Source organism: Quercus robur, chromosome 11 (genome assembly GCF_932294415.1).
Source record: "Quercus robur chromosome 11, dhQueRobu3.1, whole genome shotgun sequence".
Lineage (NCBI taxonomy): Eukaryota > Viridiplantae > Streptophyta > Magnoliopsida > Fagales > Fagaceae > Quercus > Quercus robur.
In genome coordinates, this window is record NC_065544.1 from 53,820,382 (window position 1) to 53,964,560 (window position 144,179).

At 33.5% G+C, this 144,179-nt stretch overlaps 8 protein-coding genes, 1 long non-coding RNA gene and 3 pseudogenes across 10 annotated transcripts in view; 6 read left to right on the forward strand and 6 right to left on the reverse strand.

Annotated features, from left to right (window-relative positions):
- Positions 1 to 533, forward strand: part of LOC126706829 (cucurbitadienol 11-hydroxylase-like) — a 4,126-nt gene extending 3,593 nt beyond the window's left edge. The window contains exon 9 of the mRNA XM_050406383.1: positions 262 to 533. Coding sequence (XP_050262340.1) covers positions 262 to 355 — 94 coding nt within the window. The 3' untranslated portion in view covers positions 356 to 533. The remainder of the gene's footprint in view (positions 1 to 261) is intronic.
- Positions 534 to 9,475: 8,942 nt separating this feature from the next.
- LOC126705240 (cucurbitadienol 11-hydroxylase-like) lies at positions 9,476 to 14,451 on the forward strand (annotated as a pseudogene).
- A 10,479-nt stretch (positions 14,452 to 24,930) lies between these two features.
- On the forward strand, positions 24,931 to 26,462 carry LOC126706045 (signal recognition particle 43 kDa protein, chloroplastic). Its single transcript, XM_050405306.1, has one exon. It carries the CDS (start codon positions 25,099 to 25,101, stop codon positions 26,266 to 26,268), a length of 1,170 nt encoding a protein of 389 aa, XP_050261263.1. The 5' UTR covers positions 24,931 to 25,098; the 3' UTR covers positions 26,269 to 26,462.
- A 4,276-nt stretch (positions 26,463 to 30,738) lies between these two features.
- LOC126706426 (uncharacterized) lies at positions 30,739 to 34,841 on the forward strand. The gene is made up of 3 exons (XM_050405874.1): positions 30,739 to 31,501; positions 32,557 to 32,742; positions 34,264 to 34,841. The coding sequence occupies exons 1-3, from the start codon at positions 31,040 to 31,042 to the stop codon at positions 34,549 to 34,551; spliced, it is 936 nt and encodes a 311-aa protein (XP_050261831.1). The 5' UTR covers positions 30,739 to 31,039; the 3' UTR covers positions 34,552 to 34,841.
- Positions 34,842 to 35,371: 530 nt separating this feature from the next.
- LOC126706427 (phosphoprotein ECPP44-like) lies at positions 35,372 to 36,792 on the reverse strand. Its single transcript, XM_050405875.1, has 2 exons — positions 36,499 to 36,792; positions 35,372 to 36,012 (listed from the first exon to the last, which is right to left on the reverse strand). The coding sequence occupies exons 1-2, from the start codon at positions 36,706 to 36,708 to the stop codon at positions 35,647 to 35,649; spliced, it is 576 nt and encodes a 191-aa protein (XP_050261832.1). The 5' UTR covers positions 36,709 to 36,792; the 3' UTR covers positions 35,372 to 35,646.
- Positions 36,793 to 38,979: 2,187 nt separating this feature from the next.
- Positions 38,980 to 45,040, reverse strand: LOC126705241 (lysine histidine transporter-like 7; annotated as a pseudogene).
- A 3,878-nt stretch (positions 45,041 to 48,918) lies between these two features.
- LOC126705242 (putative disease resistance protein RGA4) lies at positions 48,919 to 60,328 on the forward strand. The gene is made up of 2 exons (XM_050404142.1): positions 48,919 to 48,976; positions 59,403 to 60,328. The coding sequence occupies exons 1-2, from the start codon at positions 48,919 to 48,921 to the stop codon at positions 60,326 to 60,328; spliced, it is 984 nt and encodes a 327-aa protein (XP_050260099.1).
- Positions 60,329 to 63,330: 3,002 nt separating this feature from the next.
- LOC126707196 (lysine histidine transporter-like 8) lies at positions 63,331 to 71,239 on the reverse strand. 2 transcript variants are annotated; one of them, XM_050406792.1, is made up of 5 exons: positions 70,795 to 71,237; positions 66,903 to 67,036; positions 65,750 to 66,186; positions 64,614 to 64,745; positions 63,331 to 63,969 (listed from the first exon to the last, which is right to left on the reverse strand). In XM_050406792.1, the coding sequence occupies exons 1-5, from the start codon at positions 71,100 to 71,102 to the stop codon at positions 63,481 to 63,483; spliced, it is 1,500 nt and encodes a 499-aa protein (XP_050262749.1). In that variant the 5' UTR covers positions 71,103 to 71,237; the 3' UTR covers positions 63,331 to 63,480. The 2 variants fall into 2 exon arrangements, with proteins under 2 accessions (XP_050262749.1, XP_050262750.1); XM_050406793.1 differs by lacking the exon at positions 64,614 to 64,745 and having other exon boundaries at positions 70,795 to 71,239.
- Positions 71,240 to 73,000: 1,761 nt separating this feature from the next.
- On the reverse strand, positions 73,001 to 83,925 carry LOC126705243 (lysine histidine transporter-like 8). Its single transcript, XM_050404143.1, has 7 exons — positions 83,630 to 83,925; positions 81,659 to 81,792; positions 78,331 to 78,716; positions 77,029 to 77,160; positions 75,759 to 75,780; positions 75,584 to 75,653; positions 73,001 to 73,334 (listed from the first exon to the last, which is right to left on the reverse strand). Exons 1-7 carry the CDS (start codon positions 83,923 to 83,925, stop codon positions 73,001 to 73,003), a joined length of 1,374 nt encoding a protein of 457 aa, XP_050260100.1.
- An 8,472-nt stretch (positions 83,926 to 92,397) lies between these two features.
- LOC126707201 (uncharacterized) lies at positions 92,398 to 96,417 on the forward strand. Its single transcript, XR_007648858.1, has 3 exons — positions 92,398 to 92,720; positions 93,198 to 93,312; positions 96,155 to 96,417. It is a non-coding gene; the product is annotated as an uncharacterized LOC126707201 (long non-coding RNA).
- Positions 96,418 to 96,486: 69 nt separating this feature from the next.
- Positions 96,487 to 104,142, reverse strand: LOC126707199 (lysine histidine transporter-like 8). The gene is made up of 5 exons (XM_050406795.1): positions 103,699 to 104,142; positions 100,609 to 100,742; positions 99,205 to 99,641; positions 97,971 to 98,102; positions 96,487 to 97,018 (listed from the first exon to the last, which is right to left on the reverse strand). Exons 1-5 carry the CDS (start codon positions 103,992 to 103,994, stop codon positions 96,527 to 96,529), a joined length of 1,491 nt encoding a protein of 496 aa, XP_050262752.1. The 5' UTR covers positions 103,995 to 104,142; the 3' UTR covers positions 96,487 to 96,526.
- A 30,562-nt stretch (positions 104,143 to 134,704) lies between these two features.
- LOC126705245 (lysine histidine transporter-like 8) lies at positions 134,705 to 142,566 on the reverse strand (annotated as a pseudogene).
- Between the last annotated feature and the right edge of the window lie 1,613 nt (positions 142,567 to 144,179).

Here is a 144,179-nt window from a genome sequence, read left to right on the forward strand (position 1 = left end):
TCATGATTCAAATCAAACACTATAAAATTAAAGAATTATTTATTTATTTTTATTATTCGATTATCGGGGAATGTGGGATTTGAACCTTCGACATCTCTGTTAAAAATACTAGGAGGGGTGCTTATTGAGGTACAACTAAATAAAATCTTATCACACTGTAAATAAAATCTTAATTGTAATATGGATAAATTTAAGATGCAACTATTATGTAATATCCTACCACACTGAACCTCTCTATAATTTTTTTTTTTCTTTTAATAGGTGGACAAAGGTCAAGGGTGGAACCATTGTTCGAAATCCTATTCTCGGATTTACAGATGGCCTCCACATTAAATTCTCTGCAATAAGTAATTAAAATACATTTTTATTTCATGCAAAATAATAGATATTTCTATATTGAAATAAGATGTTTCAATTTTACCAAAAATAATTGGATACTTATTATCCAAATGTAAGTATTTATTTTCTTGCCTCATTGTATATGTGTTTAAGGGCTTTGATTGTGTCACATCCAATAATACATCATCTATAAAATGTGCCCACTAGGTGTGAAAGTGTGATAATTGTGTGAAACCCACTAGGTGTGAAAGTGTGATAATTATAGACATTACATCCCTACATCTAGAGATTCTACGCGTCTTGGGCCTTGGCCTCCCATGGATCAAATTACAAAAATTAGATTCATACATCATATATATTGGGAATCCAAACTGCATATACATAATACAAACATCGTCCACAAGCACGGCACATGCTTAAAAGCTAGTGCCTTTTAGGAAATTAAAGCAAATAGACCAAGTCCATGACTTCGTCCTTAGTTCATTGGTAGCGCATAGTTTAGAAACTAATGCATTTTTAGGGAATTAAAACACAACATATATTACTTATAACAAACACAAGTAAATGCAAGTAATAGGGCAACACGACTTCGGTTCATCCAAGATGATGCCCGTCCAAGCTGATATTTCTTTGATAATACCTTCTTAGATGCTCAACATTCCAGGGGTGTTCTAATTTTCTCCCGTCCAGGGTTTCCAAGTAATACGACCCTTGTCTTTTGCAATTAATAACTTGGTAGGGTCCTTCCTAATTAGGTCCCAGTTTTTCATGGGCTGGGTTTTTGGTTGCCAAGGAGACCCTTTTTAAGATGAGGTCCCTTATGTTGAAACGCCTGGGTTTCACCCTTGCATCAAATTGTCTGGCCATGAGGTTTTTATACCTTGCTATCCTTTGCTCCGCGTCCATCCTTACCTCGTCTATTAGATCAAGGTTAAGACGAAGTTACTCTTCATTATCCTCGTCTTGATACTTTATCACCCTGTGATTAGCCATGTGCATTTCTATAGGTATCACTGCTTCACTTCCATAAACTAGCTTGAAAAGAGTTTCCCCTATGAGGGTCCTCACAGTCGTCCTGTAAGCCCACAGAACACCTGATAACTTGTCTGGCCATACTCCCTTTGCCCCCTCAAGTCGAGTCTTGATGATTTTCAACAAGGATCGGTATGCTACTTCTGCTAGTCCATTTGCTTGCGGAAGGGAGGGCGAAGAATAATGATTCTTGATTCCAAATTGTTCGCAGAAGTCTCTGAAAGGTGCGTTGTCAAATTGTCGTCCATTATTTGACACTAGTACTCTAGGTACCCCAAACCTGCATATAATGTTCTTCCAAATGAAAATTTTGACATTTTCCTGTGTGATCTTTGCTAGGGGTTTGGCTTTCACCCATTTAGTAAAGTAATCGATTCTTACTACCAAAAACTTCATCTGCCTGGTTCCAAGTGGAAAGGGACCTAAAATATCCAGGCCCCGTTGCGCAAATGGCCATGGGGCCATCATCGAGGTGAGATACTCTAACGGTTATCTAGGGATGTTGCTGAAGTGTTGGCACTGATCACACACCTTGACATAAGCTTTAGCATCTGCTTGAATAGTTAGCCAGTAGTAACTAGCATGGACGACTTTATGGACTAGTGCTCTTGCTCCCGAGTGGTTTTCGCATGCTCTTTCATGAACTTCCCGCAATACATAGTTTAACTCGTTTAGAGCTAAGCACCTTAAGTAAGGTTGTGAGAAGCCTCGTTTATACAGCACCTCATTTATGAGGACATACTTGGCAGCTCTGATCCTCAATTTCCTAGCCTCGTCCTTATCTTCTGGAAGTCTTCCATTTCTAAGGTAAACTATTATTGGAGTCATCCAATTTTCTTCTCCTCCAATTTGCTATATCTCTGGAAGATCTATGCTTGGCATGTATTGGACTTTGTCACACTCATTCATAGCTTCCCCTATTGAAGCTGCTTTTGCCAAAGCATCCGCTTCCATGTTTTCCTCTCTTGGGAGTTGGACAAAATTGGCTTCTTTAAATTTTTTGACTAGCTACTTTACTTTACTGAGATACTTCTTCATTCGAGCTTCCTTAACTTTATACATTCCATTTACTTGATTGATGGTTAATGGAGAATCTCCTTGGACTACTACTAACTTGGCCCCTAAGGGCTTAGCCAATTCCAATCCTTTAAGGAAAGCTTCGTATTCAGCTTTATTGTTGGTGGTTTGGTATTGTAGACGAGCTGAGTATTTCAACTTGTCTCCTTCCGGGGATTCTAGTATAACTCCAATCCCTCCTACATACAACATGGACGAGCCATCCACATTGACGACCCACCTCTGAGCTCCGTCCACCTCGTCTAGCTCACCTTGATTTGGAGTGAACTCTACAATAAAATTTGCCAACACTTGTGCTTTCATCGCGCTTCTTGGTTGGTACTTAACATTAAACTCGCTAAGTTCTATGGCCCGTTGGATTAGTCGTCCTACGGCCTCCAACTTGTTCATTGCTTTCTTTAATGGATGATCTGTCAAGACATTGATGACATAAGCGTGAAAGTAATGCCTTAACTTCCTAGAAGCCGTGACCAAAGTAAAGGCTAGCTTTTCCATCATGGGATATTGTCCTTTTGCCCCTCTTAGTGCTCGGTTTGTATAGTAAACCGGCTTCTGTATCTTTTCTTTTTCTCTAATCAACGTTGAGCTCACCGCATGAGGGGACACTACTAAATACAAATATAATTCTTCACCAGGTATGGATGGGCTTAGTAGAGGAGCTGTGGTTAGGTAGGTCTTGAGGTTTTGGAGGGCCTTTTAACACTCGTCCGTCCATTCAAATGCCTTCTTAAGAACCTTAAAAAATTATAAACACTTGTCAGTAGCTTTAGAGACGAATTAAGGGCAGCAACTCTCCAGTGAGAGACTAGACTTCTTTGATATTCCTTGGTGGCTCCATATCTAGTATTGCTTGAATTTTATCAGGATTTGCTTCAATTCCCCTATATGAAACCATGAACCCAAGAAATTTTCCTGATGAAACTCCAAAAGCACACTTGTTTGGATTTAACTTTATATTATATCGTCTAAGCGTGTTGAAGGTTTTTTGAAGGTCGTCCAAATGTTTTACCTCGTCCAAGCTCTTTACCAATATATCATTCACATAAACTTCTACATTCCGCCCTATCTGTGGATGGAACATGTGATTAACTAACCTCAAATAAGTTGCCCCCGCATTCTTCAAACTAAAGGGCATCACCTTATAACAAAATAAACCTTGACTAGTAACGAAGGATGTCTTCTCTTGATCTGCCTCATCCATCTTTATCTGATTATACCCTGAGAAGGCGTCTATGAAGCTTAACAACTGATGACCTGCTGTTGAATCCACCAACTGATCAATGCGTGGCAAAGGATAACTATCCTTAGGGCAAGCTTTATTCAAATCAGTGAAGTCTACACACATCCTCCACCTGCCATTTGCCTTCTTGACATCACCACATTAGCTAACCAATTCGGGTAATAGACTTCCCAAATAAATTTCGTTGTGGTTAACTTCTAGACCTCTTCTTTGATAGCATTGTCTCGCTCAGGAGCAAAGACTCTTTTCTTCTGACGAATAGGCTTGGAAGATGGATGGGTGCACATTCAATTGATGAGTGATAACACTTAGGTCAATTCCCGGCATGTCTTCATGACTCCATGCAAAAACATCAATATTTTTATTTAAGAATTGGACAAGGTCTTGCTTCGTCCTTTCCTTTATACTTGTCCCAATTCTGGTAAACTTCTCGGGATTACTCTCTTCTAGAGAAATGTCTTCCAGTACTTCAGGGGCCTCCACAACAACTCTTCTCTCCTCAATGCTCATTGTCTGCACGTGCTCGTTCATAGCCAACATGGCTAAATAACACTCTCTTGCTGCTAACTAATCTCCTTGCATTTGTCTTATCCCATACTCTGTAGGGAATTCAACTGATAAGTGGTAGGTAGATGTTACTGCCTTCCAATTGTTTAAAGTTGGTCTTCCAATGATAGCGTTATAAGAAGATGAACAATCCACCACGAGGAAATTCATTTCCTTGGCTATTTGCTGTGGGTATGATCCCATCACCACAGGTAATGTAATGATGCCTACAGGTTGCATTTTCATTCCTCCAAATCCCATTAAGGGCGAACATACTGGATGAAGTTGATCTCGTCCTAACCTCATTTGCTAGAAGATGGGGTAATACAAGATGTCTGCTGAACTTCCGTTATCCACCAACACTCTTCCAGTCATATAATCTGCAATGAGTAAAGTGATGACAATTGCATCGTCATATGGGTGATGAATTCTTTCAGCATCCTCGTCCGTAAACATAATGGCAGGCTCATTTGTCCCCCTCGTCCTTGGTGATCGTCCAGAGAGTTGGATGTTTTGTACCACCTTAAGATACGTCTTTCTCGACTTGGAAGACTACCTCGTTGAAGTACCTCCTATAGTAACCCTTATTTCTCCAAGTGGGGACCGTTATGACTCTTCTACCTTTTCTTTCAACTTCTTGTCTTTATGATCTCTTCCAACAAAATGCCTTAACTTTCCCTGTCTGATCATGCCCGTGGTTTCTATGGAAGTGACAATATTTGTTTCTGTTGCACTTATTAGGATCTCCCTTCATCTTCTCTGGCCACTTCAAAGATGGGTCGTCCTTAATTTGCATAAGTACTTGATCAAATGGAGCATCAAGGGCGTGTAGTGTTGACTCCTTCCTGAGGATGAATCTACCTTCCTATTATCCCGATCCTTCTTTTCTCTTGTCTGGGTCTTCTTTGGACAAGGACCCTATTCTAGATGACATGGGAGATCTGCTTCCATTTGTTCGGCTTTCTTCCTCTTCTTCATGAAATTTTGGGCTGAATGGACGAGTTCAACCATGGTTTGAGGCTCTTTCTCATAGAGTTTATGGATGAACAAATCGAAATTAACTCCATTATGGAAGGCTGCCAATAACAATTTGTCATCCATCTCATCTACCATCAGGGCTTCCCTGTTGAAACGAGTAATAAAGGACCACAAGCTTTCATTTTCCACTTGCTCTATGATTAACAGGCTGGACAAGGAATGCTTATGCATTTATCCTTCGATAAAGTTGTTACCAAACAACTTACTCAATTCTTCGAAAGAACTCATAGTGTTTGGAGGTATCTTGTTGAACCACACTCGCGCTAGCCCCTTAAGGCTGGTAGGGAAAGCCTTACACATAATTTCTTCTGGAATCCCTTAAAGGTGCAACGTAGTCTTGAAGGTGGCGATGTGATCACATGGGTCGCACGTTCCATTATATGAGTCCAAGGAAGGCATCTTGAATTTAGAAGGCAAGAGGTGACTGTTGATGGAAGCCATGAAAGGAGAATCAGTTTGATGAACTAAATTATCTATAGGATTCGCCCTTCTAATGTTCTCCCTCATCTCGTCCATGGCCTTCCTCATTTGATCCATCTCCCTTTCCAAGTGTGGCACCCTTCATGAAGCAGTACCCCTTGACTGGTTCTCACGTTTAGTATTTTCTCTCTCTCTAACTTCTTAACTCTGGGCTTGTCATTCCACATATCTTTCGTGACGTTGTCTCCTTAGAGTAATCTCCCTGGTCAACTCCTGGTTTTTATAGGTTAATTCTGCCATGGATTGCACTTGTTGTATAGAAGGTGGTTGCATGACAGATGCTGATTGGCGATCACAGTTAGGATGACTAGAAGTGTTCCCACTCTCTTGGTGGCTTGGACTAGTGGCCATTGATCTTGTCCGAACCATGCAACCTTTTGTCAAAGAAAGAGAAATTGCAAAACACACGTTTAATCTTCCCCACAGATGGTGCCAACTGATGATGCAAAGAAAATTGGTAGGCTAAATGCTCTAGGCTTCAATGGGCTAATGATTTCTTGAAAGGCCTGAAAAGAAAAAGACCCAAGATCAAAGGTGACCAAGATGAATCGGTCAAGAACCCTCCAATGCTTAAATTAGTTTTTTCCTCTGGAATATTAGAATTCCAATTTTTAGAATAGTGATAATTTGCTTTCATTAGATGTGGATGAGTGTTTATATAGTGTGCTCTGGAGTGGTTACTTGTCTCGTAACTTCCCCAATATTTGTGGAAGTTAAAAGGTTCAAACTTAACTTCTACAACCGCTACAGAAGTTGGAATGTTCAATCTTATCTTCTATAACTATCATTGGAAGTTAAGTATTTAGTAGGAAGTTATAGCGATGAACCAAGATCTCGCTCATGTTTCAAAATAGTAACACGTGGTTCGATTCACTAGTCTTTTATTAATTGTTCTTTGGTCAACTAAAGAAATATTTACATTTTGATATATACACCATTACATTATATCTATTCTTTGCTTTGGTTACTACAAAAACTTGGGCTTACTTGTTAACCTTCATCATTGGCCGGACAGGTAGATATATACACAGTAAAAGTATCTGCCTTTTTTTTCTTTGGTGATGGTGGTGTTGGTGTTACTTTCCCATAAATGGTCTTCAATTCATTGTCTTTACACAGATCAAGGAAGTCAAATCTAAATGTGAAATAAAATCTCTTTATTTTGAGTGAAGTGGAGAGAATCCCATTTCAAAAAGAATAAGAAGAAGGAAAAAAAAAACGAAAAGTAAAGGAAAATTTTGGTATTGTTTCTTAGGTTGAATTTAATAACAACATAAATATATGAACTAGTGCAAGAATCAACCCATCAAAAAAACACACAAATGCAACAATAATATATCTTCTTGAATGGAATTTAAATTCAATAATGTACTTTATTAGTAAATACAATCACATGGTTATATTCAGTTGAAGAATCGAAGATACAACACCAAAAAAGTGAAAGAGTTGTACCTAAATTATATAATCTTTTTCTTTGGAGAGCTGACAATAGATTAAAGAGCCATCGAGGTGAAAGGGCATCTAAACTAAAAAAGAAGGGCATAAACTTCTATTGTGCAAATTATTAGGTAGTTCCAGAGCAATGCTTTGGGCCCTCAGCCTTTCACATGAGGGGTGGGTCACACACTTTTTATATGAAATTTCCCCTTCTATGGATTATTGTATACTTACCTCTTTAGTCAACGAAGGAGGCTTGCAAGTAACAACTAACTAAGGCTTGCAAGTAACAAGTAACTACGGGGTAATAATTATATACATAATTATTTTTAAACTAATCTATATGGACTACCTTAAAAGAGAATATTGAATATTTTAACTTGTGAATCCCAGAAATTTTGGTTCAACAAGAATAATCTTTACCCCACAAATATCTCTAGCCCAAAAAAAAAAAAAATCCAAATACATAACTACAATAATAGCAAAAATAGCCATAAAAACAAGAAGAAAAGAACAACAACAAATGAAAAAATATGTATCATGACTTTTGAGTGAAGTTTGTGGTGTAATTTTGTATTAGAACCTTATTTTCTTTCCTTTGTGTGTGTTTTTGTTTCTCAACAAAAAAGGAAAAAAGAAGAAGGTAATTGTCCTACATTACATAAAAGAGTGTATTCTGTATAATATAATTTGTCATATCCTCTCTTAAAGTTACTACGGCTTTTTAGTAGAGTTTGTAATGTACCTTTGTATTAGAATCTCATCTCCTCTTCCTTATGTGTGTGTGTGTGTGTTTTTTTTTTTTTTTTTTTTTTGTCTCTATAAAAAAAGTTTTTTAAAAATGAGATAATTGTCTCACATTACTTAAAAGAGTATGTTATGTGTAATATAACTTGTATCATCCTTCCTTAAAAATTATCATGACTTTGAGTGGAATTCATGATATGCTTTTGTGTTAGAAAATTATTCCCTATTCCTTGTGTGTATGTGTTTGTTTCTCAAAAAAAAAAAAAAAAAAAAAAAAAAAAAAAAAAAAACTACAACAAATGAACAAAATGTTCAACAAAGTGCTTATTAAAAAAATTAAAAATAAAGACCCCCAATCATTCAAATTCGTAGCTTACTCGGTTTAGCTCACAGTCACAACAAGTATTAATTGTAACTCTCTCTCTCTCTCTCTCTCATCACACTTCTCACTTTATCACTCACAACTCATCAGTCCTTTTTTGCTTTTTTATTTTATTAGTAGAAAGAAAATGTATAACTTCATGTATCTGAGTTTATTTTATTTTTATTTTTTTATGATGTAAATTTATTCAAGTTATCTTTTAATTAAATTTTGTATAGTTTTTTTAATGATTACCATTCAAAACTAGAGCCCAGCTAACCTCAGCAAGTTGTAACAGCACAAAGACTTAAAGCAAATTGATACTTTATATGAATCTATATGCTTTAATTAAAAACTAACATAATGTAATACCATATGGTATAAAAAAGGAGATAATGTTTTTTTTTTTGAGAATGAAATCTTGTAACTTTATTGAATGGAATCAGCCAATATCAGCTAACAAAACAGAATAAATGTGTGGAGAAACATCCTCCATCCATACCAAATAACTACTAACATGTCTAGCATATTTAGTTAGGTCATGTGGAATAAAATTGCCAACCCTACGTACATGAGAAAAAGAAAAACAAGTGGATTCTGTCATTTTCTTTGCTGCTGTGAGGATATGACCAAACGTAGAGAGGCTTTCTTCCTCGCTGTTGAGAGTCTTTATCACCGTCTCCGACACCTTCAAGGATGAAGGGCGGGCATTCAATCCTTCAGATAATTTGGTTGGGGTGGTGACCATCTGATTTGTGGAGATGAGGACGTGGTAGAGTGTACTGGAGTAGCGTGGTTAGCTCTGAAAAAGAGATAATGTAATATATAAATCAAAAAAGATAATACAATGGCGTATCGTATCGAATAAAATATTATGTACTAGCGTATAAATCAAAAAAGATAATGCAATGGCATATCGCATCGAAAAAAATATTATGTAATAGCGTACAGGTCAAAATGTAATTTAGTCTTAAATCTTAATATAGTTGACCAAAGCATCATTAAAAAAGAATCAAGTACTCTGTAGTCTATACTAATGATTCTAAATCTAAAATAAAATTAAAAAAAATAGTACACCATATTAAAAGAGTTCAATAATTATGATTGGTTGATTAAGTAGAACTGGTCTTGTTCAAACAGTTCTCATAACACTTCTTCATTTCCTATATATTTCATCCATTTCTAAAGAAAAAAAGCAAGAGATTTACAAACCAAACCACAACTAGCTTGCTTCTAAGGGTTCTACACAACATCTTCAACCAAATTTACCAGAAATGTGGACAATTGGATTATGTATTGTAGCAGTACTGATCATATATTTGAGTTACAGGCTTAACAAATGGAGCAATCCAAAGTGCAATGGAGTCCTTCCTCCAGGTTCCATGGGTCTACCCCTTATTGGAGAGACCTTTCAGTTGATTGTTCTAAGTTACTCTCTAGACCTCCATCCATTTATCAAAAAGAGAGCTCAGAAGTACGTAAACATGCCATTAATTGTGTGTCTTTATTATTAATAATTCTTTTTTGGTAACTAGTGTGTGTGCGCATGTGTTTTTATAGTATATATCATTGTTCTACCTACGAATGCAAATTATTTGTACTACTTTTTGTGTATTACTCTATGTTCTACCAATCATTACTTATTATGTGTATGATTATTTTCCATTTTAAATTTCAATTATTTTATGAAAAAAGTAAAATCAAGACATGACAAGTACATAATGCTTGGTAGAACATAAAGTGGTACACAAAAAGTGATACAAAAGACTTGTATTCTCTACGTACAAGTATGTATTTCTATATTTACGTATGTATGAATCTCTTGTTAAGTTGTAATAGACAAGGGGATGAAATAAAAGATAGAATATATGAATATATATACTCGTATCTACTTAAGACCAATATAAAATAAAAATATCATCTATATATATTGAGTGGTATTTTAATGTAAGAAAACCTTTGATGATATATTCATTATATTTTCTTTAATTTTCAGCATAAAAAACCCGTTTTCAAATTTTTTTATGGAAGTCAAAATTACATGTATGAATTAAAATTTTTAAGGGTTAGAATAAAACTTAGATTTATGTTAGTATGTAATTTTTCCAAATTTTTATGAAGGAAAACAAAATATTATATAATTAATTTGAGGACATATTAGGGGTTATTTTATTTTATAATATCACTTTTGAAAAATAGCAACATTGTTCTTGTGGGGCCCGGCCCAAAAATAATGGGCTATTCCAAATTCAGGCCCGTCCGAGGAGCGTCCTGTCCGAAGGGAAACCACCTATGAAACATTACTCAATCCCAATAACGCCAAGGAAACCTGTCCGAGGAGTAACTCCTCCTCGGACATCACGAAGCCCAGACGAGGAACTCTCCCCAACCATTTCAGTTCATCCTCCCAACATATAAAAATGAATAAAATCCAAAATATCTCATGGAAAGCTACCACCACATTAATTGCGCCCCAACCACCCTCTTGGCCGCATTAATGAGGAAAAGACCCCTGAACAGTACCACCTTGGCCTCTGCAACTCACAAAGGGAGTGATGAGGGCGGCTGATGTGACAGGTGCTCAAGTAGATGCTTAGATGATCAACAGGTGTAAGGTTGAGATGAGAGGAGGAGAACTATATAATGTAGTGGAGTCCCTCAAAGAAGGGGACAGAAAAACTGTATGAGGAACTAAAGAAATAGAATCATACGAGAGATCCATTCTTGTGTTTTTATTTTTTTCTGCAAACAACACTGTCCATGTATCAGACCGAATAGGTTCACTGAGGCTAAGTTCTTTGACCCATCCTCTACAAATATTTATTGTGGGTTGTGCTTTGGGCCAAGGCCTGATCAATAGAAGTTGGGCCAGGAAAATCGTGCAACCACAGTTCTTATTTTCCCCCATTTGTCATAACTCTAGCTTTGCCATTTTCCCTCGTTTGCCCTATGTTCATTTTATTTTTACAGGTTTTAAACCTTAAAACATTGATAGAATTGGAAACTTTTTTTTAATGAATTTTGACATATAAAAGAGGTAACAGCGTATTGATTATAAATTAGATAAAAAAAATTACATAAAGTATAGCGACACAACATTTTGAACTAGTTGATTGTGAGTAGTGAGTTAAAGTGATATTAGTGTTAAGTTGATGGGAAAGTGATTATTTACTACTCACATTTTGCTATTTCAACAAATTGTGAAAAATTTTGTTCATAAGAAAAATGAAAAAAAAAAAAACATATTAATAAGATATGCATAAAAAAAAAATTCACAAAAATCTGCTAGCTCGCCTATGTCTAGGAGGTCTCTACACTGATCAAGCAAAACCTGCTTTGGGCAACTTTGTCATGTCAGGTCCAACTATCATTAATAGCCCGCTTCAAATAGCATTTATTAAAAGAATAAGCACTTTGATCAGATAAACATCAACTGCCATTAATGTTGTTAAGTTAACGATTATCAAAAAGCTTAAACTATTAAAAAAAAAAAAAAAAGATGAGGAATTTATTTATTTAATCTAATAAATGTAATTCTTCTTCTTTTTCCCCCTTTCAGATATGGGTCATTATTTCGAACTAGTGTGGCGGGTTCACCCATAGTAGTATCAATAGATCCTGAATTCAACCATTACATCGTTAAACAAGAAGGAAGATTAGTTGAATTGTGGTACTTGGATTCATTTTCCAAGCTTTTTTTGATGGAAGGTGAAAATAAGACAAATGCAATTGGTGTTGTCCACAAGTGCTTAAGAAGTATCGCATTGAATCACTTTGGTGCTGATCCACTTAAGGAAAAATTGCTTCCTCAAATTGAAGAATTTGTTAACAAAACCCTACAAACATGGTCAAGTCATCCTTTAGTTGAAATGAAACTTGCCGCATCAGTGGTAATTTTCAACTTTTCCTTAATATAGACTCATATACTCGGTGAACATTGTTAAGATACAACATTTTTCACAACAAATTTCTCTCCTACTCGTTTGGCAGGTTATTATTGATTCTTATAAGGACCTACCATTGACATAACATTATTATTCATCATTAATAACTTGACACTTCAGATAGTTATGAATTTTGTTGTGACTATAGACTTACTGTTACTTGATAGTGTAAAATTTTCTGTCATTCAAGTTATGACAAATCTAAGTTTCTTGTAAATTGCAGATGATTTTTGCTTTCACTGCAAAGCTATTCATTAGTTATGATGCTAAAAATTCACCTATGAAAATGAGCGAGAAGTTCACTAATATCCTAGGAGGTTTCATGTCATTTCCCTTGAATATCCCTGGTACTACATACCATAAATGTTTAAAGGTAATCAAAATAATGAGAAAGTACAAACTTATCCGAAAAATATTCATTTGAAATGACTTAGATTCATTAATTTAAATTTCATTTTTCATTTTTTAGGACCGAAATGAAGCATCGAGTATGTTGAGGAAAATATTTAAAGAGAGAATCAATTCACCAAAAAGACATTTTGAAGATTTGCTTGATCAAGCTATAAATGACATGGATAAGGAGAAATTCTTATCAGAAGAGCTCATCATCAATGTGGTTTTTGGGCTCTTATTCGCTAGCTTTGAGTCCATTTCAACAGCATTATCGTTAACTCTCAACTTACTTGCCGAGCATCCTGCAGTTTTACAAGAGTTGACAGTATGTAAATGTACAAGAACATTTTTTTAGCACACGGCACACAACACTGATCATGTATCATTTGTTAGCATCTTGCAGTTTTACAAGACTTGTAACCTAACACTGATCGTGTATCATTTGTTAGGATGAGCATGAGGCAATTCTTAAGAATAGAGAGAGTCCAAATTCCATACTCACATGGGATGAATATAAGTCGATGACCTTTACTCATCAAGTTAGTTCTACAATCTCTGCATGTTCTTATCTCTCTTCAAGGCGTTTGATGATTCTAGTTATCGTATAAACCCAAATATTTTGTTGTGTGGAAATTATAGGTAATCAATGAAGCTCTTAGGATGGGAAGTGTTGCTCCTGGGTTACTACGAAAAGCATTGAAAGATATTGAATTTAAAGGTATGTTCTCACATGCATATACTCGGTTCAATGTCTTCATATATATCCAGTTGAAGTGTAAATGATTGGCCAAGTGCGTGCCAGGATATACAATTCCAGCTGGTTGGACCATTATGCTTGTGAATTCTGCTATTCAATTAAACCCAAACACATACAAGGATCCACTTGCTTTCAATCCATGGCGTTGGAAAGGTATGTAGTTGGAGACTTATTCAATGAAATAGATGATCCAACCACTTATAAGAGACTTGTTTTCCCTCATATTATTGCTGTTTATTCATGACAATTTCCTTGACAACATTTTTATAAATGCGACAGGATCTTGACTCATTGTTTGTATCTAAGAATTTCACGCCTTTTGGAGGAGGAATTAGACAATGTGTTGGAGCAGAGTATAGTAAAACGTTCTTGGGTACCTTCCTCCATGTTTAGGTCACCAAGTATAGGTAATGTGTTCCCCTTTACGATCTAACTTGTGCAATTGTTGTAACATAATGTTTGCTACGGGGCTTGTCATGGGATAAAGGAAACCTCTCAATTAAAATTGATCTATTTCATGATTCAAATCAAACACTACAAAATTAAAGAATTATTTATTTATTTTTATAATTCAATTGTCGAGGAACGTGAGATTTGAACCTTGGACATTACTGTTAAAAAAATCAGGAAGGGTGCTTATTAAGGTACAACTAAATAAAATCTTACCACACCGTAAATAAAATCTTAATTATAATATGGAGAAATTTAAGATGCAACTAATATGCAATATCTTACCACACTAAACCTCTGTATAATTTTTTTTTTCTTTGAATAGGTGGACAAAGGTCAAGGGTGGAACCATTGTTTGAAATCCTATTCTCGGATTTACAAATGGACTCCACATTAAATTCTTAGCGATAAGTAATTAAAATACATTTTTATTTCGTGCAAAATAATAGATATTTCTATATTGAAATAAGATGTTTCAATCTGCCAAAACTAATTGGATACTTATTATCCAAATGTAAGTATATATTTTCTTTGACTCATTGTATATGTGTTTTAGGGCTTTGATTGTGTCACATCCAATAATACATCATCTATAAAACGTGCCCACTAGGTGTGAAAGTGTGGTATTTGTGTGAAACATTATATAATCTAGTATGTGAAATAATAATTTTCCTTTAATTTATGTAACCTCTCTCTCTCTCTCTCTCAAAGTATACTATTAGCAATTAATGTTTTTGATTTGTGTGTGTTTGAGACAGGAAACATGTGCTAGTTTTAAGCCATATCAACATCTCAATGTGAATACACTGTTAAAGTTTGACAGTTTGTTCAATCTATGTTTTACTAACAATTCATTTAAATATAATGTTTTTATTTTTATTTTTTTTTGCTAATACAATAGATTTTTGACCGATGACTTTCACTAACTAGTTTGAAGACAAGAGACTTTAACAATATAACTAATTGGTTTTTGTTCAATTTATATTTTGATGACAATCAATTTAAATGGAATGGGAATTATATTAAGAAAAAGATTTAAAAAAGAAAATATTTTTTCGTTTAAATAACTCGAAAGAGTACCAAATATTTTTTCTAAAATAAAAAAATACAAAATAATTGGACAACTTATTGAAATGTACCAATATTGTCTTGTCTGATTTTACATTTATTTCATTCTATCTCTCTAAAACTTTCATGTTTGCCCTATTTTTTATTTGAGTGTGAGGAAGCATGTTGAGCTACGACCTACGTGTATATTTTTTGAGTTGGAAATAGCTTAGGTCTTGTACATAGGAGCACTGGACCCATTGAGATACTGATACATGTCAACATCCCAATTGATCTTGAACTCATGTGCACTGGGCCCAATCCTTATCCATTTTAAGCCATATCAAAACTTCTCAATTTGAATAACTTATTAAAGTTTGTTGAATTCACATTCCACTAAGAGTTATTTGGATTGAATGGAATTAGAGGTTAATGGATGGGATTGTCATTGTGATTTAATGGGTTTAATGAAAGTAAGTGCTTTTGGGTGGGATTCTTTTTGAGAAAGAGTGAGAGAGAGGGGACATTTGGCGAGAGGGCATAGATGGCTTCAACAAAGTGATGAGGAAATTGAGGCTTTTTGAGGTTTAATGAGAGATTTTTTTAAATAAAAAAAAGTAATTTTAAGTGAGACTTTTTAGATTTATTAACTTGTATTCCAGCTAATTTGGTATAATTGGTAAAGTTTCTGATCTAATGATAAAAAGTAATTGTAATATAATGGATGTTGTACACTCCAACCCATATATATATCATTGCAGCACAATGATATTGGGCCTGTCCACTTGTTTTAGGATTGGCCTTAAATGTTGTGTTAGAACACTTGCCATGTTGGTTTTTTTTTTTTTTTTTTTTGGGGGGGGGGGGGGGGGGTGGGGGGGGCCTTGTAAAGGGAAAGGTAAAACAATACGGGATAAATTTGAATCCTAATTGTAATTTGAGGCTTATCTCTTTTGGGTTCAATAGGGGCTTTAATCCAAAATACCCAACTAGGGGTGGCAATTGGGTGGGTTGGGTCTTAAATGAGTTGGATATATAATAACCCATTTATTACCCGTTTAAATTTATATTATTTACGCATTACCTACCAAACCCATTTAATAACCAATCCACCCATTTAACCCATTAAATTCAAAAACTTGAAATTTCCTACCTCTCTCTAGTTTCTCAGTATCCAAGAAATTTTTTAAAAAAAAAAAAAAATCAACAACTTAAAATTTCTCATTCTCATGCAAAAAAAAAAAAAAAAATTAAATTTAACACAACAATACATCAAACAGTGAGTTTTAAGAGAAAAAATCACTATAATCTTTGTTTTACAATTTGCTAAAGTAAGCAAAAATTAAAAATTAAAACAAAAAATAGCATGAAAAATACTGAAAGTGAAGAACATCTTCCTCCATACCATTTCTTATATTTTCTTTTCTAATCCTAAGTTTTCTCGGCAGCCAAACACAACTTTTACAAAACAAAAAGAAACTTTTCAAATAAGAATTTTGTAGAGACGAACAAATCTGTCTTGCCCTTGTTTTGCAATAGAGGACAATCTTTCTTCCAATGCCCTTTTTGTGACAATAGGCACACTCATCTTTTCAAGTTTCTTATCATTAGACATACCCTTAACAATCAAAGCCTTAGTCATCATGTCTCTTTGAGCTTGCTTATCTTCCTTATAATACTCATAATTAATCAAAACATTAGACACATCATCATACTTAATCTCATCCTTTCCATACAACAGTGTGGTAATTAGATGATCATAAGTATCAAGCAAGGAATTCAATAACAAGAGAGCTTTATCCTCGCTGCTAATATCAACTTCCAAATTTTACAAATTAGCAAGTATTTTATTGTAATAATTCAAGTGCTCAGACATAGAAATACTTGCGCGATATTGGAAACGAAAGAGCTTCTTCTTCAAGTAGAGACAATTCTCCACACTCTTGGTCACATACTTGTCCTCCAATTTCTTTCAAATCTCTTTAGCCTTCGTCTCCCTTATAACAAAATATTTTTAATTCTTGGCCAAACACAAACAGATAGTGCCACAAGCTTGTCCACAAATCTTTTCCCAATCCTTGTCTGACATCCCTTCAGGTTTGTCTTCCAATGTAATATCCAACTCTTGTTGGACCAATACATTCATAACTTCGCATTGCCACATGCCAAAGTTATTCATTCCATCAAATTTCTCTACTTCAAATTTATTATTAGAAACCATCGTCCTAACCACCAAAGGTTTTGTAGAAGACTTTGCCAAAGCTTTTCAAGAGGAATCCATGGAAGATGTTGTAGAGGAATTATAGGGCCACTTGACATCTTTCTCCCTAATAATCAAATCCACAAACTAATCACCAAAATCTCTGAAGAGAACAAATCCAAACGCCTTGGTAGCGAACCTTGGCTCTGATACGAATTTGTTGTAAAATAGTGAAAGCTCAAATTTACCAAGATTGATTGTGAAAATATTTTAGGCTTAAGAAAGAACTCCATACAATTAATAGGAATGAAGAAAATTAATCCAAAAGAAAATAGACACAAAAGACCAAGAATTACATGGTTCAGCAATAGCCTATATCCACGGGCGACAATGAATAACTTTCACTATAACAAATTTGGGATCATACAAATTGGTGTAGAGGCACTCTCACAAACCCCAAACCCAAATCCCAAATACATCTAAATAGTTCTCTCTCACAAATATCAAAGAACCAAACAAGAGAAAGCCTCTTTTTCTCACACACTCTCAAACAAGGTTGTTAAAATCAGGATCCTATGTAGGATAGTGAGAGGTAGGTGAGATCGTAAATCGTAGGATCGGATCGTAGATCGTAAGATCCTTCATTATTTGGGGGGAAAAAAACACATTGGTATGTTAAATAGCCACATAAATTATTGCATCCATTTGATGTAATTACCATACATCACTACATCCATTTATAAGTATCATTTAAAGAGGCCAAAAGTCTCAAAATGTAACACTCTATTAGGGTGTTATTTTTCATTTGTGTCCAACTGACACTCTATTTCTCTACATTAGAATAGAAAAACTTGGTCTCTTGGGATGTGTTTAGATCTAAAAAAGTTATAACACCAAGGCCCAAAATAGCATAGTGCACTCCATGGAAAGTGATAATAAAAGGGTTGAGCTCACCACCAAAAAAAAAAAAAAGGATGGTAGGCCCAAGTCCATTAAAAAGATTTAAAACCCAAGACCCATGAAGGGATAGGCCTTAGGGCCCATGAAACAAAGGGAAAAAGGGAAAAATCTAGCCTACCAAGACTAGAAAATCAAGAGGGAGTATAGTGGTGAGAACTGGACCGGGATACTCAGAGGCTGCCAGGGGCTTAGGGTCCTCGGGACATGCAGCATAGTTAGGATGAGATTGAGACAACTCAAAAAGAGTGCCAAGAAACACAAGGAACGAAGGATAGATACGTCATTCTCAATCACCCAAAGATGCAGAAAGGAACCAGAAGACTTGGAGAGCAACAATTCATGAACAAAAGGCTGGTACCTCGGGGAACCCAAGAAGAAAAACCATGAAAGGAAGTAGCTGGGAAAACTTTCAACCTGGCAAGGAGGGAATCGGTTCACTTGGGAAAAATGACAAAGGGAAAAACAACCAAAAAGTTGAGTCTGAAAATGTGAGGTTTAGAAGCCTTGTAGGAAGAGATTTTGGAGGTCAGCTCTCTAAGGACACCCTAGAATGGAAAGTCAACAAGAGGCTCTTGGGAAAAAAAAGCACTAAAAGAAGAAAATTGTGAAAAACAAGGAAGGGACCAGCCACCAAAGTGGCTGGCATAGCATGGGCTCTGGTACCTAGGGGAGCAAAAGAGAGGAACCAATGGTACCTCGGAACCCTAGAATGACACTATAAAAGGGGGAAGTAGCCAACAATGGAGGGTCATTTCAATAACAGTGAATCAAAATAGAATCATTGAGAAAACTTTGGCAAAAAACTCAAGGAAAGTAGTAAAAGAAAGAGAAATATTGTCCAGTATCCCAAAACAGCTACTATAGAACATACTTGGATTCAAAGGGACTCAAATTTTGCAAGTCTTAGAGGCTTAGAGAGCCATCTAAGTCTATAATTTTTGAACTTATTTGGACCATGTAATACGTCTTAGTGAGCACATTGTGATTCACAAACTAAGAAAAGTAATGAGATATCCCATATTGTTCTAAGGATTCTAAACATTTTAATTTTTGTCTTTCTTTATACATTGCTCCTTTACTGTTTCTTGCTGTTCAATATATATATAGTCTTGCTTGCTAGTATGTACGTATTGTAGGATTCTTGCTCTGTGCATCACTTGGTTTGTAAACAGTTCATTTAGTTGCGGTGAATCAAGCTCAGTCCCTTTAAACAACAACTAACAGGCCCAGGGTCCTTGCTTCAACTTGGGCTTGGATACTGTCAAAAAAAGGACTCGCACAGGATATTATTTTTCATTTGAGTCCAACTGAGCCTTTTGTCAAGTTAAAGAAGATTACAAGAAACTAGAATCGTTTGGGATCATTAGAATCGTACAATGTTACCGATCCTGAATGGTTGCACAGATCCTTGAAAGATTCAGATCATTTTGGGTAGGTGAGATCGTAAAATTGTAAGATTGTAGGATCTAAATCGGGATTTTGACAACCATGCTCTAAAATATGCCGCAACAACACTATGCTTTTATAGGAGACTTGAGTCAGGTAGCATATTCAAAATCAAGAAGGACTAGACTTCTTTTCCACACACAAAAGAGAATCACTCTTATACCAAATAGAACTCAAAATCAAGTGGTAGACAAGACTTATAATAGAGCTTGATAACTTTAAATAATAGTAATCCAAAAAGAATAAAGTTCCTTTCTTATCCAAATCCAACAAGGAGTCGAACCCCTAATTCAAGTCATATTCTATAGTAGGAAATTTCAATTCTTTAATTTTAATGGGTAATTGGTTATTAAATGGGTTGGGTGGGTAATGGGTAAATAATATAAATTTAAACGGGCAATAAATGGGTTAATGGGTAATTATATACCCGACTCATTTAGGACCCAACCCACCTAATTGCCAACCCTAGTTGGGTATTTTGGATTAAAACCCCTATTGAATGAAAAGGAAATAAGCCTCCAATTACAATTAGGATGCAAATATGTCCCCATTGTTTTACCTTTGCTTTTACAAACCCAAAATAATAATAATAATAATAATAATTACTGAAATACCAACATGGCAAGTGGAAACTTTTCTTTTTTTCATACAAGATAGAATTCTACTCTAACATAATCTAAGTGTATATGTGTGTGAAGCTCCCTCCTGGAGACTTGAACCCCGGCCCTTGCTTCCCCACACTCCACAAGCACTTATACTTGTGGAGTGACCATCGCACCAAGGGAGTGCGGTGGTAGGTGGCAACTTTTCTAAGAAAAGTTGTGAAAAGTTTTATTTATTTACCTTCTTTTAAGTTGGAAAACTTGAGGTCTACTACGAAGGCATGAAAATTTAAGCTTCTTAATTGACGTATTTTTAAAGTCACTTTATTTAAAATATGTTAAAGTTTAATTTTATTTATTTTTAAATACACTCAACTTATTTTTCCAGCTGGATAAAACTAATAAATTTAAATAATTTTTAAAGCAAGCCAAGAATCTTGTATCTCAATTAATTGACACCTCTTGATATTTTTAAGAAAGACATCCAGTTCAAATCTCTTATCAAATTATCAACAACAACCAAAATTCCTCTAAGCAAATGATTTCATATATATATATATATGTGTGTGTGTGTGTGTTATTTATTCTTGTTACCTTTCTTTAGAAATAATTTTAGGCCAAGAGCCTTGAATTAATTGGGCACGTTTTGGTGCTAGTTTGAGTAGAAACTAGCTTTTATATTACTTGAAATGATATGAAATTATCAAATGCAATTATTTGACCTAAAGGGTAAGGTTCACGGTTCTGTAACACCTAACTTAATAGGATGTTTTGAGAAATGCATAAATTAACAATGTGAACAAGGAAACATCCTAAATTATGAAGCCTAAATTAACAAGCCTATCTCAAAGTGAAAATGAAAAGAACAGTAAACATCCTAAAATTAAGAACTAGAGTACAAACTCAAAATATAAAGCCTATTTGAAGCCAACAGATTATCTACAGACTATTTTTTTTGTTTTTTTTTTTGAATAAACACACCTAGATATATTATTAGGATATTAATATCCACATACATCTTGGATAAGAGCTTGTTGAATACAGGAAGGAGTCTCTTCAATCCAAATTACATCATTAACAAGGCTTAGAGCTTGTCTTGCTAGAGTGTGGGCTAGCTGATTGCCATGTCTTCTCACATGAGAATAATGGACAACACCAAGAATTGATCCTAAATCATGAATTCCTTCCACAACAGCAGCAACCGAGGTAGGAGGTTCTGTAACTCGCTTAAGGGCATTGGAAATAATCAAAGAATCCCCTTCCAACACCCCATTCATCAGCCCCAAATGTCTTGCCAATAACACACCAGCTTCGTAGGCTTTTGCTTCAACTTCAAGAACCCCCAATTGAGCTCTAATTTTTCTGCATAATGCAGCCAATATTCAAGCTCTGTGATCTCTAATTACTACCCCAATTCCAACCAACTTCTTTGTACGAGAAAGGGCCCCATCTACATTGATTTTACATAAACCCAATGAAGGAGGAACTCAGGCCAAAGGCATAGCAACAACATCTCTATCAACTGGCTGCTGCATTAAATCCGAACCAGCAACTACAACTCTTTCCACGGGCCACTACAACATATTAGAAACAACATCTCTATCAACAGGCTGTTGCATTAAATCCGAACCAGCAACTACTACTCTTTCCACAGGCTGCTGCAACATATTAGAAACCACACCTCTGTCATCAAGCTGCTGCAAAAAATCTAAACCAACAACTGCTTCTCTGTCCATGGGCTGCTGCACTATATAAAAACCAACCATTTCGTGCACTTCAATTGCAAACCAATATTCTTGAAGGTAACCTGCTGCCCACTAAGCTATCTCCATTCCATTTTTGGCTTCACCTCCATGATAAATCTCATTCCTATTACACCATAATGCCTAAGCTATCATAACCACTTGTGAACACTTCTCGTCCCCAGCAACTTTAGTCATCATTTCAATCCAACAAAAGTCTTGCAAAGAGTTAATATTAGTATCCATAGGCAGCAAATGTATCTTTGAAGCAGCCTAAGCCTCTTATGCTCTCGGATAATCCCAAAAAATGTGGCCATTCGTTTCTGCCTCACCCTGACAGCACACACACACACATCTTCAACTATAACATTACGTCTCTTCAATATCGTGACAAGCACGCCAACAAAAATTTTGAATCTTATGAGGAATAGGCAATGACCAAACTTTCTTCCAAAATTTCCTTAACAAACTACCATCAGAAGTAGTACCATGGTTCCTTGATTTGAACAAAGTAACCGCTAATTTTACACACTCCCAACAGTAAATTTTCTATTGTTAGTTTTAGCCCAAACCAATTTGTCCAGCGATAATGCAGCACTCAAAGGAATACTTTTAATTAAATCAGCTTCATGATCAATAAAAAGACTATCAATTACCTCATTATTCCACCTAGCAGTACTTGAATCAATTAAATCAGCAACCATTGTATCACCACTCAGAAACATCATCTACAGACTATTTGATACAAAAAGAAATGATATTCTAAATTTTTGTGTATGATTGTATGCCATTCCTATTGAATGATCATTTCTATTTACACTTGAGGCTTTTGACAATTAATCTTGTCCCTTCTATCATGCATCATGTTTTAATTGCATTTGTTTCCATAAACTTTGGTTGAGAATCCTCTTGTAATTGCCTCGTGGTAATCATTGCCTTTCCCAAGCTTCTAATGTGTTCTCATCATGGTTGTGAAATCCGGACCGGACCGTACGGTCCGACCGGAATAACCGGAAACCGTTCATCAATGCGGGTTTTTAACTCTCAAGAACCGGCCTATACAAGAAAAGCAGTAAACCGTGCAAACCGCGGTCAAACCTCCCGGGTTTGAAAACCGTTGACGGTTCTTGCGGTTCAGATCTGAATTTTTTTTTTGGAGCTTACCACCATTGTTGATGCTTCAAACCGCCATGTGATGCTGTTAGAACTTTAGATCGCATCGCCTCTCTTCTTCTTTTCTGTCTCACTCACACTTTCATTCTAATTTTTCTGCGTTTTTTTGCCATTTTGCCATTTCAGTTTCTGTGTCTGGACTTTCAGCAAAAAAAAGAGTTTCTGCGTCTGGACTGAGAACGATGGAGATGGTGAAGTAATAATACTTGGCTGTCATCTACTCACTGACCAACTACTTTATCCTTGGGCTCTGTTTTCTATTAAGGCTATTATTTAATGAGTGGCTATTATTTAATGAGTAGACTTCTAGCTTCTTCTTTTTAAGTCCTTTATCTCTTTTGTTTTTTCACTTTAAATTTCATTGAAAAGTAGACAGTTCAAATAGGCTTGTTTTAATTTGTGCGGCATGGGCTTAATTTAGACGTAGGTTTCATAAATATATATATATATATATATATAAAATTTATTTTTATATCTTATCAAAAAAAATTATTTTTATAAAATTACGTTTTTGGTACCTAAATATTTTCTTATTTTAGTCAAATTTTCTATTATTTCTAATTTAAAATATTTATTTATTTATTATATAATTATTAAATTAATTATGACGTCATCACGGTTCGACCCCGGTTCGACCTCGGTTCGACCTCAAAAACCTTAAACCTCTTTCTTTTACGGTTTAATGAACGGTCCGGGTCTGAAAACCTTGGTTCTCACTTAAGAAAAACCGTTGGAAGTGATAGCTTATCTTTGGTCTCCAATGGGTTAATGTCATTTGTCTTTCTTTTGGGCTTCAATCTATTGTTTAAATACTAATGACATGGTAGCCTTGTTGGCATTCATTTTCCACGTGACCACTTCTTGTCTTGCGGCTCTTGCCATGTTTTAAACTTATAAATTAATTGTTTGACCCAACAGTGTTTATAACAAATATGTCCAGAGATCAAATCTTCCTTTACCAACTATTGAATTATATTATTAAAAAAAAAACATTATTTTGTTTATTGACCGGATAAATCACATAGATCAATTAAAAAAAAACGGAGCACGTGCAATGAGGTTCTTTTTTTTTGCTGTAGTCTTTAATTTTCTATTCATCACTATTTGAGATTTAAGTATATATTTAATCCTAATTGATGCATTTGTTTGATGATAAAGAATTATTATCAGGAATGGACGTTATAGGTTAAAACTCTTTAAAAAAAAATGTATGTTTAATCATATTTTGCATTTGAGGTGAAAAAAAAAAAAAACCAAATTAAATGTAGTGAGATTAGGGAGCAAGGGAAACTTAAAATTAAAAAGAAAATGTAAGTTTGATAAAGCGGGCAAAAAGTAAAATAAAATAAAAATGTGAGTGATTGAAGGAATATAGAAAAGTTGGGGCAATTCAATTTTCTAATTATTGAGTTTGAAAACCACTGGGAAGTTGTCCTATTTTGTAAGCTATGTTTAGGTGAGAGCTAAAATTTAGGAGTTTTTAAATTAGCAATTTTACATATATAACCCTATTATTTAAGCTTTAAAAATTGGTAAATTTAAGAGTATTTTGAGCATCAAAATTGTCTTCCTCTTGTTCATAAGACAAAATTTAAATCTGCATCTACCCATGGTAGTTATTCTTTGTCGTCAAAATGCTTATATGACTTGAAAATTAATTAATCCCACAATTCTCTTTTTACAATAATCATCTTCTACATTTTACATATGATCCATAGCCTACAGTGAGTATCACACAAATCATATACAGCAAGTCATGGCATTCCCTCTCTAGAGGCTCCTGGACCAACATTTTACTCTCCAAAGTCACAATCTCAGCTGACCCCAAAGTTCATTACCGCGTGTGGCCACAAATCACTCCCACAAAATTACGTGGACAAGGCAAAAAAATATAAAAACATAATCACACAAAATATACCAACATGGCAAAATTGTCCTTCACAAAATACAAACCATGATATTGGATGTGGTTCCTTATCCCCATTAGATTACATTTACACTGCACCCACCATTGACAACTCAGTCCCCTTCTCTAAACTCTTCCATCTCTTCCCACCCAAACCCCATAACCAAGAAGCTCACAAACTATGGATTCTCTACCATTGAACCAATCTCTCTCTTACCTCAAACTCTCTCCCAAACTCTTTACTTTCCCTTCTTCATTTCCTTCCCAACAATCTCTCACCCTCAAGCCAAACCACACTAACCCCACTAGTTTCACTCTCTTTGCTACCCAAAACCAAGAAAAACAATTCCAAGAAACACAAAAAACACTTCCCAAAAACAACAACAACTTCGAAAATTTTAATGAAGATGAGTCCTATGGCGAAGTGAGCAAAATCATAGGAAGCAGAGCGGTTTCACAAGGTGGGTCCTACGGGATGGAGTACTTGATAGAGTGGAAAGACGGTCATGCCCCTTCGTGGGTCCCATCTGATTACGTGGCGAAAGATGTTATAGCCGAGTACGAAACGCCATGGTGGAACGCAGCCAAGAAAGCCGACGACTCGGCTCTGGCTCGGCTCTTAGCCGCCGAAGAAGACTTTCGCGACGTGGACGCTGTGGACTCGGAGGGACGCACGGCTCTTCTCTTCGTATCTGGGCTCGGCTCGGAGCCGTGTGTGAAGATCTTAGCCGAAGCCGGCTCGAACCTCGACCACAAAGACAGCAGCGGTGGCTTGACGGCTCTTCACATAGCGGCTGGCTACGTTAAGCCGAGCGTGGTTAAGCTGTTGTTGGAGCTCGGCGCTGATCCTGAGACCGTTGATGAGAAGAATCGTACGCCGTTGGATTTGGCGAGAGAGATATTGAGAGTGACACCGAGAGGGAATCCAATGCAATTCGCTAGGAGATTGGGGCTTGAGAATGTGATTAAGGTTTTGGAGGAGGCAATATTCGAGTACGCTGAGGTGCAGGAGATTTTGGAGAGGAGAGGGAAAGGTGATGATCATGTTGAGTATTTGGTCAAATGGAAGGACGGCTGTGATAATGAGTGGGTCAAAGCTGGTTTGATTGGAGAGGATTTGGTGAGAGACTATGAGGCTGGGCTTGAATATGGTGTGGCTGAAGGGGTTTTGGGGAAGAGAGTTGGTGATGATGGTGGTAAGATTGAATACTTGGTGAAATGGACGGATTTGGATGAGGACACGTGGGAGCCTGAGGAGAATGTTGATCCTGATTTGATCAAGGAGTTTGAGGAGAGTCAATTGGGTATGGTTGGAAATGTTGAGGCCCAATTGAGCTTGGATGGGTCTTGAAATGAGTTGGGCTTTTTGGGGTTGGGCTTTCATGTTCATTTTTTGTTGTTGTAACTTTAGATGAGGATTGAGGATACTTGATTTGGGGTTATTTGATTAATGTAATTGGGAAACAATTTTTTTTTTTTTTTTTCTTTTCCTTCTTATAAAATATTGTAAATTATTAAGAAAACCAAATGGGTCTTCATGGTTAAGTGATGCATGTGGGGTACTTGTGTTTTTAGAATGAACAACAAGATAAGATCACGGGATGGAAAATTGTTCTTTACCTTTTAAGCTTTCTTGTCTGTCAAACTACCATTATATCCAATAGGAAGGAAATCTCAAGTGTGCAAAGATTCTATTTAGCTCATGGATTTGGTTTTAAATATTGAGAAACTATATGCAGCTGCAACGGGAAATGGACCATGGTATAAAAAAATGGTTTAACTTGACATTATCATAAGTAGAAAGAAATTAATAACACTCCTGAATACAGTGTTGGAATTAATGACAGCTTGCACTCGATTGGAAATTCTTCTTTGCTAATCATAAGGGCTTGGAAAGACAACTCAATATGGACCTTGTGGGGTCAAACTGAAAAAAAGAAAAAAAAATAAAGAAAGAAAGGTCCATCAAAGCCTAGCATATTGTGTAGAGTGGATCCAAAACTTTCAAACATAGAAATTAGAAAGAGTCCAGTGCAGTAGACCATTAGTTTTTGGTGTAAAGCACATGGCCCGGCCCAGACAGACATAACCCAAAACCAAAACCCACACGATTCTTATTTCTAGCGGTAAAACTAACAGTAGAAGTGGGCATTTGTTACTATTTACCAACTATGCAGCAAAATGTCTCTATTTTGAAATTATTTAATAAAATGCACTTATTTTTGAAATTTGATTTTAACAAAATCGAGTTATAGGCATTATATTAATAATATCAAATTCTATGCATATTTTACTACTTATTTTATTTTATTTTATTTTATTTTTTAATTTAAGTGGAACTCAATATTGCTAATACATAGAACTCGATTTTGAAGATATTGAGTTTTACACATAACTTGATTTTATTAAAATCGAGTTTAAAAAACAAGAACATTTTACTAAATTGTTTCAAAATAATGGCATTTTACTGTATAATTTATAAATTATGGGCAAATGTCCTGTTACCCCAAAACTAACAAGGAAATCTAATTCTAACTCTACTAAAAAGTAAAAACAAAGACTTTAAGGAAACGGATTGGAATGGTTGTAGCCCAATCAAAGTATGGATGGGCCATGAAATGACTTGGGTTTCATGTTCATTTTGTTGTAAATTTTTTTTTTTGAGAGAGATTTTTTTTTTTTTTTTTTTTTTTTTTTTTTTTTGTAAATTAAGACGAGCTTTGAGGATGAGTGGTTATAGAACCTAATTTTAGCATGACAAATTGTGAGTTGCCCTTTATCACTTTTACAAAAATTTAATATTTTTTTTTCACAACTTTCATAGCATGTCACATTGCAGTAACGGAAAAGTTGTAGGAAAATCTTGGATTTTCTTTTTGAGGATATTTGATTTTGAATGGTTTAACAACGTGATTGGGATTTTTTTTCAAACTTTTAAATTATTGTAAATTGTTAAGAAAACCAAATGGGTCTTCAATTCGTGCTTAAAAGTGATGCATGTGGGGTAGCTGTGTTCCTAGAATGAACAAGAAGATCAAGGTCACGGGAGAACAAATTGTTCATTTACTTTTTACTATACTAATTCCAGAATGCCGTTAGGCTAAATCTTTTATGCATGTTTGTGAAACTACCAGCTATATCCAATAGGAAGGAAATCCCTATGTGCAAAAATTCAATAGCTCATGGATTTGGTTTTAAATCTTGGGCAACTATAAAAATCGAAGGAATATAGCAATCAATAAATGCAGTGACGTTTACCAAAAAATATAAATAAATGCAGTGATCAGAAATTCAGAAAGACAGCTTGCACTTTGATTGTCAAGTACCATGGATTTGGAATTCTGCTTGCTATTTTCAAAACAAATTACTTGGAATTTGGAAAGGTTACTCAATTAAGGACCTTTTCAAAACACATGACTTGGAATTTGGAAAGGGTACTCAATTATAAATTAAGGACCTTGTGGATTACAATCTCGGCCTGGCAAACTCAAAAGTAAAACTGAAAAACAAAGAAAAAGTTCGAAAAAGTTCCATTTGATGCCAATGGGTCCAAATCCAAAGACTCCCCAACTATCCAACCCAACAAAACCGTCAAACTCAAACAACATCACATGTATGAAAAGTGATAATATAGACTAATAGACACAGGTTAAACTAAACTATATATTTACCTATGACTCAGGTCGTGCATGATGGCCCTTTGTCGCGCCTGATTTCTCGCTTTTTCTTTTTCTTTTTGATTGAAGAAAAAGAAATTTATAAATGCGGTCGTTATCCTACTTAAAGCTTATTTCATTGGATTATTTATGGTATATATTGGACTATTTGGACACTAATACGATTTGAACTCATAATTCTTGAACTTATAGATATAACGAGTTACTAACACTTCTCACCACTAGGTCATTTGCCTAAGTAGTTATAGCTTTTTTATTCCACGTTCCAATTCCAAGGGTCAAAAAACCAAATTTGTGAAAATAATAACAATACCCTCACTTGAAAACACTCTAATTCATGTTAACTAGGGTTAGGGTAGACATTTTAACATTCCATTAAACTCACGATTAAACCACATTATTGTGCAATCAACAAGTGTAATTACACCCTTAACCTTAAGCATAGGAACATAATTGATCACAATTATTTACAGCTTTTTTCAAAATTGTACATATGACATATGACATGTTGTGATTAATGTATAGTAGAAATGGGTTTGATGGTAAATCAATGTGAAGATGATGTTAACTATTTTTTTTTTAATTTTTTTTTATATTTAGAATGAATACTAGAAACTTTCATTGAAAAAAAACTCAATCACTATCAGTGAAAAATATAAAATAGAGATGTGGCGAAATATCCTTCATCCACACCGAAAAACCTCTAATATGTCTAGCGTGTATAGCTAGGTTGTGAGTAACAGAATTACCAAGTCTACGGATATGTGAGAAAGAAATACAACAACTAGCTTCTGTGGTGGCCTTGGCTAATGCAAGGATATGGCCGAATGGGGATAAAAAATCCTCTTCACAATTGAGAGTTTTGATCATAGTTTCAGAGTCCCGTTCAAGAATAAATGAGGAACAACCAATTTCAAGGTCAAAAGAGATAGCTCATGCTGCTGCCAAAGCTTCTACCACATCCGAGGAATGAGGAAGAGAAATCTGTTGAGAAAGTGAGGCCAGAACTTGTCCTTGGTCATTGCGAATCACCACTCCCAGACCCGCCTTCCCAATATCCTTGAAAGTAGCACCATCAAAATTCACCTTGAGAGAGTTAACTAGTGGAGGAGACCACCTGACTCGTGGAGGGGCAGGGGCTGAAAGTTGAGATGGGTAAGTGAGATTTACTTGGCAAAAAACTTGGAGAGCTTCCTATGCGTTTTGAGCAACCTGCATGATAGGGTAGTCTCTGTTATTTATCCTAATCTAGTTTCGGCGAAACCAAATTGTCCACATGAACATCACCATTAAGTCCAAATTTTTTACTTTAGTCACAACTTATCATTAATACGTTGAATAAAAAACATGTTTCCAATAAATAAGAGCATGTATTGCATCTTCAACATTGTGGTACACAATAAATTTAATTTCCATAGTTATCTGAATTATAAAAAATTATAGGGTACTTATCATATATGTTAATGTCTAAGGATTAACGTTTAGAATCCTCTAATAATCATAAAATCATTTTCTAGTATACATAAAATTAAAATGAAATCATACTTAAAAAATAAGACATTGTTATTAAATTCAAATGACAAAAGACTTTATTATTAAAATGTATAAAAATTTCTTTGGTGTCTAGAGTCTTATAGTTTAGTATTCTTTACAAAAAGAATAAAAATTTGAATCTTCATTCTCCCACCGTCTCACTTACTGTAATAATTAAATTATATCTAAAAAAAACTTTTTAGTTAGATATATTAAAAAGGTTTTTATTAGCTGGTGTAGGGAGGTTTTAAACTAGTTTCACTTTTATTGGAAAGTAAGCAAAATTAATAAACAAATACCTTTTTAAAAAAAATAATTACAACATATTGTTGATCTTGCAGTTTGAATTTTTTCTTTTTAGACCTGCAAGTACTTTGTATATAAAAAAGTACCAATTTAATTACAAAGCTTTTGTCAATAAACAAATACCTTGTAAATGGAAAATGTATCACAAGCAACCATAATATATATTATGCTTGATTATGTGAAAAATGATGCATATATTTGATACATTTTCATCCCGACCCTGGTCCATATTCCATGCAAAAGGAAAAGGAAAAGGAAAAGAAAAACACAAAAGTCATAAATACAAACAAGCAAAAATACAGCCTCGCAAATGAAAAACTTCCCACAGATAGATAGAACTCTCTCTTTCACACTTGTCCTCAGCTATCAGAATTGCCTGTCACTTCCTTTCTCGGTTCCATAACTGCTATAAATAATTACTACTACTATTATACTCCTCCATTCTCATCCACTCCTCGAAAAGAATCAAAACCCAATATACTTTAACACAAAAACAAATAAAAATAAACCAGGCCCCTTAACCCCTTAACCCCTCTATATGCTTCTGTTTCTTTGAGACTTCTCTCTCTCTCTCTCTCTCTCTCTCTCTTTGTGTCTGTGTGTGTAATGGCAGTGACAATGCACACAAAGTCGGACTCAGAGGTGACGATGAGCATGGACCAAGGCTTCTCACCACCACGTTCACCACGCAGGCCAGTGCTATACTACGTGCAAAGCCCATCAAACCACGACGTGGAGAAAATGTCATACGGGTCAAGCCCTATGGGCTCACCCCAACACCACTACTATCACTGCTCACCGATTCATCACTCGCGCGAGTCATCCACTTCGCGATTCTCTGCTTCTCTCAAGAACCCCAGAAGCCTATACACTTGGAAGAAGCTCCAGAAAGAGACTACAGATGGAGATGATGAAGATGATGAGGAAAATGGAGGTTATTTTGGAGGGTCTGGGCGCTCTGTGAGGTTGTACTTTTGCTTTGTTTTCTTGTTCGTTTTGTTGTTCACTGTGTTCTCTTTGATCTTGTGGGGTGCTAGCAAGAGTTACAAGCCTAAAGTCTTCGTTAAGGTACACTATGCTTTCCTTTTGTTTTCCTTTGTGTACATAGTTTGTTTGGACGACAGGATGAGATTATTTTGATAAATTTTATTTAAAAAAAATACTGTAATTAACAAAATTAAAGCAATGAATGTTTGTTTTTGTTTTTTCATTTTTAAATGGAAAAGTAATGTTGAGAATATGGAAAAGCAGAGAATGAGAATACTATAGGAGGACTGAGGAGGATAGAAATTAAAGAATAAGGATTTTTTTGGGAAGTGGAAAGCTAAAAAAAGTGAAACTGTACCTTATTAGGTTTTTTTTTTTTGAATTTTTTTATATTTTATCCTATTTATAAGAAATTTTTTAGAATTTGCAATAATATTAAAATTTTTATTACAATAATATGTGTTGTAATAAATTATCATTACATGTATGCTATATGATTTGATTTTTACATTAACTTACTTTATATAGTAAATAATCTTAAATTAATTATTTTTAAATTTTTTTTAGAGAGTTTCAGTCTATAATTATAAGCATGCATGAATCTTCAATAGATTAAAGTCTCTCTAACCATAACAATACCCTCATTTCTTTTCCCCCTTTTCTTCATCTCTAAAAACTATAAATAATTTGAGGAAAAATTAACTGTCACTGTTAAACTACAACAAACACACTTGAGGGAATTATTAGCATATCCTTGAATTTTACATAAAGGTGAAATAAAGCTGTAATAGTATTTAAAAAAAAAAAAAAAAAGTCTTTAATCAACTGTATTTTTTTTTTTGATCAACTGTATTAAAACTTATACAAGCCGTCGAGAACAGTATATATATGTTTCGACTACCGAGTCAATCTCAGTCCCCGAAAATGTGGAATATTTGCCGTTTTTGTTGGTATAAATAAAATCATCAATAAATCCCGCAAATTTAGCATTATATTTGTTTATCATTTATTTATTACTAAACTATAGGTTTTTTTTTTTTTTTTTGGAGAGAATTTTAAATTAAAGTATAGTACTGTATTAAGTTTGAAATATCAAGATGGTACATAATATTTTTTTATATTTTGTTGATAAGCAGAACATAGTATTCGAGAACTTTTATATACAAGCAGGGAGTGATCACTCAGGGGTGCCAACAGATATGCTGTCATTGAATTCAACGGTGAAGATCTTGTACAGAAATCCTGCCACCTTTTTCGGTGTCCATGTCACAGCTACCCCTCTGCAACTTCAATATTATCAGCTCCAGCTTGCCTCTGGTCAGGTCTGTAATAATAAATTTTGAACAGTCATTTTTGTCCTTGCTGAAAATATAAGTTGATGTTTACTCATGGGTAATATGGTCATTTAGAAGTTGCTATATTATTCATATATATGTGTGGGGTCATAAATTTGGTCTCCTTGGGGTTTGTCATCTTGGGAGGTGGGAACTGTGAATAGCAGAAGAAATTTGAATTTGATTGGTCATTGCTTTATTGGAGGGCCTGCAAAGGCTGTGACAAGCCTGTACAACCCAAAAGCCTAGTCTTTTTGTTTGAAAACTAAATCAGGGTCCATTTATGTTGTATTTACTGCTCTTTGGTTTGTCTTTTAGTTTGTGAAAAGGTTCCCTCTAGACTAGAGGATCTTGATTTTCTGAGTTGGAAATTTCCTGCATTTTGTCTGCTTTTGTAAAATGTATAATCATGGCCATCTTTACTTGTCCCCAAAAACAAGTCATGGACTTTATTTTATTTTATTTGATTAAACGAATCATGGACTTTTAATGCAAAGGAATACTTTGATTGATGTACTGCCTGCTTGTGAAATGATGTAGACTGAAGGGTCCATTTGTTTAAGCTTTTTAAAGTACTATTCTTTTACCAACTTATTTAAAGTTAAATAAACCAATTTTAGCAGCAACATAAACATAATAAATTATCAAGGTTTTTACTGACCATTTTAGAAAATTATTTATGAAAAAAAGGAAAAACTGAATAGCATTTTTGAGAATTTTTTCAATTTCTTTTCTAAAATAGACGATTAGTATATGCCCTAATTAACTGGATCCTATTATCAATAGGAAAACAAAACTGAGAAGATGACTGTTAATTAAGGAGAAAACATAGAGCATGACTTCGGACAAACAGAACGATGAAAAGTTAAAGAATATACATGACAAGCCAAATTGAATTAATGGTCGATCTTAAGATTTTATGATTGATTTTCAAGTAATGTAAAGAGGGAACACAGAATATTACTTTAAATTGAATAGAATATAATTATATAATGATGAAAAAAAAAAGGTCCACAAAATATCATTACAGGACTACAGTATACTTTCAATCACTAAGAAATCTTAACAGATAAATGACATGACCACAGTATTCTTTAAGTTGTTGAAGTTACCCAACTTCACTGTACCACTTAACTAGATGCAGAGTGGTGGACTTGTTGAGCAACCTTTGGAGAGGGAAAGTTAGAATTTCAAATCATTCTAGTTAGGCTTAAGATTAAACCTGAAGAGGGTGCTTTTGTTAGAGAAGCTGTAATGTTAATCATACAGTCCTATCTGGGACCATTTTTCCATTTTACCTCCCTAACTACTTAATATTTTTATTATAAGCTTATATTAAGCATACATGCAATCACTTGGCTTAAACTTCTAGAATTGTTGAGCTACAACAAATATGTTGTAATCTGATTAAATTGTAAACTATATATGTTTTCTCAATGAAGTCTTTAATAGACTATGGTGTACTCCTATATATATATATATATTTGGTGATGGTGGTTAATGAAACAGATGAAAAAGTTTTATCAGTCAAGGAAGAGCCAGAGAACGGTTGTGACAGTGGTGCTAGGCCATCAAGTGCCACTCTATGGTGGGATTTCGGCAATTGCAGATGCAAGAGAGCACAATGAGAGAGTAGTAATTCCAATGAACCTGACATTTGTGATGAGGTCAAGGGCCTACATTTTGGGAAGACTGGTGAAGTCCAAGTTTTATACGAGAGTCCGGTGCTCTGTAACTCTTAGAGGCAATAGACTTGGCAAACCCCATAATTTGACAAATTCATGTGTCCACCAGTGAATGGCCTTAGACATACTGGGATTTTCCTTGTATATTGGACGTCTCAAGTCAGCAAATTGAGTATCGGTAGAGAATTTTTTTCATTCTTAATCTTACAGGTTTAACCTTCAAATGTTTCAGTCAAGGCTTTAGAACCTTGGGTGTTTAAGACTTGCAAATGGATGGTGGGACTTGACAGTAGATTTTCACTTCTCATTTTGTGATGTATATTTTGGTAGTTTTATGTATATATAATACAAATGAGCCTCTGCTTGCCTTTCAGGCATTTATATAGAGGAATCTTCCTTCAAGCATTATCTTTGATTGTTGACAATAGTGTGAATTCAATAGTGGCATTGTCCAGTAAAATACATATCACAGCTAGAAATCTGCAGTTCTGCAACTATTGCATCAAATCTTTGTCCAGTCGTTTTTTGAGAGTATGTGTAGATGCCGGACTTGCTAAGTAGATCTCTCAAGTTCTTGAAGCGAACTGTTATAGTTGGAATTGCAAAACTGACAATCATTTTGTAGCCTATGGTTGTTATGACAACTTACATGGACAGATGCAGGACCTTTGGGCTCCAGTTCTAGATGTGAGATTGCTAGCTCTATGCAAATTGTTAAAAGTGTGTGGTCTCCAAATTTGCGGATAATGTGACCAATATACCATGCTGGGACTCAGAAGCCTATGACAGTACATTGATTTTCTTGTGCTGTTACTGTACTACATGGTTTAGTAACGTTTTGCAGCTTTTTGCATATTTGCGTGTGAATCCAAGTGCGCACATGATCAATTCCTTTTTTTGATCTCAAGTGTGTACATTATCTATTCCTCACATTTTATATTTGTAACATGGTACTAGTGTTATATATTAGGCAGCCAAGAAGCAGAGATTCAAAATTCAGCCTTTGTGGGCCATTAAGCAAAGCAAACTAAGCTTACAGATGGTAGGAAAAGAAAACAACAGCTGAAAACCAGGGAATCACCCAATGAAGACTCATGCATGCCACATGAAACACTTCAGTTAGGACAAAACAAAAATGCATGCACAATAAGCAAATGGCTTCTTAGAAAAAGTGATTGTGAAACTTTCTTTCCAGGTTCCATGCATTCTAGTTATCCTTCTTCTCCTCTTCATTCTTATGGCACCCAGGTAGCTTCTCCTTGATTTTCTCCAAGATTCCTTTCTTCTCCTTTGCTTCACCTTCAGGGGAATGCTCATTTGTAGCACACTCAGCAGAAAAACCATCTTCTGCCTTCTTGTGGTGTCCCGGAAGTTTTTCTTTGATTTTCTCTATAAATCCCTTTTTCTCCTCTGTGTTTGTTGCCTCTGCATTTACTACTTCATTGCCTTTCTCAACTGGAGTGAATGTGTCTTTGCACTTAGTGTCTACCTCTTCCTTTTCGCCTGATAATTTTTCCTTTAAGCCTTTCTTCTTCTTTTTCTTCTCTCTTCCTTCATCTTCTTCATCACTAGACTGCACATTTTCAAAGCAACTTGGATTTTGTTAGTAAAATATTGATCATCAAATCAACTTCTGTTTATAATAAAAAATGCTTTTTGTATGGAAATAAGTCTTGGGAACTAAGTTTTCCTAATTGTTGTGATTGGTGTATGATAAAAATGGCATTTGTGATCGGCATATATGAAAGTGATGTTGCACCAATCACAACTTGTCACTTTTGCAAATTAGTTATTTACTTCACTAACTCAATCTAATGCCCGTCTTGTCAGTTGATAAGCTAAGAAATACAATGAAACATAAGAAAAAGAATCAACAATGAATCTAGGAAAACTTAGTAAATGGATTCTGAGTAGTTTGAATGAAAGCTGCACCCAGTTTGGAAGGCACCAGACTTCCACACTGTGTCAAGTAGTTGGCTGCATGAGTAGTTCATATGTAAAATGTCTTTATCTGGAATGACAAACACTTGTTTAATTACATAATTATGCAATAGCTTACCGAGCTAGAGTCGCTTTTGGACCGGTGGAGCTCCTCCATGAGAGTGGTCTTCTCTTCCTCTTTCATTGTCTTGGCATCTGTCAAGGCCGCATCCTCTTGGAGTTTCTGGTTTTGTTCCTTATTCAAGAACATCTCACAATTCAACGATTCTCCTGCAACCTTTTGGGCAGTCTCACTTTCCTGGACTGTTGAATATTGCTGATCTGCCATGATTATAATGTTAGCAAACAATAGAAACAAAGCTTTGGGATGCAATATATGATGTTGATGATGGTTGTACACATACTACACTAGGTTTTTGCAGTTGAAAGTGCTAGTATTTATAGGAGAAGATTGAGGGAACATGGTTGATGTGGCACTATATTTTATTACAATGCATAATATAACAAAAGTATGAAGAATTTGAAATGATTTTAACTATGTAAAATTGGTCTACAGCTCTGCATGAGAGTTTGGACATGAGTTGGATAATGCGTATCAAATAGTTATCAAGTAATGTCAAAATTTAGGTAAAGTTACTCGGTATATTTTAAGTTGCTTGATTGAATTCAACCATGTGATTGCATTGATCAATACAGTAATATATTGTATACATGTTATCTTCTCTTAAGTAAAATTAAATTGAATTATGCAACTCATTAATCAATGCAATTACATGATATAATTTAATTGAAGAACCAAATGTATAACACTTAAATAACTGTTCATAAAAAAAACACTTAAATAACAGTACATTTTTCTTTAGTAAATGAAATAAAGAAAGGCATCGCCGGCAAATGTGTACGGTATGCATTGGAGAGGGCTTTCATGGTTCTCATGTTGGTCATTGGGAGGAGCAAACTAACAAGGGTCGGTGTGGCCGGTCCACACTTACCAAGAGGTTCCCCATGTTGCTAATGCGTGTGAGGCTTCGAAATCAGGAACTTGTAAGGGCCTAGGAGTACGTTCAAGTGTATTGGTTAATTCATTTACGCATAAATTTGTTTATGCTTATATTGATTTAGATGTAATTTTATTGCTTTCAAGGTTATGTTTCCTTTGCATAATGGGATAATGCTTTTAATTTAAAACAAGCAGTGTCATAAACTATTTTTATAAGTCTCATAACTTGGCTAGATTAGAACTTTTGATTACTCTAGCCAAATAGCCACAACTTAAAGCTAAATCAAATATTTTATCACTTGAAGCTGAAATGCTTGCATGCGGAAGAGCTATTGAATTTGCTATGGACGCTTGTTTTACCAAGGCTGATCATTGAGGGTGATAATGTCAATGTAGTCCAAGCCATTTCATTTCCATTGGCAAACAATTCACTGTTAGATAATGTGGTTGATGATATTTGCCATTTGATTCATGGCTTACAATGGGCTAGCATTTGCTGCATAAGGTTGCACATGTATTAGCACAATATGCTAGGAATACATTAGATGAGGATTTGTATTGGATGGAGGATTCTCCTCCACCAGCAGTGAAAGCCTTGTATCAAGATACTTTATTAATTTGAATGAATAAATGTTTTTCGCTCAAAAAAAAAAAAAAATTATCACTTGGTATTTAGAGTTTATTATCATAACCTCCAAGATAATTTAGGAACTTATAAAGCTAATATCCAACTCCCTTCTTAAAAATATAGGATAAAGTCATAACGTTAACAGATTCTTTAAAGGATTTTCATTTTCTTTTACCAATTAAGGAGAAGGAGAGGTATAGGTAATGGTTGATATTAATTTATTCCGAATGTTTTTTGTCTTTTCTTTATTTATTTTAATTTTATTCTTAAAGTTTAGTCTTCTCTTTATGAGAATTTTCTCTTTCAATCTAATTAGTAAAATGCAATTAATCATGAAAATTTTTAGTAATTAAAGGGATTTTGACTGAGTACGCTGGCTTTAGGTGTACCGGAATGTTACTCTCATTGGTCAAGGTATGCGATGCCCTCCATAGAAAACCATAGTGTTACTATACAAATATTTAGAATTTTTTTAAAATTTCCTTTTCATCGGCAAAGAAGACTGTGTTCGGTCAATCAAGCCAATATCATTTTGTGGTTTTATTTGTTGTTCTTTATTTTCCTTAAAAATTTTCAATATGGTTCCAATACCAATTCAAACTATCAAGCCCAATCAATGATTTGATAGCAAGCACTATCACTTAGAAAGTTATTAAATCATCTCCATTTTCTTAGAAAATGAGGCCACTGCTATTAATATTGTATCGGTCACTAAACCAATATAAATACCCCTTGTAACACACCAAATAATATCAAGTTGTACTACAGGATTTTCAAGTATTTCTAGCCAGTATTGACATATTGGCCGGTACAAAATAAAAAGAAAAAGAATTTTTAAAAAGTTAAAATATGTGAATTTTAACTCCTATGCTTATAAAAAATTAAAATATTTCATTCATAGATGAATAACTTACAAAAATGGAGAGAAAATTTGAACCCTAACTCTCCTAATATAAGAGAGCAAGCTCAGTTACAAAGCACTTGACTTATGAAATTCCTAAATACAAAATTTTCTCCTCAACCTTTATTGGAGTTAATGCAAGCGACTATTCTGATAATTAATCCATAATGTATACTCTATATATATACTTTCAAAAGTTTAATTGGTTTAATTAATTTCTTACAAATGTATCTATCATTAAGGCTTGAAGAAGTCGGTTTAAGCTTTTGTCAGATAAAGTCCAAGCCGCTGCAATAACTATTAGAACACTGAAGACAATGCCAAGGCAACCAAGCACCAAGTTTATAGACCAAACCACACGATTTGGTTGAGGTTTCTTCATTGTAATCCACATGAAACATGGATAAGCAAAAGTCAAAGGTAATGCTATACCTCCCAATAGAAGTTTTAGGCTTCCAAAAAATGGAAAAGCCACAGCAGCAAGGAAAGTCAGCCCTCCAAATAAAATGCGAAAGCATGTACGAACCCACTTTGAGCATGGCTTCTTCTTCTTGGTTATGTATCTCATTTCCATGTTGTCAAAAACTGGCATGGCATAAACTTGGAATGTACATAAACGGTTCACCAATACTAGTAGATAAATTAAGCCCATCATTAACTTTGAGGTGTTGGCTCCATGGATTTGTGAATATGCACTCAACAATCCTCCATTAAAAGGTACCTGACATTCATTAAAAAAAAAAAAAAAGTCCTTAGATAAGGAGATTGTAAACTACTTTGATATATATATATATATATATATATATATATATTTTATGAAATTTGTTCACTAGTCACTACTTTGAATCTTTGATGAGTACAGATTATTGTAACACGTTCAATTTTGGATGGTTTAACATTTTTCACAAATATACTAAAGTAATAACAAGCACAATCTATAAGACACATGAATGAGATCAAATGGGGATTAGAAATTAGAAGACTCAATGTTGCTCTTCTCTCTTTATGTAAGTGAGGGAGGGAGATTGGAAATCCAACTTCTCCCTATGAACTATGAAGAGACCGGACAATCTCCTCATTTATTTATTTATTTATTTTTATATGAATAATAGTGATATAGTTTTTTTTTTTTTGGACATATACCATAGTTTATGGACATTGACGTTATGTTTACTCCTTTCATTTTAGACGAGATGGTATCTCATGCGTCAGACGCATACAAAACTCTTACATTTCAAACCTGTTTGTAATGTGTAATAAAGACTATTTCACAAATAAGATATCCAATAATAAAAGCAACAAGCTGTAATCATGTTCACTTGGTACAATTTGCTTCGAAAAAATTGCGCCTAGAAAAAAGATTTTGAAAAAATGTACCGTTTTATAATCATGCAATATTCATCAGTCATTTCAAATGGACACTAGTTTGATGCAAACATCACGAATGATATGCTGCAAATCTCATCAAGTTCAATAAAAGAAAATGTGCTTGCCTTGTTTCCGTAGGCCCAAAATCCAACTATTGCGAGGGGAAATTGGCTCATGGCGATCACTATATATGATATTGTCACTGCTCTGCACATTGGCTTATAGGATGTTTGGTTTTGATCTGAAGGCAATGTTCCCTGCAACAATACACATGAATTTTAACAAAAAATTACATTGAAATCGAGATGTCAAATTTGTGTTTTGCTTTGCTATATTAAAAAAAAAAAAAAAAAAAAAAAAAAAAAAAAGAAAAAAAAAAAGAAAAAGAAAGAAGAAGTATTACTTGTTAGTTTTTCAAATTACATTTTAAAAAAATAAAAACATGTTAAGGGCCTTGTTATCATTTTGAGTTGAAAAGGGAAAAGGTCATGTTCCCTCTTCAACTCAAAATGATAGCATAACCTTTACTTATAAGTTACTGTAGAACATAAGTTCCTTCTTTGGGCTGAGCTTTGTTCAGTAGTTGGATTTATAGTTGTCTCCTTTTCTTTAGAGGCCCTTGCACCATGTACCACAATAACCATGCCGTGTCCTAAAGTTGGGCCTAGGGACTAGTTAACCTTGACCTGGCCTGCAATATTGCAGGCTAGTTCGAGTGGCAATGGGCTGACCACTCACTGTGGAAGCCTATCTCACCAAAAAAATGTAGAGATTTACTTTCTTTTGTAATTGATTAGATGGTAAGTAATGATTAATTTGACATGAATAAAAGTTTTTAGCTCTATTTTGAATGTTCTACTTTATATTCCTTTAGTTAGAACTTGTCATATATTCATTTTTTTTTCTTTATAAAATAATCAAAGTTTAAAATAAAAAAAATAAAAAATTAGATACAATAAATTATAATTGATGGAACATAAAATAGAACACTAAAAGTGGAGATGAGAATTTTTATCCATTCAAATGTTGTTTTCATATAGAACAACTCATAACACAACTTTCACACACTAATTACAATTCACCACTCCCTAAACTTTGAAAATGAAAAAGATGACATACTAACCTGTATCTCAAGGATAACATTATGTCCTCTGAATGCGAGGGCAATGATCGCAAGTGCATTCAACGTATCACTGAATTTTTTCATGCTTGATTTCACCGCTTCAGATTGATCATAGGATATGCTTGTAGGCCTACCCTTAGCGATTGACAGAACCAAAATCAAAGTACAATATCCAATAGCTGTAGTGGCTCCAATTAGAGAAACCTTAGCCATAGAGTTTAGGTTGGGTAGTTGGGCTATAAGTATTGCCATGCACGTGAATACCAAGAACCGCTCTGTACTTGATAATGGCTTGACATGACATGGGGCCTCATTTTCACATATGGTTTTAAATAAGAGGTCCAAGATCCCACCGCCATTGATAATCAGAAGGATACACGTACCTCCTGATGTGTACATCAATGGGAATTTGGCAAGAAACTTCCCTAGTTTTGAACCTGCATATATTAACATAGTGTTAGCCAAACATTGTGATATAATTCCTTTGTAATATGTTATTTGAACAAGTTCCATTAAATCTTAATTTTGAAATACAATTATTTCTAATATTTGTTAAGGTGTTAAGTTGTGATTGATAAAATATTACTTTTATATAGGTCTATTGTTAACACTACTTTTATTAATAAAATATTTTATTAAATCACTTTTTAACCATAAATAAATAAATAAGAAGTCTCCTTGCACTAACCAAAAGAAACTTTTGCAAGTTGTAAATATCTGCTGTAACGAATTCCAGAAATTGATTCATGTAATCCAACGAGAATAAATATGGTATAGAGTTGCCACACAAATGCTAGTGACAAACATATAATAGCCCATGCCCTGCAACCAATGAAGTTAAAATCAAATGATAGGACTTTAATTTCTTCAAGTTGCTGCATTTGCACCTTATTGGAAAAAGTTTTAAAAAGTCTTGGATCTAACTAATATTGGCTCAAATATCAAGGACGTTAACTGTATTGTACCCTTTATTTTAATCACATAATTGAATTTGATTGTTATTAAAATGATAATATTATTTACGTTATATAAGAAATTTGGGATTCAAACTCTGTCTACAATAAAAATCATAGATTAAATTCTATCGTATCTATCAAAATAAGACAAATTGAATTGAATTAAAAACCTAACTTTTAACCTTTCCATAATAGTAAATTCAAATTCACAGTGGAATTGGCTTATTATTCCTTTTTTTTTTTTTTTTTTTTTTTTTTTAAAAAGTTTCAACCTATGGCATTCATCCCTGATGATAGCTCTTTATCATCAGACCAAAACACCAATCAGTTTTTGGTGTAAGCGGGGATTGAATCCCAGATCTCTTATACAACTATCAGAGACTTTACCAGTTGAGCTAACTAGAACCCACTAATTGGCTTATTATTCATGTGTGAAAAGAAGTGACATTACTATATTCAAGACCCCCTTTTTTTTTTTTTAATATAATATATATTAATAAATCATTACTATATTGAATAAGTTTGTGTGACTGTTCTCATATATAAAATCTCAAAGACATTGTTAAATGTGAGAAATGTATGTTCTTGACCTAATATTATAAATGAAAAAAAAAAAAAAGAAGGGAAATTCCATTAACATACCTTAAGGTTTGGGCTAATGATAATTAGGTTCACAACTTTTAAAAATTGACCAATTTGGTCTCTAAAGCCAACATAGTCCCTAAAACAATTGAGAAAAATGATTAATTGGTCTAATAGTGTGCCAACTTAATTAGTCCCTAAGATAGTTAAGAAAAATGACTAATTTGTCTAATAGTGTTTAGGGACTAAGTTGGCTTTAGAGACTAATTGGTCAGCTTTAAAAAGTCTTGAACTTGAATGACATTGGCCCAAACTTCAGGATATATATGTTAATGGAATATAATTTATCCTAAAAAACACATATATAGTCAATGTTTAGGTCTATAGTGCCAGTGTGTGGAATCAACTAGGAAACATCACCTAAGAATTGAAGACCTTTTGATTTTTTAAAAAGTATCATGAACAGAAGAAGAAATATAAGTGTCAGGTCAAATTGCCTCAAATATTGAGAAAAATGAGTAACGTAATGTATATATATTTTTGTCATAGATGAAAATAAAACTATTAAATCTTGCTCTACGACACAATATTTTATGACAAATTGAATATAAAATTGTTGGTGAATTAATAATATATGATTGCATTTTAGCTGAATCAAGTATTCAAAAATTTAAGAATGATAAAGAGCAATTATTATAATGTGGATGACATACATTCAAAATCAAATCTTATCTGTCTATATAAAAAGAATGATTTGTTTGATTGTGTTTTACATATGAGTTTAGTTTGAGTTTGTTATCAAGTTAGATCAAATTTTAAGCTTCGTTCATTTATTTTTGAAAATGAATTCAGCAACAATCGGTTTATTTATACCTTAGACAACTTATATGACCAAATGAATATTTTGCAAAAATAAACATGGAGATTTGAATTTTGAATGTCTCAATTGGAAACAATAAGAGGTGTCAGTTGAGCTACAAAACTCTTAGCCATCAACTTTATTTTTATAACATATATGCATAAATTTTTATCATGAACTAGATAATTTATATAACCAAATGAATACGTTAAACAACCAGAAACTTTATCTATTTTATCATCTTCTCAATAAATTTGAGATTAACAATGGTGATGACTGATGCTAGACTATTTTCTTAGTATTAATTTTTTATTTTTCATAAAAATACAAGGAGGAGGAGGGGTTTTTCCAAAACCCAGGGGGGCATGGCCCCCCTCTTCCCCCGCTAGTAAGATTAATGAACTTCACTTTATATTCATATTACATATATAAGCGAAGCTTAAATTTTCATAAGCTTGCCCCCAAACATAATATCATATTTTGAGCTTAGGATTGCTTATCCGTCAAATCTAAAAGACTAAGTTGAGTTTGATAGATTACTAGACAAATAAATATAAACAAATTTTTTCCCTAAGTTGTGCCAATGTAGCTATTTATGATCAATTAAATTTTTTTCTCAGCCTTGGGTACTCTAAATTCCATTTCTTCCTATACTCGACAATAAATTATATTTAAAGGAATCATTTGGATAGAAATAAAAAATGACAATTTTACTTTATAACTTGAATATATTATGTATAGTATCTAAAAGCAAATACAATTAAACATCATATATCAGTGAAGCGATTCTTTTTTAAGCACTTGAGCAAACCATTCGAGGTTTACAGTCTGTCAGAGCTTGACTTAGTCATCAAATTCACACTGCCACTTTTTTCTCTTGGATCAATTTTGAACAATGACTCTTATTCAGCAAAATTGACTTTAATCATGACAACTTAATCATTGAAAAGATAGCTTACCATCCAAGTGAGGCAAATGCAATAGGAAGCAAAAGAGCTTGCAATCCAATTCCTGAGCAGAGTAAATGAAACGTTGCAGAAAAGGTGCTGCCATTCCTGGACTCAGTGATGGGGAGCCAATCTTCCTGTGGATTCGGCTGGCAACCTTGGAAATTTGTAGATTTAGTACTCTTTGAGGGATCGTTATCTATAATTGTTATCGTTTGCAATAGCTCTGCTGGGAATATTGCATTGGGGGATGAAGGTGGAAGAGCCACGACTTGTCTATAATCTTGTTCTACCATTTCTCCCGTGGATACCCTCCTCTTCTCTCCAGCTTAAAAGCTATATGAGATTCTGATCCAAAAAAAAAAAAAAAAAAGCTATATGAGATTTATTTATTTTTTTGAGAAGAAGCTATACTGAGATTTTTTATTTTTTTTTTAATTTTTTGGAGAATCAAGCTATATGGGATTATGATTGTTATCTAATAGAGCAACTATTTTAAAACTAGCCAATAACCCGTGCAATATATGGGCACACAAAAGTTTGACATAATCGCTCTGTTTGTTTTGATGGAAAACATTATATAAAGATAGGTTTCTATATTTTTCAATGATTGATAGCATTAGAAAAAATGAGTTAAAAGAAAACTATTTTTGATCAACATAAAAAGTATGACTTATTTTTAGAGATTGTTTTCTACTAATTTTTTTCGAAAAACAACTCTATCTCACAATAAGCTAAATAAGAGAAGTTAAAAAACTGTTTTTCAACGCATTTGAGGTTACTACCAAATATAGGAAAATGAGATAATTTTATAGAAAACATTTTTTGGAAAATGACTCATTTTCTAGAAGACATTATTGCTGAAACAAACAGAGCGAATATATTTTTTGTTTAAAAAAGAAATTTGGTAATTATGATAACTAATAGACATTTATTATAACTGTGTTTGTATATGAAACTAAAAATTTTAATATGGGGCATTTACTATGATTGTACTTGTGAGGGGGTAAAAGACTAATAGGCCCATGTCGATGTCTACATTGGGCCAGGGGCCCAGCCCAAGGAAAAAACCCCTCCTCAGTCATGGGAAGGAAAAGCCCCTCCTCGGCCATGGGAGAATCCTCCTCGGCTTGGATATAGCCGAGGATAAAAGAGGTAACCTGTCACTAGTACTGACACTCCATATCGTTCCACAGAGTAGGAAAAACACTAAAGCAGAAAAGGACAACAGAGAAAACGAAAGTGTCTAAGGGAAAGGTTGCCATTATTGCATTCAGTGCCTTGTGCCTGACACGGCCATACTTCTCTATCCTTACAACCACTCCCAACAACTGGAGGGAAGGGCTGATGGGACAAATAACTACCCTAGGGACCCATTCAGGAGGAAGAAAACTACTATAAAAAGGGAGTAAAGAGAGATGGAAGGGACGGGGCTGAGACCCCGCATCCTACCAGAGGTACCAGAAAAAGCTCTCCGGACCGTGCCGAGGGGCAATACCTTCGCTTCAAAGCTTATAAGGCAGAAAGTGGTCCTTTTATTGTGGGTACCTAAGGCATGCTTGCAACGTCCTAGGCATGCTTGGCAACGTCCTTGGCCGACCTCGGCATGCTTTGCAACGTTCTAGGCGTCCCACATCGAAGATAAATCCCCCCACTTTCTGCCTTATAAGTTTTGAAGTAAAGAAGTACTGTACCACTAGTTCTTTAAAAGAACTAGTGGTACACTATTTAAAGAATTAGTGGTACACTACTCCTTCGTTTCAAAGCTTATAAGGTAGAAAGTGGGGGGATTTCTCTTTGATGTGGGACGCCAAGGATGTTGCCAAGCATGCCTAGGACGTTGCAAGCATGCCTAAGCGTGCCTTAGGTATCCATAGTAGGATACTTGAAGGACTATGAAAGTAAAATGAACTCTAACAAAATCAACAGAAATTTCCTACAAATTTTAATAAAATATCAGATGATAAAATTGTTTAATTATGACCGACAAACCATTGAATTCAACCAAGAGATATGCCCTATATAATTTATCAATATAATAGCTTTAAGTTCATGACGGGGATAGAACCAATTTATCTTGACTTAAAATTACATTGGCAAGTAGGTTCCACTATTGCCAAGATAATAAAGCACTAAAATTTGGCTCAAAAAATTACATTGACGATATTAATCTTGATTGTATGACTTTCGTTTGAATCGCATAAGTAGTGTGCGTTTAATTTGGCATGACTTAATTTTGTTAGCTTATTTTACTATTTAGCTTATTTTTGCTACTATTCATAGGTTCCATTATACTATTCATGGGTTCTATTGTACTATTTCAACTAATTTTTGCCTTTATCTATAGTACTTTCAGTCAAAAGTTTTTCAGTTTCAGCAAAATAAGCAAATTCCAAACTGATCTGTAGCATTACCTTGAATTATATTTGAGTTCTGTTCTCTTTCCAGATTGTGTTGTCCATCTATGCTCTATAGATTCAAAAACTTGCCTAACCTTCAAATATTGGAGATTAGTTTGCATCATTTACTGCCCACATTCAAGTCTTCCTACTCGAGCAGATCGGGGTCATTGAAGAGTATGTTGGAAAGCAATCTCCAATATGTTTTGAGAGAAAATTTTCCTTGTTGCTGGCCACCCAAAGCTGGTCCGGCCAACCTTCCAATGATGCGTGTTTAAAAATTGCTTAGTTTTAGTAAATTATTTGTATAACATGGGACAAAAGTCTTTAATGGAGCTGTGAAGATTCGTGTCTCCTGCCTATCAACGACAAACTGCATTCATGTTAGAATCAATAACTCATCCTATATATCTCAAAATCAATAATTCTGCTACACATTCTTGCCAAATAAATCTTATTTGTCAAATAAATCACTTAGCCAATTACCAACCATGTAAACAGGAATTGAGAGTTTATAATTACAATTTACATCAACTCACTCTTCAATTCATTACTGCCCTCCCATTTTGACAAACATTTGTGGAATAATGAGAAACTCACATTACAATTCATCTGGGTTCATTATGAACCTAGTGGTTTTTAAGATGCCTATTTTAGATTTGTAAAAAAATTACCTATATTTCTCCTGTAATTCCCTTATTAATGATTACGATAAATTATTAAAGATAAAATAAACAACCACAAAGAGATGAATACGGAAGTTTCAAGAACTTAATGAAGTGGATAAGTTGATTTAAAAACAAAATTTTTATTTATTAATTATTTTTTCTTCCGTGTTGTTGAAGGATTCCAATGAACTATAACACTATAGCATGAATTTTCAAGAAAATATACCCAAAACCAATTTAACCCAACTACCAAAAGCAAAACCAAACTAACACAAACGCGCAAAACGAACCAACTCAAACTGCAATACCTTAATGAAAACTAAATTTGTGCCTCGTGTTTTAAACAATTAAAGTGAAGATTCCACCAAAAGTAATATTTCGGCCTTTTTAAAAGTAAATATAAAATATTCATTAACCAGTCAATCACAATAACATATAAAATTGTGATTGACTAGTTAATGAATATTTTCTTTTAATGAATATTTATTTTTATACGGACCTATTATTTTTCTTTACCTTAGTTGTCCCCTATAAAAGGTGAAATTGTTAGGTCTACTGGATGATTTGTTAAAGTGTTCTTCCCAATCAATAAGTGGTAATGTTTTATTAGTTTAAAGGACCATTTAGTAGACATCTTAGAGCATTCATAGCAGTGGAGCTAAAAATATAGCTATTTGTTATCTACAAAAGTCATTTTATCTATTTTACCTCTTCACACCCAACATCAATGGATCTATATTTTTAGCTATTTGATTAAAATAATACAAATAACTCATTAGAATAATAATAAAAACATCCACTGCAAAAAAAAAAAAAAAAAAAAAAAAAAAAAAAAAAAAAAAAAACCCACCAACCCAAATCCTCAATCTTTTTCCTCAACCCAAACCAAACAAAATCACCAATCACAAACAAAATCAAAAATCACTAACATAGCGCAAACACAACATGGGTCGGTGAGCTAGGTCAACAGAAGGGGTGTGTCGACGGAAACCCAGCACAAACACAAATACAAACACAAACACAAACCCAACACAAATCGGTGACAAACCCAGAAATCAAGCTCCAATAGAATAGATGAAGATGAAGACCTAACAGAATAGATCAGCGATGGGGCTTAGGGAGATGGGTCTCGACGAGATGGGTTTGGGGAGATGGGGTCTCGGTGGTAGGTGAGTTGGTTGTCAAGTTGAGGGATGAGGGAGGCACTAGACGGCTATAGAGAAAAAAAAAAATGAGGAGGAAAAAAGAAGAGAGAGAGAGAGAGAGAGAGAGAGAAGAGAAAATATTTGTTTAATGAGAGGAGAGAGAGAAGTTAATAAAATATTATTATTATTTTTAGCTTCTTGCTATAGTGCACAACCATAAATAGCTGTGCACTATAGAAAGAAGCTAAAATTTTTTACCTATGGCACCACTACTATAGCATGCATTTTTGTGTTTTGGTGAAACTAAAATAGCTATATAGCTATTTAGCTTCATTGCTGCTGAGCATCTCCAGCAAACTTTCCAAAATTTTGTACTGTTTGGAGAGTGAATAGTTCATTTTACCTTTTACTTACATACTTTTTCAAATACATCTTCCAACAGACTCTTTATTATTTCTCCATCTCATTTAAATATTATTTCTTCATTCATTCTTTATTAATTCCTTATTTTTTTTTAATCTTCATTTATTCTTCCTCTATTCATTCCCAACAACTATATTTCAATAATAATTTCTTCAAATTTTGTAAGAATCATATTTCTTAAATGGTAATATTTCTTAAGGGATTTTTATATTTTATGATTCATACTTTTTCATTAAAAAAAAAGTCCACCACACGGATTAGACTAATCCCTTTTATTTCTTATTATTCAATAAATTATAATTAATTTCCTTAAAAAAAAAAAAAAAAACTTAACATACTTATTATCATTTAAAATAATTCCACCACATAGGCACACACCACACGTTTTCCTTTTTTTCTCCACCCCTTCCTTTTTTGTTTCATTATTGTCAAACACAGAGAGAGAAAAGAGATAAAAAAAAATCTCCCCACAGATATCGCTGAGAGAGAGAGAGGTCGCCACTGCGAAGGCCGGTGGAGATCACACATTCATCACCGCTGGTCTTCCTCCTCACCACCAAGTGCATGCAAACCTAGTTGGGTCAGATCGGCTTCTCTCTCTCTCTCTTTTTCCTTCTTTTCTTGTTTTGATTCACTTTGTTGTTACAATTTGTTTTATGTGAACTAGATTGTGTTTTTTGTTTGATTATTTGTCTTTGTTTGATTATTTTTCTTTGTTTAGAGACATTTGAGAGACTAAAACAAGAGAGAGAAACAGTGCTCTAAAGAAACAAAGAGAAAAGAGGAAGGGGTGAGAGAGAAAGAATAATTTTTTTTATTGAGCTGGGTATTTTTTTAAGAAAGAATATTGACTTGGAGTTGCTACAGTGCTCTCCATGTCAAGAGAGCGACTGTAGCAACTCTAAAAAAAAAATTGGAGATGGAGAGGCTGTTGGAGGGGTTTTTTTGTATGTTTACTCTCCATAATTGGTTTTAGAGAACCTATTGGAGATGCTCTTAGTAAACTTAATTATATTTCAAATAAAAGGCCCCAAAAGCCACACGAATAAGAGGTAGGATCTATACGGAGAAAAATCTCATCCACCTTAGAATTGGATAGATCTCCTCAAAAGTAGAGACTGCTAGACACTAACAATTATCCCTTGCATCAATAACATTTGTTCATCACCCATCTTCAAAGCCCCGTCACTACTAACCTAATTGTTTTTTTAAAAAAAAGAAGAAGAGAATTTGAAAATACTAAAAAATAGCAAACAGCATACATAGAGATGGTAAGTAACTAAAGAAACATAGAAAAATAATAGAAATTATATCAAATTAATTTTTTTATACAAAAAAAATTAAATTGTCAATAAGATGAAAAGCTTTGTATCGATCATTTAGAAAGCTGTTGAATCTCCATTTTCCTACTATGTGAGGCCAATGCTGTTAATAGCGTATCGTCGATCGATCACTAAATTAATACAAAGAACCCATGCAACGTATCAAATAATATCGGGTTCTATCGTGGTTTTTTCAAGTGTTTTCAGCTAGTATTGACATATCGCTTGAACTCTAGTACAAGGAAAAGAAAAACGAAAATCAATTAAAAAGAGTTAAAATATGTGAATTTTAACTTTTATGTTTAGAAACAATTAATATAATTCATTCTTCTCCAAAATTATCTTATATACAGTATGTACCAAAATATGTCTATACTTCTATACTACTATTTAAGAGACTTCCCCTATTTGGACTAGATTTTTTTTGTTCTAAAATACCCCTACACCCTAGGTGTCAATAGAGGCAAAACTTAATTGGTAAGAATACATTTTTAATTCCCACTAAAACACTGCTTGCAAAAAAGGACCACTCTCTTGATGGTTTTTAAATTGCTTTATTTATTTATAAAAAAATTAAAATTAAAAAAAACAAACACACGGTTTCTTTGTAAAACCACATCTGCCATACTTATCAAAAAAAAAAAAAAAAAAAACACACACACACACACACATCTGCCGTTATTCAAAAACACAAAAAACTACCACAAAAATCTCCTTTTTAACTTTTCACTAAAGAGAAAAAAATTAAAAAAATAAATAAATAAATAACTTCGCACGCCTGTTTCTAATAACAAAAAAAAACTTCCCACCCCACTTACAAAAACAAAACTTCCATTTTTCTTTCATAATTAAAAAAAAAAAAAAAAAAAATCCATTTTCCTCTCTTCCCTCCCACTAATCCACTACTCATAGATATCCTCCACAAATTGAAGATTTATCCCATAAAAAAGTCACCAACCTCACGGATTGGTCTATTTCTCTCCTTTTTTTTTATTTTTTTTTTCTTTTCTTTTTTTAATGGACATCTATTTCTCTTTCTTACAAGGAACAACCTACAAATAAACTTCTGATGCTTACATTTCCAATCTAGATTGATATCTCTCATTTTTAATATATTTTTTTTAATTATTCACTTTCTCCTCTGTTATGAAGTTAATTTGTGTTTATTTGATTCTCTTTCAATGGTTTCCAGTGATGAAGGTGTAATTTCATTAGGTTTGGTGGAAAGGCTGTGATTGAAGACAACAATTTGCATCTAGTATTACATCTTTTTCTTTCTCTCTCACACATTCTTTGTCTTTTATTTTTTTCGTTCCTGTACAAGATAAAATTCTCACTCTCAATATCTTTGGGATTATATTTGTATTTTGTGGTTAATTAGAACTTAGAAAAGTTAAAAAGTGAAACCTTTTTGCATTTAATCTTTGCTTTTGTTCATTGATCGCATTATACAAAGGTATGAAAAATTGTCTATATGTTAATGAAAAGAAAACTAACTTCAGTTGTTGCCTCCTATTGATCTATTTGGTCATTATATTTTCACTTGATTTTTGTAATAATCTGACTATCTAAGTGTTTGAAAGATAAGGCTTTACATATCTCATTGCTCACTGTATTTAGTTGGAAATCAACCCAACCTTTTACTTTTATGTTTTTCAATGTGCAAAAATTAACTTACTTGGATATATGATTTATTGATTCTAAATTATACGTTTTAGACCCCTTAAACACAACCATATTAACCTAGTTATTTAGCTAAGTGATTAATTTAGGTAAATTATGTAGATCTAGGTTAACACAGATAACTCATATCATTCAAAGTAGCGGAAATATAAAGAACACAATGATATGATGATCTAGGAAAACCAAACCGGTAAAAAATCTGGGGAGAATTTAACCTAACTATCCTCAAGGTAAATAGCAAAACCACTATGAAAGAATTGAAGTTTGTACAATAGCGACTTAGACCACTAACATCCTATTGCGACCTCGAGTAGAAAACATACTACCATGACCCCATGATAGCTCTGAGTCTACGAACTACTTCTTTCATTGGCCTTTACAACAACACAAGCTCACCTGCTTGTGAGTTTGAGACTCCACTCAAAGGTTTTGGATCTCCTTAAACGTTGATCTTGTATGTAGCAACTTCTACAACACTGGATCCTGAGATTCTTCAAGAAATAACACCAGTAGAAGACATTAGAGAGCTTTTGGATACAAAACCCTAGATCTACAAAAGAGGTACAAGATGCACTCTAAAAAACTCTGAAAACCCCCTCTAAGGTTAGCTTATAATGTCTTTTAAATACTGGAAAAAATGGCTCGTGATTTGGGCCTTAACCGGATAAGTTATGGCCCTTTTAAGTTTGTTGATTTTGCTGATATGCGACTTTCGATCGATCGAGTACCGATTGAGTACCAATCGAGTACCAATCGAACGAAACAGCTTGTAACTCAGTTTTGTCATCCTGAACTTGAGTTTTTTTGTCTTGGACTTCAATGTAAACCATTCTAAACCAATGAGACTTAGTTTTTGTCATGGTTTGCCAACATTATAAACTCAAAACCTAACAATCTCCCCCTTTGGAAATCCGTGACAAAACACACATACAACATAATGCCCATATACAATAAAATGCCCAAATACATCACAAATCCCAATCTAAGACTCCTAACCTAGAAGTTGCAATAAGAAGTTGATCAGAATGCACCTGTCTTTCCTGAAAACACACAAAAGAACACATCACCGCATCTGTGGAAAGAAAGACATATAAACAATAATATGAAACACAATATAAAAACAAAAGTAAACTAACTCTCCCCCTAAGTTAGATATGTTAGTTTTTAGACCCCTTAAAAAATTGATTTAACCTAGGTAATTAGCCAAATTGTTACTTAGTCCAATTAAACAAGTTTAGGTTATCACAATAACAAAGATCAAATCATGCAAAGCAACGGAAAATAAATAATACAAGATATGATCACCCAGGAAAACCAAACCGGTAAAAAACCTGGGGAGGATTTAACCTAGCTATCCTCAAGGTAAAAAGCAAATCCACTAGAAAGAATCGAAGTTCATACAATAACACTTACAAGCCCCCACGCTCGACTTCTTATTGCTACCCACCAGTAGAACTTACTGACACGACCACGTGCAAGCTCCGAATCCATGGACTCCTTCTTTCTTTGGCCTTTGCAAAACACAAACACCACCGTTTGTGACTTTGAGATCCCACTCAAAGGTTTAGCAACATAAACTCTCCTGTTTGTGACTCCAAGACCACCCTTGAAGGTTTAGATCATCAGCATCTTTGATGACTAAAGAAGGCAGCAACTTCTACAACACCGGATCTTGAGATTCTTCGAGGAATAATACCAGTAGAAGACATAAGAGAGCTTTTTAGAAACAAAACCCTAAATACAAAAGAGGCACACTCTTTTCTCTCTGAAAAGCCACATAAAAACGTGTTTAGGGTTTCCTTTATATACTGGGAGAAGTAGATTAGAAACCCTAATCCTAAATGGACTTGAACTACTGTTTGGGCTTAATTAAAATTCTGTAGATACGACTTTCGATCGATCGAACCAGACAGATTATGAAATCTTCTTCCTGCAGCTTGTATGTTCTTAAATCTTGACTTGAATCACCTTGAGCATTGTCTAATAATACCTATAGACTTTAAGATCTATATCTAGACAAGTTTGTGTTTACGATTTGCCAATTGTTCTAAACATTTAGAACCTAACAAACTCCCCCTTTGGCAATTCGTGACAAAACTTTCATACAAAATGAAATGCTCAAATACAAGAACAACCCAACACAATAAAATTCTCAATTACATCACAAATCCCAATCTAAGACTCCTAATCTAGAAGTTGCAAGAAGAGGTAGAAGGTCTTGATCAGAATGCACCTGTCTTTCCTGAAACACTCAACAAACACATCACCGCATGTGTGGAAAGAAAGACATATAAACAATAATATGAAACAGAATATAAAAAACAAAAGTAAATTCTAACTCTCCCCCTAAGTTAGATATAATAAAATGCCCAATTACATCACAAATCCCAATCTAAGACTCCTAACCTAGAAGTTGCAAGAAGAGGTAGAAGGTCTTGATCAAAATGCACCTGTCTTTCCTGAAACACTCAACAAACACATCACCGCATGTGTGGAAAGAAAGACATATAAACAATAATATGAAACAAAATATAAAAAACAAAAGTAAATTCTAACTCTCCCCTAAGTTAGATATATCAAAAAGTTTTTATATTCTCCCCCTAAACAAAACAAACAGGCCATCTATGTCTCCCCCTTTTTGTCACATATTGACAAAGTCTACCTGATCAGAAGGTAGACAGAAAACATACGCAACAGAGTAAGAGAAAATAGAGACAACTCCTCCTATGAAGAGCAACAACTCCCCCTAAGAACTACAAAGGTAAAAAAAATTTCTCTCCCTATAAAAATAGGAAAAACAAAACAAGTTTTGAGAAAAAATAAAGGGGGTGGGGATAAATAAAAAGACACAAACCAAATTTTTTTAAAAAAAAAAAAAAAAAAACTAAATTGAGGATACACATGAAGAAAAAATATTCTATCTTTCAATAAAATGCAAACACGGCACTATGTGACCCATAAACAGTTGCATGAGTAGAGAAAATATTTTCACATTGATTATTCATCATAACTCTTAAGAAAATAATTTTCTACAATTCACACATAAAAATAGCATATACTAGAAAGTACATAACTCAAAAATTAATCAATCAATTTTTAAATCAAGTTGAGTACCCAATTTAGCAAAGTGTATGCACGTTATGTGTGAAAACAATGAGAGATATGACTTGCAAAACTGCAAGATGGATACAAAAACAATGCAATGCATGTGAATCCTAAACACAAATAATGCATGAAAAAATCAACTTTTTTGAAAAACAGAACAATTTAATGCAAAAACTCCTCAAAGCACAATATTTCATGAATGAAATACATGAGTATGAGATTAAAAGTTTTTCAAAAAAAAAAAAAAACTTGAATTCAACCCAGATCTTCCAAAAGCAAGTTTTTTAACCAATTGTCCTCAAAAACTCAAACATTAAGACATTTTGCATCAAAATCAAGGAACTTTAATCTTGGATGGCCACAACAAGATCACACACAATATAATGTACCAAGTTTAGCAAAGAGTAACTTGTGTAGTGTGTGCAACTAGCAAAAACTTGAAAAACATGTGAGGTAATATGTAAATAGAAATCAATCACAATTTCTACAAAATTCATCACATAGAATTTGAAAGAGACTATCACCTAAAGAGTTACATCATATAACTCCCACATCTCCTAGATCATAAGCTTGCAATCATGTAAGTTTCTTGAATTTTGCCTCATAATATACATACCAATTTTAAGTTATTCAGAAACTTGTTAAAAAGTCAAGATAATGTACACACCAATTTTAATTATGTGATTTGGCTTCAAGCCTAATAGTACATACCAATTTTAAGTATTAAGCAATTTAAACCGAGGCTTCACCTTATGTTCTTTTTGTGCATGTGCTACACTTTCTCGAACACAAAATCTTATGATATGCACTAAGGTGTTCATGATTGGCTAGTAAACAGTGGTGAGAAGGTTATTTATGCCTTTCTCAAAAGGTTCAAGTCCGACAGTCAAAAAACATGTGACTTCAAGATCAAGACAAAGTGATCAAAACTATAAACATCTTTCCCACACAACATGCACTACAAAGCTTCAACTAGTAAAGTGCAATAAGTAAGCTCATCAAAACTAAACAAGGTACATAAACTTGTTATGTAAAGATAATATGACTAATCCTTGATTATAAATCCAAGATGTGAAATACAAAACACAAAATTTTTTTTGGTTTAAAAAAAAATTTATGACCAAAAACAAAAAAGCACATATTATGCTAAATGAATAATGCAAATGCAATGCATGATAGTGCTTAACTAAGCTATAGAGGGTACACAAACAAGAAATATCAATTTCTTAATTAACCCTTGAGTACATGTACAAACTAGTACATCCTCATACAAAATCAAAAATAGTTTAGCACATATATAACACATTCTATTCAAGTTTCTTCACAATGTCAAGTATGTTCTAAATCAAGAGAGAGATCATAATTCATGTAATCCTCAAGAAAAATAAAACAAGACTCAAAATAAAATATTTTTTTCTTTTTGAAAAATTTTCAATGTTTTTGGATTTTTTTTTTAAAAAAAACAACTTAAAAAACAAAACAACCAAAAACAAAACATGTCCACAAACAATTGAAAGAATTAAATCAGGGACAAGTCAACAACACTCACCTTAGAGAATCTTTTCTCACCCATCTAGCACGAGTCTTCGGCTTTGTAGGTGAAAATTCATGTGAAGTAGAGTGTATTTGAGGGATTACACCAATCTTCTGAGAAAGACTGAAATCCTGCAAATTCCTTTCACAAGCCAACAAGCTCAAATTTTTCAAAAGAATATGAAACAATTTATATGGACTTATGGTATGAGAAATATCATCACAAATCCTAGACTGAAACATAGAATGCTTAAATTTCAGTTTATGACAATTAGGACGAATGTGACCGGAGACACCACAAAAGTGACAAATAGGAACAAATTTAGGAACATCAGTATTCCTAACAACAAATCTAGTCTCAGATTTTGGTTTTTGCCTCAACAAAGAACAATTTGGTCTAATATGACCAACTACACCACAAAGGTGACAAGTAGGCACAAAAACAGATTTATTATGCTCTCTAACAGTAGGTTAGACTTAGGTTTAGAAACTTTAGCGTCTACATCAAAACTTTTACCTTTGTCTAACCTAGCAAAATAAGCCTTTTCTTTATTATTCCTCTTAAAAGGAGGGATATAAACTTTCTCAGCTTTAGGCTTAAGAGAGACAAAAACACTTCTGTTATCAACAACAGACTTGGTACAAGTCAAATTTTCAATTTTAGCTTTAGATTCAACTAATTCTTGTTCCAAGCTTTTCATCTTCTCATCTTGAGAGGAAATTTGATTTCTCAAAAATTCATTCTTTTTATTAGATTCATCTAATCTAACAATCAATTTCTCTTTTTCAAGATTAGCCAATTTTAACTCTTCCTTGAATTTCTTAGCAATTTTCATAAATTTCAATAATTCCTTACGAAGAGTTTCACAGGCATCAATAAAATCAACAGAAGCATGAGCAAAAATATGATCAGAAAGGCACTTCAAATTATCCATGACAACAGGGGTCAAGGATCAGCTCTTAGATCAAAAGATCTAAAACAAAAGAGCAACCCGCTCTGATACCACTTGTTAGTTTTTTGACCCCTTAAACAATTGATTTAACCTAGGTAATTAGCCAAGTTGTTACTTAGTCTAATTAAACAAGTCTAGGTTATCACAATAACAAAGATCAAATCATGCAAAACAACGGAAAATAAATAACACAAGATATGATCACACAGGAAAACCAAACCGGTAAAAAACCTGGGGAAGATTTAACCTAGCTATCCTCCAAGGTAAAAAGCAAATCCACTAGAAAAAATCGAAGTTCATACAATAAGACTTACAAGCCATCACGCTCGACTTCTTATTGCTACCCACCAGTAGAACTTACTGACACGACCACGTGCAAACTTTGAATCCCCGGACTCCTTCTTTCTTTGACCTTTGCAAAACACAAACACCCCCATTTGTGACTTTGAGATCCCACTCAAAAGTTTAGCAACACAAACTCTCCTGTTTGTGACTCCAAGACCACCCTTGAAGGTTTAGATCATCAGCACCTTTGATGACTAGAGAAGGCAGCAACTTCTATAACACTGGATCTTGAGATTCTTCAAGGAATAATACCGGTAGAAGACATAAGAGAGTTTTTTTAGGAACAAAACTCTAAATACAAAAGAGGCACACTCTTTTCTCTCTGAAAAGCCACATAAAAACGTGCTTTGGATTTCCTTTGTATACTAGGAGAAGTAGATTAGAAACCCTAATCCTAAATGGGCTTGAACTGCTGTTTGGGCTTAATTAAAATTCTGCAGATACGACTTTCGATTGGTCGAGCCTGTCTTTCGATCGATCAAACTAGACAGATTATGAAATCTTCTTCCTACAGCTTGTATGTTCTTGAATCTTGACTTGAATCACCTTGAGCATTGTCTAATAATACCTATAGACTTTAAGATCTATATCTAGACAAGTGTGTATTCACGATTTGCCAATTGTTCTAAACATTTAGAACCTAACAAGATACATCAAAAAGTTTTTATATTCTCCCCATTTCAAAAACAATTTCAACTCCCCCCTAAATAAAACAAACAGGATTCCCACATTTCATCTATTTCTCCCCCTTTTTGTCACGTATTGACAAAGACAACTCAAACAAAGAGTAAATAGAAAACATATGCAACAAAAGTCAAGAAAAAATAGAGAATTAAGGGAACACAAAACAATTCAACTCTATAAATCTACAAATGTTACAATTGATGAGAATTTGTGCATAGATCAGTTGCAAATTCACTTAAGAGAACATATAAAAGATAAGAAATTTCTTCTTGTCATGGATGATGTTTAGAATGAGGATGATAACAAATGGATTGAACTGATACATCTGTTACTTGGTGGTTGCATTGGAAGTAAAATTATATTGACAACACGAAATAGCTGTGTTGCTACTATTACAGGCACTGCTCCCACATACGACCTAAAAGGTCTACCCCCAAAGGATAGTTTGTCTTTGTTTGTGAAATTTGCATTTAAGGAAGGACAAGATCAATATCCAAACCTCTTAGAAATTGGAAAAGAAATTGTTGGAAAATGTAAAGGGATCCCATTGGCGATAAAGACTATAGCTGGTATACTTTATTCAAAAGTTGATGAGGATGAGTGGAAATTTGTGAGAGATAATGAGATATGGAACTTAGAACAAGATGGTGGCATCTTACCTGCGTTAAGGCTTAGTTACAATCAATTGCCTTTTCACCTGAAGCAATGCTTTGCCTATTGTTCCCTTTTTCCAAAGAATTATGTATTCTGTAGTTTTAAATTGATTCAATTTTGGATGGCATATGGAATTCTTCAATCCCCCGCCAATAAAAATCAAGAGTTAGAAGATGTTGGTGATTTGTATATCAAGAAGTTGTTGTTGAGATCTTTCTTTCAAGATGATAATGTGCACAAATTCGAGTGCATTACCTTCAAAATTCATGATCTTGTCCACAATCTTACACTCTCAATTGCCCAAGGTGAGTGTTCAGTAGTGACCAAGAAGTCCACTCTTGTTGCAGAAGTTTGTCATTTAACATTTTTGGACAATGACCAAGAAATTAAAACTCAATTAGAGAAGTTGAGCAAAGTTCGGACCATTATTTTCCAAACTAATCAACCAATGTCCTTACTTGAAGTATGCATATCAAAATTTAAGTACTTGTGGGTGCTTGATTTGAGGGAATCATCATTCGAGGTGTTGCCAAGTTTTATCAAAACTTTGAAACATTTGAGATATCTTGACCTATCAGATAATCACAAAATCAAGCAACTTCCTGATTCCATTTGCAAGCTGCATAGTTTGCAAACTTTAGTGCTTGAAAATTGCATCAATCTTGAATGATTGCCCAAAGGTATAAGGGACATAATCAGCCTCAGGTTAATAATAGTTACAACAAAGCATACTTGCTCAGAGAAGGCAGTAGGTTGCTTGAATTCTCTACAATTTGTAATTATATATGAATGTTTGAGTCTAAAATGTTTGTTTGAAGGGATGGATGGTTGTCTCGCAAATCTTCGAACATTGATTTTTGCGTATTATCCAAGTTTAACCTCTTTGTCACTCAGTATCAAACACCTAACTACGCTAGAGACCTTAATAATTTGGGATTGTGAAGAGCTAAGATTGATGGAGGGAGAAGAAAATCAGGATCTTGAGTTGAGCCTCAAAAAATTAATGATTGGCAAATTACCAAAGTTGGGGGTTTTGCCCCCACTAGCTTTAAGGATCTGCAAACACTTTACAATTGGTAGCGATTGGATATTGCAAAAATTTAACGGCTTTGCCGGAGTGGCTGCCATGACTGAAGTCACTTCAAACAATTGGGATTGCTAGTTGTCCTAAGTTGTTATCTCTCCCGGAGGGGATGCAAGCTCTCACTTCACTAAGAGAGTTGGGGATTGTACACTGTCCTGATTTGAGTAGAAAATGCAAAGAATATTTTCCCAAGATTGCTCATGTACCAGAGATTGAAATCAATGGGTTCAAGTTGACAATAGAGAAGATGTCGTAAGCAAATACATCTAGAAAGTAGAAGGAAGATGAGGTATTTACTATGGTTTTTAGTTTTTATGCTTAACAAAGGGTACTGATCTAATACTAATAATAGACCAATCTTTGAATGTTGGTTAAAAAAAAAAAAAAAAAAATCTAATGCCCTTGTTATCCAAATAGATTATAAAACCAAAAATCTCTTTTTGAAAGGAAATTGAAATTCCAAAACTTAAGTTGTATTTTGAATATTTATTTTTCCAATGTCCTCTAATTTTCCAACTATAAAAAATAAAAATAAAAATAAAAAGGGAGAGAGAAAAATAAACATGGAATCCTATTTAATTGATGGAGGAATTAAATTTCGTTTTTGGAACATTGTGTTTTAATTTAATTTTTTTACCTGATAGAAATTATACTATAGCCTAATCTAAGTGTATATGTGTATGAAGTGAACCCCGACCCTTGCCTCCCACACCCCATAAGCACTTATACTTGTGGAGTGACCATTGCACCAAGGGTGTGTGATGGTGGAACATCGTGTTTTGAAGGAGCAAAAAGGCATTGGCACCCATAATCTTGAATGAACAAATTAAATATTTATTTATGTTTTGTATAATCATTGATCATAGTATTATTCTTACTGTAAGTTTCTTATGTACTATTATTCATTTAAGGAGTTCAAAATGATGGTGTCTAAAAAAAGCCAACTCCTTACTCGTCCATAAACGTCGTCCAAGAGAGTTTTACACAAGCCACATTACTGTCGTCCAGAGAGACCTCTGGACGACATGTACTAACTGGTGTACAATCCCTCGTCCAGGAAGCACTTAGGACGAGGGCAAGGCAGTTTCGACAAAGATAACCTTATAACGGTTATCAAATTGTACACTCCGGACTCCGTAAAATTGGGGGAGGTTATCCAACGGATAACCGCTCCCTAAACCTATAAAAAGAGATGAGTCTCCGACAAAAAAAGGTAGAGTATTTCTTCTTTACAAACAATATTTTTCCATTAAAAGGAGAGTTACTAACTTCATCATCGGAGGAGTTTTGACCGGCCAACCCCGGTCTCCTCTGACCTTCTATTTCTTATCTTTCAGGCCCTCAACATCATCGTGATCTGTGCCGTTTAACTAACTGATTCCTTGATCACTATCACAACACATGAGTCACAACCAATAAAATATGAATGTTTCTCAATTCAAAGTCACAAGTTCCTTCCCTAATTTGTAAGAATTTCTACATTACAATTTGGATTACAAGATGTACATAAAAAAGTACTTATGTTATTTAATTTTCTTGTAAGTGATGTAAAATAAATAAATATTTATGTTATCGTAATTTGCCCTAAATGATGTAAATAAATATACATATATGTCATTGCAATTCATATTTCAAAGTAAGAGATGTAATTAAATAAGTGATGTGTTTTCTCCCTTAACTACATTTTTGTGTATAAAGTTGAGATATCCATAGATTGGTATGCCTAAGCTTTTGTTCTTATATTCATGTTTTATGATTCTTCCTCATAATCAATAAGGACCATGTACAATAACATGCTTAATTAATTAGAAAATATGAGGTGGAAATATGTAATTCACATTGAAGGTAGTAATATTTGTATTTGAAATTATAAACTTTCTTTACCATGAAAAGCTCGTAACTTAAACCCAAATTGTAAATGATATATTAAGATTAAGTTTAGAGAAAAATTGACACGCTATTGATTATAGGTTGTTGGTTCTCAAGTTTGGGAACAATGCGTGTCATTTTTCAAATCCTTCTTTTGCCAAAGGAATTAGAACACTTGGAATTTTTAATTACCCCCCTAAACTATGAGAATATACACTTTATCCCCCTAAACTATTACCCGCATAACACTTACCCTCTTAAGAAATTACTCATGTAACAATTTGCACCTCATCCTATGGGTAATAGTTTAGGGAAGTAAGTGCACGTTTAGTAGACTGTAACAATAATTATATAGGAATATGAATTGATATTACAAGGAATACAAAATGCTGCAATGTAATGCTTATTATTATTTATTTGTTTAGGGACAACACAATAATAGAACCCTAAAGACAATGGAATAAAAACATTTTAAATTAAACTTAAGATATATTTTAGGAAATATCTTACTTAGATAATTATATTTCTTAAAAAATAATATTTTTTTAAATTTGAAAAAGAGATTAGTTATTTTTATGATTTTTTATTTTCATAATTGTTATGTGCATATGGAAACTTTGTTTATTTAGAAATATATTAATTGTAGAAATTAATATACCCACTAGGGAATAGCTATTACGGTAACTATTACAATTTACCAAACATACCCTAAGTGAGTATTCTTATAGTTTAGGGAGATGTGTAATTTCCCCAAAATATTTCATTCTCCTCCAAAATTTCCTTATATACAGTACGAGAAAACTTCTATATATAGATGTATATTCTATCAAATGATTAATTGGTTTAATTTCTTACAAATAATGTATTTGTCAGTAAGGCCTGAAGAAGTTGGCATTTAAGCCTTTGTCAGCTATGGTCCTAGCCGCTGCAATAACTATTAGAACACTGAAGAAAATGCCAAGGCAACCAAACCCCAAGTTTATAGACCAAACCACACCATTTGGTCGAGGTTTCTTCATTGCAATCCACATGAAACATGGATAAGCAAAAGTCATAGGTAATACCATACCTCCAATTAGAAGTGCTAGGCTTCCCAAAAATGGCACAGCCACAGCCACAAAGAAAGTCACCCCTCCAAAGAAAATGCGAAGGCATGTACGAACCCACTTTGGGCACGGCTTCTTCTTCTTGGTTGTGTATCTCATTTCCAAGTTGTCAAAAACTGGCATGGCGTAAACTTGGAATGCACATAAATAGTTCACCAATACCAGTAGATAAATTGAGCCCATAATTAACTTTGACGTGTTGGCTCCATGGATTTGTGAAAATGCACTCAACAATCCTCCACTAAATGGTACCTGGCATTCATTAAAAAAGAAAGAAGTCATTAGATAAGGAGATTGTCCACGAGAACATGTTAATTCATGTCGTGGTACCTAGCATTCACTTAAACTCATTACTTTTTCTTCACCACTAACACAATTTGATTACCTCAAAGTTGTGGCACAAAAGTTGTGTTCGCATGTTCCAATCCCACAACACAACCAATTTTGGATGGTTTGTAACAATTTTCACAAATATAAATTGAGTAATAACAAGCATATGTACAAGACATATGAGTAAGATCAAATGGAGAACTAGAAGACTTTCAATGTTGCTCTCTCTCTCTCTCTCTCTCTCTCCCCAATAAGTGAGTGGAGGGAGATTCAAATCTAGGTTCTTTCTATAAGGAGACTAGAGATTAATAAGATTTATTTCACAAATAAAAATATCTAATAATGGAATTTATAAGATGTAATCATATTCATTTGGTACAACTTTTTGAAAATGAGCTTTTATTTCAAAAATATGTACCTAATATTATATTAATATTGTGTAATCATGCAATTTTAAACCGTACTCTCAAACGGACACTTGTTTGATGCAAACATCATGAATGATATGATGCATATCTCATGACATTAAAATCCCATTAAGTTCAATAAAAGGAAATTTTGCTTGCCTTGTTTCCATATGCCCAAAATCCAACTATTGCGAGGGGAAATTGGCACATTGCGATTACTATATATGATATTGTCACTCCTGTGCACATTGGCTTATAGGATGTGTGTTTTTGATTTGAAGGCAATGTTCCCTGCAACAACACTAACATTTCAACCAAAAATAAAATTGAAATCGAGATGACAAATGGGTGTTTTATTTGAAAAATAGTATTACTTGGTAACTTTATTAGTTTGTCTGTGTAATCCAAATCAAAGTATTTCAGGTGCCTTTGAGGTAAGTTTACCAAGCTCTAGGATTAAAGTGTTGCGTGGAGTACATATTTCTCCGTAGAGACTTTCATATGATATCATTGTTTTTGGGCATGTCAAATTTCTTTTTGAATCTTGAGTTTAGGCTGGGCTGAGCTTTCTTTGGTAATTGGATATAAGTTACCTCTTTTTCTTTAGAGGCCCTTGTACCATGCACCACAATAACCATGTTGGGTCCAAAAGTAGGGCCTAGGCCCTAGTTAACCTTGAATGGCAATGGGCTGACCACTCATTGTGGATGACTGTCTCACCAAAAACGTTGATTCACTTCTTCTTCCCTTTCTTTTTTTTTTTTTTTTTTGGGGATTGGTTAAGGTTGGAAGTTATGATTATCTAATATTACTCTTACAGTCTCTTTGAGATCTATTTATTTTGTTGAAACTGAAAATTTTTTACTGAGAGTACTATAAATAAATGTAAAAGTTAGTTAAAATAGTAAAGTGGGATTCATGAATAGTACCAAAAAGTTCTATGGTATGTATGAATAGTAGCAAAAATAAGCTGAATAATAAAATAAGTTAGCAAAATTAATTGTGCCAAACAGACACTTATTCGGACCAAGGTGGTATGAAGCATTGTTGGTTAAGGTTTTATTTTATAATACTGTCTATTGGGTGATGAGAAACTTTCAATTTAAAAAGAATTTGTTTATTAGTTTTCATTACTTCTCAATGTAGGTGGAAACCGTTCTAAACCTTCTTAATGAGTACACAAGAACATTTGTTAACAAATGCCAATTACAATTTGCCACTTGGCAAGTGGTGAAATTGTGTGCCAATATGTGTTTCTAAACTTTTAAAAGAATAAGGATGTTGTAGATACTAACCTGTATCTCAAGGATAAGATTATGCCCTCTGAATGCAAGGGCAATGATCCCAAAGGCATTCAATATATCACTGATTTTTTCCATGCTAGATTTCGCCACATCAAATTGACCATAGGATATGTCTATAGGTCTACCCTTGGTGATTGAGAGAACCAAAATCAATGTACAATATCCAATGGCTGTAATGGCCCCAATTAGAGACACCCCAACCATCGAGTTTAGGTTGGGTAGTTGGGCTACAAGTATTGCTACACACGTGAACACTAAGAACCATTCTGTACCTGTCAATGACTGGACATGGCATGTGGCCTCATGATCACATATGGTTTTGAATAAGAGGTCCAAGGTGCGACCTCCATTAATAATCATAATGACACAAGCACCCCCTGATGAATACATCACTGGAAATAATGCAAGCAACTTCCCTAGTTTTGGACCTGATATAATAACACATTATCAACGTATATATCATGGTTACTTAATACCTTTGTAATATGTTATTTAATCAAATTATATTGAATGTTAACTTAGGAACACAATTTGACCCACAAATCGTTCAAGTGTAAAATTGTGATCAATGAAATATCTTTTATATTAGTTTATCATTAACACTATTTTTATTAATGCAATATCACTAAATTTAGATGTGTATATAATAATAATAATAATTGAGAGAAAATCAAGTTAAAAGAATAATAAAATTTTAATTATGAATTATATATATAGTTTTCTAAATTAAAATACATTTTTCAATAATTGAATGTATTCACACAAAATTTATTGTATCGGTGTGCCTTTCTTGATATTTGGGCACAATTTGACTTTAATTCTAAAAAAGTAAATAAATAAAAATTCTTCTATCTTGGTTCATTTTATGTTTCATCAACTATAGTTTGTCATGTGTTATTTATTTATTTAAAGACTTGGTAGACTGTGATCAATAGAGTATTAAATAGGTTACTAAGATTTTAATTTTTTATAAATATTCTTTATGCTGAACGGGATACGAGATTGAAAAATGACCATTTTAAGACACATGTTGTGCCTGCATCACTTCCGATACACAAGAGCATTGGAGATAAGCGAAACTTTAATTTATTAGATCACTTGTTAACAAAAGCAAAAAAATTAGAAATAGTCTCCTTGTACTAACCAAAAGAAACTATAGCAAGTTGGAGGTATCTGCTGTAGCGAATTCCCGGAACTAATTCATGTAATTGGACCAAAATAAATATGGTATAGAGCTGCCACGCAAATGCAAGTGACAAACATATGATTCCCCAAGCCCTGCAACCAATGAAGTTAAAATCAAATGATAAGACTTTAATTTCTTCAAGTTGCTGCATTTGGACCTTACTGCAAGCAAAACTAGATGATTTCTTTGAAGCCAAAAATGAGAGCGACCCAATTAGCAATAGGATGGACCACAGATAATCAAACAGAGGTTACAAATTTATAAGAACAAGCAACTTTAAAGTTTTTTTTTTTTTTTTTTTTTTTTTTTGGAGAGAAAGAGAGAGTTTTAACCTATGGTGTCCGCTCTTGATGATAGCTCTTTATCATCAGACAAAGACACCAATTAGTTTTTGGTGTAGGCGAGGATTGAACCCCAGATTTCTCATACAACCATCAGAGACTTTACCTGTTGAGCTAACTGGAATCCATAACTTTAAAGTTATTTGTTGCTTTCTATGAATTTCTAAAAAAATTTCAAAGGTTAAATCGCTGTTAGATGTGAATTTGTGGATCCATGATTTGGCATTTTTGGACGAGGTGTTAGTGTTATTTTCAATTCAATGAGAGAGAAGAGACAAAGAGAGCAAGGAATAATTAAGTTCTATATTATCAAATAAGGACAAAATTAAGTTCTATGTTCTCAAATAAGGACAAAATTAACTGGAATCCATAACTTTAAAGTTATTTGTTGCTTTCTATGAATTTCTAAAACAATTTCAAAGGTTAAATCGCTATTGGATGTGAATTTGTGGATCCATGATTTGGCATTTTTGGACGAGGTGTTAGTGTTATTTTCAATTCAATGAGAGAGAAGAGACAAAGAGAGCAAGGAATAATTAAGTTCTATATTATCAAATAAGGACAAAATTAAGTTCTATGTTCTCAAATAAGGACAAAATTAACTGGAATCCATAACTTTAAAGTTATTTGTTGCTTTCTATGAATTTCTAAAACAATTTCAAAGGTTAAATCGCTATTGGATGTGAATTTGTGGATCCATGATTTGGCATTTTTGGACGAGGTGTTAGTGTTATTTTCAATTCAATGAGAGAGAAGAGACAAAGAGAGCATGGAATAATTAAGTTCTATATTATCAAATAAGGACAAAATTAAGTTCTATGTTCTCAAATAAGGACAAAATTAACTGGAATCCATAACTTTAAAGTTATTTGTTGCTTTCTATGAATTTCTAAAACAATTTCAAAGGTTAAATCGCTATTGGATGTGAATTTGTGGATCCATGATTTGGCATTTTTGGACGAGGTGTTAGTGTTATTTTCAATTCAATGAGAGAGAAGAGACAAAGAGAGCAGGGAATAATTAAGTTCTATATTATCAAATAAGGACAAAATTAAGTTCTATGTTCTCAAATAAGGACAAAATTAAGTTCTATGTTCTCAAATAAGGACAAAATTAAGTTCTATATTCTCCAAGAAGGACAAAATTAAGCTAGGTACAAGTACTTAAAATATTATACCTTAAATTTTGTTAATTAAATTTAATTGTTATTAAAAAGATAATATTGTTTGTGTTATAGTATAAGAATTTGATGAGTGTCTTGACCTAATAATAAAGAACAATCATTATGAAAACAGATAACATAAATTAAAATTTTATTGTATCTATAAAAAAAAAAAAAAAAAAAAAATCTCATACTTGAATTAAATTGGAAAACTAACTTTTAGCCTTAAAGAGTGGATTCTACTAGTTAGATACATAGTGGATATGACTTATTATTTATGTGAAAGGAAATAACATTGCCATATTGAATAAGTTTGCGTCTCATATATAAAATCTCAAAGTCATTGTTGATATATGTGAATGAAAATAAAAACTAGATAAGACACTGTGGTAGTTCTAGGAATTTTTTTTAGAGTAGTTACTAAAAAATTTAAATTACCACAATATTTTTATTGGTATCATTTTTTAATTAAAGAAAAATAAAATTAGAAATTAGAAATTATTTTACTGAATAGGTTGAACGAGTTACAAATTTTATTTTATTTTTGTTTTAAAATAGGCTTTTTGTTGAATAATTTTTTCACTTGTTGTTGTTTGGTCTTGTCTTGTTTTTGTTTGGTTTATGTTTATTGTTATTTGAGCTAATATTTATTACTATTATTTAAGCTTTAAAAACAACAGGGATTAAGAATTATGTTTGGATGCATAATTAATTTTGAAGTAATGCTACGTCCACAATATTTTTACAATAAATCTTATGCAAAAAGCTGTTATTAGTGGATAAAAAAATAATATTAGTATTTGGCCTAAATTAGAATCAGCAACAACTTACTACATTAGATTTGTTATAAAATTATTGTGAAAATGTTGTGAAAATAATAACACTACTCTTATTTTTGTTGAACCTAAACTTTTTTAATTCTCAAATTAGGGTGTTCAAAATTTTTATTAGAGAAATTTTAATAGATTAGTTTACCATATAATTTTTTTAACAATTATATATATACATTTTTTTTTTTTTTTTTACAAGTCAAAGTAGTCAAAGTGGTCTTGTGACAACCCTGACTTACTTGGAGAGCCGCCGCTGATAAGACATCGACATTTAGGTCCACAGTCACGGAATCAACTGAGAAATATCACGCTTTGCGTTAAATAAAAGGGAAACCTTTTTGACTTTTCACATATAAGAAGAAGAAAAAAAAGAGCGTCTCTCCAACAAAAAAAAAGAAAAGAAAAGGAGAAATGACCGTCACGTGAAATTGTCTCAAATTTTGATAACAATAAAGAAATATATATATATATATATATATATATTTCTTGTCCTAAATGACCAAAAAAAAAAAAAACTATAAAATTTTTTACTAAAGAAACACAGATACAATATCTTATGATAACTTGAAATATAAAATTGATGGTGAATTAATTTTATAATTGCTTTCCAGTTGAATTAAGCATTCAAAATTTAGAAATAACAAATTAGTTTTCAAAATTTAAAAAAAAATAAAGAGGAATTTTCATAATACAAATATCATAGATTTGAAATCAAATTATATTTATCTATATAAAAAAAATGATTTGTTTGATTGCATTTTAAATACAAATTAAGTTTGAGTTCATTATAAAGTCAAATCACATTTTTAAGTTTAGTTAATTTTTTTAAAAAAATAAATTCAGCAACAAGTTGTTTCGTTATCATCTTATCAATAAATTTGAGATTAATGAATTTCACTTTATATTTATATTACGCATATAACTGAAGCTAAAATTTTCACAATTTTTTCTCCCAAACATATTATCATATTTTGAGCTTAGGCTTGCCTATCCATCAAGTCTAAAATGGTTAAGTTGAGCACGATAGATTATTAAATAAATAAATGTAAACATTTTTTATTATTATTCAAGTTGAGCCAACCTAGATATTTATGATCAGTTAAATTTGTGCTCAGCCTAGGGGTACGGGTACTCTAATCTGGATAGAACTTGAATAAATAAATTTCAGTAACTAAAAGTCTAAAAGTAGATACAACTAAACATCATATATATCAGTGTAAAGTGATGCTTTTTCACGCATGGGTTGACAAAATGACCAAACCATAGAAAGGTGATCAATGCAATTAACCATTCTCAATCATACAAATGCACAGAACATGACCCTAAACTTTTCAAGTTCTACACGTCTGTTAGAGCTTGATTTGAGTCTTGACCTAGTCATCAAATTCACACTGCCACATATTTCTTCACAAGTCATCCACTTATCTTGGACGATCAATTATGAACAATGACTTTTAGCTGAGCAAAATTGACTTTAAACATGCCAACTTAATCAAATCATCGAAAAGATAGCTTACCATCCGAGGGTGGCAAATGCAACAGGAAGGAAAAGAGCTTGGAATCCAATTCCTGAGCAGAGTAAATGAAACATTGCAAAAATGGAATTGCCATTCCTGGACTCCGTGATGGGGAGCCAAGCTTCCTGTGGATTCTGCTGGTGACCTTGCAAATTGGTAGATTTAGTAGTACTCTCTTTTGAGGGATCAGTACTGTCTTTAATGGTTATCACTTCCATTAGCCCTTCTAGTGTTTTGGTATTGGAAGGTGACGGTGAAGGTGAGAGAGGCATCACTTGTCTATAATCTGGTTCCACCATTTCTCCCATGGCTACCCTCCTCTTCTTCTCTCTAGCTCAAAAGCTATATGGGATTATGATAAATAGAGCTAGCTATATATATTAAAATATCAAGAGTGGGTGTTGCAAATATAACACAAATGGTTGGTGTATATTGTGACAACTGCCTACTGGTCATGATCTCTAAAGATATATATATATATTTTTTTTGAGAAGGAGATCTCTAAAGATATAAATGCTGCAAATAGCTCATATTCTTTTTTTCATATTCTTTTGCCACAATTTAATGATATATTCCAATTATGATATGCATTTATTTGGCATCAACTTATAAGTTCAGTTTTTAGTTTTTTTAGTTTTTATGTACAACTTTTTTAAATCTCACATTTTTTCGCATTTTTCACTATTTTAAAATTTTTTAATATAAAAGTATACTTTAACACTCTTTCAACAAAACGTTTAATTTTCATACGGACGTTATCACCTTTATAAGTAGCTTTTTTTTCTTTTTTTTTTTTCCTCCAACACATGACTTTTCTTTTTAATATATAGTAATGGTTAGTTGCCTCCAACCCAAAAAAGAAAATCTTATTAGTTGGTAGTCGCCCTCTATAGAAGGTCCCAGGCGGCCACATTAGTAAGATTGCATGAAGGGTATATGACTTAGTTTACACATCAAGAGTGATATCATCTAGTGACACAAATGTGTGACATCACTGTATTTTTAGTTGTTTACGTTCTTTTCCGCGTACGAAGGAAGATTATTCTCCCTTTTAAAAAAAGACCATACAAATTCATTAAAAAGAGAGAGAGAGATCTCAGAAGATTCGTGTCCAGAATTATTATAATTGACTTCGTATGCTAATTTGTCTCTCTTCTTTCTCTTTCTATTTATATGAGTGGTGTGTGAATATGTGTGAATCCAGTTGTGAGGATGCTTCAATCCACTAATATTTATATATATCCAAGTTGTGAGTATATGAGTATGTGTGTGCATGCACTAGTAAAAAACAACAAGTTTATTCAATATTCAAATTGAGCGAACAAAAAAAAAGTAGAAGAAAAAAAAAAAAAGAATAGTAGAGGGAATTAAAAAAAGACATATCAATTAATAGAGTAATAGAGAATCGTGTATATATATATTATAATTCAATTGTTATGAATCTATTAAAATATTAGCAACGCGATGTGTTATACCATGTTGTGTATGTTAGAGTAGATGCGGAAGAGGAAGCATAGAGGAGGAACACTGAGAACACAAGGGTTACGTGGTTCAGCCTTACGGCCTACATCCACGGAGGAATCCCTTAAGGGCTACATCTTTATTATATGAGAGTGTAGTACAATAACCTCCTGTGTTACAATGAATCCTAACATGAGTATATATAGGCGACTAAACCCTAAACTACTAGTACAAGCAGGACTGGACTTGGGCCTATTACATTGGGCTAATATGTCTAATATATATCTCTAACACCCTCCCTCAAACTCAAGGCGGAAGCTCGATGAAGGCTTGAGGTTGGATAAGCATGAGAAGATCACTTGGAGATGCCTTGAAAAATGCCTTTGAAGAAACCACAATGAAGAATGTGCCAATTGTCCAATTTCGGAGCTTCAAATGAAGAAACAGAGGCCAAAATCAGAATCTACGCGAAAAACTGAGCAAGATAGGCCCTTTCGAAAATTTTGACTTTTGGTCAAAGGTCAACGCAAAAAGTTAGAGTCAACTGGTCAGAGTCAAAGTCAACAGTCAAAGTGCTCACGGGTCAGATCCGGGTGGTCCGGGTTGGGTCGGTCCGGGTCAACGGTCAGCTAGGTGACGTGGTGCTGACGAGACGACACTGCTGACGTGGTTGATGACGTGTCGCTGACGTGGACTAGGGCTGACGTGGACGTGCTTGCGTGGTTGCTGACGTGGAGTGATGACGTCATCCGATGACGTCAGATGACATCAGCAATAGTTTTCCGGCGCGTGGAATGCACGTGATAGCGTTACCGGCGTGTGGAGGAGAAGCCAGAAATCCTGGAAGTGCGTGAGAGCGCGTGTTATCCCAGATGAGGGCCGGAATCGCAGGTTTCGTAGATCGGCGGACGAGGAGGCCGACAGGGCGGCGCGTGCGCCCAGAAGACGATCTAGAAGTAAGGATTCTATGGCGGCGCGTGGGAGATTTTCCAGAGGCTACGGAGGCGCGTGGAGGCGCATGGCAAGGCTTCGGGTGACCGGATTTCTGGGTTTTGGTCGCAAGAGATCTTGGAGCACGTCTGTGGTGTTGGTCTCATCAGGCGAAGCTTGAATTTGCACAGATCTGAGATTGATGTCACGGGTTTGCTTGAGTTTGTTGGATTTTGACACAGCACAGAGCCATGGTGGCAGCGAGATGCCGTGGAGTCTAGATCCGGTAGAGAAATATGTGTGACTTCAGATGGTGGTATGCACTTGTGAATCTTCTTTGCTGTGTAGAGATGTTTGTTTGATGCCAAGAACGAAGTTTGGCTCTGATACCATGTTAAAATATTAGCAACGCGATGTGTTATACCATGTTGTGTATGCTAGAGTAGATGCGGAAGAGGAAGCATAGAGGAGGAACACTGAGAACACAAGGGTTACGTGGTTCAGCCTTACGGCCTACATCCACGGAGGAATCCCTTAAGGGCTACATCTTTATTATATGAGAGTGTAGTACAATAACCTCCTGTGTTACAATGAACCCTAACATGAGTATATATAGGCGACTAAACCCTAGACTACTAGTACAAGCAGGACTGGGCTTGGGCCTATTACATTGGGCTAATATGTCTAATATATATCTCTAACAGAATCAACGAACATAGTATTTTGGGATTCAGCAACAAATTAATAAACAAACTTTTTATGAGAAACATGAAATAAAGAAAATAAGCATACTTCTTTGAAATGAATTGTAATAAATTATAGTGGCATAACTTTTGATGCTTAAGGAGACGGATATATATAAAAGAACAGATTTTACAACATGCAAAGCAAATAACAAATGAAACTAACTTTTCAATTTCATAAATTAGGTGGCATTTACCTGGTGTTAGCTGCATCGTATAATTGGCTGGAAGTGGCTGCATTGAAGCCCAAAATACCAAACACTGAAATCTTTTAAGCTCCTACATTTATACGTTCAAATAATCACTAAGTTGGAGTGGAAATTGTTGTTTTTTTAGAAGTTGAAGAGTGTTTGTACAAGGAAAGAGAGGTTGTAAGTGAATGAAGGTCTTGGCTAGGTTTCATCTACATGAGGGGAGGAAGAAGAGATTTCATAAGTGGCTAGGTTTCATCTACACATGGGAGGAAGAAGAGAGTTTGTGGGTAAAAGTTTAGGCTTTGATTTACTTTTGGGTGGGGAGGACCTTTTAGGCTTTCATCTACATGTGGTGGGGAGGGTTAGACTTTTTAGCCTTTGATCTACATGTGGGTGGGAAGGGTGAGACTTAAGTCATTTTGGGCTTGAGTTTTCGTAAATTTGGTCTATACTGATTGTGGTGATATCAAAACTATACACTAATATTAATCTGTACCAAAATATTTCCTTTTCTTATCCCGGCCGAAATGGCCTCCAGTATAGTATTGACAACTTTGTGCAAGAAACCCTAATGCATGATTGTATTTTTAATCTTTCATGACGTTAATGTTGGGAATATGTATGTAATTCAATGAAGGAATAATAGTAAATAGTTGGATAAAAATGGCTTAGAGGCACAAACACTTCACTATCCTCAAACAATATTTTTCCAAACACAAAATATGTTAAAATCTTAAAAATTTGTTCCCGGGATACAACTAAGCAAAGAATTCTTCACGTAGTAATCTTGAGAGAATTCTTGTGAATTTCAATGAAAATGGTGGAAAGTAGTTACAAAATGAATATGAGTCAAGGGGGTCATAGCCCTTCAAAAGGCATATTTGGAGAATTACTTTAATTGATTTTAATGTTCACAAAGCATTATAACAGTTTGTCGAACTTGAATTGAAAGTAAGTTAAAACCCTTAAACAAACCAATTAATCTTTTGCTCATCATGAGCTTATACAAACGGTGCTCTCTCCATTTTCAATATAATATATTACAACTTATATTGTATATAACTTTATAAAGAACAATTAAAACAAGACGGCCAATCAAATAAGTAATTCCCTGAGGCCCATATATACATTCAAAATGGTTATTGGTTTAATTTCTTACTAATGCATCCGGCATTACGGCTTGTAGAAGTTGGCTTTTAGTCCATTGTCAACTAAGGTCCAAGCCGCTGCAATAAAATAGTCAAGACAATGCCAAAACAACCTAAACCCATGTTTATAAACCAAACCAAACCATTTGGTCGACGTTCCTTCATTGCAATCCACATGAAACATGGATAAGCAAAAGTTAAAGGTAATGTAGCACCTCCAACTAAAGGTGCTAGTCTTCCCAAAAATGGAAAATTCACAGAAAGAAAGAAAGCCAACCCTCCATAGAAAATACGAAGGAATGTGCGAACCCACCTTGGGCATGGCTGATTTTTCTTGCTTGTGTATCTAACTTCCAAGTTGTCAAAAACAACCATGGCGTAAACTTGGAATGTACATAAACAGTTCACCAAGACTGGTAGGTAAATTGAGGTCATCATTAACTTCGAGCTGTTTGGTCCGTGGATTTGTGAAAATAAAGTCAACAAACCTTGTCCTCCACTATACGGTACCTGTCATTCATAAATACATAGAAAAATGAAAAATAATGAAGAAAGCAAAAGAAAAGAGAATTTATGAAGCCAATTTTCATTATATGTGGAAAATTAGAAGACTCAAAATCATGCTTTTCTCTCACATTTTTTGATATAGAGAACATTGATATAAACTTTTTCAAGTATATACAAGTGCCTATAAAGTCTTGCATTTTCCCCTGCCCTATTTATGAAAAAACATAATTCTCTGTTTCATAAAAAATTGAAAGAGTCCATTTCAGGGTTCAATTTTTTTTTTTTAGTCTAATAGTGTTCAAACCTATTTGTAATATCTAGTAAGATCCATTTCACAAATAGAAGAGATCTTATGATAATATGATTTTATATATTGTAGATGCGTTTGTTCTATACAATTTATTTTTGGGCAATTAATGCAAAAAATATCTCTAAAAGTTCAGTTTGCTTACAAACACATTTTTTGTACTATCAATTTAAATTTTTAGTCCCTTGAGATCTTACAAGTATCCAAATTGACCTCTATGCTAAACTTCCATTAGTTTGAAGGACAAATTGTAATCATGTGCCTTGTATATGACCACATTTATTATAAAAAAAAAAAAAAAAAAATCATTGAAAACAATGACATCTTTTTTTTTTTTTAAAGAAATTTATTAAAAATTATATAAAACTATTTTTTGTTATAAAAAATTGAATTGTCAATAAGATGAAAACTTCGTATCTAATATTATAAGATCAATGCCCAATTTCATGCGACACAGTAGACGAAGAATCAAAATTAGTGCAGAAAAAATCCCCTAAATTCATGTTTTTTACACGGAACAAAATCATCAATTTTCAAATTTCATGCCCTCTATCCAAAACAAACCAAACTATCAATTCGTAAATTCACAAAATCACTCAAATTTCTACCATATATTCTCAACAACACCTCTGCTTCCAAGTTGCAAAATAATATTAAAAATTTAAAAACCCTTAACCTCAACTTGACATCAAAGAAAAGACTATCGTGGAAGGAGCGTTAAGATAAGAAAGGGCAATAAGTGAGATTGTTCGAGAAACCATATATCTATACCTAACAAAAATTGAGATTTTAAAAAACTATATTCTAAAAGTGCATTTTTAAACCACCATCTCAAACGGGAACTTATTTGATTGATGAAAAAATCATGATGATATAAAATAAGTCTCTTCTTAAGTAAGTATATAACAAATCTGAATTAGTTCAACAAAAGAAGATTTGCTTACCTTGTTTCCATAAGCCCAAAATCCACCTATTGCAAGGGGATATTGGCACATAGCGATTACTATGTATGATATTGTCACCCCTGTACACATTGACTTATAGGATGTTTGTTTTGGACTTGAAGGCAATGTTCCCTGCAAAATTAAAGACATTTTAAGTTTTTAACTTAAAATTACATCCAAATCGAGATGACAAATGTATCTATTCTTTTAAAGCATTACTTGGTTTGTTTTTATAATAGTGCATCACTTTTTATTTTTCTAATCAAAATGATAGCATAACCTTAAGTTACTTAGAAGGTAAGCTCTCTTATTTTAGGAGAAATTATCATGTCCATAGGGTCGACTCTTCCCTCTTTTCACTTGAATGGTATATATAAATATATATATATATATATATATTTATATATATATATATACACCATGGAACCCCCACATTGTAAGAGGGAGTATGTATGAGATAATTGTTGAAACTTAGAGTCAACCTTTTGTGAGTGGGGAGATTGTAGAGGAGTTAACCCAATGAACCTAATAATGAAGATATACAGACTATCACATCATTTAAAATTTATCTTCCCCAACCAAAGAATCCTCCTCTTGCAAGGGAGTGGTAGTGAGGTACCCTACTGGGGAAGGGCTGGTGATCTTTTATTCGTTTGTATGTAAATGCAAAATATCTGAGACATTTTTGCCAACCTTTAAGATTGAAGTGTTGCATGAGTATTCAATTTTAAAAAATTGTTGCGTGAGTACATATCCTTATATAGAGTTTCATATTTTAGATTTTTAACATCTATTGAATCTAAAAGGGTCACGAGTTAAGGCTGGGCTGAGCTTTCTTACATAGTAGGATACTCTCAGGTTGTATCCTAAAGTTGGGCAAAGGTACAAACCTTGACTTAATTAGCGCGCAATTGTTGAAGCATATCTTACCCCAAAAACAAAGAGCTATGGTATAACACACTTTTTTTTACTAAAAATTACAATTTGTCTAACAACATTTTCACATAGACTCACACATAACAAATTATTTTCACACGCTAATTACAAATTACCAATTTGAAAAGTTCAGAAATTCTATGCGAATAATGTATTCATAAACCTTTGTTTACCCAAAAACCAAAAGAAAAAGTGTAATTCTAAACCTTTCAAAAAGGAAAATGATATATATATATATATATATATATATATTTTATTAAATATTGAGAGAGGAAGAGGTGGAGTTCGAATCACTAACATGATAACCACCGAATTATCATTGGAACTTGAAAAGGAAAATGCAGAAAGTATGTTAGGGATTCAAACCTGTATCTCGAGGATGACATTATATCCTCTGAATGCAAGGGCAATGATCCCAAGCGCATTCAACACATCACTGAATTTTTCCAAGTTAGATTTCACTTCATCAGATTGATTGTAGGATATGCCTATGGACCTATCTTTGGTAATTGAGAGAACCCAAATCAAAGTATAATATAGAACAACTGTGGTAGCCCCAATTAGAGACACCCATGCTGTAGAGTTGAGGTTGGGTAGTTGTGCTATAAGTAATGCTATGCATGTGAACACCAAGTACCACTCTATACCTGTCAATGATTTGGCATGACACATGGCATCACCATCACATACGGTTTTGCATAAGATATCTAGGGTGCCACCTCCAGTGATAATTAGAAGGATACAGGCACCCCCTGAATTTAATATTACAGGGAATAGGGCAAACCAGTTCCCTAGTTTTGGACTTGCATATGGTAACATATTATGACTTTAAATATAATAAAATTGGGAAACAAAATACATGTAATTGATCTTATCTAATTTGTTGAGGATTCATAGGTGACCCCAAAAGTTTGGGACTAAGGCTTTGGTATTATATATAATAACACATTATCACCCACCTATGCATCATGGGTAAAATCTTTGTCATTTGACCAAATTTTATTGGATGTTAAATGAGGAATACAATTTGTATTTGCCACACGTCTTTTTATTTAGTAAGTTGTGAGACCTTTGTAATGCACAAATGCAATTGAATGTTAACTTGGGAATACAATTTAAATTTGTCTTGTAGTAAACTGTGAAATATCATTTTTCTATGGGTTTTACTCTCTCTCTCTGTGTATATATATATATATATATATATATAATCAAGATACTTGTTAAAAATGTTGTATTACTTATTGATATAAAAAAATTAACCACCCGTTTCTCCAAAAAAAAAAAAGAAAAAAAAGAAAAAAAGAAAAAAAATTAACAACCAAGAATTGAAAAAAATGGGGCTTGTACGTTAAAAGTATACATTTCTTTTTAAACAGAAAGATAACTTTTCAACAATTTATTAGCTTTAACACACAACTTATTGCGGTTGCGTGTGTTTTTCTTCATATTTGCATGCTAATGAACTTTAACTTAATTGACACCCACTTTCCTTATAAGTGCTGAGTGAATGGGTGGAGACATAAAGTTTTTTCTTCAATAATCACCCACTTTCCTTAGCCGACAAAATTTTTTCATATATATTAGAATGATACTTTTTTTTTTTCTCAATAAAATAAAACTACTCTTAATTAATTAATTAAATAACCCTGCTAGGTGGCACTTTCATCACCATTACCATAACAATTTACTTTATATGGAGGACCAAAGCATGAGTAGAGATAATAATTTTTCACTATTTTTACATTTGCAATGCGAAAACTTTTAAAAAGCAGCAGATTACTTTTGTATTCAATACTTCAATCATATACATAATTGTATAAATTTTATTTCAAATAATTTAATTTCATCATCAAATATCTATTTAATTTCTCTTTTAGGATGAATCATTTGAAAAGCAAGTTGTTGAAAATGGCATGTACCCTTTAATCAAGTGAAAAACATTAAATAAGGAGAGAGAAAAAGGTGTCAAGTTATAACATTTAATGATTTTTTTTAACAGATCTCTTAAAAATCTACTGTATAAAAAATGCATAACTTTACAAGAGTTACACCAATTGTAACTTGAAGCAGATAAGTTGAAGTTACACTTAGTGTAACTCTGGTAAAGTTACGCCTTTTATATACCATAGATTTCTAAGAGATCTAACGGTTGAAAAAAAAATCATTAAATGTTATTACTTTTTACCTTATTAATAGTATTACCTAATTAATACTAATATTCTCTCTCTCCTAATTTAATTTAGAATAATACTATACATACATTGCAAATCATTGCATACTTTAATTTAAGAGACAAAGGACAAGATAGGCCCACGTTCAGATTCCCTAGCCGACAAAATTTTTTCATATAAATTAGAATAATACTTTTTTTTTTGCTCAATAAAATAAAAGTACTCTTAATTAATTAATTAAATAACCCTGTTATGTGGCACTTTCATCACCATTACCATAACAATTTACTTTATATGGAGGACCAGAGCATGAGCAGAGATAATAATTTTTCACTATTTTTACATTTGCAATGCGAAAACTTTTAAAAAGCAGCAGATTACTTTTGTGTTCAATACTTCAATCATATACATAATTGTATAAATTTTATTTCAAATAATTTAATTTCATCATCAAATATCTATTTAATTTCTCTTTTAGGATGAATCATTTAAAAAGCAAGTTGTTGGAAATGGCATGTGCCCTTTAATCAAGTGAAAAACATTAAATAAGGAGAGAGAAAAATGTGTCAAGTTATAACATTTAATGATATATTTTTTTTAACCATTAGATCTCTTAAAAAACAATAGTGTAAAAAATGTGTAACTTTACAACAGTTACACTAGGTGTAACTTGAACCCATCTCATATATATATATATATATTATATATGTTTAGAAAATAAAATTATTATCTAATAAAATACTGAATACATTTTATCTTGTGCTTTTAGAATATTCATTAACAAAAAGTATAATAATAATAAAAATAACAACAACAACAACTACTACTACTACTACTACTACTAGCCTCATAACAAGCACTATGCACGTGTGATGAAGTTCTTTTATTATTATTTTGAGTTTAATGTAATTTTTTAATTTGAATTTATCTTTTATTAGTGAGGTTACATAGGAATGAATTTTTAAAAACTAAAATTTAGGATTTGAGAATAAATAAACGGCTAGGTTTAGTGTGTGTTAGTTTTTAGGGAAATAAATGTATTAAACATGGTTGAGATATATTTAAATAGAAAGTGTACTAATTTTTAGGAAAAAAAGTTTATTGGTTAGTTTTTTTTTTTTTTTTTTTTTTTTTTTTTTTAATTTTGTTGAATTACAATTTTAACCCTATTTTTTATTTTATAAGAATAAGGATTGTCTAATTAGATTAGGGGTATTTTTTGACATTTTTTAAAATCATAACTAACTTTCTGAATCCTCTTAATATATAAAGATAATAATAATAAAAAGTTTATACACAAACTGGTTTACATGAAATTTTCGCCAACCCACTTCGTGGTTGTTAAACAAACTATTTACGTGTACTATTAGTCACATAACATTTTTAATGAGTCATGTGACTTGCTTAATTAATACACACATATAGACTTATAAATCACCAAGTTTTGAGTTGATGAAAAATTTCTCCAAACTAATTGGGAGGAAAACCTTGTCCATAATAATAACAGGGGGTTTCGCACTAACCAAAAGAAGCTATTGCAAGTTGCATGTATCTGCTGTAGCGAATTCCAAGGATTGCTTCATGTAGTCGAACAAGAATAAATATGGTATAGAGTTGCCACACAAAAGCTAGTGACAAACATATGATACCCCATGTCCTACAACCAATGAAATAATTACAATAAGATATTAATTGGACATAAAAAATTTCACAACTGTTGAAGTGACAAGTAGTTATTACTACCTTCTCAAAAAAAAAAAAAAAAAGTAGTTATTACTGGGTAAAAATAATGATATCTGTGATATGCCCAATAACTGGGAATGAGTAAAAGTTTCTCTACTTAATTATTGTGTTATATCATTACTCAAACTCATGAAGTTAAATCAAATGATAGGACTTTTCTTCAGGCTGCTACATTTGGAACTTATTGAAAGCAACAATAGGATGGTTTCTTTGTAGCCAAAGAAAGAGAGCAACCCTATTAGCAATAGCATGGACCACAGCTAATTGAATAGAAGTTACAGTTTTCAAGAATGAATTGGGTTCAACAAATGCAAATAAGAACAACAAACTTTAACCTTTTTCGTTACTTGGTATGGATTCCATAAGATTTTCCGAAAGTAAAACCGCTGTTGGATGTGAACTTGTGTGTCCATGATTTAACATCTTTGGAAAAGGTGTTACTGTTAATTCAATGAGAGAAAAGAGACAGAGAGGGGACAAAATTTCATGTTCCTGAAATAATTATTAAATAGTTCGGAATTGATGTTCTTCTTCTCATATAAGGACAAACGTTAGATTCAATCACACAATTATTATTAAAAAGACAGTATTATTTATGTTCAATTGATCAAATACAATTATTAGCAAAAAAAAAAAAATTGATCAAATACAATCACATAATTGGTTTTAATTCAAAATTTTAAATTTTATTGTATACAATAATAATGAGTGCACAAAACTCTTACTTTTATGAAATTTGGAAAATGTTATGGTAGGCCATTTTTACCAAATATTTGGGAGAGATAAATTCCCAAACGGTTTAGATAATATTATATTCTATTAATTAAATTCACAAGGAAACCATTTAAGGAAAAGTTAACGGATGACCTAAAGGTATTAGTTTAGGAATTATTTTTGAAATATTTTATGAGAAAATGATAAAATAATTAATTTTTTATGGTTTTTTTATATTTTTCATGAAAGTAGTGTCAAAATTTTTTTAAAATAGTTTATTAACAATTACACTAAGGGCATCCGTAACATAACCTAAAAACTTATTATTATTCTCGATTGAAGGAAGTGACATTACTCTACAATAAGTTTGCAAGATCTTGTTAATAAATTGTTTATAAATGTGAGCAATATATGTTGTTAATGTACTTCACTTTATATTAAATTACACAAACAAGTGAAGCTTTATAAGCTTCTTCCCAAACATATTATCATATTTTTAAAAACTGAACTGAATCAACGAGTCCAACTGGGAACCAGGCAACAATCTAGTTTAATAAAACTCCCAAAACTAGTAAAAACTAAAAACCCGGAGCAAATTTGGTTTTTTGACTGTGTCAATTTTTAAAATTATGCATATTATTGTTATCATATTAGCTTGTAATCCATGAATACGCATAGATGCATTTAAAAATAAACACATTTTTTTATCATAAAAATATACATAATTAATCTAATTATTAGACAAAATGACAATTTTATTTTATGACTTGAATAGATGAAATTCAGTAACTAAAAGTACATAAATATATCAAACATCATATATTCATGAAGTGTGATTCTCTTTCAAGCGTGGATTGACAACTCATACGCGCACATTCATGACTGAGTCTGTTAGAGCTTGACTCAGTCATCAAACTCAGAGTGTATGTCATTCATTTCACAACTCATCCTCTTCTCTTGGAGAACAATATGACTTTATTAATTAGTTGAGCAACATTAACTACAAATCAATAAATCATTGGAAAAAGATAGCTTACCATCCAAGTGAGGCAAATGCAATAGGAAGCGAAAGAGCTTGCCATCCAAGTCCTGAGCAAATTAAATGAAACATTGCGAAATAGGTGTTGCCATTCCTGGACTCTGTGATGGGAAGCCAAGCTTCCTGTGGATTGTGCCGGTAACCTTGCAAGCTTGTAGATGAAGTAATATCTTTTGAAGGATCACCATCTATAATGGTTATCGTTTGCATTGCCTCTGCTTCAGTATTGGTATCTGAAGGTGAAGTTGCGAGTGGAATGACTTGACTACTTTTTAATTCTACCACTTCTCCCATGGATACCTTCCTCTGCTCTGAGTTCAAAAGCTATATTGAAAATATTAGGAGAATGAGGACTGTTGCAAATATTAAGTTAGCGATTGCTGGTATATATATAATGATTAATGGCTACTGGTTCTCGTGGAGAACTTGTACACTCTAACATTCTACCTGTGTTAAATATTAATTGATATCTGAAACCCATATAATTGTTCTTTAATAATTGAGATTGACGGTTTAAAGAGAGTTTGCTTTCAAATTTTCAACCCTGGAATCAGAATTTTTTAGGTAGTGTCACGTACACAACTAGGAGTGGAGCCAGAAAATTTTTGTAGGGTCGCGAAGCTAAATATAACAAAATTCTTAAAGTAAAAAAAAAAAGAAAAAAAAAAAAAAAAAAAAAAGAAAAAGACCCAAACAAGTACTTTTTGTCATAAATTAAAAACTTTTTGAGTCATTCATAAATTAAAAATTTATTAAAGTTTTTATTTTTTATTTATTTATAATTTTGTGTTTGGATACTGCTTATTTTGCTGAAACTGAAAACTTTTTACTAAAAATACTGTAAATAAAGGTAAAAGTTAGCTGAAATAGTACAGTAAGACTTATGAATAGTACCAAAAAGTGCAGTGGGACTCATGAATAATACCAAAAGTAAGCTGAATAGTAAAATAAATTGATAAAATTAATCATGCCAAACAAACACTTAAGGTTTGTTTGGGATCTGCTAATTTTGTTGAAACTGAAAACTTTTGCTAGAAATGTTGTAGATAAAGGTAAAAGTTAGATAAAATAGTACTGTGGGACCCATGAATAGTACAAAAAGTGTAGTGGAACTCATGAATAGTAGCAAAAATAAACTGAATAGTAAAATAAGTTAGCAAAATTAATCATGCTAAACGGAGTTTTACTATTCAGCTTATTATTGGTACTATTCATAGGCCTCACTGCACTTTTTGGTACTATTCATGGGTCCCACGATACTATTTCAATTAACTTTTACCTTAATCTACAGTACTTTCAGCAAAAAGTTTTCAGTTTCAACAAAATAAGCGGATCCCAAATAGACTCTTAGTCACACATATATAGAGTAAGAAAGTTTCAGCTTAATCTATTTTGGTGTGTAAACTAGAAACCAATTACTACTCCACTTAATCATAAGTCTTGCTCATATCAAGATTCAATGCAATGTATCTATTTTTTCTTTTCTTTTTTGTTTTATGTGATGCATTATTTTAAAAAATACCAAGATGTAATGAGTCTTATTATTGGTCGATATTCAATTATTTTTTTATGAGGGTTTTGTCTTTGGGTTAGCATGATGTAGTATCATTTATTTTTTATAGTATGGGGCCAGGAAGGGTATGAGTCACAGAAAAGTGTGTTCAAGATTGCATTTGCATCTATGACGCATACCTTTGCGTACAAGGTCGGGGGATTTGATTGTGTTTTTTTTTTCTTGCTTCTATAGCTCATGGTATCTTGCTTTTTAATGATTATAATTTATACAATATTTAAGTCATCACTAGGTTAAGATATCCTAGGATTAAAACACATTTAATCTATCAAAAAATAAAATCAATTATGGGAGTAACAAAGAATCGTGTATATACATACATACATACATACATACATACATACATACATATATATATATATATATATATATATATACATATTGATTCAATTGTTATGAATTAAAATATTTGTATTTTAAATTCTATTTATATAAATTATGGTAATATAAAAACCGTACACCAATATTAATTCGTACTGAAATATTTCGTTCTCTTATCCAAACTAAAATTGCCTTTGATATGGTACTGACAACATTGTACAAGACTCTTTAATGCAAGATTGTATTTTCAACCTTTCTTGATGTTAATGTTGGGAATATGTATATAATACAATACAAGAATAACATTAAATAGTTGGATAAAAAAGGGTTTAGAGGCGCTAACACTTCTCTTATTGCAAATATGCTCCCAGGATACAGCTAAGCCAAGTATTCTTCAAGTAGTAATCTTGAGAGAGTTCTTGTCAATTTCAATTAAAATTGTGAAAAGTAGTTACAAAATGAACACAAATCAGTAAGTGAGTCAAAAGGCACATTTAGAGAGTTACTTTAATTGATTTTAACGTTCAAAAAGCATTATAACAATTTGTCGAACTTGAATTAAAAAGGAGTTAAACCCCTTAAAAAAACCAATTGACCTTTTGCTCATCATCTTATACAAATGGTATCCTCTCCATTTTCCATATATTATATTACAACTTACCTTGTGTATACCTATATAAAGAACAATTAACATTAACTGATTAGAGTCTTGGTCCGATGATAAAAAGCTATATCATCAAGAACGGATGCTATAGGTTGAAATTATCAATTAAAAAAAAAAAAAAACGGCGAATTGAGTAAGTAATTCCTTGAGGCCCATATACACCCAAAACGTCAGACACCATTCAAGATAGAGAAGAGTACGAGTTTTTGAATTGACTAATCTCACACCCGAGCCAAAGCGTTGTGTTTCTATGTTTCGAAAGCTTGGGATCTTTTTCGGAGAAACAGTTGAAAGAAATAGCAGTGGGTTTAGAAAATAGCGATCAAAGATTTTTGTGGATTGTGAGAAATCCACCGCCAGATAAGGATAAAGATCCAAACTTCTCATTTGGCTGATTAAGCAAACCGCTTCACTATTTTTCCTACCGTTCTATCACTTCTTCAAAACCTTTACCGGTAAGGGTTTTTGTTATGTTTTAAAATTATATCATTTAAATATTATTTATGCTTGGTTATTTCAATCGAATTGATTTTGATTTAGGGTTAAGTCTGGGCAGCCACCGCCATAGTGTAGCCGGAACTATTACCGGTAAAGGTTTTCTTTATTCTTTTTAAAATTATGCCATAATTATGATTTATGTTTAGGTGTTTGGTACTATAGATTCTTTTTAGGCATTTGGGTTAGATTTGATTTTGATTAAGGTTATTGGATTAGATATGGTGTATGGTTAGGCTGTTATGTAATTAATTTTACAATATGCATACTATGCTGCCAACCATATTTTCTTTGTCAAATGCCGCTTCTCTCTCTACAACAATCTGTCACTAAATAGTTACTTATTCTTTTACACATTTCTTATATGAGTTATTCTATTCTCTTTTCTATTCGTCTATAGGACTTCTACTAGATGTTTCTAAGTTTCTTCACTTATATTTAATTTGAATATACTTTAACCATGTATACCCAAGGTTAGCATAATGTTTTTTTTTTTTTTTTTTAATTTTTATTTTTAATCAAATATTGTTTATGCCAGTAGTTTATGCAATTCCCAATTCATTGTTTCCCACGGTTGCTTTTCCTATTCAAATACTATTACTTCAACTGCATAGTTAATTGATGGGGTAATGCTCTTTCTTTGTATGTTTTTCCTTGGCATTTATAACCTTTGGCTTTCTATTTGCTTTCTAATGTATTCTATGTTTTTTTTATAATTGAAATGTCTTTCATTAATGTTTCCTTTACATTTTTGCTTTCTCTATTTCTTATTGTGTTGATTATAGGGTTTTGATTGAGGCATTTGGGTTAAATATGGTTTCGATAAAGGTATTTTGGTGCTTAGCTTTGGTTTTGGTTTGGATATTTGGATAATTTTTTTTTGGGGGGTAATTTTGCAATCATCATAGATAGCAGACTGAATCAATATTGGATTATGTCTTTTGCTTTTTTGTTAGATTTCTGATTCAATATCTTGGTTTCTCTGTTTGTGTTTGGCTTTTGGTGGGCATCTAGATTGGAATATATATTGACTTTATATGTATGACATTGAAAATTTCATTGTAATGTGGCAACTGTGGAATGATAAGGTAATGGGCAATGATTACGATCATTGGCAAAGACAATTGTGAAGAAGGCTTTAGACCTTTAGATTTTTTCTATTAATGTTCTCTAGGTTTTTTGCTCTCTTACTCTTTTTTCATGCTTGATTTGTTTTTTCCCCCCTATGTATGATGCTTTTATTAGATTTTTTTTCCTCTTCATCTATCATTGACATGATTTTTCCATCAAAGACTGTAATTTCCCCATGATTGGTTGGAGATTTGGAGTTGACGGAGTACCTCTTCACTCTCTTTAAAGCAATCTTTCACTAACACAGGTGTTATTTCTACTTCACCCTTCTTATATGAGACGCTTTGTAATTTTTCCTATTTGTTTTTGGACTTCTATTACTTCTATTAAATACCTTTACACACTGATCTTATTTTAAAATATTTTTTTATGCCATTTTTTAGTGTATGCTGCCATGATTAGCATGAAGATTGATTTTTTGGTGTTTATTAATTATATGTTGTTGAATCACAACTGTTAGGTCCTAAGAATGGCTTTAAGTTCAAGTTTTGTACAAGTTGCATCGGTCCACTTAAGTTTGTAGCCTAAGATATATGGTTATTTATATTTGTATAATTAGGGCACGTGAGGATTGATCTGAAAGTATGTACGTAATCAGCTATATGTGCTGATTCAATAATTACAGAGTATGGCTTGCACGATTGAATATATGGCCTATGGGACCAAGGTTAGAGTTTGATTTGGGCCTTATTCCCAATGTTAACCATGCAATTCATTTTGTTATGAGTTTCCCTTGATAAGTTGTTGATAGCATGGTCCTTAGAAATCAACTATTTTTAAATTTGTGATTGTCCCTTCCTACTGCTTGCAGTTCATTTGTATGGCCATGTTGTAGTTTTTGAGCACCATGGTTAGTAGCCAAAAAAAAAAAAAAATCAATGTTATGTAGAAGGTAGAAGTGTTTAAGGGTATGAAACTGCCTTGAGTACTGTTTCTTTTTTGGGAATTTTGGTTAAGAAGGCCAATGATAGGAGGGTTTAAACATTTCCTTGCAATTAAGGCCATTACGACATGTAGGAAAACTCCCCACTTAAAAATCTGCCACGTACAGAATTTAATTAGAAAAGTTACACCGTATGAAAAACTCAAAACCAAACGATAAACCCAATTTGTTCAAGACCCAAAAAAAAAAAAAAAAAAAAAAAAAACCCTTCCCTTCCTCTCTCAATATTCACTCTAAACTGACATTTGCTATTCTACTTTGTTCCATTTCTTCTTTGCAATATCATATTCACAAGGTTAGCATAGCGTTCTTAATTTTCCTCTTTCATATACTGTTCCTGTTGTGTAATTTAGCAATTTTCTGCCACCTGAAGGATAAACTCATCGGTTCAGCCACTTTCTTACAGTTTGCACATTCCATTCTGAACCAACAATCGGAGGAAAAAGAAAACCCAAAATCAGCCTCTTTAGAAATTGAACAGAGCCGTTCTCTTTGGTCAAGAACCAATAGCATCTCTTACAATCTAAACCATTTTGTGACTTTCAAATCCTCCAAAAATAAAATAATTATTGTCCTATAAATACAACTTATCCCATGATTTCAAACTCTTTTGTACATTTTTGTCTGATCTTTCATTGAACAAATATTGATACTTCGCTTAGAATATAATTTTTAATTTTTTTTTTATTATGCCATCTAGAACAGTTACGTTGTTAAAGAGAGAGAGAAATCTGAGGGCTAGCAAGTTTTTTGGCCTTGCAGAGAAAGAGAGAGATAAATCTGAAGGTCGCTGCCACCATATGGCCAGCATCCCGCCACCGTCAAACTCAAATTTTATTGATGGGGTTATTCGACAATGAAATGGGCAACAATAGCTTTCATTGGTAAGCTAATATAAGTACTTGAATCCTGCAATATATGTTTTGGTATATTTGCACTGTTTAATATATGTAAATTTTGGTATTCTATATATTCACTTTTATTGCATTTCACACGTTTGATGAAATCTCTTTTAGACCTTAACATGTGATGATTGTATTTGATTTTTTCATTTATGAAAATGAATATGAACAAAAGTTTTCAAGGATGAATGCTAGAAGATATCAGCATGGTGGATAGAATAAATTATCAACCAAATATGATGCAATTGGTAATATTACTTAACATGTACATAGTTTTTTGTCATAACGATGTGATGATGTGTTTATTTATTGCAGATAGTAATGCACCACAATTTCAGATGAATAAGCAACAATCCTCCAAGAACTTCTTTGGCATTTCCTACCCAAACATCAACCCAACTGTATATAATTTGATGGTCTCTACGTTAGAAATATTGCTCTAATGGTAATGGTAACTACATTTTAGTAACAAGCTTGCAAATTTTTTGATAAAATTCTAATGTTATTCTAAAATTCCTTTTGTATTGTTCATAGTTTTAAGTTTAATAAATGATGTGTATAATTCTCCCTTAAGTACTTACAATACCTGACTACATAAAGAGTTCACTATCTACATTGGCCATGGTCAATAATATTTCAAATCATTGCCTCCTTTCTCCTTCGTGTTTGTATCAGTTTGTTTTATATTTTCCTTTTTTTTTTTATTATTATTATTGTAATTAGTAATGTACTTCACATATTATAATTGTTTTCTTCATTTTATAATCACTATGAAATTAGAGGGTGGGAGAGAGAGACTAACTCTGACTATGATATTGGTCAAAGATTAATGAAAATGTTGGGCAATGACGACATTATCCTTAGAAAGAGCATGTAATTCAGTAACTTATCACTATGTTTAGCTATTTGATTCCATGAAATTTCAAGTTAATTGAGCCACGAGTGAAAGGAAAAGATTTACTCTGACTGTGATATTGCTTTAAGTCCTTTCTCTTTCGGGTTTGTTTTCTACTAAATTATCTCTATCTTTATCTTTGTCTTTTTTATAATTCTTTTGTTAGCATTGTATAGATTTTCATTATTAACATAATAAAGCATTGTATTAAAGTTACCTAATATATGTGTTAGATGAAGATGACGTTGCCAGTTTTATTTTGTGCAGCAATTTGTTATATGATTTTATTCCTAGGTCACAAATTTCATGTCTTTGATTATTAATAAAGTCAAAAATTTCCAAAATCGAAAGATGAAAAAAGAAAATAAAGAGAAATAAAGGAAAGTCATAGAAAGAAAAAGAAAATGAAAAATTAAAGGGTAGACAAAATAATAGTTGTTATAGGTGTCATAGAAATTGCAAAAATCATCTTGAGTTTGAATCAAATTTATAAGTCCTGGAAGTATTTTATGTGTTGATATTACTCCAACAAATGGTATTTTAAGGATTACGAGGAATTTTATCATTAGCAGAACCTATATTATATTTTAGTTACTCACTAAAAAAGAAAAACATATTTAGTGGCTTTCTTGGTAGATTTCTATTGATAATTGTTTGTTCTAGGTTTATTTTATGTTTTTACTATCAGATTGTATCTGAAAAAGCAATGACTTGAATCATGATGCTAATATCCTATAAACCATTACATCTTTGTTGGGCTAATATTACATCTTTGTGGCATTCTAACTAATATTATGGTTTTGTATTTTCAGCCAAATCAACCTATAGATAAATATTGACAAATGGTATGTGGTAGTTATACAGTTGACAAAAATCACAAGAAATGTTGGTTAGGGTTAAAAATGTGTCTTTGTTTCAATCTATATGTATTAATCCGAAGGATAACACACTCTATCATGTCTATGAAACTCTATATGTATCATTTTTGTGATCTTTTAAATTTATGAAATTCTATGTCAAGTATTTTCTGTTTTGTTAGTACCGTGGGTTAAAAATGTGACAAAATGAATGTGTAGAACCTTTGAACATTTGGATTTCTATATTGAAATCATGCAGGTTTAATAAGCATTTGGAATTTACAAGAGATGTGAAATGAGTCATCTTTCTTCTTTTTTTTTTCCTTTGTAGATAGTATAATACATTTTATTATTATTTGTAAGGTTAAAGTTAAAAATTATTAATATTTTTTATTGTGCAATTTTTTTTTTCATTACCATTATAATTTTTTTTATTTGACTAATATTTTTCTAACTTTCTGTTTCAGCCATTTTTATTTTTCTCTTTTAAACTTTTGGGTTGTAAAATTCTCTAATCTTATGGTTTAATTCATTGTGGTTCCTAGGAATGGTAGATTTCGTATTTGAAATTGTCTTGCAAGTTTTAGTTCGATGTGATTCATTGTGGTTCCTAGGAATAGCAAATTTGCTATTTGCAATTGTCATGTAAGTTTTAATTGCTTAAAGTTAGATTTTTTTTTTTTTTTTTTGAGTCTCTCATAACAGGGAGATACACATGAGTGATTTGAAGAAACTAATTTTTTAAAATTTTAGGTGATATTGGACACTATATGCTTAAATATACTATGCTATTTAAGTTTGAATATATATAGTAGAAGTATGATAACTAAGTTTATGTTGGATGCAAAGTTTGTTAATATGTTAAACGATTCCGTGCATTGTGCGGGTTAAATACTAGTATATATAATAACAGAAGCTGAGAGAAAGTGAGTTCCTACCATTAAGGAGGTATTGACAAATAAGAAAAGTGTTTATCTAAAATTTAGAGACGTTTACAGTTTAATCTTTAAAAAGTCGTACAGTGCATCGTTTGGAGAGACATCCTATCACAGCTTGATGGTCTCTGAATATAAACACAACACTAACTGCTTAAATGGGTAAATTACGTTCAAAAGTCTTGGCCGTGTATGGAGAAAGAGAGAGAACGACAGAAAGAGGCAGAGTTCGTAAGGCCCCAAGAGAAAAAGAGAAATATCCAAGGCCGGCGATTGTTCGTTCCCTGACCAGACTTAGACCATCGTAATAGCAAGCACAGAAAGAAACTGCTAGGCCATATATCAACCACTTGAATCGTCGGAACCGGCACCAGTAATTTTTTTTTTTTTTTTTTTTCCATTTTTTAGAACTGGGTATGAAGGGTATGAAATTTTACTTTTAATTGAGTTTTTTTGTTGGATAGGTTTAGATTTGATTTATTTTTGTTTTGGGTTTTAGGGTTTTCTATCAAAATGTTTGTAGATATTTGCTTTTGTTTTGAGAAAAAAGGGAATCGTTTCCCAGTTCCTTTCAAAAATTCTTCCTTCTTTCTTCTGACTTTTTGATTAACAATGCCTCCAACGAGTCCCATTCTTTCTCTGACTTTTTTTTCCCACCAAATTTAAAGTTAAATTACTTTTGCTATATGTTTTCCACTTATACAATCGTAGTTAGATTTTGGTTCCAAGAATTAGGGTTAAGAAAATCAGAATTATGATATGTGACTATTTTTTGTTAAATATTTTCGGTAATGGGCTTGTTTGAATTCTTCTCTTTTGGATTTAAATCATTCAATTTCTTTCTCTGCAGAAATGAAGTGGAATCTTTCTACAATCTAGAGTATCTAATTTAATCAAAGCAAATTGTTCGGTTAGGGTTTGTTGGAACCACAAGCACAGAGAGACATGCTATTTAGCTGTAACCGGTAAAGTTTTTGTTTTTGTTTTCATTTAATAAATCTGGGGATTGAATATGATTTAGGTTTGAATTTCTTGGATGGATTGGTTTAGATTTAGATTTAGTTATCTGCCATGTAGGAAAAATACCCGCTTGAAAAACAAACACACGTAAAACAAACTTGAAACGCCACACTCAAAGGAAAATGATGCATTTATATTTTCTGCATAATCTGTACTTAGGGGCCTGAGTGTAATATTTATTGCTATTTCTGTGATGTATGTCCATGGTTGTATTTCTGCTACTGCGTATTCTGTTTTCTGCAGAACAGGTTCAGGATTTTCTGCATAATCTATGCTTACAGGGGGGCTGAGTGTAATATCTGTTGTTGTTTCTGTTATGTATGTCCAAGGGTTGTATTTCTGTTGCTGCATATTTTGTTTTCTGCAGAATAGGTTCAGGATTTTCTGCATAATTTGTGCTTACAAGGGGTAATTGTAATATCTGTTGCTGATTCTGTATTCTATGTCCATGGGCTGTATTTATTTTGTTGCAGATTTTGTTTTCTGCAGAACAGGTCTTTGTTCCCCTGTATTTATGCTTACAGGGTTGTTGTGTTTGTACATGTATTTCCCTTTTATCAAATAAAATTTCTATCTTTATCTCAAAAAAAAAAAAAAAAAAACTTCATAAATACTGCCGACTGCATTTTGTTGGCATCGTTTGGTTTTGTTGAATGCCTCATGGGTAGTTAGCATATCTTCTCAAACTTTCAAATGTCATTTATCTCAATTGTTAATTTAATTTTTTCCCTACCATCTACAATAAAATGAAAGGTATGATAGCTTAAATTTTCCTTTTTATTTCATTGTTCAATGAAATCTCTTTTCCATTTGCAATTGCTTTGATTTAGAACAAAGATTTCCTTAACAACAACACAAACAAGACCATGAGTGCAAACGTTTTATGGGAAAAGAAAATCTTTAAAAAAAGGATTTTAAGAACTTAACTGGAACTTAAAATAGATGGGTACATTCAAGGTTTTACTTTTAATTGAGAAAACATTGGAGGAACTATTGTCAGGAGAAAGGAAGGAATTGAACAAATAGGGAGTAAAACCAAACTTCAAAACATAAATTTTTGACAGTTTATTAAGCATATGGGCCAACATCAAAATGAAGATTATCTATTATGTGACTAATTAGTGAAGGTGAGGGAAGAGTACAAAAAATTAAAATGAAAACTCACTAGGAAATGAAAGAGGAGCCAGTTGTTGGCATTTAAGGGGCTTGACAGCCCTTCTCTTAAACCTATAGCAATTTTTTTTTTTTTTTTGGGCTAAATTTTAGTTGACTGTAGATTTAATTTTAATTCTTTTACTAAATGTTTTCTAATTGCAGATTTTTTTTTTCTTTTTTGGATAGGATCTAATCGTAGATTGGTCATGAATAAATGTGCCATTTTATTGTGTTTGAGCTGGTATATAATCTGTTAGGAATTGACATGTCACGTATATATCTATTTTATAGAAAGGATTTTATAGTCTTATATAAGGTGAGTTTTTCTCTATTTATTATTATTTCAAACATTTTCCAATGAATTTATGTTGGTTTGTGGTTGGTAAACTTTGGGTAGTTGTGGATTTGTGTTTGGGTGTTGAGACATTTGTTTGTTGCGGATGATATGACCATTTTGGGGTTTTGGTTGGTGTTTCAGTTTACTAAGAAATTATATACGATTGTGCATCCTTATTCATTTGAAAAAAAGTTTTGGAAATCAGTTACATCGATATAGGCTAATTGCATGATTTCAACATTTTTTGTAACAAAAAATTTGTTTATTGCTTTTTTGTAACTATTGGGCATTTGCATCTCATAAACAGTTAAAAGAGTGGTCAAACTTTACATATGTTGCAGCCTGTAAATAACAATGAAGCATAAATTTAGTTTCTGCCTATTAGAGGAACTTCCATTCATATTTCCCACACACACACCCAAACTTCCAAGCCTTGACTTCACATTTTCATCATTTTTGTTTCTCTTTTCTTTTTTCTTTTTTCGATCTTATAAAATTTGGGGAATTTAAAACATGATAATTTACTGTTTGTCAAATTGAAGACAATGAAGGTTTTTATTTTAATTTTTTCATTAGACTTCCAGTTCTATGTATTTTTTGAAATGTCTTTCAATTACCTCCTTTTAGTGGGCAAGAAAATGAGTACAAACTACATTTAATGCTTACCATAAAAATGATTGTTTTTTCTTTTTTTCTTAAGCTCATGGTGCAAGTTACAATAGTTAAATGCCCAAATGAATTCTCCAACTGACATTGGCTGAATTTTCTCTTAGATTGTAGATTGATACTGAAATTGTTGAAGTTATTTAATTCTCCTTCGTATTACATCACTACCACAAATGATTTACAATTTTTTTTATTATTAATTTTTTTTTAATGATAGTAGGTAGATGCCTTACAATTGGTAAACAGCTAAACATACATATACATTACCCTTATCAATTTTAGTATCTTCTACTTGGGTTTTTATCAAAATTTCCTTTTTTTTACTCTCTGATCTTCCATGGAAATTTGGCAACACCTTATTAAAAGATAAGAAAAATATAATTATATTCTAATAGATACTTTCCTATGTTTTTTTTTAATTTTTTTAATTTTTTTATTGGAGTTTGTTTTATAAGTAAAAATTTTTGATTAGACATGTTTAAAGGAAAAAGAAATGATAAGAACTATCTAACACTCATTCCATGTGATCTAGATTTTAGATGGTAGAACTAATTTTGCATTTGTATGTGATCTTCATTTGAAATCAATTTAACATTAACATTTTGTTCTGAATCTTCTGATATGTCCAGGTATGCAAAAAGATCCTCAATGGCTTGGTTGCTTACAACATTAGACCCATAAAGACTTTTAACAGAGAAAGCATGAAGTCCATAAACAAAGGATTAAACTATTTGACTTTTGGCTTATTTTAAGATTATAAATGTTATTTTGAGCTATGAATCTATATTTTTATGATGTTATGAAGAAAGGTTTCTGTTTTTCTTCTGCTGTAAGTTTAATTTTTTCCCGTTATTCAAATTATGTTAATATATATTATTATGATGGAGTATTATTTACTTTTGATGATATTATATAAAAATCCCGTGCATTTGCACGGGTTATAAGCTAGTATAAAATAATATATCAATCAATGGTCTTGTTTCTTACTAATGTATCTGTCATTAAGGCTTGTAGAAGTTGGCTTTTAGGCCTTTATCAGCTAAGGTCCAAGCCGCTGCAATAACTATTAGAATAGTCAAGACAATGCCAAAGCAACCTAAACCCATGTTTATAAACCAAACCAAACCATTTGGTCGAGGTTTCCTCACTGCAATCCACATGAAACATGGATAAGCAAAAGTTAAAGGCAATGTTGCACCTCCAACTAAAGGTGCTAGGCTTCCCAAAAATGGAAAAGTCACAGAAAGAAAGAAAGCCAACCCTCCATAGAAAATGCGAAGGCATGTGCGAACCCATCTTGGGCATGGCTGATTTTTCTTGCTTGTGTATCTAACTTCCAAGTTGTCAAAAACAACCATGGCGTAAACTTGGAATGTACATAAACAGTTCACCAATACAAGTAGGTAAATTGCGGTCATAATTGACTTCGAGGTGTTTGGCCCGTGGATTTGTGAAAATGCAGTCAACAATCCTTGTCCTCCACTATACGGTACCTGTCATTCATAAATAAATAAATAAATAAAATGAAAAAAAAATATATTAATGAAAAAAATATGAATGAAAAAAATAAAAGTCTTACAAGTATCCAAATTAACACATTTTTTGTGCTATCAATTTAAATTTTTAGTCCCTTAAGATCTTACAAGTAAAATTAACTATTATGTTAAGATTTCATATCTTTGAGAGACGAATTGTGATCACGTGTCTTGTATGTGATCATATATATGATTAAAAAATATATATATATTTTAAAATAAAAGTGATACAAAATTATTTATCTCCAATTTCACTAAATTCAGGCCTTTTAGTCGGAAAAAAATCATATATTTCCAATTTCCAAACTATTAATTCGAAAGTTCACAACTCCCCAAAGCAAATAAAAATTTCAAATCCTATCAAAAAAAAAAAAAAAAAAAATTCAAAACCCTTCAACCTCAATTTACCATAGTGGAAGGAGCGTTCCTTGGGTCTAGCTGGGCCCAAGCCCAACGTCCAATGCCACCCCAGGGAACAAGGAGAGGGAAATAGTGAAAATGGGAGAGAGATCTAGGGAATCAGGTTTGGAGAGGTAGGTAAAGAGAGAAAGAGAGAGAGGGTTAAGAAATGAATTGCGATGCTTGTTTAAAATTCAAATTTGAATGTACACGAATGTTTACAATTGACCCAAATCTCATTGGTGTTTTCATATATATATATATATATATATATATATATATATATATTTAAATGGATTGTTCGAGAAACAGTACGTTTCTACCTAAAAAGAAGTGGGATTTCAATTTTTTTTTTTTTTAAATTATATTCTAAAAGTGCATTTTTGAACCACTGTCTCAAACATGAACTTATTTGATTGGTGAAAAAATCACGATAATATAAAATAAATCTCTTTCCTAGGAAAATATATATCAAATCTCAATAAGTTCAAAAAAAAAAAGATTTGCATACCTTGTTTCCATAAGCCCAAAATCCAGCTATTGCAAGGGGATATTGGCACATAGCGATTACTATGTATGATATTGTCACCCCCATGCACATTGACTTATAGGATGTTTGTTTTGGACTTGAAGGCAATGTTCCCTGCAAAATTAAAGACATTTTAACTTAAAATTACATTCAAATCGAGATGACAAATATATTTATTCTTTTAAAGCATAGTTTGGTTTGTTTTTATAATAGTGCACCACTATTATATAGGGTAGACTCCTCCCTCCTTTCACTTGAATGGTAGATTTCTAGTGAGAGGGTGTGTGTGTGTATTTCCCATAAGGTATAAGTTCAAAGACTATGTATGTATTGAATGTATGAGATAATTGTTAATACTTTGGGCCAATCTCATGTGAGATGGAAGATTGTAGACGAGTTAACCCAATGAACCTAATAATGAAGATATATAGATAGTCACATCATTTAAAATTTATCTTCCCGAACCAAAGAATCCTCCTCTCGCAACTTGCAAGGGAGTGGTAGTGAGGTACCACCATTGGGAAAGGGCTGGTTATCTTTTATTAGTTTCTCTGTGAAATGCAAAATCTCTTAGACATCTTTTCCAAGCTTTAAGATTGAAGTGTTACGTGAGTACTCAATTAAAAAAAATTGTTGCATGAGTACATATCCTTATACAGAATTTCATATTTTAGGATTTTGACATGTCCAAGTTCTATTGAATCTAAAAGGGTCACGAGTTTAGGCTAGGTTGAGCTTTCTTACAAAGTTGGATACTCTCATGTTGGATCCTAAAGTTGGGTGAAGGCATAAACCTTGACTTTATTAGCTCGCAAATGTTGAAGCGTATCTTACCCCAAAAGCAAAGAGCTATATATGCTATAACACAATTTTCACAAAAGTTATAATTTGTCTGACATCATTTTCACATAGACTCGTGCATAAAAAATTATTTTCACACACTAATTACAAATTACCAATTTGATGGGTTATGAAATTCTATGCGAATAATGTATTCATAAACCATTGTTTACTCTAAACCAACACCCCCCACCCCCCCAAAAAAAAGAAGTGTAATTCTAAACTTTTTGAAAAGGAAAAGGATTTTTTTTTTTTTTTTTTGTTAGATAAATATTGAGAGATGAAGAGGTGGAGTTCAAATCACTAACATAAACAACATTAAACTATCATTGGAACCTGAAAAGCAAAAAGTAGAAAGGATGTTAGAGATTCTAACCTGTATCTCGAGGATAACATTATGTCCTTTGAATGCGAGGGCAATGATCCCAAGCGCATTCAACACATTGCTAAATTTTTCCATGTTAGATTTCAATTTATCAGATTGACCGTAGGATATGCCTATTGGCCTATCTTTGGTAATTGAGAAAGTCCAAATCAAAGTAGAATATAGAACGACTGTGATGGCCCCAATTGAAGACACCCAAGCTACAGAGTTCAGGTTTGGTAGTTGGGCTATAAGTATAGCTAAGCACGTGAACACCAAGAACCACTCTGTATTTGTCAATGATTTAGCATGACACATGGCATCACGATCACATAGGGTTTTGAATATGAGGTCCAGCATCCTACCTCCAGTAATAATTAGAAGGATACATGTACCCCCTGAATTGTATAATACAGGGAATAGGGCAAGCAACTTCCCTAGTTTTGGACCTGCATATAGTAATAAATTTTGACTTAAGATAGTATAGAATTGAGGAAGAGAAAACATATCATTGATCTTAACTAATTTATTGAGTATCCATAATTGATCCAAAATTTTGGGTCTAAGGCGTTGGTGTTGTATATAATAACACATTATCACCCTCCTATGCATTATGGGTAAGAGCTTTGTCATTTGGCCTAATTTTATTGAATGTTAATTGAGGAACACAGTTTGTATTAGTCCCACTTCTTGTTAAATTTAGTAAGTTTTGAGAACTTTGCAACACATTATTAGAACAAATATTGCATGTTAACTAGGGAAATGAGAATACAATTTAAATTTGTCTCCCGTGTTGTTAAAGTAGTAAATTGTGAAATATCAAATATAGATTTTACTTTATATATATATATATATAATATTTAAAAAGAAACTACTTTCATTATGTACTAATCATTATATATAATCAATAGAATTATTAAAAAAAATTGTATTTTTTATTGAGATAAAAATAATAACAACCCGCAAATTAAAGAATCATGAAAAAAATCAGCCTTGTACGTTATAATAATAATAAATATTCAATTATGAGTTATAATATATAATACTTTTTAGAAGGAAAAATATGCTTTTCAACAATTTATTTGCTTTTACACAAAATATATTGTGGTTGGGTGTATTTTTCTTGATATTTGCATGCTAATGAACTCTAATTGATCAATTGGCACCTACCCCCTTATAAGCATTCAGTGGAGGGTGAAAACATGAAGTTTTTAGATCAGGACTTATTGAATGCATGTGTAACTTTTTTTTAAAAAAAACCGATTACAATTTGACTTTTAAAAAGGAAAAGTTTAGAAAAGAAAATATTTAATATATTTTATCTTGTGCTTTTAGAATATTTCTTAAAAAAAAGTAAAATGATAATAATAATAATAATAATAATAATAATAACAAGCACAGGGGTTTTGTACTAACCAAAAGAAACTATTGCAAGGTGCATGTATCTGCTGTAGCGGATTCCAGGAACTGATTCATGGAGTTGAATGAGAATAAATATGGTATAGAGCTGCCATGCAAATGCTAGTGACAAACATATTATACCCCATGCCCTGCAACCAATGAAATTATGATAAGATTAAAAACACAAAATTTTTTTTCACAATTGTTAAAGTGACAAATTGTTATTGGTAGGTAGGTAAAACAATAATGTTAGTGATAGACCCAATTGAGAATGAGTAAATCTTGCCGACAAAATTATTGTGAAATTCTTTTTGAAATTTCCTCAAACTTATGAAGTTAAATCATATGATAGGACTTTTCTAGTTTTCTTCAAGCTGTTTATGCAATAGCATGGATCACAGATAATCAAATAGAAGTTACATTTTCAATGATTGAATTTGGTTCAAAAAAATGCAAATAAGATCAACAAACTTTAAAGTTATATGTTTCGCTGTATGAATTTCTAATGTTCAAAAGTTAAATGGTTGTTGGATGTCAACTTGTGTATCCAGGATTTAACATTTTTGGACAAGGTGTTACTGATAATTCAATGAGAGAAGAGAAAAACAGAGGAGAGAATATATCATGATACTGAAATAATTATTAGTATCTAAAAGCAAAGTTCTTTATTGTTCTCATATAAGGACAAACCAGATTTTTAGATGTTGTACTTTAAATTCTTTAATTAAATTTAAATATATAATTGTTATTAAATATGAATTTAATTAAGAAAATTAAAATTTACTCTTTGGATAATATTATTGAGGCATAAAACTCTTTTTTTTTTTTTTTTTTTTTACAAAATAATTTGGAAAAGATTATTATATACTATGTTACTCCCAATCTTTTGGAAAAGTTCATTTTCAAACTCTTCGAAAAATATTTGATTTTATTAATATTAATTGGGAAATGCTAATGAGTGCCCTTAGAGAACTAATTAATAATCCATTTAAAGAAAATTTGTATGGGAAATGAAAAAAAAAAAAGTAATTAATATTTTGATAGCTTTTTTCATTTCCCATAAAAATGGTATCAAAACTTTCCTAAAATGGATTATTAATGAGTGCCCTAAGAGCACTCGTTAGCAAAACCCATATTAATTAAACTCACATGGGAAGTAGAAAGACTTATTATATATATTCACGTGGAAGGTAGTGACGTTACTATATTGAAAAAGTTTCCAAGATTATGTTCTCATATATTCCCTCCGTACCAATTTATTTGTCCTATTTGAAAAGTCAAATTTTTTAAGGGAACATCATTTATTATCTTATTTACCTTATAAAAATGTATAAGTTTACAAAACTACCCTTAAATAAATTTATTAATTTTTTTAAGAGTTATTCTCAATGAGACAATTAAAAGGGTGCCCCAATTAGATTAATTTTTTTTAAATATTTGTTAGTTTTCTTTTCTAATAGTTTTGAAAATAAAGTATGGGTATATTAGAAACATTAGTAAATTAATAACTTTTACTTTTAAAAAGATGACAATATTTTGGGACATCTCAAATTGGAATAGATGACAGATAAACTAAGACAGAAAGAATATAATTTTGAAGTCATTGTTGATAAAATTTACCAAAAAAAAGGGAAGTCATTGTTGAAAAATGTGAACAATATATATATTTCTTGCCCTAATAGTACTATAAATGAACCTAAAAATTATATAAACGCACCGACGTTAATTAATAAGGTCCACAGATTCCGACACGGAGTCAACAGGAAAATAACATGGAACACGCGGTTCGTTATTCTTTAATTAAAGGCAGTCCTTTTTGATTCTTTCTTTAATAAAGGAAGAAAAATGAGTTTCACGTGTAAGTGTCTCAGATCTTTAGAAAAGTGAGCAAAGAGAAAGTGTATATATATATATATATATATATATATGTATATTTGGTCATAAATGGGGGAAAAAACTATAAAATCTTGTACCATGGATGTATGGTTGTAATATTTTATGATAATTTTAGCTTAATAACTTAAGCTATTCTTTACCATAAGATGTATGGTTGGTTTCTTTCATGATTATCAAAAATATATATATATATATATCAAAAAAAAAACTTACGCTATTCTTTCTTTAAATGATAAAATAGATAGTTTTATTTATTAACACAATTATAATAAAATTTTATTAGTAATTAATATAATTATCAAATTTCATAGTTGGACAAATAGTAAAAGAATTCTAAGAAAAAAGAAAAGTAAATAGTAAAATAAAGGGAAAAAAATCATAATTTGATAAACTTTTTTCTGTATTAATTGCATGGTTATCGATTAGTTGCACATATAAGCTTCTTCCCAAATATGATGTCATATTTTGAGCATAAGCTTGCCTTTACATCAAGTCTAAAAGGGTTGAGTTTGATTGATTGTTTAATAAATAAATAATAAAGAAGTTTTTTTTTTTCCCCAAATTATATGGTCATATTTTGAGCATAAGCTTGCCTTTACATCAAGTCTAAAAGGTTAAGCTTGTGAGTTGTGACTGATTGTTTAATAAAATAAATAATAAATAAGTTTTTTTTTTCCCCAAGTAGTTGAGCCAACCTAGCTATTTATCAGATCAGTTTTTCTTTTTTTTGGTGTGTGTGTGTGCATAACAGATCAATTTTCAGCCTTCGGGTACTCAAACATTCCATTTCTTTCTGTACTGAGACTATAAATTGTCTCCTAAAAGGGATCATTTGGATTTTAAATTGAAAAACAAATGACAATTTTATTTTATAACTTGAATAGACTAATTTCAGTAACTAAAAGTAGATACAAATGAACATCATATATCAATGAAATGTAATTGTTTTTCAAGTTTGAATAGACAAATTGACCAAACCATATAAGGGTAAAATGCAATTAACAAATCTCTATCACACACATGGAAAGAAAATGACCATAAACTTTCCAAGTCTACACGTCTGTAGGAGCTTGATTTTAGTTAGTCATGAAATTCTCATTTCATAACCCATCCTTTTCTCTTTGGATTTATGAACAATTAATGGCTTTATTAGTTAAGCAAAATTGAACTCAATCATGACAACTTAAATCATTGCAAAAGATAGCTTACCATCCAAGTGTGGCAAATGCAACAGGAAGCAAAAGAGCTGGCAATCCAATTCCCGAACAGAGTAAATGAAACGCTGCAAAAAAGGTGTTGCCATTCCTGGACTCAGTGATGGGAAGCCAAGCTTCCTGTGGATTGTGCTGATAACCTTGCAAACTTGCAGATGTAGTAACATCTTTTGAGGGTTCACTATCTATAATGGTTATCATTTGCATTGGCTCTCCCAGGGTTTTGGTATTGGAAGGTGAAGCTGGGAGAGGCATAACTTTTCTATAATTTGGTTCTAGCATTTCTGCCATGGCTACCCTCCTCTGCTCTAGTTCAAAAGCTATGTTGAAAATATTAGGTGTGGGTTTTGCAAATATAAAGCTGAAGGGTGTTGGTATATATATAATGAACTACGGGTCTTGGTGGAGCTCCTGTACGGAGTACAGTGGTACATTCTGCCTTTCATAAATAAATATCTTCTTTATTTTTAGGAAATAATCATGGATCGATAGTAAAAGCCTGTATAATTCTTATTTATTTTTTAATAAATAAGGTTCACAGATCCGGACTCCGAAGTCAACAGGGAAATATCATGGAACACGCAGTTCCTTGTTCTTTAATTAAAGGGAGACCTTTTTGATTCTTTCTTTAATTTACACTATGCATACACAGAGGAAGAAAAATTAGATCACGTGAAAGCGTCTCAGATCTTAAGTAAAATTAACTAACGTCATAAAGTGATTTATATTGTTGCCACTTTTTTTGTAAAAGTAAAAAGGAAAATCATTCTTTCACATTTAGTATGGAAAGGACCACTGGGCGTACTCTTCAGTGGTCCCAGTGGTTTCTTTTCTTTCCTTTTTTGTTTGGGTGTACATGCTAGCCTTCTAGCTAGAAGTGTTTGGCTACCCTCCTCTTCTTCTCTCTAGCTCAAAAGCTATATGGGATTATGATATATAGAGCTAACTATATGTATTAAAATTTCAGGAGTGGGTGTTGCAAATATAACATAAGTGGTTGGTGGTGTATATAATGACAACTGCCTACTGGTCATGATCTCTACAGATGTAAATGCTGCAAATAGCTCATTTTCTTTTGCCATAATTTAATGATATATTTCTATTAAGATAAGTGTGTATTTGGCATTAGCTTATAAGTTCAATTTTTAGGTTTTTTTTTTTTTTAGTTTTCAAGTACAACTTTTTAAAATCTCAAATTTTCTTACATTTTTTCAAAATTTATCAATATAAAAATATACTTTAACACTCTTTCAACAAAACGTTTAATTTTCATACCTACTCTATCACCTTTATAAATTTTTTTTTTTCCTTCAACACATGACTTTTCTTTTTCATATAATATGGCAATGGTTAGTAGCCTCCTACCCAAAAAAAAAAAAAAAAAAAAAATTCTTATTAATTGGTAGTCGCCCTCTGTAGAAGGTCCCAGGCGGCCACATTAGTAAGACTGCATGAAGGGTATATGACTTATTTTACACATCAAGAGTGATATCATCATAGTGATACAAATGTGTGACGTCACTGCATATTTTTAGCTGTTTACGTTCTTTTCCGCGTACGAAGGAAGATTATTCTCCCTTTTAAAAAAGACCATACAAATTCATTAAAGAGAGAGAGAGAGACCACAAAAGGGTCGTGACCAGAATTAATTAGTGGAATCCATCATTCATGTGATAAAAAGGAGTACGTATTTATGGTATTCCGGGAGTACATAATAATTTCCCTCATAATTGACTTCGTATGTTAATTTGTCTCTCTTCTTTCTCTTTCCATTTATATGAGTGGTGTGTGAATATGTGTGAATCCAGTTGTGAGTATGTTTCAATCCACTAAAAAAAAAAAAAAAAAAAAAAAAAAATCCACTAATACTTATATATATCCACAGTGGTGGTCCCAATAATTTTTCTCAAGGTGTTCCTTAAGAAACATAAATTATATAATCTAATAAAAAGAGAAATTTATATATTGACAATAACAACAATAAAAAAAACACACAAATACATAAAATTTACAATTACCTTCTACGAGTTTTCATATTTTAAAATTGTTGTATGATAGTTTCATTTTCAATATTATAAGTTACATCTCTTTTAATGTATACAGCCGAACAGACATTCATCTACTGAATATAGAAAAAATTATGGAGCAAAATTTAATTTTAGTGGCATAAAAAAAACTAAGGGTGTTCCCAAATTTTTTTGAAGGGTAGACAAATAAAAAATTTTAAATTATTATATATATATATAAAATTTCAAGTCAAGGTGGCCCTGGGACCACCCTGACTTTAAGGTGGCGTCGCCCCTGCATATCCAAGTTGTGAGTATGTGAGTATGTGTGTGCATGCACTAGTAAAAAACAAGTTTATCCAATATTCAAATTGAGCGAATTAAAAAAAAAAAAAAGTAGAAAAAAGAAGAAGATTAGTAGTGGGAATTAAAAAAAGACATATCAATTAATAGAGTAACAAAGAATCATGTATATATATATATATTATAATTCAATTCTTATGAATCAAAATATATGTATTTTAAATTCATGAAATGAAATGTAAGAAATTATAGTGGCATAAAAACGAACATAGTATTTTGGGATTCAGCAACAAATTAATAAACAAACTATTTATGAGAACATGAAATAAAGAAAATAAGCATACCTCTTTGAAATGAATTGTAATAAATTATAGTGACATAGCTTTTGATGCTTAAGGAGACGGATATATATAAAAGAACATATTTTACAACAAGCAAAGCAAACAATAAATAAAACTAACTTTTCAATTTCATAAATCAGGTGGCATTTACCTGGTGTTAACTGAATTGTATAATTGGCTAGAAGTGGCTGTATTGAAGCCCAAAATACCAAACGCTGAAATCTTTTAAGCTCCTACATTTATACCTTCAAATAATCACTGAGTTGGAGTGGAAATCATTGTTTTCTTAGAAGTTGAAGAGTGTTTGTATAGGGAAAGAGAGGTTGTAAGTGAGTGAAGGTCTTGGTTGGGTTTCATCTACACGTGGGGAGGATGAAGAGAGTTTATAAGTGGCTAGGTTTGATCTGCACATGGGAGGAAGAAGAGATTTTGTGGGTAAAAGTTTAGGCTTTGATTTACTTTTGGGTGGGGAGGGTCAGACCTTTTAGCCTTTCATCTACATGCGGTGGGGAGGGTTAGACCTTTTAGCCTTTAATCTACATGTGGTGGGGAGGGTGAGACTTGAGTCATAAGATTTGGGCTAGGGCTTTTCGTAAATTTGGTCTATACTGATTGTGGTGATATCAAAACTGTACACTAATATTAATCCATACCAAAATATTTCCTTCTCTTATCCCGACCGAAATGGCATCCAGTATAGTATTGACAACTTTGTGCAAGACACCCTAATGCAAGACTGTATTTTTAACCTTTCTTGATGTTAATGTTGGGAATATGTATGTAATTCAATGAAGGAATAACAGTAAATAGTCGGATAAAAAATGGCTTAGAGGCACAAACACCTTGCTATCCTTAAACAATATTTGTCCAAACACAAAATATGTTAAAAGCTTACTGCAAATTTGTTCTAGGGATACAACTAAGCTAAGAATTCTTCAAGTAGTAATCTTGAGAGAATTCTTGTGAATTTCAATGGAAATGGTGGAAAGTAGTTACAAAATGAATATGAGTCAAGTGGGTTATAGCCCTTCAAAAGGCATATTTGGAGAGTTACTTTAATTGATTTTAACGTTTACAAAGCATTATAACAGTTTGTCGAACTTGAATTGAAAATGAGTTAAACCCCTTAAACAAACTAATTGATCTTTTGCTCATCGGCTTATACAAACGATACACTCCATTTTCAATATAATATATTACAACTTATATTGTATATACCTTTATAAAGAACAATTAACACAAGACGGCCAATCAAATAAGTAATTCCCTGAGGCCCATATATACATTCAAAATGGTTATTGGTTTAATTTCTTACTAATGTATCTGTCATTAAGGCTTGTAGAAGTTGGCTTTTAGTCCATTGTCAGCTAAGGTCCAAGCCGCTGCAATAACTATTAGAATAGTCAAGACAATGCCAAAGCAACCTAACCCCATGTTTATAAACCAAACCAAACCATTTGGTCGAGGTTTCTTCATTGCAATCCACATGAAACATGGATAAGCAAAAGTTAAAGGTAATGAATGTAGCACCTCGAACTAAAGGTGCTTGTCTTCCCAAAAACGGAAAAGTCACAGAAAGAAAAAAAGCCAACCCTCCATAGAAAATGCGAAGGAATGTGCGAACCCACCATGGGCATGGCTGATTTTTCTTGCTTGTGTATCTAACTTCCAAGTTGTCAAAAACAACCATGGCGTAAAATTGGAATGTACATAAACAGTTCACCAATACTGGTAGGTAAATTGAGGTCATCATTAACTTCGAGCTGTTTGGTCCGTGGATTTGTGAAAACAAAGTCAACAATCCTTGTCCTCCACTATACGGTACCTGTCATTCATAAATACATAGAAAAATGAAAAATAATGAAAAAAGAATTTGTGTAGCCAAATTTCATTATATCATGGAAAATTAGAAGAGTCAAAATCATGCTTTTCTCTCACATTTTTTGATATAGAGAACATTGATATAAACTTTTTTAAGTATATACAAGTGCCTATAAAGTCTTGCATTGTCAATAGTTTTAGAAATCATATAAAACTATTTTTTGTTATAAAAAATTGAATTGTCAATAAGATGAAAACTTCATATCTAATATTATAAGATCAATGCCCAATTTCATGCGACACAGTTGACGAAGAATCAAAATTAGTACAGAAAAAATCCCCTAAATTCATGCTTTTTACACGGAACAAAATCATCAATTTTCAAATTTCTTGCCCTCTTTCCAAAACAAACCAAACTATCAATTCGTAAATTCACGAAATCACTCAAATTTCCACCATATATTCTCAACAATACCTCTGCTTGCAAGTTGCAAAACAATGTTAAAAATTTAAAAACCCTTAACCTCAACTTGACATCAAAGAAAACACCATCATGGCAGGAGCGTTAAGATAAGAAAGGGCAATAAGTGAGATTGTTTGAGAAACCATATATCTATACCTAACAAAAAGTGAGAATTTAAAAAACTATACTCTAAAAGTGCATTTTTAAACCACCATCTCAAACAGGAACTTATTTGATTGATGAAAAAATCATGATGATATAAAATAAATCTCTTCTTAAGTAAGTATATAACAAATCTCAATAAGTTCAACAAAAGAAGATTTGCTTACCTTGTTTCCATAAGCCCAAAATCCACCTATTGCAAGGTGGTATTGGCACATAGCGATTACTATGTATGATATTGTTGTTAATTAATTATTATCAGCAACGCAATGTGTTATACCATGTTGTGTATGCTAGAGTGGATGTGGAAGAGGAAGCATAGAATAGGAACACCGAGAACACAAGGGTTACTGGTTCAGCCTTGACGGCCTACATCCACAGAGGAATCCCTTAAAGGCTACATCTTTATTGTGTAAGAGTGTAGTACAATAACTTCTGTGTTACAATGAGCCATAACATGAGTATATATAGGTGACTAAACCCTAGACTACTAGTACAAGTAGGACTGGGCTTGGGCCTATTACATTGGACTAATATGTCTAATATATATCTCTAACACTCTCCCTCAAACTCAAGGTGGAAGCTTGATGAAGGTTTGAGGTTGGATAAGCATGAGAAGATCACTTGGAGATGCCTTGAAGAATGCCTTTGAGGAAACCACAATGAAGAATGTGCCAATTGACCAATTTCGGAGCTTCAAATGAAGAAACGGAGGTCGAAATTGGAATCTACGAAAAAAAACTGAGCAAGATAGACCCTGTCGGAAATTTTGACTTTTGGTCAAAGGTCAACGCAAAAAGTCAAAGTCAACAGATCCTGGTGAAGTCAATAGTCAGTGCTCACGGGTTAGATCCAGGTGGTCTGGGTCGGGTCGGCCGGGTCAACGGTCAGTTAGGTGATGTGGTGCTGATGAGGCGACACTGCTGACGTGGCTAGATAACATGTCTGATGACGTGGACTAGGGCGTGCGTGGCATGCTGATGTGGATCAGTGACGTCAGATGACATCAGCAGCAGTTCTTCGGCATGTGGAAGGCGCGTGGCGGATTACATTCAAGCCGAGGTGACAAATGTATCTATTCTTTTAAAGCATTACTTGGTTTATTTTTATAATAGTGCAACACTTTTTATTTTTCTAATCAAAATGATAGCATAACCTTAAGTTATTTAGAAGGTAAGCTCTCTTATTTTAGGAGAAATTATTATGTCCATAGGGTGGACTCTTCCCTCTTTTCACTTGAATGGTAGATTTCTAGTGAATGGTATATATATATACCATGGAACTCCCACATTGTAAGAGGGTGTATGTATGTATTGAATGTACAAGATAATTGTTGATACTTAGGGTCAACCTTTCTGTGTGTGGGGATACTATAAAGGGGTTAACCCAATGAACCTAATAATGAAAATATACAGACTATCACATCATTTAGAATTTATCTTCCCCAACCAAAGAATCCTCCTCTTGCAAGGGAGTGGTAATGAGGTACCATCACTAGGGAAGGGCTGGTGATCTTTTATTAGTTTGTATGTAAATGCAAAATATCTAAGACATTTTTGTCAACCTTTAAGATTGAAGTGTTGTGTGAGTATTCAATTTTAAAAAATTGTTGCGTAAGTAAATATCCTTATATAGAGTTTTATATTTTTAACATCTATTGAATCTAAAAGGGTCACAAGTTTAGGCTGTGCTGAGCTTTCTTACATAGTTGGATACTCTCATGTTGTATCCTAAATTTGGGCAAAGGCACAAACCTTCACTTAATTAGCGCGCAATTGTTGAAGCATATCTTACCCCAAAAGCAAAGATGGTATAACACACTTTTTTTTACTGAAAATTACAATTTGTCTGACAACATTTTCAAATAGACTCACACATGAAAAATTATTTTCACAACCTAATTACAAATTACCAATTTGACAAGTTAAGAAATTCTACGCGAATAATGTATTCATAAACCTTTGTTTACCCAAAAACCAAAAGAAAAAGTGTAATTCTAAACCTTTTGAAAAGGAAAAGGATTTTTTTTATTATTATTAAATATTGAGAGAGGAAGAGATGGAGTTCGAATCACTAACATGATAACCACTGAACTATCATTGGAACTTGAAAAAGAAAATGTAGAAGGTATGTTAGGGATTCTAACCTGTATCTCGAGGATAACATTATGTCATTTGAATGCAAGGGCAATGATCCCAAGTGCATTCAACACATCACTAAATTTTTCCATGTTAGATTTCACTTCATCAGATTGACAGTAGGATATGCCTATGGACCTGTCTTTGGTAATTGAGAGAACCCAAATCAAAGTAGAATATAGAACAGTTGTGGTAGCCCCAATTAGAGACACCCATGCTATAGAGTTGAGGTTGGGTAGTTGGGCTCTAAGTAATTCTACGCATGTGAACACTAAGTACCACTCTATTCTTGTTAATGATTTGGCATGACACATGGCATCACCATCACATATGGTTTTGAATAAGATATCTAGGGTGCCACCTCCAGTGATAATTAAAAGGATACAAGCACCCCTTGAATTGTACCTACATCTAGTAACATATTATGACTTTAGATATAATAAAATTGGGAAACAAAATACATGTAATTGATCTTAACTAATTTGTTGAGGATTCATAAGTGACCCCAAAAGTTTGGGACTAAGGCTTTGGTATTATATATAATAATACATTATCACCCTCCTATGCATCATGGGTAAGATCTTTGTCAAATGAGGAATACAATTTGTATTTGCCACACGTCTTTTTATTTAGTAAGTTGCGAGACCTTTGTAATGCACAAATGCAATTGAATGTTAACTTGGGAATACAATTTAAATTTGTCTCACTTGTTAAAGTTGTAAACTGTGAATTCGAAATATCATTTTTCTATGGGTTTTACTCTCTCTCTCACTCTCTCTGTATATATATAATCAAGATACTTGTTAAAAATGTTGTATTACATGTTGATATCAAAAAATTAACAACCCGTTTCTCAAAAAATTTAAAAATAAAAAACAACAACCCACAAGTTAAAGAATTGAGAAAAGTGGGGCTTGTACGTTAAAAGTATACATTTCTTTTTAAACAGAAAGATAACTTTTCAACAATTTATTAGCTTTAACACAAAACTTATTGCGGTAGCGGGTGTTTTTCTTCATATTTGCATGCTAATGAACTTTAACTTAATTGACACCCACTTTCCTTATAAGTGCTGAGTGAAGGGTGGAGACATAAAGTTATGGGTTCATGACTTCTCAAGTGCGAGTGTAACTTATATATCAACAAAAAAAGCAAGCATTTGACCAAAAAAAAAAAAACAAAAAAAGCAAGCATGGTTTGACTTATATATATAATTGACACCTGCTTTCCTTATAAGTACTGAGTGAAGGGTGGAGACTAGAGGTGGTAATTTTTATCCATATTTATGAACCCGTCCATTATCCATCTTATTTGGAAAAGTCTTAACCCAACTCATTTGAGTATTTGGGTTAAATGAATAAAGACTTATTTAGTTATTTAATTAAATGAGACTAAATGGATAAACCCACTAATACCCACTAAACCCATCCAAAATTTAAAATTAAATAAACCCACTAATACTCAAACTCTTCTAAAATCTAAAACTTAAATAAATAGTATGACCTCAATTTCACTTTTTCTTAGATTTTTTTAGTAACCAAACACTTTCTCAAACACTTTAACCTCTAGATTTCTAACTCCTAATGCTTTCCCTCAGATTTTCTCAGTGTTAATGTATATTATGGGCTTTAGGCCCAGTTACTTTACTTGTATAGCACATTTATATTTGTACTACACTTTACTTGTACCGCACACTTACACCTCCTATATAAGGCTCTGATGTATATTCTCTCATGAAGAAATACAATACAATCTTCTAGTATTTCTAACATGGTATCAGAGCCACTGCTCTGACATTTTCTTAGCAGTCTTGTCTGTATTGGTGTTACTTCACTCTCAACATCGCTTCCGCTATCACAACAGTCGCCGCAGCCTTTCGCCGTTGAAACTCCGACGTCTTCCAGCCGTCGTCCTTGGTTTCCGGACCTGCAGCCGCTGTCGTTGAGGAGTCCAACACCGCACAGAACACTGCATGTGTCATCGCTGCCACAAATATTGCTCCGATAAAATTTCTGGAGATATCACTGTGTTCATCTTCAACCGATCTACCCGGCGGTGAAAGCCTCGCAGTCATTAGCGACTGCACGCGCCGTCACGCGCCGCTTGAAGATTCTGCGTCAGAGACCCACGCTCCACACGCGCCCCACGCGCCGTCATCAGTTCCAGTTGACGTCACCTGTGACGTCATCAGTGCCACGTCAGCCTTAGCTGCGTTAGCATCCACTCATCTGCTGACGTCAGCGCCACGTCATCCTGTGACGTCATCTGCTGACCGTTGACCGTTGACTTTGACTGGCCGTTGACTTTGACCGTTGACTTTTCTACAGGGTTGACTTTTGCAGTCCAGGTTCTCCTTACCCAGTTTTTCGCGTAGATTTCATTTTTGCATTCCGTTTTTGCATATTGGGTCTCTAAATGGATAAAAAGGATGGTTTTCTTCCTTGCCCCATCAATACTGTATTGGAGGGGAACAAGAATTACTTATCTTGGTCTCAAGCTATGCGCAGTTTTCTTAAGGGTCGCATGCTCTGGCATTACTGTACTGGTGCAGTCGCCATTCCTGTCAAAGGAGCAAGTGAAGAAGATACTGCCTTCCTTGGTCGTATGATTGAATGGGATAGTCACAACCACATGATCCTCACATGGATTCGGAACACTTCCATTCCCTCCATTTCCAACCTGTTGGGCAGCTATGATGATGCCAAGTCAGCGTGGGATATGTTGGCCAAAAGGTACTCCACTACTCATGGCTCCATGAAATATCAGTTAGTGGTTGAATTGCATCAACTCAGACAAGAACCAGGGCAATCCATCAATGACTACTATGATCAGCTTCGCTTCATTTGGGACCAAATTGACCTTTCTGATCCAACTTGGGCATGCTCAAAGGATGCTCAACAATATGCTTCGATCAGAGATGAATTTCGTCTCTATGAATTCCTGATGTCCCTTCACAAGGATTTTGAGCCCATTCGAGGCCAGCTGCTAAATCGCAGTCCTGCTCCCTCTCTTGATACTGCTGTGAATGAGTTGGTTAGAGAAGAAGCTCGTCTTGCAACCCTTCAAGCTCAGAATAAGCTCAATGTTTTGACTATTACAGCTTCTGCTCCACCCATAGAGCAACCTCAACAATCAGGTGATTCCTCTGGCTCTAGCAATCGTCACAAGCAGACCAACAAAAAGTTCTGCAACTATTGCAAGCGTCCTGGCCACACCATTGAGACTTGTTATCGTCGCCACAAATCTACTGCTGCCATTGCTAATACTGAGCCTACTCCGCCGATGGCTTCCATTTCAGCTGAGTCCCAGTCTTCTGGATCCACTATCAACCTCTCTCCCACTGAACTACAGGAGATCATAGCTCAGGCTGTTCGTATGGCTGGTAATGCATCTCTTTCCACTGCTCTCTCAGTTCTACCCAGTAAGTCTCAAACTTGGCTCTTTGACTCTGCCTGTTGCAATCACATGACACCTCACTCCTCCCTATTCTCCAAACTTGACCCTGCACCACACCCTCTAAATATTCATATAGCTGATGGTTCCACCATGCATGGGAATAGTCTAGGTTTCTTTCAACCTCCAACCTCTCTGTTCCTGGAGTCTTCCATGTACCTGACCTATCCTATAATTTGTGTTCTGTTGGCCAATTAGCTGAACTAGGTTATCGCCTTATTTTTTACTATTCTGGGTGTATTGTGCAGGATCCGAGGACGGGACAAGAGCTTGGGACCGGCCCTAGAGTTGGGCGTATGTTTCCCGTGGACAATCTTCATCTTCCACCTGTTGCTCCTGTTTCTGTTGCTGCTGCAGCTGCTGCAGTTTCTTCCTTACCATCTCTTGCACTTTGGCATTCTCGTCTTGGTCATGCATCATCTTCTCGGGTACAACAGTTAGTTTCTAGGGGTCTGTTGGGTTCTGTGTCCAAAGACAATTTTGATTGTACTTCATGTTAGTTAGGAAAACAACCAGCTTTGTCTTTTAATAACAGTGAATCCATTTCTAATAGTATTTTTGAGTTAATTCATTCTGATGTTTGGGGACCTTCTCCTGTTGCTAGTATTGGTGGATCCCGATATTTTGTTGTCTTTATTGATGATTATTCTCGTTATATTTGGATCTTTCCTATGAAATCTTGTTCTGCAATTTTACCAATATACAGCAACTTTGCAAAAATGGTTGAAACCCAATTCTCCAAACGTATCAAAACTTTTCGTTCTGATAATGCTCTTGAATATACTCAATATGCATTTCAAGCTTTGTTACATTCCTATGGCACTGTGCATCATCTAACTTGTCCAGGTACCTCTCAGCAAAATGGTCGAGCCGAAAGAAAACTTCGTCATATTCTTGACACTGTTCGTGCTCTTCTTCTTTCTGCCAAAGTTCCTGCCCCATTTTGGGGTGAAGCTGCTCTTAATGCTATTCATACGATTAATCGCATTCCAAGTGCTGTCATCCATAACCAGACTCCGTATGAGCGTCTCTTTGGGTCACCTCCTGATTATCATCACCTTCGATCCTTTGGATCTGCTTGTTTCGTTCTTCTTCAGCCTCATGAACACAACAAACTTGAGCCTCGATCTAGACTTTGTTGTTTCCTTGGTTATGGCGAAACTCAAAAAAGGTATAGGTGTTATGATCCTGTCTCTCATCGTCTTCGTGTTTCTCGTAATGTTGTCTTTTGGGAACATCGATTGTTTGTTGAACTCTCTCACTTTCGTTCTTCCCTAACTACCTCCTCTGTTTTAGAAAATTTTCCAGATGAGTCTCTTGTTCCTTCTACAAATACTTTTGATCCTCCTTTAGACCCTTCTCCAGATATTTTTGATGCTTCTCCTAGACAGGTTGAAGATGAACAGGTTGATGACGAGCTACCCCACCTAGAGCCTGGGTCCCCTGCTCCTGCTCCGCCTGAAGATCCTCCACAAGACATTCCACATCGCCACTCAACCCGGGTAAGATCCATTCCTACACATTTACTTGACTATCATTGTTACACTGCCCTTGCTACACTTCACGAGCCTCAAACCTATCGTGAGGCCTCCACTGACCCTTTATGGCAGATTGCAATGAAAGAGGAACTTGATGCATTAACCAAAAACCATACCTGGGATCTGGTCACTCTCCTTCCTGGACAGTCTGTGGATGGTTGTAAGTGGATCTATAAGATCAAGACTCGCTCTGATGGGTCCATTGAGCGCTACAAGGCTCGTCTTGTTGCAAAAGGTTTTACACAGGAGTATGGGATTGATTATGAAGAGACCTTTGCTCCAGTTGCTCGTATCTCATCTGTTCGTGCCCTTTTAGCTGTTGCTGCTGCTAGTAAATGGGATCTTTTTCAGATGGATGTTAAAAATGCTTTCCTTAATGGGGATTGGAGTGAAGCAGTCTATATGCAACCTCCTCTTGGTCTCTCTGTTGACTCAAACAAGGTTTGTCATCTTCGACGTGCACTTTATGGTCTTAAACAAGCTCCACGAGCTTGGTTTGCCAAGTTTAGCTCCACTATCTTTCGCTTGGGTTACACTGCCAGTCTGTATGATTCTGCCTTATTTCTTCGTCGTACTGATAAAGGCACTATTTTGCTTCTTCTATATGTGGATGATATGATCATAACTGGTGATGACCTCAGTGGCATTCAAGAACTCAAGGATTTTCTTAGTCAGCAATTTGAGATGAAAGATCTTAGACATCTCAGTTATTTCTTGGGTCTTGAAATTACTCATTCCACAGATGGTTTTTATATTACTCAAGCTAAGTATGCTTCTAACCTTTTATCTCGAGCTGGACTTACTGACAGCAAGACTGTTGACACTCCGGTTGAACTTAATGCGCATTTGACACCCTCGGGGGGGAAACCATTGTCTAATCCTTCTCTTTACAGACGATTGGTTGGCAGCCTAGTTTATCTCACAGTTACTCGTCCAGACATCTCATATGCTATTCATAGGTGAGCCAGTATCTGTCTGCTCCACGATCTACTCACTATGCTGCTGTTCTGCGCATTCTTCGATACCTAAAGGGCACTCTCTTTCATGGCCTTTTCTACTCAGCTCAGTCTCCTCTTGTACTTCGTGCATTCTCTGATGCTGATTGGGCAGGGGATCCCACTGATCGCAGGTCCACTACAGGTTATTGCTTTCTCCTTGGTTCTTCTTTAATTTCTTGGCGAAGTAAGAAACAAACCTTTGTGGCCCGCTCCAGTACTGAAGCAGAATATCGTGCCCTTGCTGATACCACATCTGAGCTCCTTTGGCTACGATGGCTTCTTAAGGATTTAGGTGTGTCCACATCCTCTGCTACTCCCCTTTATTGTGACAACCAGAGTGCCATTCATATTGCTCACAATGATGTCTTCCATGAACGGACTAAACACATCGAGATTGATTGTCATTTTATCCGTTATCATCTTGTCCATGGTGCTCTCAAGCTCTTTTCTGTCTCCTCCAAAGATCAACTTGCAGATATCTTCACCAAGTCACTTCCTAAGGGACGCACTCGTGATTTGGTTGACAACCTCAAGTTGGTCTCACATCCACCTTGAGTTTGAGGGGGGCTGTTAATGTATATTATGGGCTCTGATGTATATTCTCTCATGAAGAAATACAATACAATCTTCTAGTATTTCTAACACTCAGTAATTAAACAAAAGGAAATTCTAGAGAGAGGAACGAGGATAGAATCAGAGTTCACCAGAGGTAGTGTATCAGCTACATCTCCGGCGAAGCTGGTTATGTTCGCCGGCGTTCTCGTTTTCTTGTACGAATCCAGATGGGTCGTCGATATCGGCGGACGATGTTTTCGTTAACGGTCAGATCCGGCTGATATTTCCGATATTTAATCGAGATCTTTTGTTCAGTGGCGGTTACGATGGAGATTTGAAGTCCAGGGTCGATTCTTTGAGTCTCTGGTCACCGTTGAGGAAGCTGTTTGTGGAATCGGCGTCGGAATCCGACGAGCTTGAAGGAGTCCCAGCCGAAACGGTGGGCAAGCTAGCAGAAGCTCTTCCCACGTACCCCATGTTTGTTTCTCAGGAAAGCTTTGTTTTTCCATGAAAACTTTTTCCCTCCTTTTAACTTCTTCGCCTTTCATGAATTTTATTGGGCTTTCCTTAGCTATATGATGTTGCTAGGGATTTATTTTTCTTTTCTTTTCTTTTCTTTTTCTTTTTCTTTAGGTAATATTTTCTCAGACACTGTTTCGTTGCCGGAAAAAAAAAAAACAGAGAAGAAAAAAGTCTTTTTTTTTTTTTTTTTCCTCTTTGTTTGGCTGCTGGGAAATGAATTTTGTGAAGGGAAAATGAAAGGAAAAAACAGGAAAAGTGATTTTTGAACTTTTTAATTTTTGTTTTTAAAGTTTTTAAGAAGTTATTTATTTATTTGGATCATATTGGGTTAAATGGACGGGTTACTAATTAAATGGGTTGGACGGGTAATGGATAATTAATTTATATATAAACGGGTTATAAATGAATAAATGAGTAATTACACACCCAACCCATTTTATGACTCAACCCGTCCATTTGCCACCCCTAGTGGAGACATAAAGTTATGGGTTCATGACATCTCAAGTGCAAGTGTAACTTATATATTAGTAAAAAAAAGCAAGCATGGTTTGACTTTTATATATATATATATATATATATGTTTAGAAAATAAAATTATTATCTAATGAAATACTGAATACATTTTATCTTGTGCTTTTTGAATATTCATTTACAAAAAGTATAATAATAATAATAAGAACTAGCCTCATCACATGACTATATACGTGTGATGAAGTTCTTTTATTATTATTTTGAGTTAAATGTAATTTTTTTTAATTTGAATTTATCTTTTATTAGTGAGGTTACATAAGAATGAATTTTTAAAAAACCAAAATTTAGGATTTGACAATAAGTAAATGCCTAGGTTTAGTGTGTGCTAGGTTTTAGGGAAAAATTGTATTAAACATGCGTAAGATATATTTAAATAGAAAGTGTGCTAATTTTTAGGAAAAAAAATTTATTGGGTAGTTTCTTTTTTTATTTTTGAATTTTGTTGAATTACAATTTTAACCCTATTTTTTATTTTATAAGAATAAGGATTATCTAATTAGATTAGGGATATTTTTGATATTTTTTAAAGTCATAACTAACTTTCTAAATCCTCTTAATATATAAAGATAATAATAATAAAAAGTTTATACACAAATTGGTTTACATGAAATTTCCTCCAACCCACTTCGTGGCTGTTAAACAAACTATTTTCGTGTACTATTAGTCACATAACATTTTAATGAGTCATGAGACTTGCTTAAATAATACACGCATATAGACTTATAAATCACCAGGTTCTGAGTTGATGAAAATTCCCCCAAACTAATTTGGAGGAAAACCTTGTCCATAATAATAACAAGGGGTGTCGCCCTAACCAAAAGAAGCTATTGCAAATTGCATGTATCTCTTGTAATGAATTCTAGGGATTGATTCATGCAGTTGAACAAGAATAAATATGGTATAGAGCTGCCATGCAAATGCTAGTGACAAATTAACATATGATACCCCATGTCGCAAGCAATGAAATAATTACAATAAGATATTAATTGGACACAAAAAATTCACAATTGTTGAAGTGACAAATAGTTATTACTAGTAGGTAAAATAATGATGTCAGTGATATGCCCAATAATTGGGAATGAGTAAAAGTTTGTCTACTTAATTATCGTGTTTATATCATTACTTAAACTCATGAAGTTAAATAAAATGATAGGACTTTAATTTCTTCAATCTGCTACATTTGGAACTTATTGCAAGCAACAATAGGATGGTTTCTTTGTAGCCAAAGAAAGTGAGCAACCCTATTAGCAATAGCATGGACCACAGCTAATTGAATAGAAGTTACAGTTTTAAAGAATGAATTTGGTTCAACAAATGCAAATAAGAACAACAAACTTTAAAGTTTTCTGTTACTTGGTATGGATTCCATAAGATTTTCCGAAAGTTAAACTACAGTTGGATCATGGATGTGAACTTGTGTGTCCATGATTTAACATCTTTGGAAGAGGTGTTACTGTTAATTCAACGAGAGAAAAGAGATAAAGAGGGGACAAAATATCATGCATGTTCCTGAAATAATTATTAAATAGTTCGGAATTGATGTTCTTTCTTCTCATATAAGGACAAAAGTTAGATTCAATGACATAATTGTTATTAAAAAGATAGTATTATTTATGTTCAATTGATCAAATACAATCACATAATTGAATTTAATTCAAAATTTTAAATTTTATTTTATACAATAATAACAAGTGCACAAAACTCTTATTTTTATGAAATTTGGAAAATGTTATGGTAGGCCATTTTAACCCAAATATTTGGGAGAGATAAATTCCCAAATGGTTCAGATAATATTAGATTCTATTAATTAAATTCACATAGAAACCATTTATGGAAAAATTAACATATGCTCTAAGGATATTGATTTAAAAATTATTTTTGAAATATTTTTTGAGAATTGTAGGGACACGATTTGTAACGACCCATAATAATATTGGGTTCGCACGTAAAAAGGCCCAAACAATATCATTTATAAAGCGTGGATTTGAAAGGCTAAGCCTTGATCAACAGACGGTGGTTTTTTCGTGGTGTTCATACATAATTAAATCGTGTTCGCCCTAGGAGTCTTTCTCCTGGAGGCGGGCTGGGAGGCTCTGGTTTTTGGCCATTTTTCCCAGCCCCTTTCCCCGGATTGCTTGTCCCTCTTTTTATATTAGCCTGTGTTCCTTATCCTTCGTCCACGTGTAGGGTCGACTTTTCCAAGACTGATACTTGTTCCATCAGCTCATACCTAAAGTCGTTGGGGGTGGTTGTAAAAGTTGAAGAGCATGGCTTTGTCAGGTGCAGAATGCTTTATTGCAGTTCTGGCAGCCTTTTAATCGTGTTGTTCCGCACTACGACCACTCTTCCTTTTTAGGGGCATTTATGGCATGCCGAGCAGGAGTTCGTCCTCGGTCACTTCCTTAGACCGTCCTTGACTCTCATGGTGCGTTCTCTGCCCTGTATCTCCTCGGCGCAGGCCTTGGGCCTTAACGTGAAATGAACTGGGGTTACAAACTCTCTGGCCCCACAATGGCCCCACAATAGCCCCTCAAAATCCTGCTATCCAACCTCTTGGTCGGAGAGGAGGGTTTTGGGTGATGTCACGCCTTTATTGCAGTCTACTTAGTTTTGCCCTTCATTAATGTGAGTGTCTCTTCATTATCTAGGAAACATATCGGGCTACGAGACATTCCTTTGAATTCATTCATGATGCGTTCCTGCCGTTTCATTATCCGAAACGCGCCTTTAATGATTTCCCTTTACGAAACCATTTAAATTCGACGGTTATTGACGGCGTGGGGAAGTGGAGTGGGCATATTCTCGTTTATAGATTTTCTTGGAAATTTGAACAGATTAAATGCCTCCCGTTTTTCCCTTCATAAAAGAAGGAAAGCAAGAGGTTATCTCCCTTACACAGAGACCTTTCAATCCTTTAAAAGTTTGAAAACCCTTAGCCTCCTCCAGAGTTTCCCTTATCCGCTTGCTTACCCCTTGGATTGTGATACGTCCAAGATAGGAGCGGGAATGAAGAGACCATACCCTTCCCAGAAATGCTACGTTTTTGTGAAGTTCAAAATGGCTCGGTCAGGGCAGGGATGGCAGAGACTCAAGATACTTCTCACCCTCCTTTCAGCCAAAATCCGAAGCAGGGGCTCGTCGCGTCAAAATTTTGGCGCGACTGAGCTGGGGCCACCCATTATCAGTACCAGTCACTCTCTTACGAGCATAGCTAACATGGCACCAACGTGTTAGGAGTCAGGATTGACGCAGGGACAAAGTATCCCTGCTTCTTCCTCTCTTCCTTCACTGGTGCCTCCTTTTGCCTCTCCTTTTTCTTCTTTCCCATCACCAGATCCATCCTGGTGCTTTTCCTTCTTCCTCTTCTTCTCCTCTCCCACCAAGGAAGGTCCTCCTCTCAATATAGGTGCTACTGGGGCAGAATTTGGAAAGACTTGGGAGCAGAGCTTAAAAAAGATTTCTGGCTGTTTGTTTGTTTTGTTTTTATTTTTTTATTTATTGTTTTTGTAACTCATTTTCTATATAGGCTTGTTTAAGCCCTTCATTGTACGCTGTAATACCTCTTTATATTAATAAAGGTCGTCATTTCTTTATTTCGTATATTCTATCTCTTCTTTTGAAATGGTTATGCCGTGAATAGACGTACTATCCTGTGACTTCTTTTTTTATTTTTATACTGTGAACGATGCTTAGGGCCGAGATCCCAGTTAATAAAAAAAACCTTGCTCTGTGCTTATTGAAACTATCCGGCATAATAATGCCGATTTGAACAAATGATACAAATCCTTACTAAGAAGAAAAGAAAAAGATGTTATGATGAGCTTATTAGAGCTGTCTGGCATAATGACGCCGACCTGAGAAAACAATATTTAGGGCCGAAATCCCTTACTAAGAAAAAAGATGTTATTATGAACTTATTAGAGGTATTGTGTATAATAAGACTGATCTGAAAATGGGTTGTATACCCCAAATTTGAACGAGGTGACGGCTGAATGCTCGATGCCACGTAGGAAGTAATCATCCGAGGATATATAACCCAAAAATGTACAGCCCTTGTAGGTTGCTGAGTAATAAGGCATTTCACCATCTTCCCAATAACTTTCATAGCCTTAACCTTTTCTTGGTATTTGGTCCGAGAACTAAGCGACTTAGAATTCTTCTTAAGTAGTTGGTTTCCCCATAGGTTTGAGTCCGAGGACCATGCAATACCTTGGTTCTGTCCAAAACTTGATTTCTAAATAGTTGGTTTCCCCATAGGTTTGAGTCCGAGGACCATGCAATACCTTGGTTTTGTCCAAAACTTGATTTCTAAGTAGTTGGTTTCCCCATAGGTTTGAGTCCGAGGACCATGCCATACCTTGGCTCTTCCAAAACTTGATTTTGATAAGTAGTTGGTTTCCCCATAGGTTTGAGTCCGAGGACCATGCAATACCTTGGTTCTGTCCAAAACTTGATTTTGATAAGTAGTTGGTTTCCCCATAGGTTTGAGTCCGAGGACCATGCAATACCTTGGTTCTGTCCAAAACTTGATTTCTAAGTAGTTGGTTTCCCCATAGGTTTGAGTTCGAGGACCATGCAATACCTTGGTTCTGTCCAAAACTTGATTTTTAAGTAGTTGGTTTCCCCATAGGTTCGAGTCCGAGGACCATGCAATACCTTGGTTCTGTCAAAAACTTGATTTCTATAAGTAGTTTGGGGAATTAACCCCTCAACTGCAGCATGGGACCTTGGTTTTGGGGGCTTAGCTCCTCGGCCAAGCCCCTAGAACCATCCGTGCTGCTGACGCTACGAAGCGCAGCCCCTAGTGAAGAACCATAGCCCCTAGTGGAACTTTACGCTAGAACCCTACATTCGGCTGCTGGAAATGATGTGAAGGATTGTATCAACCCACCATCTGTGCCAAGACACAAGCCTTTCCCACAGACGGCGCCAATTGTAGGGACACGATTTGTAACAACCCATAATAATATTGGGTTCGCAAGTAAAAAGGCTCAAACAATATCATTTATAGAGCGTGGGTTTGAAAGGTTAGGTCTTGATCAACAAACGGTGGTTTTTTTGTGGTGTTCATACATAATTAAATCGTGTTCGCCCTAAGAGTCTTTCTCCTGGAGGCGGGCTGGGAGGCTCTGGTTTTTTGCCATTTTTCCCAGCCCCTTTCCTCGGATTGCTTGTCCCTCTTTTTATATTAGCCTGTGTTCCTTATCCTTCGTCCACGTGTAGGGTCGACTTTTCCAAGACTGATACTTGTCCCATCAGCCCATACCCAAAGTCGTTAGGGGTGGTTGTAAAAGTTGGAAAGCATGGCTCTGTCAGGTGCAGAATGCTTTATTGCAGTTCTGGCAGCCTTTTAATCGTGCTGTTCTGCACTACGACCACTCTTCCATTTTAGGGGCATTTATGGCATGCCGAGCAGGAGTTCGTCCTCGGTCACTTCCTTAGACCGTCCTTGACTCTCATGGTGCGTTCTCTGCCCTATATCTCCTCGGCGCAGGCCTTGGGCCTTAACGTGAAATGGGCTGGGGTTACAAAGTCTCTGGCCCCACAATAGCCCCTCAAAATCCTGCTATCCAACCTCTTGGTCGGAGAGGAGGGTTTTGGGTGATGTCACGCCTTTATTGCAGTCTACTTAGTTTTTCCCTTCATCAATGTGAGTGTCTCTTCATCTATCCAGGAAACATATCGGGCTATGAGACATTCCTTTGAATTCATTCATGATGCGTTCCTGCCGTTTCATTATTCGAAACGCGCCTTTAATGATTTCCCTTTACGAGACCATTTAAATTCGACGGTTATTGACGGCGTGGGGAAGTGGAGTGGGCATACTCTCAAAACTAGTAAAAACTAAAAACTAGGAGCAAAAATGGTTCTTTGACCGTGTCAATTTTTAAAATTATGCATTTTATTATTATTATCATACTAGCTTGTAACCCATGAATACACATGTGGGGGCCGGCTAGTCAATAAAGTTGTTTAAGTCAAGTTAATTGGGCCTGTGGCCCATCTGAGGATGTAAAGCTGTCCGAGGATGCCCATGTCAGGTTGTAAGGGTAACCAAACGAAAGGAAGAGTAGATTTCACGTAAGGTGAGTTCAGTATTCGTCCGAGGACAAAATCCTTCTCAGGAATATGAGTCCGAGAATGACCAGAACACCACCTTGTTACAAACGTACTTTGGAGCTACGTTACCACTAAAAGCGGGATATGGGACCAAGGATAAGAAAGAAAAGGCAAACAAATATCTATAACGACAGCTGCCACCGCATTAATTGCCTCTCAACCAACTCTCTGGCCGCATTAATGTGGAGGTAATGCCTGAACAGTGATGAAGCAGCCTTACAGCTGCTAGTTGGAGGTTCCAAAAGGTGTTAGATGGGACAGAAAGAGATCCCCTAAACCCAACTAACACGTGTGTGGTGAAGATGATATGAAGAGGGCAGTATATAACATGAAAGAAAGCATTGAGGAAGAAAATCAGAACATCAAAAAGATAAAGAGTACTCAGAAGAAAGCCTGAAGAACAAAAGAACTGAACTTGTTTCAAAGGAAAAACTAATTGTTATATCAGTGCTAATCCATCTATAAAGGTGGGATTTAATCGTTTTTCTTTTAGAGTTTACCTAGTTTTTGGACACCCACGCTCTACAAATTTTATTGTTTGGGCCTTTAATGTACGAACCCAATATCAATTTGGGATTGTTACAAATTGAATCCTTACAACACATAAATACATTAAAAAGCAGCACATTTTTTTAATCATAAAATATACGTAATTAATCGAATTATTAGACAAAATGACAATTTTATTTTTTAACTTGAATAGATGAAATTCAGTAACTAAAAGTACATACAATATAAAAATGGTTCTTTGACCGTGTCAATTTTTAAAGTCATGCATGTGCATGAAATTTTTAAAGTCATGCACATGCATGACTTTAAAATTTTCCAAGGTCTACAAGTCTGTTAGGGCATGCATGACTTTAAAAATTTCCACATGCATGACTTTAAAAATTTCCAAGCTCTACAAGTCTGTTAGAGCATGCATGACTTTAAAAATTTCCAAGGTGTACAAGTCTGTTAGAGCTTGACTCAGTCATCAAAATGATCAAATTTAAAATATAATAATATTATCTCTAAACTCAAATCAATGTATACAAATTGTCTAATTTGCTATAAATATGTACCAATTTTTTTTAAAGCTTAGCATCTCCTGAAAAAGTTATGCTTGACATTGATCCATCGTAGTATAAATTAATTCAGTATCAATTCTATGTGGATTTTCTTAGCAATTTTCTTTTCAAACCATAAAATAATAATAATAATAAATCTCATCTCTATGGCAACCTAAATTATTTTCTAAAAACAAATCAAGGTTAGCACAACTGATCAAGCATCTAAAACCAAAATTGAAAGATAGAATTGGCTAGGGAAAATATAAGATGATGAGAAAAAGATCAAATGTGTGAAGAAAAATACCCATAAGTTCGAGCTAATGTACAAAACATACAAAGCGATACAGTGCACTATACTTTTGTTCGCTTATAAACGAACTGAAAGGACACATGCCATTTAGGCATTTGTAAGGTTTTAGTAAAAGTTTACGCTTTAATTGGGTGGGGCCAATTATTACAATTTATAAAACCCGGCTTATTTATAATAGGCCTAATCATTACAAATCCTCCCCCCACCCCCAAAAAAAAAAAAGTTACATATGCCTCTGCCCCTGCAGTCATTTCACAACTCATCCTCTTCTCTTGGATATATGAATAATATGACCATATTAATTTTTTTTTTTTTTGGTTAGAAAGGCTTACAATACTTGAACCTTCAAATGGCCTAACTCTTGAAGGTTTAAGCAAGACTTTTAAACTCACACACACAACTGAAACTAAACGATGTGGGACAAGAGCCCCACAAGGGGACTCCTAGATTAACTCACCACTAGCTGAATTTAATTAGTTGAACAACATTGACTATAAATCATTGGAAAAAGATAGCTTACCATCCAAGTGAGGCAAATGCAATAGGAAACAAAAGAGCTTGCCATCCAAGTCCTGAGCAAATTAAATGAAACGTTGCGAAATAGGTGTTGCCATTCCTGGACTCAGTGATGGGAAGCCAAGCTTCCTGTGGATTGTGCTGGTAACCTTGCTAGTTTGTAGATGAAGTAATATCTTTTGAGGGATCACCATCTATAATGGTTATCGTTTGAATTGCCTCTGCTTCAGTATTGGTATCTGAAGGTGAAGTTGCGAGTGGCATGACTTGACTACTTTTTAATTCTACCACTTCTCCCATGGCTACCTTATAAGAAAAACAGAGTATTACAGTGTAATGAAGCTAGAGAGAGAGAGAGAGAGAGAGAGAGAGAGAGATGGAGAATCAAGAATGAAGAAAACTGAGATATTTCATTGAATGCCAGAAAATGAATTACAAAAGGTTTATATAGCAGAATTAGTGAAAAACAAAATAACTAACTTTAAACTAATTCCTAAATACACGGATCAACCAACTTCTATTGATCAGCACACTACACGTGTCCATACATAATAACCAACTAATCCAAGACTAAAACTACAGGTCGTATCTAATGCAGTAGTCGTTTAGTGGAATATCAAATTAATCCACAAATGCTCTGCTCCAACACAAATGCTCTGCTCCAATACTCTGCCTCTCTGCCTGATCTGGTGACTCATCTTGAAATGCTTCCATTTAACTTCTTATCATTTGAACTTTGACATTCCCCCTCAAGATGAGAATCTGAACTGTTGCTTGCATCTGTCTTCTTTGCATCTGACCCTTTATCACCTAAATTTTTACATTCCCCCTTAGGATGAAAATCTGAGCTGTGGATATTCATAACATTCATTTTACTTAACAAGTATCTCAGCTGTGAACTGTTAAGGGCTTTAGTAAGCAAGTCTGCCAGTTGTGTGTGTGTGGGAGTGAAAAACAATCTAATCACATTGTCTTGCACCTTATCTCTGACAACATGACAGTCAACTTCTATGTGTTTGGTTCTCTCATGGAATACGGGATTTTCTCCAATATAAATGGCTGCTTGATTGTCACAAAATAAAAGAGCAGGTTGAGGATGATAGATCTCCAAATCCTTCAATAATGCTAGCAGCCAAGTCAACTCACATACTGTTACAGCCATAGCTCTATATTCTGCCTCAGCTGAAGATCTAGGTACTATAGACTGTTTCTTAGACTTCCAAGAGATTAAAGAATCACCCAAAAATATACAATACCCTGTGGTTGATCGTCTGGTGTCTATACAAGATGCCCAATTAGCATCTGTATAAGCTTTCAAATGAAAATCTGAAGATGCGGATAAGAAAATTCCTTGACCTGGGCACCCCTTTATGTACTGCAAAACCTTGTAAGCTGCATCTAAATGAGGTTTCCTGGGTTTGGACATGAACTGACTCAGCTTATGAACCGGGTATGCTATGTCTGGTCTAGTGATAGTTAGGTATAACAACCTACCCACTAACCTTCTGTAGATTCCAGGATCAGGTAACAATGAACCTTGAAGCTTGCTCAACTTCAAATTCTGCTCCATTGGTATTTTACTAGGCTTACAAGCTGACATTCCTGCATCCTTTAAAATCTCTAAAGCATATTTTCGTTGGCATAAGCTAATTCCTTTATCTGATCTGGCTATCTCAAGACCAAGAAAGTACTTCAAACCTCCAAGGTCTTTAAGTTTGAAGTGTTGATCTAAAGAAACTTTAAGTGCTTCAACTTCTTGAACATTGTTGCTAACTATGAGTATATCATCAACATAAACCACCAATGCTATGAAAGAACTATCAAACTTCCTTGTAAACAAGGAGTAGTCAGCCTTTGATTGCTTAAAACCGAGCAGCTTAAGAACAGAACAGAATTTGGCATTCCATTGCCTTGATGCCTGTTTAAGGCCATATAGAGACTTATTTAATTTGCAAACAATATTCCCCCCTTTGCTGTGAAAGCCTTGAGGAAGTTGCATATAGACATCCTCATGTAAGTCCCCATTTAAGAATGCATTGTTGACATCTAATTGGACTAAATTCCATCCTTTCACAGCAGAAATGGCAAGAAGAGTCTTAACAGTAGTTAACTTGGCAACTGGTGAGAATGTATCAGTAAAATCCAACCCCTCTTGCTGAGTAAACCCCTTTGCAACTAGTCTTGCTTTATATCTCTCCACAGACCCATCTGCCTTGTATTTTACTCTATAGACCCATTTGCATCCAATAGCCTTTTTGTTGAAAGGCAAAGGGGTAAGAGTCCAAGTATGATTGGAAACCAAGGCTGCAATCTCAGCATTCATGGCCTCTTTCCATTTAGGATCCTTAACAGCCTCATGATAGAATCTTGGTTCAGGGATTGAGGTGATAAGTGAGCAAAAATTGGCATAGGAAGGAGAGAGATGGGAAGAATCAATGTAATCAGAAAGAGGATATTTAGTACCTGACTTGTTGTTGAGATGAGTGGACTGTGTAAGCTTAGTTGAACTGATAGTGCTGCATTTATAGTCTTGCAAGTATGCAGGAGTTTTGGAAGGCCTAGAAGATCTTCTTAAAGAAGGAATGGAAGCAGATGGAACAACCATGGGAGTGTTACCATGGGACAAAGAAGCAGGTTCTGCAGAATTGCTATGATTGGAATCTGATATAACAGATTCGGGTTCTGCAGAATCTGAAATGACAGGAAGCATAGGATCTAAAACTTGATTAGGAACCTGAGTGGAACTACAAGTGGAAGAAGGCATGCCTAGAGGAGGAACAATAGGATCTAGAAACATGGCATCAACTGGGATTGCCTTATTAGGACATATATGAGGGAAAGAAATGGATGATTGGGGTGAGTTGACAAAAGAAATGAAAGGGAAGACATGTTCATGAAATGAAACATCCCTTGAAATGAATATTTGTTTTGTGACCAAATTTAACAATTTGTAACCTTTAACACCAAAAGGGTAGCCAATGAAGACACAAGGAATAGATCTAGGAGCAAATTTAGACCTATTATGAGCTAGAGTAGATGCAAAACAAAGACATCCAAACACTTTTAAATGATGATAAGAAGGGGTTTTGCAATATAATTTCTCAAATGGAGTTTTAAGGTTCAAAACAGTACTAGGCAGCCTGTTAATAATGTATACAGCTGTCAAAACACAATCCCCCCAATAGCAAAGCGGGATATTAGACTGAAATTTTAATGCTCTAGCAATGTTTAAAATGTGTTGATGCTTTCTTTCCACAACTGAGTTTTGTTGTGGAGTAGCAACACATGAGTGTTGATGAATAACCCCATGTTGAGCATAAAAGTCTTTTAGAAAGAATTCTTGAGCATTATCAGTCCTAATTACTTTGATATTGGTTTGAAATTGAGTTAAGATCATTTTGTAAAATGAGATTAACAAAGGCCTAGTTTCTGTTTTAAATTTCATGAGGTAAACCCATGTGGACCTTGTAGCATCATCTACAATTGTAAGAAAGTATCTAAAACCATCATGAGTTACTTTAGCAAATGGTCCCCATACATCACAATGTATTAAATCAAAGGCATACTCAGATAGATGATTAGAATTGGGAAAGGGTAGTCTTTTAAGCTTTGCAATTGGACATACAACACAGTCTTTATTTGAAGAAAGAGAGGGTACATTTGATACACAATAGGGAAGTTTGTCATCAGAAACATGTCCTAATCTAAGATGCCACAAGTAAGGCTTATTCACAGTAGAAGCATTGGAAACAGAATGAACAAAAGATTTGAAAACTGACTCTAGGACAGTAGTGGCTTCTGATGCAGACTTGCAATTCTCTGAAGTTTGCAGCAGGTAGAGGTTGTTGTGAAGCTTACCCAATCCAATCACTTTCCAACAAGTAAGGTCCTGTATGAAACAATAGTTTGATAGGAAAACTAAGCAACATGACAAGAATTTGGTTAATTTGCTTACTGAGATCAGATTAAAAGAAAAGGCTGGAACACAAATCACATTTTCAAGAATCAAGGTTGGAGTGAGTTGAACTGTGCCTATGTGTGTAACAAGGACTTTTTCACCATTAGGCAAATGCACAAATGATGATAGTGAACTAGTTATATTGGTAAAAAGAGATGTAGAATGGATGATATGATCAGTGGCTCCTGTGTCAAGAACCCAAGTTTCTGCATTATGGACTGTTTTGTTTGAAGGATTTACTGCATGAACAACCTCTTGATTATTGGAAGGAGATGCATGTGAGCTCAGCATTGACAGTAACTGCTGGCATTGTTCAGCTGTAAAAGGGAAAGAGCTTGATTGTGATGCAGCTTCGAATTGACCAGTTTCACCATCAAAGGTCACTTGATTTGCCACAGAAACTCTGCCCTTTTGCTTGTATCCTGGAGGGAATCCCACTATCTTGTAACACTTTTCCATGAAATGGCCAAGTTTGCCACAGTGGCTGCATACAGGTCTGCCCTTGCCTTTGTTCTTCCCACCTTGATTGAACCCTTGAGTCTTGACTGCAAGAGCTGTTGAATCAACTGACACGCCACTTCCATTGAAACCTAAAGCCCTTTGCCTTTCTTCTTGTATCAGCAAAGAAAAAGCTTTGTCAATTGAAGGACTTGGCTCCATCATTAGGATCTGAGTCCTAACTTGTGAGAAAGCTTCATTTAAGCCATTGAGGAATTGCATCAATGTATCTTGATGATTGAAAAGTGTGATTTTATCGTTCACTCCACAGACACACCTCCCACAAGAACAAGATGGTAAAGGCCTGAGATTAAGCAATTGATCCCAAGAAGCTTGAAGATTAGTGAAGTAGGTAGTCACTGTTGCATCTCCTTGCATAATTGCTGAGATCATTTTCTGAAGTTGCGAAATCCGTGGACCATTGGCTTGGGAGAAACGGTTTCTGAGTGAATTCCAAACCTCCATTGCAGTGTTTCTGTAAATCACACTTGCAGTGATATGAGGTAAAACGGAATTCAGGATCCATGAGGAAATCATGGAATTGTTCTTCGACCAAGCAATCTTCTCCAGAGGTGTAACAGCCATGGAATACGTAATAGATCCATCCACAAAACCTAGCTTGCTTTTCGCATCTAATGCCATAAGCATAGCCCTAGCCCAATTAGGATAATTGTCCTCAGTTAAGAGTTGAGTGACTAGAATTGCACCTGGTGATTCTCCATGGTGCAAGAAGAAAGGGCTTCTCGGATCCTCCATTGGAGTAAGCTCACGATGAGCAGTAAATTAAGAAGCAGAAGATGAAGAGTTTTGATCTTGATTCGCCATTGATGAAAGCTCAGGCTCTGATACCATATAAGAAAAACAGAGTATTACAGTGTAATGAAGCTAGAGAGAGAGAGAGAGATGGAGAATCAAGAATGAAGAAAACTGAGATATTTCATTGAATGCCAGAAAATGAATTATAAAAGGTTTATATAGCAGAATTAGTGAAAAACAAAATAACTAACTTTAAACTAATTCCTAAATACACGGATCAACCAACTTCTATTGATCAGCACACTACACGTGTCCATACATAATAACCAACTAATCCAAGACTAAAACTACAGGTCGTATCTGATGCAGTAGTCGTTTAGTGGAATATCAAATTAATCCACAAATGCTCTGCTCCAACACAAATGCTCTGCTCCAATACTCTGCCTCTCTGCCTGATTTGGTGACTCATCTTGAAATGCTTCCATTTAACTTCTTATCATTTGAACTTTGACATACCTTCCTCTGCTCTGAGTTCAAAAGCTATATTGAAAATATTAAGAGAATGAGCACTGTTGCAAATATTAAGCTAGCGATTGCTAGTATATATATAATGATTAATGGCTACTGGTTCTCGTGGAGAACTTGTACACTCTTACACTCTGATTGTGTTAAATAAATCTATTGTTTAGTTTTAGGATATAAATATTAATTGATATCTGAAACCCATATAATTGTTGCGAGTACATGACTCGCACCAATCGGTATTTGTCCGCTTTGGGGAGCCAGTCCCTCACGGTTTTGTCCTCGTCCCCGAGTGTAGGAAGGGGGCAGCCAAGGACTTGGTCCTCGCGTACCAACCGCAAGTCCCACATCGGTTAGAGAACCCTCCCACTCATGGTTTCCAGTCCTCTGTTTTTGGTATTTAGACGCAGAGCTTGTACAGATTCATTATTGAATTGAAATCAGAATTTTTCATTCTCTCTCTCGCATATTGTTTCTCCATTTCTCCTTCAAAGTTTCTGTACTTTCTTATACAACCAAACAAACCCAAACAAAGTCTATAGAAAAATATAATAATACAACAAAAACCACTACATTAATAAAAATACATCACTTAATATATTTTTTTGCTAAATCATCACTAAATATATATAAAACGCTATATTACATATTATATCATTTAAGTTATAAACTGGACCATACTATTATTATAACATGTTATATACAATTAAACAAATACATAAATATTCATTCACCTTCGGCCACATTCTTCTCAAAAAAAAAAAAAAAAAAAAATCCTTCTACCACATTTTCAAGTGTCGTACAACACTTAAAAAGTAACTTTCTTTTTAGTCACAGTAGATTTACTATCGTCCGCCAAAACATAACTTGTAATAAAAAAGAATTAACAGAACAGAATAGCAAAAAAACAGAGAGAGAGAGAGGATCCATTGAACGGTCCACTAGATGATTTAATAAAACTCTTTGATTCTCTTTTTATTAATATAGAGTAAGAAAGTTTCAGCTTAATCTATTTTGGAGTGTAAATTAGAAACCAATTATTTCCATTATGTTTTTAATTTACAAATTACTTTTCCACTTGATCATAAGTATTACTCATATTAAGTTTTAATGCAATGAATCTGTTTTTTCTTTTCTTTTTTTGTTTTATGTGATGCATTATTTTAAAAACTCCAAGATGTAATGAGTCTTATTGGTCGATATTCAATTATTTTTTTATGAGGGTATTGTCTTTGGGTTAGCTTGATATTGTATAATTTATTCTTTTAAAGTATGGGGCCAATATTAATTAAGTGTGTGCAAGATTGCATTGGCATCTGTGACGCATACCTTTGCGTACAAGGTCGGGGGATTTGTTTGTGTTCTTTTTTTTGCTTGCTTCAATAGCTCATGGTATCTTACTTTTTAATGATTATAATTTATACAATATATAAGTCATCACTAGGTTAAGATATCATAGGATTAAAACACATTCGTTCTATCAAAAGTTACATTAGTTGAAGGAATAAAAAAAAGAAAATCAATTATGGGAGTAATAGAGAATCGTGTGTATATATATATATATATATTATAATTCGATTGTTATGAATTAAAATATGTATATTTTAAATTCTATTTATATAAATTATGGTAATATCAAAACCATACACTAATATTAATTCCTACTAAAATGGTATTGACAACTTTGTACAAGACTCTTTAATGCAAGATTGTATTTTCAACCATTCTTGATGTTAATGTTGGGAATATGTATATAATACAATAAAGGAATAACATTAAATAGTTGGATAAAAAAGGGTTTAGAGGTGCTAACACTTCGCTATCCATAGACAATTTTTACCCCACACAAAATATACTACAAGCTTATTGCAAATATGTTCCCAAGATACAACTAAGTCAAGTATTCTTCAAGTAGTAATCTTGAGAGAGTTCCTGTGAATTTCAATAACATTTGTGAAAAGTAGTTACAAAATGAACACGAATCAATATGTATAGTCAAGTGGGTCAAAAGACACATTTAGAGAGTTACTTTAATTGATTTTAACGTTTAGAAAGCATTATAACAGTTTGTCAAACTTAAATTAAAAAGGAGTTAAACCCCTTAAAAAAACCAATTGACCTCTTGCTTATCATCTTATACAAATGGGATCCTCTCCATTTACCATATATTATATTACAACTTACCTTTTCCTTAAAAAAAAAAAAAAAAAAAAAAAAATTACAACTTTCCTTGTATATACCTATATAAAGTACAATTAACATAAACTGATTAGTATCTTGGCCCGATGATAAAAAACTATCATCATCAAGAGTGAACACCATAGGTTGAAATTATCTAAAAAAAAACACAAGACGGCCAATCGAATAAGTAATTCCCTGAGGCCCATGTATACATCTAAAATGGTTATAGGTTTAATTTCTTACTAATGTATGTGTCATTAAGGCTTGTAGAAGTTGGCTTTTAGGCCTTTGTTAGCTAAGGTCCAAGCCGCTGCAATAACTATTAGAATAGTCAAGACAATGCCAAAGCAACCTAAACCCATGTTTATAAACCAAACCAAACCATTTGGTCGAGGTTTCTTCATTGCAATCCACATGAAACATGGATAAGCAAAAGTTAAAGGTAATGTAGCACCTCCAACTAAAGGTGCTAGGCTTCCCAAAAATGGGAAAGTCACAGAAACAAAGAAAGCCAACCCTCCATAGAAAATGCGAAGGAATGTGCGAACCCACCTTGGGCATGGCTGATTTTTCTTGCTTGTGTATCTAACTTCCAAGTTGTCAAAAACAACCATGGCGTAAACTTGGAATGTACATAAACAGTTCACCAATATTAGTAGGTAAATTGAGGTCATAATTAACTTCGAGGTGTTTGGCCCGTGGATTTGTGAAAATGCAGTCAAGAATCCTTGTCCTCCACTATACGGTACCTGTCATGCATAAATAGATAAATAAAAATGAAAGAAATATATATTAATGAAAAAAATATGAATGAAAAAAATAAAAGTCTTACAAGTATCCAAATTAACACATTTTTTGCACTATCAATTTAAATTTTTAGTCCCTTAAGATCTTACAAATATCCAAATTATCCCCTATGTTAAGATTTTGTATCTTTAAAAGATGAATTATGATCACGTGTTTTGTATGTGACCACATTTATTATTTAAAAAAAAAATTAGATAAAAGTTATTCAAAATTATTTATCTCCAATTTCACTAAATTCAAGCCTTTTAGTCGGAACAAAAACATCTATGTCCAATTTCCAAACTATCAATTCGAAAGTTCACGACTCCCCAAAGCAAATAAAAATTTCAAATCCTATAAATAATAATAATAAATTCAAAACCCTTTAACCTCAATTTGACATCAAAGTAGACCATAGTGGAAGGAGCGTTCCTTGGGTCTAGTTGGGCCCAAGCCCAACGTCCAGTGCCACCCCAGGGAACAAGGAGAGGAAAATGGTGCAAATGGGAGAGAGATCAAGGGAATCTGCCTTGGAGAGGTAGGCAAAGAGAGAAAGAGAGAGAGAGAGAGAAGGTTAAGAAATAAATTGCGATGCCTCAATTGTTTAAAATTCAAATTGAATGTACACGAATGTTTTTATATTCTAAAATTGCATTTTTAAACCATTGTCTCAATTCTCAAACATGAACTTATTTGACTGGTGAAAAAATCACGATTATATAAAATAAATATCTTTCCTAGGAAAGTATATATCAAATCTCAATAAGTTCAAAAAAAGAAGATTTGCTTACCTTGTTTCCATAAGCCCAAAATCCAGCTATTGCAAGGGAATATTGGCACATAGCGATTACTATGTATGATATTGTCACCCCTGTGCACATTGACTTATAGGATGTTTGTTTTGGACTTGAGGGCAATGTTCCCTGCAAAATTAAAGACATTTTAACTTAAAATTACATTCAAATAGAGATGACAAATATATCTATTCTTTTAAAGCATAGTTTGGTTTGTTTTTATAATAATGCATCACTATTATATAGGGCAGTCTCCTCCCTCCTTTCACTTGAATGGTAGATTTCTAGTGAGAGGGTGTGTGTGTATATATATATATTTCTTAAGAGGTATAAGTTCAAAGACTATGTATGTATTGAATGTATGAGATAATTATTAATACTTAGGGCCAATCTCATGTGAGAGGGAAGATTGTAGAAGAGTTAACCCAATGAACCTAATAATGAAGATATACAGACTATCACATCATTTAAAATTTATCTTCCTTAACCAAAGAATCATCCTCTCCCAAGGGAGTGGTAGTGAAGTACCACCATTGGGGAAGGGCTCGTGATCTTTTATTAGTTTCTTTATGTATTGCAAAATCTCTTAGACATTTTTTCCAACCTTTAAGTTGAAGTGTTGCATGAGTACTCAATAAAAAAAAATGTTGCATGAGTACATATCCGTATATAGAGTTTCATATTTTAGGATTTTGACATGTCCAAGTTCTATTGAATCTAAAAGGGTCACGAGTTTAGGTTGGGCTGAGCTTTCTTACATAGTTGGATACTCTCACGTTGGATCCTAAAGTTGGGTGAAGGCACAAAACTTGACTTAATTAGCTCGCAATTGTTGAAGCATATCTTACCCCAAAAGCAAAGAGCTATGGTATAATACAGTTATCACTAAAAATTATAATTTGTCTGAAATTATTTTCACATGGATTCATGCATAAAAAATTATTTTCACACACTAATTACAAATTAACAATTTGACAAGTTATGAAATTCTATGCGAATAATGTATTCGTAAACCATTGTTTACCCTAAAACCAAAAAAAAAAAAAAAAAAAAGGTGTAATTCTAAACTTTTTGAAAAGGAAAAAGATTTTTTTTATTAGATAAATGTTGAGAGAGGAAGAGGTGGAGTTCAAATCACTAACATAAAAAACATTGAACTATGATTGGAACCTGAAAAGAAAAAAGTAGAAAGGATGTTGAAGATTCTAACCTGTATCTCGAGGATAAGATTATGTCCTTTGAATGCAAGGGCAATGATCCCAAGTGCATTCAACACATCACTGAATTTTTCCATGTTAGATTTCAATTTGTCAGATTGACCATAGGATATGCCTATGAGCCTATCTTTTGTAATTGAGAGAGCCCAAATCAGAGTAGAATATAGAATGATTGTGATGGCCCCAATTAAAGACATCGAAGCTACAGAGTTTAGGTTTGGTAGTTGGGCTATAGGTATTGCTAAGCACGTGAACACCAAGAACCACTTTGTATTTGTCAATGATTTAGCATGACACATGGCATCACGATCACATAGGGTTTTGAATATGAGGTCTAGCATCCTACCTCCATTAATAATTAGAATGATACACGTACCCCCTAAATTGTATAATACAGGGAATAAGGCAAGCAACTTCCCTAGTTTTGGACTTGCATATAGTAATAAATTATGACTTAAGATGGTATAGAATTGAGGAAGAGAAAACATGTCATTGATCTTAACTAATTTATTGAGTATCCATAGCCGATCCAAAAATTTGGGACTAAGGTGTTGGTGTTGTATATAATAACACATTATCACCCTCCTATGCATTATGGGTAAGACCTTTGTCATTTAGCCTAATTTTATTGAATGTTAATTGGGGAACACGATTTGTATTAGTCCCACTTCTTGTTAAATTTAGTAAGTTGTGAGAACTTTGCAACACATTATTAGAACAAATGCAATTGAATGTTAATTAGGGAAATGAGAATACAATTTAAATTTGTCTCCCGTGTTGTTAAAGTAGAAAACTGTGAAATATCAAATATGGATTTTACTTTTTATATATATATATATATATATATAATATTATTTAAAAAGAAACTACTTTTATTATGTACTAATTATTATATATAATCAGGATAATTATTAAAAAAAATTGTATTTCTTATTGAGATACAAATATTAACAACCCACAAGTTAAAGAATCATGAAAAAAAAGGAGCCTTTTATGTTATAATAATAAATATTCAATTATGAATTATAATATATAATACTTTTCAAAAGGAAAAATATGATTTTCAACAATTTATTGGCTTTTACAAAAAATATATTGTGGTTGGATGTATTTTTCTTGATATTTGCTCGCTAATGAACTCTAATTGATCAATTGGCACCTACTCCCTTTATAAGTATTCAGTGGAGGGTGAAAACATGAAGTTATTAGATCAGGACTTATCGAGTGCATGTGTAACTTATTAAAAAAAAAAAGTTAAATTCTACTAACATACCTTGAGGTTTAGGCTAATGCCAATCAAGTCCAAGACTATTCAAAACTAGCCAATTTGGTCCCTAAAGCCAACTTAGTCCCTAAGCAGTTAGTTATTTTTTCTCAATTGTTTTAAGGACTAAATTAGTTTTAGGAACTAAATTGGTTAGTTTTGAAAAGTTTTGGACCTGGATGATATTAGCCCAAACCTCAAGGGGTATGAATGGAATTTACCCTTTAAAAAAAAAAAGCAATTACAATTTGACTTTTAAAAAAGAAAAGTTTAGAAAATAAAATATAATCTAATAAAATATTAAATATATTTTATCTTGTGCTTTTATAATATTTATTAACAAAAAGTAAAATAACAACAACAACAGGGGTTTTGTACTAACCAAAAGAAACTATTGCAAGTTGCATGTATTTGCTGTAGCGGATTCCAAGGACTGATTCATGGGGTCAAACGAGAATAAATATGGTATAGAGTTGCCACGCAAATGCTAGTGACAAACATATTATACCCCATGCCCTACAACCAATGAAATTATGATAAGATTAAGAACACACCAAAAAAAAAAAAAAAAAAAATTCACAATTATTGAAGTGATCACAAATTGTTATTGGTAGGTAGGTAAAACAATAATTTTAGTGTTAGACCCAATTGAGAATGAGTAAATCTTGCCAACACAATTATTGTGAAATTCTTTTTGAAATTTCCTCAAACTTATGAAGTTAAATCATATGATTAGACTTTTCTAGTTTTCTTCAAGCTGTTTATGCAATAGCATGGATCATAGATAACCAAATAGAAGTTACATTTTCAATGAATGAATTTGGTTCAAAAAAATGAAAATAAGATCAACAAACTTTAAAGTTATATGTTTCTCTGTATGAATTTCTAACGTTTAAAAATTAAATGGCTGTTGGATGTCAACTTGTGCATCCAGGATTTAACATTTTTGGACAAGGTGTTACTAATAATTCAATGAGAGAAGAGAAAAACAGAAAAGATCGAATATATCATGATACTGAAATAATTTTTAGTATCTAAAGACAAAGTTCTTTATTATTCTCATATAGGGACAAACCAAATTCTTAGATGTTGTACTTTAAATTCTTTAATTAAATTTAAATATATAATTATTATTAAATATGAATTTAATTAAGACAATTAAAATTTATTCTTTATATAATATCACTGAGGCATAAAACTCTTATTTTTACAAAATAATTTGGAAAAGATTATTATATACTACTATGTCACTCCCAATCTCTTGGAAATGTTAATTTTCAAACTCTTCAAAAAATATTAGATTTTATTAATATTAATTAAACTCACATGGGAAATGAGAAAGACTTATTATATATATTCACGTGGAAGGTAGTGACGTTACTATATTGAAAAAGTTTCCAAGATTCTGTTCTCATATATAATTTTGAAGTCATTGTTGATAAAATTTACCAAAAAAAGGAAGTTATTGTTGAAAAATGTGAACAATATATATATATATATATATATATATATATTTCTTGCCCTAATAGTACTATACATGAACATAAAAATTATATAAACGCGCCGACGTTAATTAATAAGGTCCACAGATTCCGACACGGAGTCGACAGGGAAATAACATGGAACACGCAGTTTCTTGTTCTTTAATTAAAGGGCGATCTTTTTGATTGTTTCTTTAAAGGAAGAAAAATGAGTATCACGTGTAAGTGTCTCAGATCTTTAGAAAAGTGAGCAAAGAGCAATGTGTGTGTATATATATATATATATATATATATATTTTTTTTTTTTTGGTCACAAATGGGGGGAAAAACTATAAAATCTTGTACCATGGATGTATGGTTGTAATATTTTATGATAATTTTAGCTCAATAACTTACGCTATACTTTCTTTAAATAATAAAATAGATAGTTTTATTTATTAACATAATTATAATAAATTTTTATTAGTAATTAATATAATTATCAAATTTCATAGTTGGACAAATAGTAAAAGAATTCTAAGAAAAAAGAAAAGTAAATAGTAAAATAAAGGGAAAAAAATCATAATTTGATAAACTTTTTTGTGTATTGCATGGTTATCGATTAGTTGCACATATAAGCTTCCTCCCAAATATAATGTCATATTTTGAGTATAAGCTTGCCTTTACATCAAGTTTATTAGGTTGAGGTTGATTGATTGTTTAATAAATAAATAATAGAGAAGTTTGTTTTTTTTTTTTTCCAAGTTATATGGTCATACTTTGAGCATAAGCTTGCCCTTACATCAAGTCTAGAGGTTAAGCTTGACTGATTGTTAATAAAATAAATAATAAAGAAGTTTTTTTTTTCCCCAAGTATTTGAGTCCATTATTATTGATTTTGTTTTGTTCTGGTCGAAACGGCTGGAATTTTTCATACCGGTATGCAAACTGGTATGAGAATATATCATGTTCCACCTTGGGTCAGATTTCGGGCCGTTTCGGGTCATTCCAGCCAATTCTGACCGAGATGTGAATTTCGGCCGGTACAGGATTTGGCTTGTTATTTTTTATTTTTTATTTAAAAAATTAAAAAAAAAAAAAACACCCACACACACAGTAAAAGGTCCAACAACGTTGTTTTGGACTTTACTAAAAAACCTAATCCTATATTCCATTATATTCTTTGATTCTTTCACTCTCAATTCTCATCTCAAGTGCTCTCTCTACCACTGTGCTCACTGCTCTCTTCCAAGTCTCTCACTCTCTCGTGACTCCTTCTATCTCTGGCTCTTTCGGATTGAAGCTTCAGCCAAACAGGTATTCTTTCTCTACTCTCACTCTCTCGGATTAAAGCTTCAGCCAATTCATTTAAGAACTTAGGAGTTAGGAATTAAGATTAAGTGTTAAGAACTTAAGATATGTGATTGTGGTATGCAATTATACATTGTCATAAATAATGTCTTTTGTCTGTTCATTCCTTCTCCCTCTGTCATATATATATATATATATATATATTTTTTTTTTTTTTTTTCTTTATCTTATGATTTGTTTTGTGGTTAAGAACTTAGGAGTTATTATTTGATATTTAGTTATTGACTTGTAAATCTTCTTATTGTGTGATGTTAAATTGATGTTGTATTGATGTTTAAGACTTAAGAGTTCAGACTAAATGATTTTTATTATTTGATATTTAGTTATTTATTTATTAGAATTGACAATTTTATGTTCTACAAGAATATATATAAATTATTTTTTAAAAACCCCGAAACACCCTAAAACTGTACACTAAAATATTCCATTCTACTGGACAAACTGAAACAGGGTCTGAAACGGTATTCAAAACATTGGTTGAGCCAACCTAGCTATTTATCAGATCAGTTATTTATTTATTTTTTTTGGTGCATAACAGATCAATTTTCAGCCTTCGGGTACTCAAACATTCCATTTCTTCCTATACTGAGGCTCTAAATTCTCCTAAAAGGGATCATTTGGATTTTAAATTGAAGAACAAATGACAATTTTATTTTATAACTTGAATAGATTAAATTCAGTAACTAAAAGTAGATACAAATAAACATCATACATCAATGAAATGTAATTGTTTTTCAATTTCGAATTGACAAATTGACCAAACCATATAAGGGTAAAATGCAATTAACAATTCTCTATCATACACATGGAAAGAAAATGACCTTAAACTTTCCAAGTCTACACGTCTGTAGGAGCTTGATTTTAGTCAGTCATCAAATTCTCATTTCATAACCCAACATTTTCTCTTTGGGTTTATGAATAATTAATGACTTTATTAGTTAAGCAAATGCAACAGGAAGCAAGAGAGCTTGCAATCCAATTCCTGAACAGAGTAAATGAAACGCTGCAAAAAAAGGTGTTGCCATTCCTGGACTCAGTGATGGGAAGCCAAGCTTCCTGTGGATTATGCTGATAACCTTGCAAACTTGCAGATGTAGTAACATCTTTTGAGGGGTCAATATCTATAATGGTTATCATTTGCATTAGCTCTCCCAGGGTTTTGGTATTGGTAGGTGAAGCTGGGAGAGGCATAACTTTTCTATAATTTGGTTCTACCATTTCTGCCATGGCTGCCCTCCTCTGCTCTAGTTCAAAAGCTATGATGAAAATATTAGGTGTGGGTATTGCAAATATAAAGCTGATGGTTGGTGGTATATATATATATATATATATATATATATATATATATATATATATAATGACTACGGGTCTTGGTGGACCTCCTGCACACATTACAGTGGTACATTCTGCCTTTCATAAATATATATTTTCTTTATTTTTAGGAAATAATCATGTATCGATAGTAAAAGCCTGTATAATTCTTATCTAATAATTGAGATTTGATTGAGAAGATGGAAAAGTGAAAAAATAGAAAATTATGAGAGGATAGAAAAGATTTATGGCCCGTTACCGTTGTTTAAACAATAGTTTTCAATATTTAAACAACATTACATGTATTTTCATATATGTTTTCACTCACACGTATTTTCAAAAAATACAAACAACGTTACTAGAACAATATTACCAAATGGATCCTTAGTTTTTCTTCATTTGTATTTGGTTGGAGGAGTGGAAAAGTGGAGGAATGAAAATTTTTTTGTTTGATTAAGATGAAAAATGTGAGGATAAAAAATAAAGTTAGTATAAATTTACCATTATGTCCTTACTAAATATATAAACAAAAATTAACATTTATTATTAAAAATTTTTTTTATGGACACTTCAAATTTTTTTATTTATTTATAAAATAAGCAAATGCCAAAAGGATAAAAAAAAAAAATGAAAAAAAAAAGAGAGAGATAAAAATAAACAAAATGAACCAATGTGAACGTATTGTGCAAAGTGCAAACAAGAAGAAATTTTATCCAAAAAAAAAAAAAAAAAAAAAAAAAAAAGGGAAAGACAAAGAAGAAAAACAAAAAGACAAAAAGTTGGCTAATGGGTGGAGAATGGTAATTTTGTCCAACACATATCTTCCCCCTTTTCTCTTCCGTTTTCTCTCTATTTTGTGGAAATTGAATTTTGGTGGGTCCGAAGAAAAAACAATTGGGCCTCACCACTTTTCTCTCTCCATCCCCTTCCAATTAAACACTCTTTCCTCCCATTTTCTCTCCTATTTTCCACTCTCTTTTTTTTTCTTCATTCTCCCTAAAATCCACTCAACCAAAGTTAAAAAAATTTACTCTCAAATTTTCAACCCACAAGATTGTTTTTTAATCTTTTCACATTATTATTATTTTTTAAATCTTTTACTTTCATAACTTTTCTTTTCTAAGTAGATTTGCAAGCGGTCTAAATCTAGAAAATATTGCTCTTGTTTTATGAGAAAAAGTTGTTACATACGCATCTACACATACATGCGAACAGACATTTGAAGTCCAAATTGAAAATTTTGACTTCAGGTCACGATTGTAGTTATTTTATTACGCGCGTGTAAATTTGTGTAACAAAGCGTTGTTTTTTATATAATAATGCTTAGTGCCATCTAGAAAGCCCTCACAAGTCACAACCGAGTATTGCATGAAGGGTCTGTGACTAGGATTACGCTCCCATTATGACATGATGCTAGTGATGTAACAAGCGGCGTCACTGCACCTTTGTAATCTTTTTCCGCGTATAAAGGAAGATTATTCCTCACTTCTGACAAACAACATACAAGATTCAAACCAAGTATAATTAAA

Excerpts from the sequence above, each read along its gene's own strand:
- LOC126706045 (XM_050405306.1), top strand. The coding sequence starts at position 25,099 with ATGGATTCTCTACCATTGAACCAATCTCTCTCTTACCTCAAACTCTCT.
- LOC126706426 (XM_050405874.1), top strand. The coding sequence starts at position 31,040 with ATGGCAGTGACAATGCACACAAAGTCGGACTCAGAGGTGACGATGAGC. Across the intron at positions 31,502-32,556 it reads AGCCTAAAGTCTTCGTTAAG|AACATAGTATTCGAGAACTT; the intron begins GTACACTATGCT and ends GTTGATAAGCAG. Across the intron at positions 32,743-34,263 it reads TCCAGCTTGCCTCTGGTCAG|ATGAAAAAGTTTTATCAGTC; the intron begins GTCTGTAATAAT and ends TTAATGAAACAG.
- LOC126706427 (XM_050405875.1), bottom strand. The coding sequence starts at position 36,708 with ATGGCAGATCAGCAATATTCAACAGTCCAGGAAAGTGAGACTGCCCAA. Across the intron at positions 36,013-36,498 it reads CCAAAAGCGACTCTAGCTCG|TCTAGTGATGAAGAAGATGA; the intron begins GTAAGCTATTGC and ends GAAAATGTGCAG.
- LOC126705242 (XM_050404142.1), top strand. The coding sequence starts at position 48,919 with ATGGGGCTTAGGGAGATGGGTCTCGACGAGATGGGTTTGGGGAGATGG. Across the intron at positions 48,977-59,402 it reads GGGGAGATGGGGTCTCGGTG|GCACTGCTCCCACATACGAC; the intron begins GTAGGTGAGTTG and ends CTACTATTACAG.
- LOC126707196 (XM_050406792.1), bottom strand. The coding sequence starts at position 71,102 with ATGGGAGAAATGGTGGAACCAGATTATAGACAAGTGATGCCTCTCTCA. Across the intron at positions 66,187-66,902 it reads ACTTGCTATAGTTTCTTTTG|GTCCAAAACTAGGGAAGTTG; the intron begins GTTAGTACAAGG and ends TTATTATATCAG. Across the intron at positions 63,970-64,613 it reads TTTGGGCATATGGAAACAAG|GTACCATTTAGTGGAGGATT; the intron begins GCAAGCAAAATT and ends AATGAATGCCAG.
- LOC126705243 (XM_050404143.1), bottom strand. The coding sequence starts at position 83,925 with ATGGGAGAAGTGGTAGAATTAAAAAGTAGTCAAGTCATTCCACTCGCA. Across the intron at positions 75,654-75,758 it reads ACCGTATAGTGGAGGACAAG|TTTACGCCATGGTTGTTTTT; the intron begins GTTTGTTGACTT and ends GTACATTCCAAG. Across the intron at positions 73,335-75,583 it reads AAAAATCAGCCATGCCCAAG|ACGTGCTCCAAGATCTCTTG; the intron begins GTGGGTTCGCAC and ends CCAACACCACAG.
- LOC126707199 (XM_050406795.1), bottom strand. The coding sequence starts at position 103,994 with ATGGCAGAAATGCTAGAACCAAATTATAGAAAAGTTATGCCTCTCCCA. Across the intron at positions 99,642-100,608 it reads CCTTGCAATAGTTTCTTTTG|GTCCAAAACTAGGGAAGTTG; the intron begins GTTAGTACAAAA and ends TACTATATGCAG. Across the intron at positions 98,103-99,204 it reads ATGTTATCCTCGAGATACAG|GGAACATTGCCTTCAAGTCC; the intron begins GTTAGAATCTCT and ends TTAATTTTGCAG.